This window comes from Miniopterus schreibersii (assembly GCF_964146895.1).
Source record: "Miniopterus schreibersii genome assembly, chromosome: 1".
Lineage (NCBI taxonomy): Eukaryota > Metazoa > Chordata > Mammalia > Chiroptera > Miniopteridae > Miniopterus > Miniopterus schreibersii.
The window spans coordinates 66,745,796-66,889,974 of record NC_138101.1 but is presented as its reverse complement, the minus strand read 5'-3'; the positions used below and the strand labels follow the sequence as shown (position 1 = coordinate 66,889,974).

The 144,179-nt window shown below is 42.5% G+C and overlaps 1 protein-coding gene across 5 annotated transcripts; it reads left to right on the top strand.

Annotated features, from left to right (window-relative positions):
• The first annotated feature begins 32,821 nt into the window (after positions 1-32,821).
• LEF1 (lymphoid enhancer binding factor 1) lies at positions 32,822-141,637 on the top strand. 5 transcript variants are annotated; one of them, XM_081120953.1, is made up of 12 exons: positions 32,822-34,181; positions 36,630-36,696; positions 38,150-38,283; positions 108,653-108,785; positions 114,642-114,732; positions 116,469-116,552; positions 118,566-118,688; positions 119,670-119,832; positions 124,802-124,909; positions 129,560-129,608; positions 130,267-130,307; positions 140,444-141,637. In XM_081120953.1, exons 1-11 carry the CDS (start codon positions 33,972-33,974, stop codon positions 130,299-130,301), a joined length of 1,197 nt encoding a protein of 398 aa, XP_080977079.1. In that variant the 5' UTR covers positions 32,822-33,971; the 3' UTR covers positions 130,302-130,307; positions 140,444-141,637. The 5 variants fall into 5 exon arrangements, with proteins under 5 accessions (XP_080977079.1, XP_080977080.1, XP_080977082.1 ...); XM_081120955.1 differs by lacking the exon at positions 32,822-34,181 and adding an exon at positions 35,396-35,466; XM_081120954.1 differs by lacking the exon at positions 116,469-116,552.
• The last annotated feature ends 2,542 nt before the right edge of the window (positions 141,638-144,179 follow it).

Below are 144,179 nucleotides of genomic sequence, written 5' to 3'. Positions count from 1 at the left end.
CCCTTCATCTTCTAAACAAGTTTTTCCACAACCTGGAATTAACTAGCCAAGTGCTTCTGATTATCAACTTCCCTGCCACGCTAGGCAGCAGATCACGTCTACTTGAGAAAAGCATTTGTTCACACATCATATTTTTCCAGCCTGGACAATTTTCTTCCATGAGTACAAACAAAACGTTCTTGAGATGAACACATGCCATGTTTGTTTCCACTTTGACACGAAGCTCAGATTTCAGGAGTGGGGAGCAGTTCCTGCCTGACTAAAACGTTCTCAGGACACCTTTCTGTCCACCCTCCCGGTCCCCACGGTGCTGAAACCTCTGCCTGCAGGGAGCTCCCTCTCCTCTGAGCGCCCTTCCCAACCTCCTACTGCGTCGTCCTCTGCAAGTGAGTAGCTGAAATACCCTCTTCAACTTGCTTACAAACATAAGCTAAAGAGGAATTGGAGAGTAGACTACAGAAAATGTTACTGAGTGTTATGGCTTTAAAAAGTCAATGTTATCACTTAAGAACTAGCTCCCTCTTTTCTATAGTCTGGTGCTGGCCCTTGGTGACAGTCCTCTAAGGAAGCCACATCTGCTTCTAACCATCCTCTTGGAGGCTCAAGACCAAGACTGGAGGCCTCAAGGGAGTCCTGAAAACTGGATTCTAATTTATTCACTGTAGACCTATTTACACAATTTTTTTTATAAACTCCTCCTTTGTGTTGTTTAATAATCCATAAAGTTAAGTTTTACCATATAAATAAAACCAGTCACCACTGCCAGCTGTGGCAAAGATAACTGCTCAGCTGTAGATCTGCAAAAAAGGGGAGTGCTCTGAGCCTGGATATGCAAACCAGCATCTAACACTTCGTGTAACTGAACACATCTGGGAAAAGAAACCCACTGCCACTTAAAATACCTGCTCTATTCTCCAGTACATCTGTGATGCAATTAAGAACCTAGTGCACAATTAAAATTCAGGTCAGCACACAGCAACAATGGGGCTCTTTGATGTGAGGTCAGCTTTGGTCATTCTCACAGACTCATTAAACAGGTTAATCAACTTAGTGCAGGATATAGGACAGGAGTAACCCCAAATTGAATTATCATTACTCTGAAAGCATCGGCAGAAAGATCTGTTTTATTTGTGCGGCATAGCAACTGCTGCTTCATTGTCAGTGCATGCTGGAGCTAAAGGCATCGTTTCTGGAACCGTGCGCTTCCCTCCCCCACCACCCCAGTTTATGAAATGTAGATATTACACAAATATTTTTGTATTAATTACTAATATGTTACAAAAATAGATGGTCTGCTGTGTGCCTTTCTTTTTCCCCCTGTACATTTCTCTTTCCTGGTTAAAGAGACAAACCATGGGTCGAATTTGTGGCATCTTTCTCATGCTCTTCACACTTCTGTATCTTTCATTTGAATCAAGAAAGTGCTAATGTGACTCATTCAGCTCAAATGAGTAAACCTGGTTCAAGTTCTCGTAATGTGCTTCACACAGTACCCACGGAAGAACAGTTAATATGGACAGTAGTGCCTATTTTGAATGCTTTAGTAGAAAGACCTAGACTTTAGGTCAGATCGACTTAGATTTGAATCCAGCTCCCTGATCTGCAGATGCTCGTTTGTGAATTGAAGGTGATAACCTACTTTGTGGGGTTGTTGTGAGGATACAATAAAATAACTTATATTAAGTGCTTGGTGCAGTGGTTGGCACATGATAGACCTTATGGTGACTATTTTTATCATTAAGAAAATGATTTCCTAAGTCGCTGAAGAATCTATAACATCATTAATCAGGCTACAATTTTCTTTTCCTCCCTTAAAGACGGTATTCAGGGCTTCTTCATACAAGCCACTGGCTTTTTAAGTGATGAAACAGAACATACAATATAATCTTAAAGTAAATAATGGAAATCATTCACTAGACCTTTAAATAACTAGGCTAAATGACTTCAAAAGGAAGGCACTGTGGGTATCGCAAGCATCCAAAGCTTCCTGTACCCAAATAAGATACAGGGAGTCTCATCTTTGGGGATAAGCGGGTGATATGGGAACACTCAAGGTTAAAAATCACAAGTAGCCCCAATAACTGTGGAATATCCCTTAGGAAAGAACACTTCACCTGGTTCTCACTATTTGTGGTAGTTAATGTTCTATGAATCACTGTGAACACGGAATACTAAACCACTGTTCCTAGAGGAAATAGAGGGTTAGGTTCCTGTGAGCCTCTGGTCACAACATTTTCATCAACTGATTGGCGCATAACCTTGTTTTCCGTGTGTTTCTGTTTAAAAACACCGTGTTTAATGTACATTGTTGATTCATTAACATTGAACTCGTGGCCAACAGCACTTCAACTCATGCCTGAATGAAGCTTATCTACCACACATAGAGGGTGCCCCCAAAAATGTATACACACAATGTCTGTAGATTCTATTACATTTTGAAAATGAAATGCATTTTAATAAACACTGCCTTTGTAATTACTCAACATGTGTGTTTACATTTTTTGGGACACCCTGTGTTTTCTCCGTAAAGCACGTCACCGCCCTCTTGCATACAGAAACACCAGACGGCACTGTGCCCGGGGCCATTTTAAACAGCAAAATCCCCAACAAAAAGCACAGTGATACAAAAAACAAGGCGCTAAATTGACCACACAAAGGACACCCTTTACAGTATGTGAACAGAAACAAGATCGCAGAGTGCTGCATAGCTTGACCTCCGCTGGGAAACTAGTGCATTTGGCAGCTCAAAGTTTGCGCCATTCTGTGCATGTCTGTGAATGAGCGTGAAAGCACCAATATTAATTTTGGGGGTATAAGTAAATGTGAACAAGTAGGTGAGTTCACAGGTGCAGAATCCAAGGATCAATTGCTCCCACTGGAAAATCGACATCCCGCCTCCTGGTAAGTCCAACAGAGCCAGCCCCTCCTTCGGTGTTTGAAGGAAAGCTGCTTCTTTGGCTGAGCACCAGCTGAAGTTGCTGACTTGCATTTAGGGGTCACATTGCAGGAAAAGCACTAGGACAACAGCTTAAATGTTAGAACGAAGCTCTAGAGAGTCTCGGAGTGAGAAGATTCTAACTCTGTGAGAAGCAAGAGTAAACTGAGACCCAATAAAGGATCAGTAAGTTCAGGTGGCCCATCACCCATTTTTTATGAACTAGTAAATAACAGAATAACAACACAAAATGATAGCTAATGATTATGCAAGTGTTTATTATATACCAGACACAGGTCTAAGTTTAATTTATCAATTAAATATGTATTAACAAAGTAATGTATAAATGCTTTTACTATTATTATTTTAGGATTGTTGTTTACTTCTCCTTTCTTCTTTAAAAAAGTTGGTTTGGTTGCCTGGGAAGGAAGCCCCGGTGGTTGAAAGCAGCAAGGTGTACTGGGAGGAAGACTGGAAGCTGTGGTTTTCTAGAAGCGTTCCCTCCCCTCACCCCTGACATAAGAGCATCTATCAATTCGTGCAGAAAGCAACCATAACTGGTTTCAAAGAGCCAGCCAAATGGGATCTTCTCCAGAGAGTTAGATAATTCTTAGGGTGATGATAAAATGCTAGACCTGTATGAGAGCCTAATAGTCACCTAATTGAACCCCTTCTTTTTTAGAGGAGAAAAAAAGAAACTCACAGATGTTAAGTGACAGAGTTAATTAATAATATACATATGACTTGATTAATTAGAAAAATTATATGATTATAGCAATAAATGTTGACAGTAATTGGGTGAAATCCACAACCTAATTTAAAAGAGAAATGAAATAAATAAGTAAAAGAAGGGAAATGAGGATGGCTGCTTGCCCTAATACAATTAAAATATGTTATCAAAGCTCATCATTTTAAAATATGTGGCACTGAAGAAGAATTAAACAGACAGACCAGTGGCATGTAATATATACCCCACAAACAAATCGTGCCGTACTCATATGGATGTACAGCTAATCATCTATAGCATCACTTGAAACTATTCACCAAGATAAGATATAGGTAGATAAAAGAGCTAAATATTTTTATAAACTAGAAAACACAGATAAAATATAGGTTGGTATTTACCAGGTCTCCATTTACTAAAGGCACTTGAATTTTACAATAGTGGAAGAAATTACAAAAAATATCTACTTTGTCAAACTTTTAATCTTCTGTTTAAGAAAAATGACCAATCATTAAAGTAAACAAAATGAGAAATATATTTTAGCAGACCAATGGCTGTCTACCATTGCAATATCCATTATCTTCATTTTACTAACAGAGCTCCAGTTTCGTCAAAGTAGCAACGTATCCAACTAAAAATCCTGCTTTAGACATCTCTGCGGCGAGGGGTGGCTATGTGATGAGTTTAGATTGAAGGAACATATTGGAGGCTGCTACACGGGGCATCCAGGAAAGCTCCCTAACAGAGACAAACTGCAGCGAGCGCTGGGTGTTGCCCAGACCCTCAGAAACCCTTTCTCCGCTTCGTGCGCCCTTATTTCTGTGGGTTCTGATCCTAACGGCTGGCACCTGTCACTTTCCTCAGACAACTACCTTGGCCTGTTAGAGCCTCTGTGCCGGGATGTCAGAGGTCTGGGTGCCCACATCCCCAACCCTCCTCCACTAACTGGGGCAGGAGTCTGAACATGGAGCTACTCTGCTTCCAAATGCCACAGACCTGTGTGATTTATGCTCATAGTTACCCTTGAGATTTGGCTGAAGCACTTCCTTGCTTGGCTTCATCTTTTCCTCGATGTGGCTTCCCTCTCTTCGCTTACTAATTTCTCCTAGAAATGCTTCTTTAGAAAATCCCTAGCACAGGAGCGGGCCGGGCCTGCTTCTGGGGAATTGGACCTAAGACGTACTCTTAGCTGGTGTGCCCTTCCATCCTTTGCTCCCTTGCCCTTCACACTGCTTCTCCCAAATTAACGCGGGTCAGGATTCGAGTCTCACGCAGTGCATCTGATCGGTAGAAGCTGATTCCCATCCCTGGCTCTGGTTATGAGCAACAGGCACTGCGCTGCAGGAGGAGGCACGAGAGTGAAGCTTCCATGAACAGGGAAGGGTCCGACTCATGTACCACCGCACCCTCCCGCCCAGTGTGCCTTTCCTCACTGCCCTGCACAGTCCTGCCCGGTACCTGCCTTCCCCTCAGGCTCCCCCACTCTACTCTCTGGTTCTCGGGGTCCTGGCCAGTACCCCGCCTTCCCCCTGGGCCCTTCCCTACCCACACTGGTTCGTGTTGGTGTCTGCCCCGCTCTGCACAGTGCCTTTTAGCAATCTCCTCCCAAACTCCACAACTGGCATTAGATGAAAGGGAATCTCCAGTCTCTGTCGCTGTGCACCTGCCCCCTTCCTTCCCCCTGCACCCTGGACTTCACTCAGCTGCCCATCCTAGCTTCCCCGTGTCCTGGACACTGACCACTTAGCATCATCTTTTTGGCTAACTTTGAATCCCTAAGAGCTTTGGTTCAGATCCAAACAGTCTCTTCCTCTTGTAACTTTTTTCCCACTGTGTCACTTATTTGGAAATAGGACTGACTTATCCATTAGGCACAGCATAATACCCAGAGGCCCGTGAAAAAATGTTTTTAGGTTAATTTATTTTAAAATAAAAATAATAATGAATCTAGCCTGGATTATATTTGTCTTTGTACCCTCCTCACCTAACACAGTGCCTGGCCCATAGGATCTCTCGACTCATATTTGTTGACTGGAAGAATGAATTAATAAATTAAAGAGTAAAGTCCTAAGGCTCAAAACCAAAAATAAACCTCAGTGTCAAGAATTAGTCTACATCCACTAAAAAACACAGGGCTGGGGCCAGAGAATAAGAGAGGTACCTAGGTAACCACTCTGTGCCTCAGTTTCCTCATCTGTAAATTGGAGGTACTAGAGAGCTTGTCTTACAGGGCTGTTGTGACATTTGAGTTAATAGAAATAAAGCACTTGGAGCAGGATGTGACCTATGCTGGCCACTGTATGTGATTATTCACATACAGTGTCTCTAATGCATGTTGGTCATTTTTCCTGGGTAGTGTACCTTGTTCCACACAGGGGACCCAGGGACAGTTTGCTGAGGCAAGCATGTGCAGGGAAGAACTTCTGTGGACTGGAGATGTCCAGCGCCCCTTGCTAGAGGGACAAAGGGCAGACATGGCTGAGGCTGCTACTCCTGGAGAATCCTGTTATCTACAACATGGTACAGATTAGAGAGTGACGAACCTGCTCTGTGGAAATACAAGCAACACACTGCGGCATTTTCAGCCCATCTGGAGAGCTGGGCCCAGTGAGTATTCCATCTTTATCCCCCAAGTCCCCAAGAACATCACATCAAAGAGCAAGTCTGCATCCCTGCAACAGATAACAGCGCTGCCGTAAGCGTCAGGGTCCACACGTGCTACAGATAGAATAAATTAATAATTTCACATATTTATAAAATATAAATTAACCCAAGAAATAGATCACTTCAAGTAAAATTCCTGCTTTTTAAGACTGAGCAGAGAAAGACACTTTGATAAATGAAAGGCTGGTCAATTTTCATTATATGGCATCACCCAGCTGGCATTTATCACATCAAATAGATCAGTTCCCTCTGATACAGAGATGTTGGCACAACAGAAGCATCAGGCTATTTGGGTGCCGGGAGAGGGGGTGGAATCCAGACAACTGACTTTTTAAAATTACATTTGATTATTTGGCTTTTTTTTTTTTTAACAATAGAAAAGCAAGTAATATGATCAGTAAGAATTCTAGAAGCTCTAGTGCATTTCTATAAGCACAGTAAATTACTCGTAAAAACCATGAAGCATTTACCTCTGCCTTTGTGTATAATATACCATGTCTGTGCGGAACCCAGTTCGCTTTGATGGTAAACAGCTATTCTTTCTGAAACCCTGCCTTCTCTTACTCTGCTCTGTGTTGAGAGGTCTCCTTAATAGCTGAACTGGTTTTCCTGGAAGAAGGAAAAGAAAGCAGTGTGAGTAATGTATTAGACTTTTTTCTTTTCTCATAATACTGTAAGGATAATTTACATTCGTATGTAAAGATGTAAAGATCCATATTCCAGCTTTGTTGAGCAGTAAAAATATAAAGCAGTATCCTATATTAAATATACTGCAGCAGAGAACGAATTTGTCAGTCTATACTGCAAGGACATAATATACTGAAAATCAGCCTTTCCTCTTCTCATGTCTCTGACCCCAAAACAGAACAGTATGTGGATCTGCAAGAATGCCATCGGCATGTAGATGATTTATCACTGGGTTTGGGGATTATTTTGTTGCTAAATAGGCTTGAGGAAGGCTATGTATTATCTATGAGATATTTCCAAACATTGTTAAGGACACATCATTAGAAAAGAGAGCAACTTTATAACTTAAGGTTCTATTTTCCTCATAAAGAATTACAGAACCTGAAATTATACATATATGTACATATGCATACCAGGATTTTATAACTGCGATAGAAAAACTAAGATTAAAAAAAAGAAGACGAAATCATTAGCATCACCTGCAGGTAAAGAAAGACGTGAGCTGTAATGGAAGACCTTTATATGTAAAGCCAAGAATACTTATTTCCATATTGAAAAATGTATCAAGTTTTGCAGAGATGATAGCATTGACTGAAAATGTTAATTACAATAAATATCCCAGAAACACCCTGGGCGAGAATCTCTCCCTGTGGTTCAGGATGCACTGCAGAGCAGGCCTAGGAGCTTGCCCCTGCCCCCTGCGCCTGTTCTCTGGCCTTGTCTGAATGCCTCAGGTGGACTAGAACATTTTTCTTTGGCAGCAGAGCCTGGAAGTGGCATCCAGAGGACCCAAAGTTACCCTTAACGGAAGTACTCGAAGGAGCCCCATAGCCACAGCCATGCAACAGCCAGCCCAAGGTTCACCCAGAATTAGGCCTGTGAACTCCACCCCAGACAGGGCCACCCGGCCTCTTGGCAGTGCCCATGTGGGCAGACGCTCCAGCACCGCAGCCACACACAGAACCACCTGAGAGGAGGAAAGAGATTCTTCCTGCTCCACACTCCCCCACTCTGCATGTGTGCCCGAGCCGGTCCCATCCTTCCACTAGCCAACCACGTTGAGTACAGGATAAAACAGCAATGCATAGAAAGAGAACAGGCGGAATCGGGACACTTCTTCCCATACTTGTCCCTTCACACGGTAACAGTTATGTTGCTAAACTCCAAGCTGTGGTCCCGAGGGATGCATTGCATATAAAGCTTATTTGAACAGGGAAGATGGGAGATGGCTAGTGTATGGAAATTACCTTTTATTAGAAATTTGTATTGTCCTAAGGGCCCTGCATGCATTATCTCTGGAAGTTTCTATGATCAAATCACTCCACTTTACTAAGGATGAAACCAAAGCTCAAAGACGTGAAGTAATTTACCCAAGATTACATAGACCGTAAGTGTCTGAGCGAGGTTTGGAACCAGATTTGTAAGATCCCGTGCTTTTAACCACTGAACCAAACCATACTGCTTATCTTTGCAGGTTAGGCAAATGCGGACAGTATGAAAGAGAACCCATTTATTGATTTAACAAACAATGGCTTCCTCAAAATACACATGACAAACCTTTACCAGTAGCATTTGAAAGACAGACTTTGCAAAGGCATAAAGAAATGTTGATTTGTCTTTATATTACACGCACACACATTTAGGTGAAATTAATGGAATGATTCAATTACAGAAAGGGACATGTATGGCAGGAAGGCTGTGTCATGTAATTGAATGATCAGATTCTGTGGTCATAGGGTTTCCCTCCAGCCGTAGGACAAGAGCCTACGTGGTTAACCCCAGAGGCTGCGAAGAGCAAGGCTGCTGCCTCCTCTGTGGGTTAATCAAAGAGCAATGCTACGAAGTGCCAGGTGGTTCCCTGACTGGATCGTAGAACAGAAAAATTACATGGGTGGAAAAACTAGTGAGACCTGAATAAAGCCTGGAGTTTAGTTAAAAATATGTACCAATGTTAATTTCTCAGTTTTGACAAATGCTCCATAGTTCTTTAAAATACTAACATTCGGGCAAATGGGGTGAAGGGAACACAGGAACATCTGCTGTAAATCTAAATGTTTGGAACCTTTCTGTAAATTTAAAACTGTTCCAAAATAAAACATTTGGTTTAAAAAGTTAAGTAAAATTTAAATATAAAAATGAGAGAGAAAGAGAGAGAGAATGCTACGGGCCAGAATATCATCTTGCTGGACTCTATCATATCCAAAGGGAAAAATCATGCAGAATAATTTTGCAAATGTTAAATGTATGTTACTAAAAGGGTCACACAGATGCAAAGTAATGACTGTGTATATTTAAATAAAGAGAAAGATGATTCTCAAAGATTAGAAATATACATTAGTTAAGCCAAAATCTCACTTTGTCTGGCTAGCTCCTCTTGCCCTCACTTTATTAGGAAGGAATCTCTCTACTGGGGTGAGTATTAAAAGAATCTACTACAAGACACAAAAGAAGACTGGAAAAGAATAGCAAAAAATACCATGCTCTTGGATAAAGACTTAACATCTTAAAATCTATAAATTTCATGTTTAAAAAAAAAAAAGCTAACTATTTTTGTGGGGAACTAGACAAGCTGAACTCAACATCCATTAGCAAGCAAGAATAGCTGTGAAAATTTGGGGGGGAAAGAGTAATAGGAGAGAACAAGCTTTACCAGATTTCAAAAGGCATAAATAAAGCTATAGCTTTAAAACAGCATGGAACTGGTGCATTGCTAGACAAACTGATATGTGGACTGAAACAATGTCCAGAAATAAACCTATATTCATGAGATAGTTTAATATATAGCAGTAATTTTTCAAAGCACTAATAAAAAGATGTATTATTCAACAAAAATGGTGTTGAGGCAAGCAGATGGCAATATGGAAAAGATCAGTAAGCCTGGCTTTTTACCTTTTACCTTCCACCAAAATAAATTCCAGATGTATCAAATATAAATTCATAGGTAAACAGATAAAAAAAAAAAAAACATGGAAGGATTTTTAAAAATAACCTATTTGGGAAAAGCCTCTTTAAGTTTAATATAAAGCCCTGAAGTCATAAAAGATAAAGATCTGCATATTTGATTACATAAAAATTAAAAATTTCTGCATGGTGATGGAGGTAGGCTAAATAAAATAAAATAAAATAAAATACAAAGAGCAAACTGGCAAATACATTTGTGATTTATATGTCAGGGAAAAAAGACTATTATCATTAGTATTAAATGTTAGTATAAAGAGTTATAACAAATCAATAAGAAAAAAATAACTCAATAGAAAAATGGGCAGAGGATATAAACGTACAGTTCACAGGAGAGGAAATACAAAGAGCTCTTTCAAGCTAGGCAAAGACGTTCATGCTTACTTAAAAAAGAAGTACCCATTACACTGAGGCACCATTTTCGCTTTCCAGATTGCAAAGATCCAGAAGTCTGATTTCTTCACACTATGTTTTCAAGGCTGTGAGGAAACAGGCACTTGCTCATATGGCTGGTGGGGGAATAAGTTGGTATAATCTTTTACGGAAAGCAAGGTAATATAATCTCAATGAAAACCACCCATGCTCATACCTCCCAACCTAGCAATTCCAATTCTAAGTTATCCTCCAGGCACATTCTCACAACTGCAAAATCCCACGACTACAGGAGTATCAATTGCCACACTGTTTGTAAAAGCAAGAAGTTAAAAACTACCTAAATATCTATCAATAGAGGACAGGTTAAATAGACTAGGGAATATCCATATAGTGGAATACTATGCTGCAGATGAAAAGGAACGAAACAATTCTATAGGGACTGAAAGTGAAATGTCTCCAGAATATACTAAGTTAAAAAAGCAAACAGTGTAACAATGAGCAACATGCTATCATTGGAGGGGGAGGGGGAATTATAAATGGATATAAAATCTATGTAGGGGAGTAGTTGGCTGGGGGACAAAGGTAGGAAGAGACTTGGTGACAGAACATTGTAAGTTTTCTCTTTGGTCTCTCTAATTATTTTATAATGAACATTAATTCCATTTTAAGCAGGGAAAATCAGCAGTTACTTTTATAAGGAACTCAATCAAATGGTCTGTAACTACTCCACCACATTTCTGAGAAGAAAGTGAAAACAAAGCCACCTGGTTCTTCGGGCCCCCCTCCCTGATCCTCAGCCCTCCCCATCTCTCCCTAGGAAAACAATGTCCCGTTAAGCTCTCAAAGCCTCCCAGCTCAGTTGTTAAGGTAATTGTGTTTACTCTTTCCCAAACAAAGTAATTTGAATCAGAAAAGTAAATGTGCTCGGTCTTCACGTTCTTTGAAGTCATCTTCCTCCTTGCTCCGCAGTTGGAGATGCGCCCAGGGCCCTGCCCAGAGCCTGACACACAGACTCTTCCAGCATCGCCATAGCTACAGCATTCTGCTCGCGCTAATGACATAAAGCAAATAAGAAAAATCAAATTCAAAATAAAACAATAGGGCCTGAAAAACACGAGCTGTGGGATTTTTCTGCCCTTTGGACACTTGGGGAGATTATGAAACCTGGAAGTATTTTAAAATTTCAGAACAATTTTCAGTGTGGCGAAGTCCCAGAGACAAGACTATTTTCTTTCCTGAAAATAACATCTGATCAAGGCAAATGGCATGTTCGAAACATTAAGAGCCGGCATCTGTACCTCCTGGGCCTATCAGATGCCTTCCCTCTGCATGACCCTTGTTAAACATCACATCAGCTCCAAATGTGATTTTAGGATTTCAGGTTCCTAAGACTCTGAAGCTGGTGGCTATGTAGTCATGCGGGCTGGATCTCCGCAGGCAGAGGACAGAGCAGCCCGTGCCCTGCAGTATTAGATGAACCATGGGAGTCATCCCAATAAAACCCTCTAGTCTGTGGGACATCTACCCACTCCTCTGCCCTAAACCACCCTGGTGGCCGCTAGTCCTTTCTCTTCACTTTGTGGGGTCCTGGGTCTACTCACCCAAAGCTTAGGTTCTTTTTACTGTTTCCCCTTTCTGACACTCCTTTTCCCCTCTTTCCCTTGTAACAACAAATTTGAAGTTGGAAGGTTTTTAAGAAGAAAAAAATAGAAAAAGATTTTTTAAATATGCTAGAATTTCCTTTGCTCTCTTAACACCCTGGGGTTAAGCTTCTTTAGTGGCATTTAAATCCTGGGTTTTTTTCATTACTTTATGTACTTGCAGTAAAAACATTCCTTTAGACTTTAGAAATTCTAAATAAAACAAGAACAAAAGAGTGTCCCTTTTTTTCAACTCTCCACCCAAATGTTACCATTGTAAATCAAGGTAAGAAAGTAAATTAACTACTGGCATTTAAATGTTTGCTGTCCCAAATATTTATTCCTTCCCTCTCCCCCAAATTTGTTTTATACAAAACAATGCTCATAAAAACAATAAATATTCATTTGTTATCTACTAAAAAGCTTAGATCAAAGTACTGTGTGGCCCAAATCCTGAATAACAAAAAGTGATGCTGTTTGTTCAGCAGGAAGCCCTCCACTTCCCAGTAGCAACCTGACCAAGTTTGGTTTCCATTTTGTCCCAGTGCTACCGGTGTTATTGTATAGACATAATGATATAATTATCGCTCCACGTTTGCATAGCACACTTTGCAAATAGTTTCACTAACCCCTCTGGTGCCCGGTATTCTAGCACGGAACACTTTCTGGCCTCCTACCTGGGTTTGAATCCAGGTGCTTTCACTTACCTAGCAGCACACTCCAGCAGCTGGAGTCAGTGTGCCATGCATAAGGCCAGAGGATGTGCCCACTTCGCTGGGATGTTGTGATGACTGAATGAAATAATGTGTCCACGGCTGGCAGCCCCAGCAGGCCTGCCCACTGTTGCTCACAACACTCTTGTTTTTCTGCGTATCATGTTTGCCCCCCACCCCACTGCTAAAATGTGAACTCCTCTAAGGAGGAATTAGGTCTCCTCTACCCCTGAAACTGACTTAAATGTACAACATACTGATTTGTTATTCTTCCCTTGGGCTCACAAAACTGCTCCTGTGGTCCCCACCCATACCCCCGCAACAAGAGGAAACTAGAGCCTCGGTTTTCCTTGCCACGTTCCTGCTTCTCCGGCCCCATTCAGGTTGAAAGTTTGCAGGAGCAGTGAGCGCCTCTGGAAGAGGTTCTCCCACACCCCAGCTTTGAACCAGGCAGAGTTGGCACCCCCATCCCTGCCAGCCTGACTTTCCCAGAGCCTCACCGCCCTCCACCAGTTGTGCTTCACCTCGAGCACATGCCCAGGCACACATGTGTGCACACACAGAGGCACGTGTGCATGTCCACACGACTCCCAGGCTCAGGGTGCCCAGCAGCCTGTGGCTTCCATCCAGTGCTGCCGGACTGCCAGGGCATTCAAACCTGTCTGTCTGTCCCCTTTCTTCAGCCCAGAGGGAGGGAACATCTGTGCCCTGAGGTGGAGTCCCCACCCCAGAGCCTTTGTCCGTGTTTGTGCCTTGTTCAGTGACAAAGTTGTTATAAATAAACATGGAAAATAACTTTAAAATGACTACCAGTACTCCACTCCAGGGCAGATTCCCCAGGGCTGATCCTCACTGCCCACCCCTGCAAACTGCTCTATGGCCCTCGGGTGCCCTTGGGTACCTCTTTTAGAGAGCACATGGAGAAAGGATGAGATTAATCCATAAACCTGGTACACACTCTTTGGTGAGACAGACTACTCTCCTACTAAGTTATTTAGTGACATATTTACTAATGGACCATTGAGACATCATTGTGCCAGTTGTTGTGAGTGAGACACTGTAAGACACGGTCCCTGTCCTCAGTGCCCTCCAGGAGAGGTGACATAGGGCACAGGTTCCACATCCCAGATCTGCCATAAACCACCTGGGTGTCCCTTAACCCAGCTCTGAGCCTCGGTTTTCATTCTGCGAAGTTGAGATACTCTGCTCTGCAGACTGTTTCCAGGAGGAGAATTAATGTGTGTGACACATGGAACATACATTGCACGGGGGAGAGGTTCAGTAAATGACAGGCCTTGTTTCGCTGGGTTTTTGAGGGTTTGCTGAGAGGCACAGTTCATAAGAGACTCTGGACATAGGAGGAGGGGCCAACATGTAAACAGACCCCATGGGCACCGGAGTGGACTTCTCCACAGGGTAGAGTTCCAGGGTAGTGAACAAAGGATGCAGGGTCACGCCTTCTGGGGTGGGGAAGTCCTTCATAGAAGAGGTGACGCAACTTGAGCCATGAAGGATGTTTAAGTAGAGGACAAGTGGTGAAGACTGGAATGGCATCGTCGATGAGGGGAACGGCATGAGCAAAGGCCTGAAAAACTGCATACAGTTCAGAATTCCTGGAGCCTGCAGCGTAAGCCTGGGCCACGGGGCATAGGACTGCAGCGGAGAAAGGAGGCCTGAGGCAGAGCCAGCGGTAGAGCACAATGGGTTTTTAGCCTCCTGCTTATAAGCACATGGGGTGTTCATTGAAAGTATTTCCTCCTGAAAAATCTTTATTTTTATTCATTTTAATTGGAAAAATAATCTATGCTCACTATTAAAGAAAAATTAAGTAATTAAAAATGTATAGAATAAAAAGCAAGTGATCTGCCCCATTCCCTAGGGGAAACAGTTATGTGCTTATCCTTCTGGGCTTTTTATTGAAGAGTGTTTTACGCAAGAAAGAGTCATGAACACATTTTGTATTTTAAAAAATCACTTTGGACATAAGGTAGTCAGTGCGTGGGGAGATTGAGGCAGGTAAAGGGGGCAATTCATTCAGAGACACCAAGAGCCTGCATGGAGGCAGTTCAGTGGAGGGGCAGTGTGGTGGGGGGCAGTTCAGTGGAGGGGCAGTGTGGTGGGGGGCAGTTCAGTGGAGGGGCAGTGTGGTGGGGGGCAGTTCAGTGGAGGGGCAGTGTGGTGGGGGGCAGTTCAGTAGAGGGGGCAGTGTGGCAGGGCGGCAGTTAAGTGGTGGGGGGCAGTGCAGTGGGGGGCAAGAGGGTGACAGAGAGGATGAATCAAGGATGACTCCTTGATTTTTGGCTAAAATTAATGAGATTGGAAATACAGAAGAAAACACAGGTTTGTGGGGAAATACTGTCAGTGTAATTTTGGACATGATGAGTTTTATGCGGCCACGGCACATGCAGCAAAGGATGTCCTAGGTCTGGGGCCAAGGGGTAAAATCCAGCTTAAAGAAGTAGACATGGCCCTGGCCGGGTGGCTCAGTTGGTTGGAGCGTTGTCCCTTACACCAAAAGGCTGCAGGTTCGATTCCCAGACAGGACACACACCTAGCTTTAGGGTCAACCGGTGGTTGGAGAGCTAATTCCTGGATGGAGTATGTTCGGGAGGCAACCGATTGGTTTCTCTCTCTCTGCCTTTCTCCCTTTCTCTTTCTCTCAAATCAATAAAAACATATCCTTTGGTGAGGATTAAAAAGCACAACAATGGAGCCCAGTGGGCGTGGCTCAGCAGTTGAGCATCGGCCTAGGATCCAGGAGTTTGTGGTTTGATTCCCCGTGAGGGCACATGCCCAGGTTGCAGGTTTGATCCCCAGTAGGGGGCGTGCAGGAGGCAGCCGATCAATGACTCTCATCATTGATGTTTCTATCGCTCTCTCTCCTTCTCCCTCCCTCTCTCTGAAATCAATAAAGATACATATATATTTTTTTAAAAAAACAAAAACAAAAAACAACACCAAAGACATGCAGTAGCTTTCATGTCATGCTGAGATCGCTCAGGGAGAACCAGAGGAAGGCCTAGAGGTAAGAAGAGAGCAGAGACAGGAGATCTTCGCAAGGAGACGGAGAAGGAGCTGGCCCGGAGGGGAGAGCCCCGTGTCGCAGTCAGTGGTGGGCACAGAACCTCAAGAAGGATCAGCAGCGTCAAATACGGCGGAGGGAGCAAGTAAGTTGACTCAAGTGGCAATGAGCGTTGCTCTCTGTGTTCATCAGGGGGCTTTACGGGAAAGGGTTCAGCGCATCATTTAGGTAGATTATTAGAAAAGAACAGGAAGGCAGTATAACATCATGTCAGCAGTAATTATTTCTGGGGGTTTATGGGTGACTATGGGTGACTGCTATTTCCTTCTCTTCTGAGAAAAGAGATGAGGGGTTAGGGAGAAAGAAGAAGGTACAATATTCCAAAAGAAAACATTTAAAAATTATACCGATGAAGCAAACTTATTCAATTAAATTCATAAGGGAAGATACCAACTTTACGGGGAACGTGGGCATAAAATGACATTGCTGCTACATATCCCCACTTGCTGTTTTGTGAAGGTGCCGCACGAAGTGTGGCAGGAAGCTCTTTGGTTCTCCCAGAGACCCGACAAAGCCAGCTCAGGAACCATAGCAGGATGTTCCCCAAACTTCAGTCATTTAAGTCCGTGATTTTTGTCAAATCCCAGTCCTATTTATTTAATAAACATTGCACTTATACCAACTCACTTTTAAACTTAAATGGATCCATTTATATCACCGTAATAAATAGAAAATCATCATCATAATAAGTGGAAGGTTACTGAAAGAAAGTATAATAGGGAAAAAAACCCAACTGTTGGTAATTCTAGCAAGGAGCTCTCAACAACTGAAGGTTTCCAGCCTGAGCCCTGAGCTCTCCAGTAACAGAGAAGCACAACCAGCACTACAAGTGGTAGAAAGCCTTCCTGGTACTGCCTTAGTTTGATTTCTTCGAAGCAAACCCTTCGACAAGAATTCAGTTGCAAGGACTTTACTTGAAAGGTGAAGGAAACGTAGAAACACAAATAAGAAAGTTGGGAGATGATATATAAAAGGAAAGGAAGTCAAGAAATGACACGTTACCAGGCCAGCTTAATCCCCCTGGGGAAGCTGTGGGAGCCAGTGCAGAACAAGCCTCAGACAGAATTCGCCCCTAACAAGGGTGAGAGAGCTGGGTATTTATACACCAACCACTGTCCAAGGCTGAGTATGGGGACATGAATTCCCCCGCATTCCTGGGCTGCCTTATAGGCAGCAAAGCGGACCCCAGAGGCAAGAGATGGCCTCAGGCAAAGAAAAGCCGTGCTGCAGTTGGAAGTCTGGCCCGAGTACACTGACTTGATAAAGGTGAGAGCCGTGGACTGGGGCCAACAGAGGCTGCTAGATGCTAAACTGAGATTGAAAGATAATAAAGAAGGAAATAGCTTTCCCATTATTTACGTCAAAGGAACTTATGCTGGACCTATTAATCACTCAAAGTCATCTCCCATACCACCACCAGGCTAAGGCCTGAAGCAGCTCCAGAGGGGCAGAGCCCAACCCAACCACTGTCCTGGGGGGACTGGCCCAATCTCATCCAGACCAGGCCACTGAGAAACAGACCTTCTACAATACTTCTAAATTTAAATTTACTTTCCTCCCTCTCAATTAGAAATAGCCTCATCATATCTACCTGCCCAAAAGAGTCGTCAAAAGAGATTCTTCTCAATGAAAGCAACTCATTAGAATGAAAATCTATATTGACAACATAGACAAATGAGAATGACTGATCATTTTTAAAAGGAATTTTACCCTTATAAAAAGACCATCAAATTCCTTCAAGTAATAACATCCCTGATCCATTTTAAATTATTTATTTACAAATATCAAACTATCCCATCTATAGCTCTCAACTATAACAAGGGATAAAGTATACAGGTACCAAGTACTACCAAACTGTGTGTGTGTGTTTAATATATTCTCTCATTTAGCAAACATGTATTGAACTCTTTCTGTATACTAGGAACTGTTCTAGGCACTTGTAGACATAGCAATGAAGGAAACACGAACATCTCTTCCCTCCAATGAACTACATTCTAGTGGGGAAGGTGGTCAGTAAAGGAATGAATAACATATAGAGAGGATGTCAGCTGGCAATAAGCGCTACAAATAGAGCAGGAAAAGAGGGTAAGAGTCCCAGTGGCTGGGTAGGGGTTATAATTTTAAATTGGGTGATCAGAGAAGATTTTACTGACAAGGGATATTTGGAAAGACCCAAAGGAGGCGAGGGAGAAAGCTAGGTGAAGGTCTGGAGAAAGATTACTGCAAAGGAAGGAAATAGCCTGTGCAAAGATCCCAGGGCAAGGACATGTCTGAGATCTGAGAAACAGCAATAATCCTGGTGAGGCTGCTGCAGAGTAAACAGGGGGAAGGAAAAGCAGGAGGAGCTGAGACCAGAAAAGTCAGGGGTGGGTGTAGATAACATAGGGTCTTGTAAACCACTGAAATGGTAAACATCTGGAAAGTTGTGAGCAGAGGAAAGGCCTGAGCTGACTTAGGTTTAAGAGGATGGCTCTGGCGGCTGTGTAGACAACAGGCAGGTGTGGCAAGGGCAGGAATAGATCAGTCAGGAAGCTGCTGTCAAAACCTAGATGAAAGATGATGGCTGATTGAACCAGGGTGGTGAGAAGTCATTGGTTCTGGTTATATTTTGCAGGTAAGAGACTTGTAGCTAGATTAGATATGGGGAGTACAAGAAAGAGAAGAGTGATGGCTACAAGGCTTTTGGCCTGAGCAGCAGCAGAACAGACCTGTCATTTCCTGAGAGAGAGAGAGAGGGAGAGAGAGAGAGAGAGAGAGAGAGAGAGAGGGAGAGAGAGAGAGAGAGAGGGAGAGAGAAGACTGTGGAGGAGCAGATTTGGGGAAAGATCAGTTAGATTTTGAACATATTAAGTTTCAGGTACCTATTACACATCCACATGGAGAGGTCTGTGGGCAGTTGTACAGGGAAGTCTGTAAGTCAGAGGCTAGATCTAGGCCGAAGATGTAACTCTGGGCGTTGCTCGCATCTACATGTATCTAAAGGCACGGGGCTGGATGAGGTCATCAAGGGAATGAATATAGAGGGGGGCTCAGAGGCTGGGCCACGGGGGCACTCTACCAACTACAGGTGAGGGAGAAGATGGAGAACAAGCCAAGGAGACTGGGGGGTGGCCCAGGAGACCAGGAGAGGACCAGAAGCTGATGGCACCCTGGAAGAAAGTGAGAAAGTGAAGGAAGAGTCATCAATTGTCAAATGGTGTTGATGCGTCAAATAGGAAGAACTGACCATCAGATTTACTGGAGAGCTGGGGCCAAAAGCATGCCTGGAGAATATTCGAGAGAGAATGGGCAGAGAGGCTGCACTCTTTGTGCCAGTGGTTTAGCACTGTTTGGAACCTAGAAAAAAAGTCTGACTTTTTTCCCCTGGCAAAATAAGGTATAATTGAACATTAGATTTAATTGATTAATTCAGGTTAACAAAACAGCTCTTTCTTCAACAGTAGGGTGTTTTGCCTAAGATATTTAATGATTGGTTTAATTTTCTGATTTACTTTTTACCTGGACCAAAATACTGGCCTCATGCTATAAAGCCTGAAGCATATACGATGGATATTCTGCAGAGGTAGTCACTGGGTAGGTGACTTGTAGTATCTAAGTTGGTGAGTAAGTTTCTCTCCTTCTCTCTGTTCCCTTCTGGTGAGGCACCAGTGATCTGGAAGATGGGAAAAAGGAGACAGTTGGGTGAAAAAGGGGAGCAAGTGATACTTCTAAATTATTTCCAACCTGAGGATGGAGTCAGTTCCGTTTAAGTCCAGTAGCAGCACAAATGGGTGAACACAAAGTCACTTTCATCAGTGTTCACAGGGAGGCTGGTAGCACAGGCACGATGTAAACTGGGTTACCAAAAGAAAAAGAAAAATTGCCCCCTCTTTCCTTTTAAATTAAGTCTGGTGTCATGTTGATCGGAATACAATCCTGAGTTTTTAACTGTGTAAATGAGTTTCAAACTGTATAAATTAGTTGTAATGTCTGTAGTATCATCTTGGATTGTAAATTCCTCTTTCATCTTAGACAAGAAACTAGAAGGAAAGAGGTATCACTCATCCCCTGATTAACGAGAAGTGAGGGCAGTTTTATTCAAGGGTCACAGTCTTAGGCTAGGATATAATTATTATTTTATTTATTGATTCATTTTTCTTTTCTTCTTTTCTTTCTTTTTCTTTTTTTTTTCCTTCAATAAAAAAGGAGCAGAAAGAGACAGTACAGCTGAAATAGAGTTACCTCCATGAAATGTTTCTTCCACGGTGCTGGGAGCCCTGAGATAACAGTCCTGTATTCAAATGTGAGAGGCAGAAAATGTAATTTACTTGAAGCATTACATGAAACAGAATAGGTTTGGTTTTTTTTAAATCAACCATAGTAAAGTGAAATACTCACAGTAACTAATGTACAATGTCCATTTCATTTGCAACCTTTTTTCACTTTTAGTTAATAAAAATTTTTTTAAAAAAAGACATAATGACAATGATTGTCATTTAAAGATCAGTTTTGCTGTTGCTTTTGTTCCACTAATGACTATAATTAATTATAGAGCATTAACTCTTGCATGGAAAACAGGCAAACAAATATCCACCTTGGTTTACAAGCAAAGGGGACAGACAAAAGAAAACATTTAGTTATTAAGTAAACTTCCTCCCTTGCTTGTTTTTCACAGATTGTAACTTAACTTTTATTATTGCTCTTTGTTTAACTGTCTTTCTCATCAAAATGGATCTTTTTTATTATCTTAATTTTCAGCTCATTTGTTACTTTTTACCTAAAGAGCTGCTGCACAAAGGTGTTTCTTACCTGGGTGCCTCAGGCGACCAATTCACCACCTTGGGCACCAAGTCATCCTTCCTATCAGTTCTTAATTCTCTTCATTTTCGGAGGTCAAACTATGAAATTCTCATAACACACCAGTGGAAACAGTTTATCAAGTGATTTCACACCCCGCATGCTGCAGGGTCCATGAAGAAAGGGAGACAGATGAAAGGCATCGAGGAGCAAGAGAGCGGCTCTGGAGCATTTTGCAGTCCGTCCTTGGAGTAAATCCTGAATGTTGTTCTCACACTATTGTTTTTATTTCCCTCACAACATGTCATGTCTTTTTGGACTACCAGGATGGTAGATCCAAGAGGTTCTGACGCTTAGCTAAGAAATCGTCGGACCTGAACCACACTGCAATCCATTCCACAGCCAGTTGGACAATTCTGATTGTTTACTGGTCGGATTGCTCTGGCACGAGCATTTGAACCCATAGTTAAATTCATTAAATTTCCCCCTTCCTGCAAGCCCAGGTTTATTTTCCTGTAGGAGAGAGAGAGAAACTAAGAGAGAAACACTGAGAGACACAGAGAGAGAAGACAAGAATGCCAACTATTTCACAATAAGGGGAAAAAGCATCAGACGACATCCTGTCTGTATTTTTTAACACTTCCCATAAGAGAAATCCAGGAAATTCACCACCACCACCCTTTTTTTACAATGAGTACAGTTTCGTGCCACAGCCAAGAGACCCTCCTGTGAGCTGTGCTCAACTGCATGTACGCAGTGGACTGGATCAGACAGAGGCGAGCTAAGGCCAGAGGAGTGCTAAGCTCCGGAGGCATGCGCTGGAGGCATGCATAAGCCCCCTGTTCGGTCTCCTGTGTTGCGATACACCCACCAAAGATCCTCACATTCCCAGGCCTCTGGGATGCAGCTGCCTCTGGAAATCACACCATTACTTCCTTCTCAACTTACCCCCTCGCCCCCAATCTCCTCCCCCAAGCATCCATGTCTGGAGCACCCAAGACCTTGTCTTACTGTTGGGACCACAGACATCAAACGATTTGTAATACAACTATTTCACTGAGTTTACTTGGTCGGTGTTTCACTTCAGCATTTCAACAGTCAGTTCTATACTGTGAGTTCCATTTCTGCTCTTTCTATAAAATACTTTATTAGCACAGTTTCTGGAAAGGCCTATTTTCATCTGACAAGTTTTTCAGATGGAGAAAATAAATCACAGAGAGTTTGAGGGATATTTCCAAAGCAGAGAGCAAGAAAAGAACAATCTAACAACACACGGCAGTTTACCAAATATGTAGCTTTAAAAAGTTGCTTCAAGATAAGTTCATCCCATGGGAGAATTTCTGGGGTGATTGAAATGTTCTGTATCTTGATTGGAGAGGTGGTTTCATGGGTGTATATATCTATGAAAACATTGAATTGTAAATGTAAAACCTGTACATTTCACTGTGTTTAAATTTTACCGTAAAAATAAAAAGCCCATCTTTCCCATGGCTACAAAAGGTCAGAGCCCCTTTGCATTAACTTCCGCATGCGCACCAGCTGGCCCTGAAATGGTGTCTGCTACGGTGCCGTGGCCCCAATACTGCCACTGCTGCCTCATTTATTTTTAAAATTTTTTTTATCATATTACATTTTAAAATCTTCTTCCTTTAATAACGTTGGTTCATTGCATAGACGTGTTTTTCAAAGCACAAAGAAGAGAATAAAAACCACCCATGACCCACTTTTCAGAGAAAATGACCATCAGTATTTGTTGCTCTTCTAGATACATCCGGTAGATATTGACTGAGTACCCACTTTGTGGCAGGAACTGTTCTAGACACCAGGTATACTGTGATCCACAGGCAGTGCCCTTGCTACTGCAGGCTTACGTGCTAAAAATAACACGCAGAAAGAGATTTTAGACACTTGTTCTTTTCTAATCTCCTACCACTTGACAATATATCACTAATATTTTTTCAAGTGAATAAAAATAATTGTATGACATCATTTTCACAGCTTCGTAATGCTCCACTGTGTGGCTAAATCAGAATTTATGTAATAAACCCCCTACTTCAAAAAACTAGACCTTTCAAAGTAATAAACCACACTTCTATGAACATCTCATTCTGAGTCTTTTGCATATATTTTTAGTGATCTTCTTGCTGGTAAAATAATCTCAGGAATCATTGTTAACGTAACTGTTTTCTTTTAAACACCTTTCACTTCAGTGGTTGCATAAGCTTACTCCTTCACTCCCTGTACTGTTGATAAAAGAATCTATAGGTCATTTTCGAAGTCATGGTAAAGGATGCAATGTTCATGCGCTTATGTCCGCATAACGCCCATATCAAGGCCCTGAAAGTAGATGCCTCACCAGGAGATTCTTCACCCATTTCTTCTAGGAAATTACCCGATTTTTTTTTATTGTAACAGGGTTTTAATCTCTGAAATGGGCAGCATAATTTTTGTGACTATATAGCATTTGCCTAAGTACCTTAATAAGGTACCTTGTTTGAAAACTCCAGGCACAGCACAGAAGAGATACACTATCTGGCCCATGTGTGGCCAAGAAGCAGTCGAGAGCGGATAGCTGAGAATGAAGTCCAGGGTGGGAGTGGGAGTTTTCCGTGCTCTGTATTTCCTGAGAAACCTCTGATCCTAGATGACTTGCAGAGAACTTAGCAGTTTTGCAGGGGAGGAGAGAGTCATTTTAGAAAATATGACACAGGAAATCTTCACCTTATATTTCCTAAAGTTCAGTCGTAAATCTATTATTAAGAATGCATCAAAATACTCAAAAAAACAACTCAGCAACACACTTGAACCACAGCTATCCAGTGAGCCCCTGTTATGAGCAAAGCACGATTATAATGCATTTAAGATGATTATTACAGTCTCAAGCAAGTTCACAAACTTATTTCACCCTCCAATAAAGTTGAAAGTTTATATTTGCCATAAAATATAGTCTATAACAACATAATATTCTTTGATTCATTTTTTAAAAATATATTTTTATTTATTTCAGAGAGAGGAAGAGAGAAAGAGAGAGAGAAACATCAGTGATGAGAGAGAGTCATTGACCGGCTGCCTCCTGCACGCCCCCTACTGGGGATCCAGCCTGCAACCCAGGCATGTGCCCTGACCAGGAATTGAGCCACAATCTCCTGGATCATAGGTCGATGCTCAACTGCTGAGCCACGCTGGCCGGGCTGTTTGATTCATTTTTGATTATCTACTGTTTTAAGAGAATTGTTCAAGGTACTATTGTCGCAAGGGGCCTGCAAAAATGAATCAGACAAAAACCTGTCATTGAAAAGTGGACCCACTACACCTGCACTAACAAGGTAGCTTCTAGCCACATGTGCTGCTGAGGGGTGGAAACTTGGCTAGTGTGAACTCAGAGCCCTATAAGTAAATGACACACTAAATCCAAAAACTTAATAAGAAAGAAAAATGTATAATCTTCTATTAATAAGTTTTTATAATGATTCCATGTTGAAATGGTAATATTTTGGATATTGGGGGTAATTGAAATATACTATTAAAATTAATTTAACCTGTTTCTTTCTAGTTTTTAAATTTAAAATTACATATGTGACTTGCATCCTATTTCTATGGCAATGTTGATCTAGACAATTATAGTTACTACCTATTCAGTGTTTATACTATGTACCAGGTAATTTTATATCAAATATATGTAATCTTCCACAAGAGATGAATTACAGATAAGGAAACTGAGGGGGCAAAGGCGATATTAATTTATTATTCAACACATATGTCATAAATTTTCTGTGCAGCAAGGGCTTTTGTAGGCAGTAGAGATAAAACAAAAATCCCTACTCTCATGGAACTTATGATCCAGTGGGACAGAAAGGTAATAACTAATAAACAAGTACAAAAATATGTCAGGCAGTGACAGTGAAGAAAGATAAAGCCTATAAACAAATGCAGAATGTCCAGAATTGGAGTGAGGTGGGGGTGAGCTATCTTTTAGATAACAAGGTCTGAGAAGGAATTGTCATCTGAGCAGAAACATGAAGGAGTCCTGAAAATATCTACCTGGCCAGGAGCTTCTGGGCAGTGGCAACAAATAAAGGACTAAGGGTGTGTGTGTGTGTGTGTGTGTGTGTGTACGTGCACACGCTTTACACACTGGAGGAAAAGCAGGAGAGCCAGTGGTGCTAGAGAGCAGTGAACAAGGAGTAGAAGGAGAGGAAGCCAGAAGCCTGTTCCCCATAGCAACTTGGAAGCGGCCATGACTAGGAAATGTTCAAGGATGACTTTGGCTGCTCTATGAAGCATGGACTGTTGTGGGCATGCATGGAACCCAGCAAGAGTGGAAGCTGGAGACCAGTTAGGAGGCTACTGCAGTAATGCAAGAGAGATTTTACAAGGTTTGTATGACTCAGCCGCTGGAGATTTGCTGTTCCTGCAATACAAAGTAAAATAGTCTAAAATTATCCAGACAATTGGAACAGCCAAGGTCAAATATCTGGATAATTTAAGCTTCAAAATATATTTGGAAGCCTGTAAAGTTATCTGAACTGGCAGTAAAAAAAAAAAAAAAAAAAAAAAAATCACTGTCTAACTTCATAGGATAGTAATTTGTCTCTGTCCCTTGCTTTCTGCCAATTTAACCTAAGGAAAGTGGACTTGAGATCTGTAATTGGCAGAGTGGGATTGCAGGACCTTTAAGTCAAATTCAGATCAGGCAAATTAGCTTCATTTTTGCCAAAAAAAAGTTATTTAGTTGAACCAGATGACAATTTTGTAGCCTAAACTATTTGCATTGGCTGTCTACCTTCTGAATGACCCATAATTGCTAATTCTGTGATTGAGCTTAGTTGTACACCCAAGACACAGTCAAAGAAAGAACTAGAAGCTGTATCTTGCATAAATGTATATGTTAGTAGATAACTCCACTCAATAAGTCTGTTTTTGGGACAGTAAAAAAGAGCATCCTCAAAGTCAAATGTTATGTAGGCCAAGTCCCTCCTCTGAGAGATAAATTAAGGTTTAAAGTAGGTTTCAAATGAAAACAAATACAAAGCAATCACAGTGGCCCCCAAAAGTCTTATCACGATAAAAAGCAGGCTCAATCTTGACCCTTCAGGTAGTTTATTTACTTTGATGGAATTCACTGTAAAACTATTCAACTCCACGTTTCACTGTGCCTGGGCCTTGGATGTAGTTCCTGTCATTCACGCAGTTTCCCCCAGCACTAAAATGTACAGATTACACACATCAAAGGCCGGCTGCAACTACTGCAGCTGAAATTTACACACAAATCTGTGTGGTGAGTAACTGGATAAACAATGAGACTAATGACCTTGTTCTGCATTAATCTCCATATGGCTCTGTTGGTACAGCTTTTGCCTTCAGGCCAGAAGGTTGTCTTCTTCTAGCCTCAAACCAGGGATTAGGAGCTGACATGGTGGATAGAGCCAAACCAAGGGCCCTGCTCTTATAGCCTAGGAAGCCTGAGAAGACTACAGAGGGCATCCACCTCAAGAGGTGCATTTGCCACCACTCAAGAAACACCTCCATGATCACAGCCACGACAAAACAGATTTATAAAAATAAGAAAATCCTTTAGCCATGCCTCCCCCTTCAGAGAGCTTATTTTCTTCAACAGAAGGCCCTTGAGTATTTTCAGGGCCTCCACACAGCTCTGCCCCTATCCCTCCAAATAAGACAGAACTCTCAATACCTCCATCCATGTTCCTCTTTCTCCACCAAAAATAAATTTCAAAATGACTGCACCTGTAAGGAGTGTAAGGGGGAATGGAGTGGACCAGGGCACTTGATCAGCATTTACTGCTAATCTGGGATATCTGGGAAAAGAGATGTTTAAAAAAGAAGGTGCCTCTTAAGTGCCCTCCCCCCAAATTGCTACAGAGTCCCCTCAACACTATTTGGAAAGTCTGAGTGGTGCTGCCAAAAGAGATGGAGTACCTCGGGAGGATTCTGCACCTGGGCGGCCTTGGGCCTCGGTAGAAGGAGAACTGAACACTGGAAACCAACCCCTACTCCTGCTTCATCACTTGATACACAGGTCACACAGAAAAGTTTATACAGGGAGGTGAAGCCAAGGCAATGACTCTGTCGGTGGGGTTACCTTGGGTTAGAAAGGATCACACACGAAACACACCGAGCTAAGTGCCCTAAGTGCTACACATGTGATACTCCCGTTACTTCACATCCAGCCCTGGCCATAATCTTTACTGCCTTGTAAACTTGAGATGCCTCAGCCTGAGATGTGTAATCACATTCTATTCTGAAACATAAATTCTGGTGGGATTTATAGTCCCAAGAAATACCTTTTCTACACCTTTCTGCTCACTCCCCTGGTATTCAAATGGCTTTTGTTGTTTCAAATGCTTTTTCCAGGTATACGTTACCCCTTTCATAGTCCATCACACTACTATGGCTGTTCTCAGAGTTAGTGTGAGCTTCGTCAAATGCCTCACGAAAAAGTATTCTATTTTCAGCATCATTTTTATTCATCCATTTATCAATTCATTCCTTTATGGATTCATCATAAACATGAGGCATAGGTAAGGCACATTCCCTCTCTTCCTGGAATATTCCTTCTCTATTATCACACTTGCTCTGCGTAACAAATGCTAAGGTGACTTTGTAATACCACTGTTACAGATGTGGAGATGGTCACAGCAGTTGATGTGTGAGCTTGACACCATCCCTACCTGATCCTGTGGCAAAGGTTCCTAGTGTCTCAGAAGTTTTCTGTATTGTAACTTAGAGGGCTCCTCGAGAATCATCTTTGCTTCATGGACTAATAATACCTAGCATTTGTACATACTTTCACATGCATTATTTCACTGAATTCTTAGAACAATCTTATCAAGTAGGCAAGTATTATACCCATTCTGCAGAAAGGAAACTGAGTCTAGGAGAGGTTTAAAGCCGTGCCTAAGGTCGCCACAGCATGAGATGGAGTGGCAGAGCCCGCCTCCAACCCAGGACTCCTGATGCTTTGCATTACACTATTTCAAAACTGTCTTTTCCTATTGGTTACTTCTAAAGCAAAAGAGTACTGCTCAGGAAGCATTTCAAGAGGAGCCTTACACTTGGACCATCAAGACAGAAACTTTCTAGTTAGTCACTGCCTGGCTGTAGGAAAAGATTTCTGAGCTCTGCCAATAAAAGGATTTCAAATCATAGAGACCGCTGAGATAGGGAGTGCTTTGCTGAAAATAATACTGACATTGGTTCTCCAGGATCTGATTTGTGTAGAAGAAAACTATGCGGTGCACTGTACTGTGTGCAGAAAGAGCAGCATTATGCACAATGAACACGCGCACGCGCGTTGTGTCAACGTTCTCTCCCCAAATGTGGCTGCAGAAGAAAGTGTGAAGCATACTGAAATGAGGCAATATTTATGGCTGAAGAAATTCGGCTTCACATAACGGTAATTATGAACAAGATATTTTCCTTAATAAAATTACTGCAAAACAAAATCTGGAGCGACTAAGTGTTTCCCTATGTCCTATTTCATTCCATGTGCTCAAGAAGGGTTGCGGGAAAGAAAGGGAGAGAGTAAAGGGAGCGGAGGGAGAAAGAGAGGCAGAGCCAGACGGCCTCTGCGGAGGGTTGGTTTTGCTTTAGAAACTGGAATGTGTCCAGGCTTGATTTTTATTTTCAATTCACATTTCAGATCCAGCTCCCCAAACTCTTTGATCTCTCTCCCTGTCTCCTTACCCGGAAGAGAACCCTTGGCCTTCTCAGCTGGGAGCTGGGAGCACACGTGGAAAGACTGGCTCGGATCCATATTCCTGCCAAATTTAGTCACACAAAGGGGCCTGCAAGGGAAAAAAGAAAGGATGAAAGCCGCAGCCGCCGCGACTTCAAAGGGCGCGCCGCCGCGCCGGGCCCTGCGCAGGCGCCGCCCTCCGCAGATATAAGGCGCGACTGGCGCGCGGGCGACCTCTCCGCGCCGCTGCCCACGCGCGTCCCCGGCCGAGGGTGGGTGCAGGGGTGGAGGGGCCCGGCGGCCGAGGGGCGGGATGCCGCGCCCGCGCTGCCCGCCGGCTGCCCGAGGCCGGTCCTCAGCCAAGTTAAGGCGCCTGAGAGAAGTTTTCAGGAAGGAGGGGAAAGAATGTCAAGTCCAGCGCGCTGGGCGAGCCGCGCCGCGGCCCGCCAATTTACTCCGGCTCCCTTAACACTCCATTCTGGGGGGTTCCAGGCGGGGCCCCCACTCCCCTGTGCGGGAGCCCGGGCCCAGCGGGGGCTTCCCGTCGAGGAGCCGCGCAGTGAGGGCGCGTGGCGGGACTCTGCCTGGCCCAGCCGGCTCCCCTGAGCCCGAGCCCGCGGCGCACCCCCGCATTCCTGTCCGCGACCTCCCAGCTTGACTCCTCTCCCCCTGGGCGGCCCGGGTCCCTGAGCCCTTGCCCCCCCGCCCCCCCGGTTAGCAGGGGGTCTGCTGGCCGAGCCCACAGCTGGTGGGGTGGGCCGTGGCCCTCCGGCATCGGCCGTGGGAGGACCCGGCCCCTAGACGGGCGCTCCCGGGGCCCCGACCCCGAGACGAGCACGCAGAGCTCGGTCCGCACCCGCAGCCGCGCGTGGGTAGATGCCACCCGAGGGCTGAAGCGGCGGGCGGGGGACGTGAGCTCCGTGGGCGGACCCCCCCTCCCCCAGGCAGCGCTGGCCCCGCGGAAGCCGGGAGTCCGCAGGCGGCCGGATTTGGGAAGGACATTTTTACGGTCCCACGAGTTCTCTGTTACCCCGGCGGGTGGGGCGTTGAGTTTGTTTGTCTTAGGAGGAGGCAAAGGGAGGCGGAAGAACCCCTGGGACACAAACTGCCATTTCCCCCGCCCTCCCCTCCCTTTCCCCTTAGTCCGTTAAACTGAAGATGCACACAGCTTTTCGTCGCCAGTGAGGCTGGGGTGGAAAATCGAAGGTGCCGCAGTTCCGTCTCTGTAATCACCTTCTTTTTTCTAGTCTTTCGCCCTCGCTTCTCTCTTTTCGAGCGTCCTGTTCCGTAGGCCCCCCGCCACCCTCTTCCTCTGGGATCCCACCAAAGTTGTAGCTGGGAGCGAGTCCAGGCCACACAAAGGGGAAGACCCGGAGCTTGGGGGGGGAGGTGAGGACCGAGGGGGCGGAGAGGGCTCAGAAGGGCACCGCGCTTTTTCTCTCCTCCCTGTAATTAAGGACTACTTGAGTGTCTGTAGCTGACTCCACTTGGCAGCAAAATTGCCGGGGGGGGGGGGGGGGGGGCTCCGGTGTGGGTAGGGGTCATTCTCCCAGTTCCCCCGCAGGCACCCGCGGGGGGGCTGTGCCCGGTTTGCTCTGTAGGCTGCGGGGCGCGTCTCCGCTTCCCACTCCTCTGTTCCGGCGCGGGGTGGGCGCCTCGCCCCCCACGAGCAGCCGCGCCGGCGGCGCCCGACTCAGAAGGAAGTGTTGATATAAAACAAGTCACTGTTCAATCCCAAACTGAACCCCAACCAACCGAAGCCACCAAGAGGGGAAAAACCAACAGCAATCCAGCCAGCCCCTAGCAATTGTTTCACGGTCGGAATTAAATCACATCAAAACGCCCCCTGAAACCCACATCCTGAAGGAGTGAACCTGCAACAGCCAACCTCCAGTCGCTCGCTCGAGTTCACACGAACCACCCGCCTCTACATCCGAGGGAAGGGGGCGGCGGGCGACGGAGTTTCTCCCGCACCGCACCCAACCACAACCCCGACCGTGCATCCCAAGAGGCGGCTGCTTATGTTAATAGAAGCCCCCACACGAATTAAGAGACCTCCTGGCGACAGAAATGCCTTTGCCTGGATCTTCACCGAACCTGTAGGGAGGAAGGATCATCTCAGAGTTACTTCGCCCCTCTTGCGTCGCCCACTTACCCGTAGAGACAGATTTCACGTGGAAATGTCAACCTCCTTCCCAGACAAAGCTTTAAAAAACCTGGGTGAATGTTTTCGTATAAAGCTCCTTTAAAGAACATTTGCAACAATGCTAAGGACAGTCAACCCAACACTCCGCACGCCACGGGGAGGGAAAACAGTCACGCAAACAGAACCTGGTGTTGGGTGATTTCGTTGGAAACAGTGTTTCCAAAGGAGAGGGTTATGGCCAAGCACTAAAGGCAGACGCCTACCCTTGGCCCTTCTAGTAAATAGTTGCCACTAGTTATTGTTCCAAAAATTCCCATCTTCTCTAGCGCCTAACGTCCAGGACACCTGGAGTTGAGCTCCAAATGACTCAGGGGGTCCAGATAATTAACATGAAGGAGAAAATGGAATTCGAATGAGTTGCAACACTTAAATGGGAGATGTAGGAGTCCTTATTTAATCTTTCTTTGGCTTCCAGAAACTACCTTCTGGCATGCTGTGTGCCCCCTCCCCCTCCTCGAGTTTGATGAAAGGAACTTTTACTCTAGCTGCTTTGGTGAAACTGCATTTTCCAGTTCTTTTTCTGCCGGCAATTTGGCTCATTTGTGGGAGGACTTTAGACTTTGTTTCCCTATATTTCTTTTAGAACAGAGAGTATAAATGCAAACATAGCTACATGTTCACATTTCTAGGACATTACACTCCCACTGGTGCATAACCCAAGGGAAGTTGCATATGACCAACAACCAAATAAAATTGGTTTCTTTCCAACCTTTTCAGTATTGCCATATAGCCTACTGCAGCAGAATATTCTTTATATTTTTCTTCCCTAAGGTATAGCATTGTCAGCTATGTAAATTGGATTTAATGTTTTACTCTTCCTAGCGGTCACCAGCCCCAATCCCCCCAGAAAGAATTTACCTGTGACTGACTACTGGCCATGCTCTGTGTGACCTACTGAACCCTTCAAATGATAGTTTTAAAAATTGCTTCCTAGAAAATTTCCATCTCTAGGAAGTAGTTATCAGTATGTGAGGTTTTAGGTGCTCATTTAGAGCATTATTAAGGTCTTTACTTATCAGTGTCCAGCAGCATGCAATTCCCCCTTAGGAAAAGAGGGATCTTTGCCTCATTGTTCCAGTATCATAGAGCTAAAGTCTGATTCTGTAGTGTTTTCCTTATTTTCAATTTAAGGGAGATGGAGACACATTTCTTCCTGCCCCTTGTTTACTGTTCTGAGGTTTTACAGATGGCTACTGTATTGGGTATAATAATTTTGCCTGGATTTTTTAACTGAAAGGGCTTGAGAGCCAAGGAACAACATGTAATCTGTTTTCAAACTTCAGCTTCGCTTATACTGTAACTTTCACAAAACACCTCCTTAAGTCCTGTCCTTGTATAAAATGCATCAAAGAGATGGTGGAGGCTGGGGAATTTTTGAGGTTGGATTTGGATTTGCATCTTCAAGGGTCCCTTTGAGCCCGCAGTCAGAGGTGCCAAAGACTGCCAGATCCTTTCTCCCTCTCCTGGCCCCGATCTCTTGGGTCCTTTCGCCTTCTCTTCCCCCTCCTTGGGTTTTTGTTTTGTGTTTTTTGTTTTTTGCTTTTGTTTTATTTTGTTTTTTTTGCATCCTCTATGAGGTTGCCACACATTGTGGCATGTATCTCCCCAAATCCAGGAAGACCTGGCATACCTGTCTATGTGCATTGCATGGTGAGGCTGTAATAGATCTTGTTTAAAAAGCGATAACTCAGGTCCTCTTCTTATTCTTGGTAAGCCTGGAAATTTTATTTTTGCTAGCATGTGCTCCCTTGTCCCTCGACATATTTAGGAAAGCCACAAGTCTCTTCCTTGCCCTTTCCATTCTCTCTGATTAGTTGAGCAACGCCTGTTATGTTTTCCTCCTCTCGGTCCCCGATTCCCGCCTCGTCCGCCGGGTCAGAGCATCTATCAATGTGGTGTCGATCGCAGCTGCCGCGGCTTCTCTTTCATCTTCCTCCCCTTACCGAAGCTGGGGGTGGGGGTGGAAAGGGAGGCGGAAAGGAGGAGGGGGTGAGGCTGGCAGAGGAAGGTGGGGAGTCGACAAGAGAAGAGATACTTAGATGATGAAGTTAAACCGTTTGGGCAGTTTCTTGTCAATTTCACGCAGGCAAAGCGTGCCTCTCAGTAGGTTACAAGAAGCGCCCGGTCCCTCCTTCCCTCGCCCAATTGCCTGATCCTTCCCTCCAGGAGCGCGCGCGCACACACACCCCAAAACTAGGACTCGTCCTACAGGCTCTGGGAAAAGAAAAAAAAAAAAAGTCTTCAATCACCACCTCCAACTCGCGGTCCCCCTCCTCCCCCCCAGCGGGCAGCCAAGGAGAGCTGGAGGCGGGGGAAGGGAGGGGGAGGAGAAGCGACGCAAATGGGTAGCTTTTCAGCGCCGGCTGGGCGCGGGAGGAGGAGAAGCGGTGGGGAAGCGCGGCGGCTCACCTGCGGGGCAGGGCTCGGAGGAGGGACCCAGGCTGTGGGCGCTCGGGCAGAAGAGCCGGGACGCGTCCGAAGCCCTGCAAACAGCCAAGCTCTGGGCGTCCCCCTCCCCTCGGCCGGGAGAACTCGAGGGCTGAAGCTCTTCGCTTTGACAGAGCGGCCCGGAGGAGGCGTGGAGAGCAGCGAGCGAGACAGCCAGCGAGCCAGGCTGAGAAATTCGAGCCGGGAACAAAGAGGGGTCGGGCTCTGCGACTGTGTGTCGGCTCTAGCTCCGGGCAGAAGCTTTTGGGTTCGAGGCCCCTGCTGTGATTCTCCAAGACCCCGCTGTGCCCTCCACTGCCGACTCCCAGTGCTCCTCGGCACAAACTTTATTCTTGGCAAACTTCTCTTTCTCTTCCCCTCATCCTCCGCCCCCACCTTCTCCTCCTCCTCCTCTGGCAGATTTAACACGCCTGGAGAAGGAAAACCGAAGCGAAAGGAAAGGAAAGAAGCAGCTCGAAAGCGGACATCTCCAACCCGGGTGGCTCTTTATTTTTATTTTTTTTAACCCTCCAGGAAGTGGACCTTTCGTTATCTTCTGAATCTACTTGCACCTTCTCCGCTGGGGCAAACGGAGACTTTTTGCCCAACTCTCCTCTTTTCTCGGAAAACCAACTCCCAACTCGGCATCCGGGGAAGCTAGGGTGGCGAGGCGTGCGTAGAGACGCGCCCGACGGACCGTGCTCTGCACTTTGGAGAGTCGCGCCTGCTGCAGAACCGGCGTCCTCAGCGCGCGACTGCTGGGGGCGTGGGGTGGCCGCCGGGGCAGCGGAGCCTCCAGCGCACCGCGCCGCCGCCCCCACAGGCGCCGGCTGCGGCGGCCCTCGCAGCCCGGTGCCCATCGGCCTCCGGCGGGCACCGGCGTCGGTCTTGGCGGGGCTTGGGCGCCGCCGAGGCTGCTCCTACTGCGGGCCACCGGCCCCGCGCTCGCTGGCCCCGCTTCCGCCCGCTGTCTTTACTTCAAGCATCCTTCCAGTTTTCCTTTCCTCCCCCCCTTTTGTTGACCCCCTCTCTTCCTGTTGTCGCTTCGGGTGCTCCCCCAGCCGAGCGGAGATTAAGGAGTGGTCGGGATGCCCCAACTCTCAGGGGCAGGCGGTGGCGGGGGGGACCCGGAACTCTGCGCCACGGACGAGATGATCCCCTTCAAGGACGAGGGCGATCCCCAGAAGGAGAAGATCTTCGCCGAGATCAGTCACCCCGAAGAGGAAGGCGACTTAGCCGACATCAAGTCCTCCTTGGTAAACGAGTCTGAAATAATCCCGGCCAGCAACGGGCACGAGGTGAGTGGGCCGCTGCCCGAGCGCCGAGAGGCGTGGCGGGTCCCGGGATAGAGTGGAGAGCGAGGGAGGCAGGGAAGGCGCCAGGCAGTCCCGGCGACGGTCCCTCAGAGGTCCCTCGTTTGCGGGGGGGGGGGTGCGCGAGCCCCTGGTCAGTGTTCTTCCTTTGTGTGTGTGTGCGCGCGCGTGTCGGGTGGAAGGTGGAGGGCTGTGCAGGGAAACTTACTCCAAGTGGATCCGTTTGGAGTTCGGTGGCGAAACCGTTGGTTTGCGGGAGGAGAAGCCGGCCTTTACCACGACGTTTGGCCTTCGGACTTTTCATTGGCACGGAGAGGGTGCGATGCTTTAAAGCGAGGATGTCTGAACTGAGAAGTTCTTCTGTGGGACGGAAAACAAAGTGCACCCGCTATCTCGGTAGATATCTCTGCAAGAGTGCGTTAAACCACCAAAGGCTTAGGTAGAGAGGAGCCGAGCCACAGGCGGAGAGGAAGGGGAGGCGGGCGTGGGCCGGGGACAGGAGGGGCCGGCCCAACCGCCGCGGAGCTGGGCTCGCGCGGAGCCGGCGGGCTGAGCGGGCGCAAGCCCGAGCGGCGGGGGCGGTGCGGGGCTGGCCCCTGCGGCAGCCGGGGTCCCGGCGCTGGGCGTGCTGCTCCCAGCCTTAGGCACGCGGAACCCAGCCGTCCCTTGCAGTACCTCCCGCAACACCAGTTCTCTCCAACCCCCATCACTGAAAAAGCGCTTATATTTGGGGTTAGTTTGGGCCCGGATCAGGCCTGAAATCTACACAGAAGACGAGCGAGTCAGAGTGGAGATGCGGCGGAAGCCAGGGCACCCACTGGGGAGGGTGGAAAGCGCTTTATCAGATCTCCTACCCCGTAGCGGGCGATAGCTGGTAACTCGAGTAGAGTAAATAGAGACACGTGGGTGCCGGCGGGAGAAAGCCGCGAGCAGAGACCCCGCGGAAGGGCTATTTCAGGCCGCGCGAGAGCTTCCGAAGGGGGGTGGGGGTGGCGGATGGACCCTGATACCCGACACTGCACTGGCCACCCTGGTTCAACAGCTGGGAACCGCTTTGGAGGAAATCCGGTAGAAAAGTTCTGACATTCAGATGATTTCACCAACGATTTTTTCCCTCCAAAGAAACTTGGAGGGTATACCCTTTTTCCTTAAATGGCATCCTTCTGCCCCCAAAAAGAAAGCGTGTGGTTTTGGGGGCGGGGGCATTTTGGGTTTTAAACAACGCGTTTAAGAACACTTCAGAGTTACCTTCTTTATCCCAATGGCAGGGGTGAGTACTCATTTTGGAAGGCTGGGGACCTGGGTTCTAAGGAGGACATTTAAGGTTGTTTTTTATCCTCTGAATCTTTCATGCCATTATGCCAATTTGAGGGGGACATGGTGGTGGGAGGTAGGGTGCACCCAACCCCATTTAAATGGTTTGTGACTGTGTGTGTATTGAGGGTGAGGAGGTGAGGAAGTCATTGCGGGGATGCATGTCCAAAGAACCACCAAAAAACACTCAGGCTAAACTCTCATATTGTAGAGGAGCCTCTGTTTTCTTCCTACCCATTTTTGGCTCTCCTTTATTCCATGAGTAAATTTGCCACCATTTCACATTTTCTGCATGTTTCTGCTCTGGGGAGAAGGGTGCTGCATTTGAAGCCCAGAATCCAGGTATTAGGGCCCTGTCAGTGTTTGTGTTGGTGGTAAATGGGCATGGGGCAGCCCCAAGGAAGATGGTGAAGGGGGTAATACCACTGATTTGCACGTGGTTGAGCCTGGGTGGATGGTGGTTACCAGAACTGATATTAGTTGGGCTACCTTTTAGATGTCTATAACCCGACTCTCAAATTTTCCTTTCTTTAACCACAGAGTAGTTCACTTTTCTCTTGTAAGCTTGCGCTCAGCCAGCCAACTTATGGTACGTTATAAGGAGTGGAACTCTCTTGCTGGGTCTGGCTTGGGACAATGGCTTTAAGCCCCCATCTGTGAGTGGTTGCCTTATTTTTTATTTAAAATGTCATTTTCAGTTGCAAAGTGATATTTCAGCACGGTTTTAATCAGCTCTGATTGAAGTGAACAGTGGTTGAAGAAGCTATGGAAACAACCCCATTAACTCAAACTCCAGTCATACTAGGCATCCGCGCAGCCTTAATGCATTTTAGCAAACAGCAGTCAGAACAGCAAATTTACTATATTGTTAATTGTTTTTCCTCTTATTATTTATACTTTTCTCCTCTTGGGCAGATAATAACGATTCAGAAATACATGTTGAAAAGAAAAAGATTTCCCAGTACTCAACCCCTAGCCTCCACCTCTTAGGTTAATAAAACAGGTGATTGAGATGCACCTAAACTACCTCTTTTGAGTTACCAGTGGACACACAATCAGTATTGTCACAAACTCTAAGGTGATTTTCTTTCTTTTGGGGGTGGGGATTCATGCTGGTAGGTGGCCAGACAAGCACAAACCTCGCAGGAGTCCTACCATGACAAGGCCAGAGAACACCCTGATGACGGTAAGACTTAATTCTACTTCTCCTAACTTTATCATTTAACAAGTGCAATTTGTGAATGTAGGTACATTTTGCTATTTTGAGTTCAAAAAAGCCTAGGATCAGATGTGACAAGATTGTGCCCATTATTTTAACAAAATGGTAAAGAAAACCCAGGAAACTTAGTGCTTACCTCTAATGTATATTTATGTAATTTTAAAACTTGTCTTTGAATGAGTTAGGGAGCTTTGGATTTCATTTGGCTTCCAGATTCTTTGTGGAAGAGGAAATAATGAGTTTCCCTCTTTTCCTCATTTTACCTAAAGTTCTAATCGGTTTAGATCTTTAGCATTTTTCCTGCATTGTTATAAAGAGTGACACAGTCTAAACCAATTTATTTTCCAACAGGAATAGTTTCAGATGGATTTTCGTTTGTTAAATTAATGTTTCCCTTTACAGTGAGAAGGCAGGCAGAGAATGCTCATACTAAATATGGCTCAATAAAGCAGAATCTAACTTGTAAAAATATAAAACTTTATTTGTAAAATTAGGAACTATGCATATGAAACATGATAGATTTCCTACCCACTTCTGATTCTTGCTCAAAACTGTAAAAATTGTATATATATTTTTAGATTTAAGGAGAATTCTGTGTGACTTTAAAAGAATCAAGGAATCTGTAGGGTTTCCTTGTTGGACAGTCAGCTTTTCTGTTCTCCTTTAATTATTTACAATTGGCTTGACCAGAACGAAGTGTTTGTACGTACAATATGTCAGCCTAGAGAAGAAGGGAAGAAAACTATAATATCAGGCTTCGTTCTGAGCTACAAGGTAGTTACACAGATTAAAGAGAAGAAATGTATATACTGAACGCAGGCAAATTACTTTGGCAAAACGATGTAAGTGTAGCACATAAAATTAAGTCTCCTGGAGTTAATCCTTCATAAATTTGGGTTGTTGCCCATATACTAGTTACAGCTCTCTCCCTCAGTAAAACCTTGACATTTTCTAAAAATCTGGAAGCACAGGTAGAATTTTTGAGTTTGCCTGTAAGGTGGAGTGTAACTTTTAGTGTATAAATTTATATGTGTGTGAATGGCTAGATGGCCTAATATATTTAAATTGCAGCTTTAGGTTTGTGTGTGTTCTTTCACGTGTCTCTATTTCTTAGTCCAGTTTGTTAGTGTTAGAACAAATTAAGTTAGATGGATAACACTTATTTTTGTGAAAACACCAGTCAATAGTGGAAGTAAATTGAACCACATGTTTTTAAAGCATCTGGTTCACTGCTAATTTAATTTAAGAGAATAAATACTGTCAATCTAAAATAGAGCATAATAATTCAGTTACGATATTTTGTAAACAACTCTTTTTATGTAAAGTCTGATTTGTCATAGAACTGGTTGATTTTCAGATAAAAACCGGTTATATAAAAAGGAAGCCAATGCATCATCAGTTGTTCTTTGGATTCTCTCAGGCAAGCATCCAGACGGAGGCCTCTACAACAAGGGACCCTCCTACTCGAGTTATTCCGGGTACATAATGATGCCAAATATGAATAATGACCCATACATGTCAAATGGATCTCTCTCTCCACCCATTCCGAGAACAGTGAGTAACATGCCGATGTTGCAAATTATTTTCAGAAGAGCAAATTAATTTGTATTTTGGCAAAATATTTTTTTTTACATTGGAAACACTTTAATTATATATGACCCGTCATTGCTACGTAAGTCCTGTTGTAAGGAATAGCTGCCTTAAAAGAGTGCTAACTTTGATGTCTTGCATTTGGAATTTTAGCTTTTGGCTTATTGGTTAAGATTAATAAATAACAGATCACCAATTGTCATGAAATCAAGTGAAGATAAGTCTACGAACTTACAATCTGATGAGTATTGTGTTTTTTGTGCTGATGAGAGGAAAAAATTGATTTACTCTTTCAGTTAGCTAAGTACTGTATAGCTTTCACTACCCTTAAAGCTATGTAGACTCAGTGCTACTTTGGCTCATTTGGAGCTGAACATTGGGAATGTTACTTCAGCTTCTAAAACAGTGTCCTCCTCTTATTGTATTAGCTAATGTTTCTTTAAAAGCAGTTGGGATGAGCTATTTTTACTTTATTATCAATTGCGGAGAAAATTTCACTTGAAAATAACCCTGTGAAAATTGCTCTTTTTATCTCGTGGTTCCGTTAACTTGCAGTGTTCTAAAAATGCAGTGGCATTATAACTGCATGATGTAAAGGTATGGCCCTATGAAGAATTGACAGTATTTCGGTTTTGCTGGGAAGTGGAAACCTCATTTATATTGAGAGAGCATCTGAAGGGTAACTGTGTGGTAACTTGTGTAGTGTGTGAGCATGCGGAGTGCTGGTGATGGGGTGCTCCCTGAGAACTGGCCCTGTGGCGGTGGGATTAATATTTACTGCTCCGTCAATATATTTACCTTCCTTCGGTCTCACTCTCCCTCTACCACCCAAAAGTCAATGAGAAGCATATATGTCTGGGTCTTGGGGATTTAGAGTTTCAGTCTACCTGGCCCTCCTCAGAGTCAGATTCCGATCATAAAAAGCAACCTATGATTTTTGCCTTACTAGCCCAGTCCTTCCACTAAGTGAAAAAAAATCAATCACAGAATCTGGGGAAAGTACTGTCATTAATCCCTCAGTGGAGAGAATCTGGGATTGAGAAGATTCACCAAAATAGCAGAGAGGAATGGCTCTTACTCGCAAGAGTATTTGCGTTTATCTTGATTATCCACAGTACTCAAGTGCTGAAATGATAGGTACGTGAAATAGAACTATTTTATGTGGGCACTGTGATTTAGAAGTTATTGTAATTTTTTCCCCACAGATTTCAAAAAGATACTTGACCTTTCAAGTAGGGAATAAGAGTTTTCTAATTTTTATCTTGCTGCTAAAATGGCGACCTGGGAGATCTTATGATGGTTGTTATAGGAAATAGCAATTTGGCATTTTAAAGGGCTTTTAAAATGTTTAATGATAGAGATGCCTGTGTAGTAAATATGAATCTCCTACCTAAAAAGTGAGTGAATGAATAAAAACAAATATAGTTTAATATTTAGCGACCATCCCCAAATAAATGCTTCTCTGAGTTTTAAAATTTGTAGGAGACTTCATATTTGTTGAGCTGAACATAAAAACATATCAGATATTTCTTTTATAGTTGGGATATTTTGTTTGTTGGGTTTTTATGAAGAGGGGTGGAGAATATGTTTAGATAAGGAATAATTGAAGATTTCTGTTGAAAGGCTCTTTAGAACAACAGATAATCTTTCTGATAAATCCAGAGTATAGTTTCTGGCTTGTTAAACAATAGAAAATAGCCACTAAAATAATCTTATACTTTTCAGCCATGCACACAGTTAATGCTTAATATGTATTTGTGGGATTTATTCCATAGTTCAGCTACTTCTCCTTTCAAAACAAATTTTGAAGTCACTATAGTAAAAATCTAGTGGTATTTATAAAGGATCCATACTAATATTGAAAATTAAGCTTCTCTTCCTCTTTCAACCAGTATTTTCTGCCTTCAGCATTTCTCTCCAGCTTTTGCCCCCCCCCCCATATTAATCATTTTGAAATTTTGATAGAGAATGGAAGGTATTTATTGTTAGTGTATGTATTAAAATTTTGAGGTCAGTGAATTGAACAGCCATTCATTGCTTAGGAAAGATTTGTGGCCAGATAAATGTTAGTGGGTGAAGAGTGGAGGAGAGGGGTGTGGTCAGGAAACAGTTACTTTACCCTGTTATCTGCTGCTTTGCTTTATGCTGTTACATTTTTGGACATATTTATTTTAGGTACATTTTCTTGCAGATATTCTGCAGTTTGCACAATTCCAGAAGCTTATCCGTTTTAACCACAAGGCTATATCCAATTTTTTTGTTTAAGGTTCCACTGAAGTGAGTTGCAGGCTTTGGTTTTTAATACCTAACAGCTGTTTTTAACGTGTGTGAGACCCAAAACACTTTAACCGGAAGGCAGCCTCTCTCTTTCACCCCTAACCACACTTCTGCCTTCTTGCTCTCTAACTTGGTCTGCTACCGAGGCTTTGTATAACTGACATCCAGATAGTTTTTTATCGAGGGTGTCAGGGAGTAGGGTGACTATTTGTGTTTGGGTTTAAGGTGAGAGAAGCCCTGAGGCATCCCAGTTCCTGGAATTTGCATTACAAACAACTACTTGTTTACTGCATCTGCTGCCTGCAGGTGTTAGAACTAGAAAAACATCTGGGGGTGGGGGAAGGCCCTGACTGCCCCTTCTCTACACAGAATCTTCCATTTGTAGTAACTGCAGGTAATCCTGAGAACACCAGCTAGGGCACAGATAAGTTTCTGCTAGTAGCTCATTCTAGCAATTCTATAAACTTTTCCTCTTTTTTAGACAAAATGACATACATGTGATCGCACAGCTTTTACTTATGACCTGAGTACAGCATTACCTACTCAGTAGAACCACCTTCTCCAATCCAGCTTTTTTCCCTTCAGAAGGGAAAGTTTAATGAGCTGATTACATTCTTCCAGAACTGGAATTCTTAGAGGTGTGTCTATACCACAAATTTTACAAATGGGCATCTCACAGAATTTTAAGTAGGGATTCTTACCTCAGGCAAAATGGGCCTAATGAGAAAGTACCTATAATAGTAGCACATTTGGTGTCAGTGTGAGTTCTTGAAACAGTAAACCTTGGCTTGTCTCCCATAGAGAGCGAGAAGATGCAGAAGCCTGTTAAATATGTCAGAGCAGAGACCCTGCCTTTCTTTCTCTGAGTCTTATTTATGAAAATCCCTGTAGGCCAATGGTAGAGGTTAACATTAAAAGCAAAAAATAGTTAGTTGCCTCCTCTGTGGGGTCCGGGCACTTGTGTGCCTGAATACCGTGTGAGCCATGAGCTTGGGGGGCTTTAACACAGTGGAAGTTCCCTTTGGCCTAGCGCACTGCGGTTATTTATCTTAGGTGTCAGGCTTCCATTTGTCCCTCACACAGCCCAAATGTTTAACACCTTTGAAGAGAAACATCTCATTTCTCTTCAGCCGCTCAGGGGAGGGAAAAGCAACCAGCTTCGTGCAGGAAACGACAAGCGTTGCAGCTGGGTCCTACCAACCACAGCAGCACCTGGCTAGCGTAGCAGCCGACTGCATGTTTGTTTCCTTGTGAACTTTCTGAGGATGGACTTTTAGGCGGGACAGGAAGATGTTTGTTTGCAATTTTTTTTCTTATTTTTATTAGACGTATGGTTTTTACCTGAAGGGAATCAACATTTGGATTTCTGATGAACAGAATTATACCTATACCTTGGTCTTAACATCCCCCCCATGTTTGTATTTGCTTACAAACAGCTAAAATTTGATTTTTCCATTGCTCACTTCTGGAATTAAGGAACTAAGGTAGATATGTCTAGTCAGTGAGCTTACACACTTAAGTCACTGTACATCACATTGCTGTGTAGCTCTGAGAATAATCACGGAAGTAATAATTAATTGAAGGGCAGAGGAGACTCTGGCTTGTATTTTGAGCAAGATGTTTTAGGCAGTGTGTCTTTTTACTGCAAGGAGCTACTTAATTTGACTTAATGGTAAATTATTTTTAATTTTCTAATCTAAATTGTACGCTTTTTGAAGCTAAGTGTATTAAGTTTTCTTCTTTACCTCAAGTGCAGAAGTTAAGTTTTAGAAAGTATGTTCTCTCTCAGATTTGAATGCGGATGTCAGAAGAAAGCATGGGGAGATTCCTTAGAGCCCTAGACTCTTCTGTTGGGTTCATTCTTAATTGTACTGCTACAAAGTTGGGAAAGGATCACAACAAGAATAATCGGGTGCTGTTGCCATCCCCCCTTCAGATAGCGTAGATAGCTTATGGCCAATAGTTTGCTTATTCCAGTGTCCCAGGGAGCCACACTGAAGGGCCCCACAGGAGATGGTGTCCCATCTGCATGACTGGCACCACGAGAGTATGATCCTCATTCAGATATGTCTTTTTGATATGACCCTAGAAATGTCTTGTTTATTCATAAAAACATGAGAAAACCCCAATTTCACTAAAGCAAGGCAATTGAGCCAACCTGCAGAAAATCTTGGTCTTTGAAGGAACCCTCTCCCTGCACCCCCTTAATACAGGTCCTGGACTTGTTCTCATCAAACCCATTATTTTGATCTAGTCTCTCTTGTGGTCAAAGACTCATGTGTGATTTAACAGGATTTAGGCCTCCCAAATGCATCTATCTGGACTTGAATTTGTAGCCTCACAAGTGTTCTTCCATAATATCAACTGAGAAAATTTTGCAGCTTTTTTTTTTTTTTAAACTAATCCTGTTAGTTCTTTAGACAGAACCATTTTTGGTTTATGTGACTTTTTTTTTTTTTTTTTTAAAGCAGTTGGATCATTTCATTCCTCTCTGATTCCTTTTGTTTCTCATTTAGATATTATAGACATGATTAGAATTTTATAAATCTCGTATCCCTTTGATTTCAAGATAAACTTGGAATTTAAAGACAAAATATGCCAGGATTGTCTGTGGGCCAGCAGAAAAGCACATCTGTTTTATTTCTGGGCCGAGTAGATATCAGTGTTATATAGGTGCTGCTGTCATGGGACTAAGGTTTTTGAAAAGAGGATACTCATTTAACCCTTGCGTCTTTAAAGTTACTACTTAAGTGGTTATGCCAAACTGAGCCAGTGTGTGGAAAGCTAACACTGTAGCAATGAAGAGACTTAGTGCCGCTTTGTATTGTCCTGATAGGTCCTTACTCATTTGGAAAAGGCAACCATTGGATCTTATTTAAATAATTTGAAAAATCTGTTTTAGATTCATGATCACTTTTTAAGTATTAATAGTGACCTTATGAAGTCACAGTCCAGGAACTGTAGACTCTGCTATAAGCTCTTAAGTCATTTTAGGCAAATAAATGATCCAGTCTCTAAGATTCAGAGGCATAAAGCCAGAAAATGACCTAAAGACCAACAACAAAGACTGGGGGGTGGGGTTTGAAATGCACCAAAGGGGAGAGTTGAGAGTTGAATATAGACAGTGAACAGTGAATGCTAACTCCAGAGATTTTGATAATGTAGTCAATCTAGCCAGAGCTATTTATAGGCTAATAACAGAGGCTGTTCAGAGGATTATAGTCTCTGTAAAGTAGTATATTTGTACACAATACCCAACATATCTAAATTTAAAAACCTTCTCAAGTTATCTGCTTGCTATATGTAGATCACTTGCTGAGCTCACTGAAGAATGGTTCCCACCTGCCTTCAGTTTGTAGTGGGAAATTTGCAAGGGCATTACAGAGCCAGCAAGAGTTTTGGTTCCCTGTCTCCTTTCTCCCACCTGACTGAGAAAGATAACTGGCAGAGATGTTGCATCACAGAAGGTCTAGAAACATATTTTATTTTTTGCAGCTAATGAGGGAAAAGTAAACTCTAAAAAACATCTGATTATCGACCATCGTTTCTAACTATGTCCACAAGTAATCTGTCATAGTAATGTATTGTTGATGTTATGTTCACTTTAAAAAAGAGACCTATTGCTACTTTACTCAACATAGAGAAAGGCTGAATGAGGGCTGGGTGGAAGGGAGGCTCTATAATAAAAAAAGAGGAGTGGCTCCAGTGTAGCTTTAATGTTCTTTAATTATTGTCAGCTTCTGAATGAAACAGTTACCAAAACAAAAATGTAAAAGCTGAGGTACTAAGGTATTTTTACAAGTCCTTGTATTTTTATTTTGCAATGAGACCTGTCAATCAACTACTGATGATAGTTGACTATCAGATCAATTGATCTGAGGCTACTGATGAATTATGAGAGTTACATTCAGCCTAGTACAGAATAGGCATTTCAGTAGATTTGCTGAATAAAGAATAATGTACTAGGAAATTTTCATGTAGGCTTTTTGGATATCTCCAAAAGATTTTTCTTTAACCAAATGCTATGTGAAAAGCAAAATCTGAATGTGTCTGCTACATAATTCTTAGCATTTTATTATTTTACTTTTTCTCTGATTTGTTGCGTCAATGAAAAAAGCATTAAACCAGTGTCTTCTGTGAGGAAGTCAAAGTCTCTCCTTACAGAATGTTAAGTTTCCAAGTAAGAGCTGAAAGCAGTCAGCCTATGAGTAAGAAGAATGGGGGTGGACCCTCCTACCAGAAGTGGTCGTAAGCAGTACTTATCTCTTACTTAGGTCCAGAAACCTCACTGAAGAAGGGGACATGAAAAATGCTTTTTTCAGAAGGGTGCTTGAGATGGAAATAGAATAAAAGCAAACCATCTTCAATTGTGTTTTAGTAGCACATGGTTAATGCTCTTCACTTCATTTTTATTCTTCTCCAGAGAGAAAGGACTTTTCTCTTTTTCAGTCACACTTGAATACTCTGATATTAAAAAATTCTTTGTGTTCTTTCTAAATGCATGTTGGCAGCATCAGTGCTCACTCCTAGGTCAGCGTGTGTGGTAAATTGATTCTATCCTTCTGCAGTGGGGAAAGCAACAGTTTTGAGTCTTTATTAGGTGAAGGCTGAACCTGGTCCAAAGCCTATTACTCTTCCCCGAGAGCCTTGAGAAGTTATTTAACCTTTACCAGCCTTTATTTCCTCATTTACAAATGACATATTAATATCTGACTTGCCCACCTAATATGGTTGGTGTGAAATTCAGATAAAGCCTGCGAAAGCAGTTCGTTTTGTACTAAGGGAACCAAGCTCCAGTCCCAGATGGTGTAAGCCAGTGACCCGCTGGGAATTCTGCAGCCAAAGAGGTCTCGGCTGTACCCAGGAAGCAACTGAGAAAGGGAAGAAACTTTTGGTCCTTACTATGCCACATGCTGACCTGGAATTTGAATACTGAGTGAAGGCCCTACATTAACCTTTAAAAATATTTGCATAAATAAAAGTTTTGGGACTTGTCATTATGTCCCTTTCAAAGGTGGCTCTCCTCTCTTGGGCTTCTTTTTCTCCCCTAATTGTTAAGAGAGCACCTGCTTTTCCTCTTCAGCCCCATAGTTTTTTAGTAAGGGAATGAGGTGCGTGAGGGATCAGATTTCTAAATTTTATATTTGTTATAACCGCATGTCCTTCTAATATTTGATATGGAATTGCCAGTTAACTCTTAACTCCTTGGATGGGAGTAAGAATATATTTTTGGTTAGGCTACTTTTTCTCCCTTTAATCCTTTAGGAGCTGGGTTTCTTCTCCCCCACAGCAAAAATTATAGAGAGAGGAGATCTCTGTAATTGTAAATGTAGAGGACAACGGACAAGTTATTTTTCCCCCCTTTGAATTTTCTTTTAACTGAAATCTTTCTAGCTTTCCTGGCACCTAAAGGATCAGGTCCAAGGGGATATGTTGGCTCAGCAGCAAAGAGAAATCAATACTTTTCTAGTCTCATAGAAAATTCCAGCCTCTATCCTTTCAAGGCTTTTCTTTTTCTCTCAGTAAAACCCAATGAATGTTAAATATATTTTGATGTGGAGCCAGCTTTCTTGGTACATAATTCTCCCATCTTAAACACTATATATTATGCCTTATAATAATTGTGGTCACACATATCATCTTGGTGTGCTAGTGTGGATGACAGGTAAAGGGAAAAGGTACTATTATCTTCTCTCCGGTGTGTTAGGCTTTGTCTTGACTCCTAACACTTACATATTTTTAAAGTCTGAAACAAACCCAAAAGTATGGAAGTAAAAATATGTTTACTGTTTACTATGGTTGAGTTAACCAGTTAGCTAGCCAGCAAGGTTAGGAAAATAATTAATTAAGTCTCCCAAATATTGCTTGAACTGTTTTTTGTTCATATTTTTTTGTACACATTAAAAGATTTAAGTTAAAACTGAAGTTTGTGGGGGTTTTTTTGAGAGAGAAATCAATTACCTTTTTTATCTTTTTAAACTTCTGCTTTGTGGCAAGATACTGTGCTAGGCAGTTTACATGGTTATCTTATTTAATTTCATCTGAAAACTGTGGGTGGATGTTATAATCTCCACATTAAGATAAGGGCCCATCCTCAGAGACAGCAGTAACGTGCCTCAATTTAAGTTGTAGAGTCAGTGCCCTTCCTTAAGGTCTAAAAACTTGTTTATTTTCATTAAAAATAACCATATTTGCCTTTCAGAACATAAAACACTTATTAACATACCATAATTAAAATGTAAAACAGGAAAGCAATGATTATTTTGATGATTTTGTTGGAAATTTCAGTAATGCTTAACTATTTTTTAATGAAAATAAAAAGAAATAATTCATTAAAAATCAATTCATGTTCACTAGAAAAATTAGAAAGCTCAAATGAGCAATAGAAATAGTGATTATTAAATTCCCAGGTTCCCGCTGTCAGAGCTGATCACTCTTAAAAACTTGCTGTGGCCTTTAGAGCTGTTCTTGTGCACATGTAGAAATATACATTAACATACATAATATATGTTAGACGTTCATGGCAGTGGGAGCATAATACACCATTTTGTAACTTGTTTTTCCCCCACCAGTATAATATAGTGGATATCTTTTTTACTCTTTTGTGATGTGATTTGTAATGATTGCCTAATCAGTCTTTGGGCTGATATTCAGATGGTATTACCTTTCTCCTCTATCTTAGGCAACACTGAAGTGAAATACGTATTTTCTAACTGAATCTTTGCACAAATTTTATTTCTTTGTGATCAATTGCTAGAAATAGAGGTGTAGAATCAAAGGCAATGCACCTTTTTAAGTCGTGTGAACCCAGCATTGCAAGTTAGCCTTAGACCTGTTTACTGGAGGTCAGTATTTAAAAGTGTGTAGCTGATGATGTTCAGGTTTGGTTAGGGCTGGGTTTTGAGGCTTTATGCCTTCCTCCAGTATCAACTTACAAATTAATAAGGCTGGATTGGAGAATATGGCTTGAACCATGACATGGATTTGGACTTCCTTTGACTTCCCTAAATTGAACACACCCTGCCTCAGCAGTTCACCTGCCACAGAATTGAAAATGAGAACAAACCTGTGCTTGGGCAAGTTAGCCCCAAAAGAAAAGACCGGGAGTCAGTCTGTCCACTGCCCAGAGAGCAGAAATTCCTACTTTATTGGCCAGGCTACAGAGATGGGGGAGGAGAGGGTGGTTATCTCCTTAGTCCTAATCATTGATCAGATTGAGCAGACTAGGCCAAGGGCAGTGATGGAAACACACCTACCCACATATATTAGGAACTGCAGCGAGCACTGCAGTTGGAGACAGATCTAGATCCCAGTGCTCTTTTTCTGACTAGCTGTGTGTTCTTCAGCCAGTTACTCTCTCTCTGAACCTTGGTTTCTTCACCTGTAACATAGATTGCCACCTTTTCTACTTGTAAAAGTACACAGTACTGTGTGGGACCAACTGCAACGAAATTACTGGTGCTCTCGTTTAAAAGGCAGAAACCTGGGCCCCTGTGAAAATGTCCTGAACCAGAAACTGCGGGCAGGTCACGTGTATACACTTTTAACAAGTTACTTTATTGATTCTTACCTAAAGTAACTGAAGAAACACTGGCCCAGTAGATGCTCAAAATTTCACGGAGGTTCAGAAAACCTAAGTAACTTACACGAGGTCTCACACTAAGAAAGCAGTGGAACTTGGACTCAAAGTCAGGTGCTTCAGCCTCACCCTGAGCTCACTTTCTTTCAACTCAGCTCTGTCAAGCCCTGTCCCTCATCGAGACTACTGGCCCTCTGTTCACTTCCAGTCAGACCTCAGGAGGCTTCCTCCCCGAGGGTTCTCCGCCACTGACCACAGAATAAAACTCATTCCCCCCCCCCCCCCCATTGTTTTTCAGAGAGAGTGGAAGGGAGAGAGAGAGAAACATCAGTGTAAGAGAGACACATCAATTGGTTGCCTCCTGCACATGCCCCAACCGAGGCCCAGGCCAAGCCCTCAACCAAGGTACAGGCCCTTGGTCAGAACCGAACCCAGGACCCTTCAGTCCAGGGGCCGGTGCTCTAACCACTGAACAAAACTGGCTAGGGCAAAAACCCACGTTCTTTAGCATTTTCAAAGCTTTCCGCAGTCTGGACCATGTATGTTTCAAAACCTACCGCCTCACTGCCCTACCCTGCGGCTTACGATTCAGCTGCACTGCCAGATCTGCACCTTAGCCCTTCCCCAAGCCCCTGGCCCCCTCAGACGCCTTGCCAGCACCTCATTCATCCTTGAAGGTCTGGGCTGAGTGGTACGTCCTCTTGGAAGCTCCTCACGGTTCCTCCGCCAGTTAAGCCTAAGTGTTCTCTCCTGGGGGTTCCCACAGGACCTTCGCAACTCTGTTCCCATGTTTTATATAATAGGTGGCTGTCTCTGTGTCTGTATTTCTCACCAGCTGTTAGTTCCTTTAGGACGGAGAACATGCCCAGAACCCATTCTATTACCCTGCATAGAGCAGGTTACTCTCCAGATGTTTATGGAATAAATATAGCAGAAATTTTAAAACTTCGCTAATGCAGGACAAGAACACCAGATACTAATCCATGTTTAAATAAAGACTTAATAGTTTGTAAACCCATACAAGATCACAAAGCTGACATTGAGCTTAGAAATTATCTGAGCAGTAAATATAGAGTCCATTAGACATTAGCTATGAGTTCTGAGTACTTGGTTCATGCCAAGACCTGCTCTAAACACTATATGTATTAGCTCATTTAATCCCCACAGTAACCTGATCATATCCCCAATACCCCTGTTGTACAAATGAGGGGACTGAGGCGTAAAGGGTTGAGAAACTGAGGCATAGGGGCATAAAATGGGAACAGACTAAGAAATGGAAGGCGAGTCTGGCTGGGTGGCTGGGCGTGGCTCAGCGGTTGAGTGTCGACCCAGGATCCAGGCGATTGGGGCTCAATTCCTGGCCAGGGCACATGCCCGGGTTGTGGGCTGCAGCCGATCAATGACTCTCTCATCATTGATGTTTCTATCTCTCTCTCTCCCTCTCCTTTCCTCTCTCTGAAATCAATAAAGATATATTTAAAAAAAGAAAAAAAAAGAAATGGAAGGTGAGATGAAATAGGTAATTTGCTCAGATCACACCCCTTGTAGGCCAGGCCTTGGCTCCTACTGCAGGGTGCCTTCTGCGGCCTCAGTTTCTATGGCCATCACTGCCGCTGGCACATGAAGGCGCTAGATGATTGTCGAATCAAGGAATTTCTCATCAGTAAGATGTAATTGATTCTTAACATACAGGTGTTATGCGAGTATAAAATGAGATAATACATGCAATTATAAATTACACTAACATAACTTTTGGTAGTAATATCTGTTGTGCTGGTGGAGAACAGGGGAGCCAAAGGCACCAATGAGATGCAGGGGAAGGGAAATTTATAAAAGACAGTGAAAGTCCTGGCCTGATGATGAGGGGGCAGCGTTATTGGAAATAATGACTCTAGAAAGGGGGGCGCATTTTAGGACAGCCATTTGTGAGTTTGGCTTAAGGATTATCCTGTGTTTTCTTTTTTGTGGTAAGAAAACAAAAAATTAACCAATATCTGGAACCAAACATTTTATATTATGAACATCTTTTTGGTCCATGATTTATTTAAGTGCCTCACAAAGTTACCTAACTTACCTCTGAAGTCTTGACCAGAGCCTCTGTATGATTGTGGGAACTAGAACTGCATATTGCCCAGAGGTGAGGAGACTAATAGTATTAATAATATAGTAGAATATAATATTTAATGAATGCACTTTAATGCATTTTTCTTATTAAATACTTATATAACAATATGAAGTCTTTCCAGTACTCACTGTAACACTACTCATGTTTCCGTGCTTCCAGTAAGGAAACTGAGGCACAAAAGATTATTTGATTGCTATAGACCTGGAGTTTAACAAGTGGTAGAATTTGGATTCAAAGCCAGGTATCCCTGTTTCATGAGCTAGCTTCTCCTTGAAAGGGTGTTGAGAAGAATCCGTTAATCAATGTCGATAACCTACTTTAAGGATTATAAAAGCATCTGTTATGTTTCTGTCTTATTAAATGATGTAAACATTCAACTTTAGTGGTGGCTTACTAACAGGTTCTAAGAATACTTGAAGATTGTCTTCTGGTTAATTCAACACACAGCCATGTAATTGTTCAATGCGTTCATGAAAATTCCTAGAAAATATTTATTCCTTAAGTGTATGTTGATAAATGTCTCATTTTTATGGGAATTTTATTGCTTATTTTTATAGGCCCAGTATCCCCACGTCTAACCAAATAGAGTATAGCCAAATAGCTGTGTGGTCAAAGGTTTTGTGATTCTTGAATTCTCTTTGGTAAATAATATAGCCTCCTTATTTCATGAGAACTGAGCATTAACAGGCAAAAATCTACTATCTGTGAGTGTTCTTTGCACAATAAGCAATTAAAATGTGGTATAGGCTTCATTTTTTAGAGCTGTTAGCAGTGATTTTTGTGGTATCATGATGTTACATTAAGCATAAAAGAAATTAGTTTAGAATTAACTGGAATTGTCATTTCTGAGAAGTGACAACAGTAGGTTTCTTTCAAAAAGTGAAGAAACTTCTTGTTAAGGAGATCTGATTAGGAACAATGTTTTCTTCTTTCTCAAAAGGAAATGTCTTTTTTTTTTGGTTGGTTCATTTTAAAAAAATAATAAAGGACAGAAAAAGAAAAGTACCTGTATTTTTATTATTCAGATATAATGGTTTCATTTATACATACACACACACACACTTTCAGATGTTCTTTCTATATCTATACTTACAATACAACCATTTTTATAAATGGGTTCATTAGATTAATGGCTTATTGTAATATTTTCATTAAAATATATTGTGTGTTCATCTTTTCTTTATGAGTAACTATAGGTCTGTATCATCAGTTGTAATGGCTGGCTATTATCCAGTTATAAGAATATTTCAATTTATTGATTTTATCCTCAATTATGGATATTAAAGTTCTTTGTTGTTTTTGTTTTAAGCAATGCTAACATGAAACCCTGTTAAAATACATATTTATGTATAGTCTTTTTTATAGGCTATATAGATTTTTATAGAAATCATCTAATTTCTAATAGATTTCAATAAATTATAAATATGTATTTTTACATATTTATGTTTGTGTTTTACATATTTATGTTTATGTGAAGTGCTTGTTCATCTCTTTCTTGATTTATGAGAACTCTGTATATGTAAAGCATATTAACCATTTTGATCAACTACTCTTGAAATAATAATGGTTTAAAACTATTCACTTACATTATGATCATTTTTCTCTTTTTTTTTACAACACAGTTGAGATCTACCTGCCGGTTATTGTGTAAACAGCTAGCTACTTGTTACAAGAACATGCTTTTCAGCATTATCTTGGCTCATTCCTTATATTTTATTTCAGGAGAGAAGATGCTAGTACAGCCTTTGGACCATTGTAGGATGGTGCAGGAACCAGAAAGGACATTTTATTCCATTTCAGTAATCAGAAGTTTTCCGTTATAACCATCTCTGAGCTAACCCTAAAGTTTAGGGTTAAACAGGTTTCTTGGTAGAATGAAGACTAACACCAGGGAATGTTTATTTCAGGAATGATTTCATCATTAAGCCCACAAATATTCATTGAACGTATTTTGTTTTGAAAGTCATTGTGCTGAGCGCCACTGTGGATGTATGACAATGAAGACAGGGTCACCACTCTCAGGGAGCTCACAGTTTAGGAAGGGAGAGACCCTGTGCAGACCCCCGCAGCTCAACACGAGTGAGCGGGAGCCACACCACTAGCACAGACCGGGTCCAGGTGGGCAGAGGCCAGCCAGGTCTTCCTGGAGGGGTGCAGCCTGTTACTGTACTTCCACGGGCTGTCTTTACAATGTGCCATTCTTTCTTTACCTGCTTTCCGTTCAATGTGGCCCATTGGAAGTACAGCAGAGAGTATTTGGTTTACTTGTTTCAAAATGGATGTGGAGATAGCTCTGTTTGGTTAGGCCAAGAAAATTGCTAAATAAACACTTTTTAAATTAAAAGGTCATGCATATTAAACAACCTAAAACTACTGAAGAAAAGAACTCAGAACTACTTATAGAGCATGTTATTTTACTTATTTATTTTAAAAATAAAGTTTGTTAACATCCATCATAAAACATTTTAAATGAATAAATATACAAATATCGGTGCCAAGTGAACTGGCAATTTGTTGGTAAGAATGAAGGCTGGGAGTTGGACCCTCCTGTTTTATGCTGTTGGTCCTGCGTCACTGTTTTGTTAACACAACCACCAGAAACCTTGACTTGTAAGAGACATTTGCTGTCTGTGTACTCTGCAGCCACACTTTAAATAGCTGTCAGACTTGACTACCGTTAGAATTAGGAAAACAGAATCTCATGAAGGTAAATAAGTTTCCATTTATGTATGTGGTACAGTGGCTGAGAACGCATGCCCTGGGTCTTGACTGCCTGAGCCCAAATCCAGGATCAGCCACTTGCTAGGTGTCTAATGGAAAAATTACTTTTACGTTTCTGTTTTTTTACTCACAAACAGTTTGAAAATTTTCATGATAGTTGGAAACACAGCAGGAAATGACTGCTTCGAAAATCACATGGCTTAGTTACCATGTATAGGAAATATTTGGTCAATATCCATGGCAGGGGATCACTGCCTTCGAGGAATAAGGTGCCAAGATACAGATCAGTGAGTTGCAGGAACAAGGTGCCAAGATACAGATCTGTGAGTTGCAGGAATAAGGTGCCAAGGTACAGATCTGTGAGTTGCAGGAACAAGGTGCCAAAATATAGATCTGTGAGTTGCAGGAACAAGGTGCCAAGGTACAGATCTGTGAGTTGCAGGAATAAGGAGCCAGGATATAGATCAGTGAGTTGCAGGAATAAGGAGCCAGGATGGATCAGTGAGTTGCAGGAATAAGGTGCCAAGATACAGATCAGTGAGTTGTAGGAATAAGGTGCCAACATAGATCTGTGAATTGCAGGCCCGAGGATGTTTGCTTTTGCGTCTTACATGCCATTTATCAAATAATTCTCAGCTAAAAGCAAAGTTAAATGGAGCAAGATCATATTAACTCAATTTTATGAGGATTTCTTATGTAGCTAATTGGGGACATTAGTCAGAGATTAAATTTTTCAAAAAGAAATGTTTCGTCCCAAGATGGCTGGTTATCAGGAAAGAACAGAAGTCTCTGTGTAGTTGCAAGAGAAATGTGACATTTAATCTACAAATGAGAATTATGAGCAAATAGTTCATAACCTACAAATGAGAAAACAGTTCATAATTCAGGGTCATCTCAGATGTTTATTTTTTTTTAATCATTTTAATAGTTTTTGTGTGAATTCAATAATGTGTGTATGCTATGTGAAGTTTGAAGATACTTGGCCATCTGAAGAAAAACACATATGAAAGGGTTTCTTATTTTTATATTTTAAGTTCTGTTGTTGCTAATTTAATGGTGGTGGGGGAAATACTGGCATGGAATTAGGCAAGTCATTCACTAGCCATGTGTCTTTGAACAAGTCCCTAACTTCTTCAGCCTCAGTTTTCTCATCTAGAATCTGGTAATAACAAATGGCTGTTGTGTGAATGAACTAACGGGGGAACTGTCACAGTAGCGTGCTTATTTAAAAGCCCCTGGGCTTCTTGGAGCCAGGACTCTGAGCTGGACCAGAGAGGGAAACATTCGCACTTCTCCCAGTGCTGCAAGCAACCCAGTTGACCTCAGTGCTTTGGCAAAGGAGGCTTTTCTACCCTAGGACTAAACAAGGTAGAAAACAGACCCTCTACTCCTCTTGCCTGTTCTGGGAGGGCATCTTGTGCACTAGTAACCTTCTGGAGGCACCAGAAGTACAGACTTACACCAAGAAAGGTTTGGCCAGCTGGCTGGAATAGCTCCCCTTGCCATGAAGGCCTGCCCATCCCTGTTTCCTCTTCTCTCTTCTCGCACCCCAGTCTAGTCCTAGAATTCCTTGTCCAGGATACTCATCCAGGTGCTGCCTTTTCATGAGTAAACTGAAGTTAGAAGGTAGCTCCCCGCACAAGGATTAGTACACATAGTAGTATACTCAGGGACATCACCTCTAGGACAGTTCCCTCTGGCTTTTTTTTTTTTTTTTTTTTTTTACTTGGTTGAGGAGGAATTCATTCATATATTCACTCAGCAGACATTCATTGATTACTTATTTTTTAAATAACTTAATTGAGATATAATTCACATACCATACAGTTCACCCATTTAAAATATACAGTTTAATGGTTTTTAGTATTTTCACAGATGTGCGCAACCATCATCAGTCAATTTTAGAACATTGTCATCCCCTTGGAAAGTAACTTCGCAAGTTCTAGATATCATCCCCTTTATGCCTCCCAGTTCCTTCATCCCCATCCCAGGTCTAAGAAACCACTAATCTAATTTTTGTCTCAATAGCTCTCTCTTTGGGACATTTTATACGAATGGAATTAAGATATGTGGTAATTTGTGACAGCCCCCCTCCCTTAGCATGTTTTCAAGTTTCACTCTTGTATCAGTACTTCATTCTTCCCCCCCGGTTTTCCATAGCTGTTTCTGGCCTCCCAAAGGTTACATAATTTTCCTGATGCAGATGTGAGCATTAGTACAGTGAGAAAAGGAGTTGGTTTAGTCTGTTTTGGGAGGAAGGAAAGTCAAAATCAGTTGATGACTTCAGATACATAAATCAGTAGTGAGGATTTTTTTTAATTTCAGGTCCCTATCAGTTAAAAATTTTGACCATTGTATAATTATTTATGAATTATATGCCTGAATTACATAATTATCTAGTAACTCAGATCACAGTATACGCTTGGCAATGTTTACGGTCATTGATGGAAGCTGCAAATTCTTATTTCAACTAAAATTGATAATTTCTAATTATTTTGGTCAGCTCCTTGTCAGATCTCATTATAGATTTTAGTTCTGATGCAAGAGTTGGTATTAGAAGGAGAATTTAGCTTTGCCATTTTCCTGATGTTTGCCAATGCTTGCATTATTAGCATTTTCTCCAACCCACGTGGTCTTCTTGCCCCTCTGACGTAAAGAGCAAGCTGGGGCGAAAGTGATGATGTATAGTAAATATTCTTGTGTTTTCTTGCTGCACCCCAGTGGATGACTCTGGATACTTTTTGTGTAGTACGTTATAACCCACTGCTGCAGATTGATGGGGAAAGGAAAGGGGCCTATATTCCTGTCTGTTCAGTGAAATGCTTCTGACAGTCTGGCTGCTACATGTTTCATGCGAAGGGTTTTTACGAGACCAGCAGATTGCGCAGCACTCGTGAAAATACTTCTCTTTGACTGGTTGTGCCTGCTCTTTGCTATGTGGGTTACTTGCAGATTGCTGGGAATCACCTGGGTTTGCTGCACACCAGGCTGTGGGCTGAATGTGTGTGTGACCCTGGAGTGGCCCAGCTAAATTACATCATTTGAGGTTGTGCTTCGCACTGACCTTGTGGTTTCTCTCGCTCACCCTTCTGTGGCCCTGCCCTGCAGCAGCTGTGCGGGAATCTTGCTGCCTCCCCTCCCCGAGATTAGAGTGTCTGTATGAGGGTGTTGGCTATTTTAAACCCAAAAGGTCGTCCTGGGTGTGCAAGTGATGAAATCGCCTGGAAAGAAAGCCCTGTGCTATCTGAGACAGTTCCCCGTCTCTCCTGAGCATGTTGAAAATTGGGCACTGTCCAAATCTTGACAGCTTCTTGTGGCTCTTGGTGGCAGAACTCTCTGCTAGCCTTCAGTGGGACCTGCCTGATGAGAAACTGGTCATTTGACTTGGAGGCCAGTTTGAAGTCATCTCTAAGTGTAAGACTGGTTCTTTCACGCGAGTTTGTGACCAGCTTTGGTCTTCACCGAAGACAGGTCCAAAGGAAATGGGCTTCAATTCTTGAAAGAATTTAGGTTGGAAGAATTATTTCCAAGGGTGGGATTAATAAGCACTGGAATGGTTTATCAGAGGAAAGCATGGAATCTGGTTATTTAAAGGTTTTGAGAATAAATGTATTTGTATGAAGCGATTTAAATGCCTCACCTGGAGGGATCCCAGACCTTGGGCTGCGCCTGTTTGTTAGTCCAGTGCCTCTCCCGCTCTCCACCTCTGAGGCAGTTTGATTTTCTTTCCAGTAAGCAGCACACAGACCCTCCAGGTCCTCCAAGAGATTTTATTCCTTCCTGAAGGGGAAAATAAATAGGCCAGCGTACAGATTATGCTACATAACGAGTCTCCTGTGTATTATCACAGTGTTGTCACCTCAGTTCTCAACGATGGTAGTTTTTGCTGAGGGGCATTCTTAGGAGTGTGTGGAGCGCAAGGCTGGGGAAGCTGCTGGGAATCCGTGAGCTTCAGCGTGTCCCTGCTCAGCCATGTCTCTGCTCAGCCGCTGGTGTCTCTCTCAGGATTGGTGGCTGAGCACACCTCATGTGCTGTTCAGGTGACTAAAATTCCAGATTCCAGTTTCTCTGAGGAGAGCCTTGAGGAACGCTGGACTTGCTGGAAAGAGTCTAGGAAAAGTCTGACGCGCGTTTGTGAGCAGGGGGCCTGGGTTCAGTTAGCCTGTGTCGACTTCTCAGGTATGAATGAGAAGCCTGGGATGCTTCCAGGAGCTATTTTGCTTGTTACCTTGCTGGAGAAGGCCAGTGATAGAATCATAAAAGAAATGGTTTTTGCCTGATAATCTGAATAAATTGGGGGCTTGGGATATAGAAAATGTGATAAGCTTACTAGGAATGGAACCTAGAGAAAAATAATTTGATAACTAACTTATTTCTGGCATTTTCTGAAAAATGGTAAAATTAGGGAAAGAGCATTTTTTCAAAAGGAAAAGGTCTTAACTTTGAAATCTTATAATTCATATTTTCTTGCAGACATTTGCTATTGCAATTCTGAATTCATGAAGTTTGCACGCTTTCCTCCAAAACAAACAAAAAACGAACTCCAAATATCACTAACATCAAAACTAAAACCCAGTAAACTGAGGTAGACAGACTGTAAAAAGAAAGAGTTTTCTGGTTCAGCAGTTTCAGACAAATTTTTCAAAGAAAATTTATAGTTGGGTCCCTTACAACCAGGCCTGTTGATTCAAAATCCTATCAAACAAAGGCAGCTTTTGTTCACCAATTACTTGGTGTTTCAGAACTAAGAGATTTTGTTCAGAATGAAAAGAGGCAAGTTATTTTATAGTCATTTCTTTAATGTCAATAAGTTTCAGAACTTCGTAGACTTGGAAAAGTAAAAAACTAATGGTTCATTGACTAATACCGACATAAAAATATTAAATCTTTGCAAAAAAAGGGCTGTACTAAATGAGATGCATTCAATTTTGTAAATTCTTTAAAAATTGTTCTGCTTTCCTACTCTCTCCTAAAGGCTTACCATTTATTACATTTGGAGATTATGTATAAAGCTATATATTAATTGGGGTAGACCTTTTCAAAAATAGCAATTTAAATATTGGAATATCAGAGGGTTTTCTGATAGCTAGGGAGTGGAGATTACTGGACATATATAGAACTATATGTAACCCTAAAGATGTAGTGTAATAATTTATGGTTGACCTGCTTGTTTTCTATGTTGATTTTAAATGCAGTAATGGATTATTTGCACAAGGTGCTTAATAACAGTGACCAAGATGCGTTAATTTTTTAAAAAATCTGAAATACCTTCACTCTTATTTGCTATTTTAAAAAATAGTGGAACATTAGCATTGATTTGATTATTGTATCCATTAAATTTTTCTGCCTTGTTTGGTGGCTTCAGGTTTTGAGTCAGGTGTCAAATTATAGTAAGCACAGCACATGGATTTGTGCCTGTGCATCTGGAGCCAGAATCGAAAACCTCCTTTGACTTTTCTGTTCTTTTTCTCTGGTTAATAAGGAATTGTGCATTTATAGTTTCCCAAATAACCTGTGATTTGTTACAAATGCAAATTTTAGCTTGGGTGAAAAGGGAGCAGGTGAGGGGGTAGGGCTGTTCTTGAGCAGCTGTGCTGGTTCACCTTGCGTCAGGTGTCGGCAGAGTCTTCAGATCGGATGAAGGCATGGTAGAGCCCCTTTCCCAATTGGAATCAGTTACCCCATCATTTTCATTTTACCCTGTAGGCTTGAAAAAGTGTGTATTTAGCCATCAGTTCATTTTGTGTGGTCTGAGTTATAAAAATGCCCCTGCCGGTTTTTCCATAAGAAAAACATGTTTTTCATTTGTGGAAACTTATATAATTTTTTTTTTTTTTTGCTGGTTTTCTTTTGTGCTGCTTTAAATTAAAAGCAAATGTACTTCCCTCCCCTTCATTCTTGCTTCCCCACCCCCATCTTTGCATGTTCCAATTACAGAGTTGTGAAAATAAGTCATCTTTCGGCTTTTGTTACTTTAAAACAGCTATCGGTGATGTCAGAGTCAATACTAAAAGCATTAAGAATGCTGGCAGAATGTAATGCAGCTGCAATCCAACATGATGCTGGAAATGGGGTTGAGAGCATAAAGGCTTTCCATATTCCCAGGGCGCACAACTGCTTGCGGCCTTGGCTTTGATCTCTTCAAAGGCTGCTGCCTCCTCCTAGATGGAGAGACTTGGCTGCCACTCGCTTGCATTGAAAAAAGGCAGAGGTCTCTATTCAGGCAGAAATCAATCACTGTGCAGAAACAATTATGTGTAATTCAACCATCATGAAAACAGGACAAGATTACGGGTTTGTTACCTGAGTGACTGTGTGGAGATGGGGAGCAGAGAACACTGGAGTCCTGCTGACATGCCACATCTCGATGACAATTATAGACATATGAATGATGTGGCGGGCGGGGGAGTCACGATGACAAATGCTGGTCATGCTGTCCAGCAGAGCAGAAAATGAGGTTACAATTGGGAGATAATGTTTGAATATGTAACCATATTTCAGCAAGCTGAATAACTTCAGGGAACAGACCCTCAAAAACTCTTATAGGTATTTGTGTGTATGTGCACTAGCATATGATTGTGATATTAGCTGGATTAAGGCACAAATAGACCTAATAATTTTATAATTATCCTGGAAGAGGGAAAGACTTTGAAGTTCGGGTTATTACATTTGCTAATTTGTCGTGTGTACTCCTGACATCAAACTCTGAAAACACAACTAAGTTTCTAACCAATATATGTGAGTCTGTCTTCAAACAACTTCTGCTTCAAGAGTAACATTTTTGTTTTGAATTTGTTAGTCACCCTCAAGAAAGCATTATGTTTTTTCATCTTTATTTGGGCCCTTTGGGGAAATGGTTTTGTTGTCACTGGTACCATCTTCCCTTGTTTTCAAATGTTATTTTTCTAAAGCAACCTGAAATGCGTTGAAGTTTCCTTTCATTGTGACTAAAAGCAGGACCTTTTTTCTAGGTAGGAAATAACTCTGCTTTAAGTAGAAATATATTTAATCTCAGATCCTTGGCATGCAAAGCTGTCGAGGCATTTATTTTTATTTTAACTTGCTCTTGTCACCTAACAAAGGCGTAGGAGTAACCTCACACTTTGCCAGCTAGCCCCGGTAAGGGCTGGGGGTGGGGGAAGGCAAAATAAGATGAAAACCTCGATGGCTGATTATAAAATGGTATTGCTGCCGCTCAGCTTGCTACCCAGGCCCGGGTTTACCTTTTATGCCGCTCCAGCTTAGACATCAGAGGCGTGAGAGCTGCTTTGAGTTACAGATCTTCAAACAATAAGTCAAAACAAAAAATCAATCCCCTCTGGTCCCTGGGTGCAGTTATCGAAAGATAAAAGAGAAAAATAAAGTTATGCTAAAGCAGATAGAGGAAAGGAGCCGATATGCCAAGGAAACTCGGAGGACAAGTGCAGAGTTGAAGTGGGCCTCGTGTGAGCCAACATCAATGAATTTTTATCTTATCAAAAAGTTTTAGGGTTGCCAGTTCTTTTCAAACTGGATCCAGTCTGCTCTAGGGCTGCCTGGAGCATTGGCTTCAATAAAGTCGTCCCCATCCCCCCTCCTTTAAACATAACCACATAGGAATTAGATTGCATTTCACTCAAGGTATAAAACTTGCCACAGACTTCAACACAAATTAGGGGTTTCAATAATCCCTTGATATTTTGAATATAAATTGAGGGGAGTTTTTTATGTTTATTGAAAGCTGTAGATTTACATGAAAAGTAAGGCAAATCTCTATAGTGTGTGTGCTTTCTTCAAGCCAAATTGCTAAGGAGAGCTGGAAAGCCCCGTGAATTCTTTTTGAGGTAAGAAATCTGTGTTTTTCCTCTGTTTCGTGTGGGTAATGTCAGATATTTTTGGAGATTAACTCTAAGTATCTATCTGAAGCATTTTGGCCAGCATTTTGATATATGAGCCAGTATGTATTTTTGTGAATCCAAGTTACAGTAAAAAAAAAAAAAAGCTTATATTTTTAGATGTTCTTACAGAATAGTGAACCTGTTGCTCACTAATTTTATAGCCGTAAACATTTCTGAGATTATCCTAGATAGAGCTCCTCCCCTAGCTTTCCTAACGGTCTTTCATCAAATGGCAACACACATTCCACTCCCTCCCTCCCTTTGGTCTCTCTTCAGTTTCCTCACTTGATATGATAGAGTTATTGTACCTCAACCTCGGTTTGGAGCCAGCTCTGCATCCGTCTCCCTGGCCACTGGGGAGCCCAGTCTGCCCCTTGCTGGTAATCAGCTTCCAGATTTTAAAGGAGAAAGGGATGGTTTGCTTAGACAGTTAGAACTGGATGCCCTTCTATTTAAAGAAACATGTTCTATATATAAACTATAGTTAGTCATTTGAGTAAAACCATCATAGCTTTCATTTGCATAGTTCAGATGACTCACTGTTTTGAAAATTAAATAAACTCAAATGGAAAACAACCACACACTGCGGGTTGCAACTTTTATTTCCTAGTCTAGAGTTAATGAGCAGAAAAATGGCCGAGCCCTTTCCAAACACCTAAGGCATAAATGCTTTTTCTGAGCTATTAATGAATATACTTTATTATAAACATTGAAGCTTAGAGTATGTGCTGTAGGCCCCGGAGAAGAAGTGGAATGCAGATTCTTTCTAGTTTCTTATCATTAAGCTTCGGTAGAGAATCACAGTCTGTATTTTTAGGCCTTTGTCCTCTGACTCTCCTTCAGGCTGGGTTCAGCTAACATTCTCACTCCAGCCTCTCTCTACCATTTCCTATCCTTAATCCCATCTTGTCATCCTTCCAGGCTACTTAGAGGATGTTGTTGTGAGTGGTTTCAAGTTCGCATGCAAGGAAGGAAAAGAGGCCGAGGAGGAAAACGGGGCAAGGTTGTGTATGCCACCCATAGGAACATGCCCCAGCCAGCTCTGCTCCAGCCCAGGTGGAAGAACCTGTGAATTCCTGACATCCCAGCCCTAAATCCTGAGCTCTTTCACTCTCAGTGCAGGCATTGGCAGCTCCAAGGGGTTAGTTGGGAAGGGGGTGGGGTGGGTGGGCACTAGCTTCCATAATCCCTGGCAATATCCTTCAGCCCCAAATAAACTTCTGTGCTAAGTAAAAACATTCTTCAACATAGAACCTCTAATCCCTTCTTCCAACCAGATTGCTGTTCCTAAGTGCCTGCTATATAGAAATGTCTATGCTGGGTAAATCACCCGTGTGTGTGTGCATGTGTGTACGTGTGTGTACATGTAATGCAGTGTTTAAAGCTCACGAATGAGATTGCTTGTACATGAATCTGAGCTCCACCACTTAATGGCTGTTCAACCTTAAGCAAGTTACTTAAGTATTTTAATCCTCTATTTCCTTATCTGTATAATGGGAGTGATTGTAGTAGCCATTCATGGGCTTTGTGTAAAGGCAGCCTAAATGCAAAGTATGCTTGACATTTAGGTGCTAATAAATATTAGCTATAAACGTTAGCTATAAACATTACTTGGATTTTCTTACTAACTTTTTGAGATGTATTATCTTCTCTATTTATGCATTTTTGTTATTTGAGTTTCTTCATGACCTGTTCACAGAGTAGAGCCCAGACTGTGGAGGGAAGTATTGAGTCCAGCCTGTCTTAGCTAAGCCTGAATTTCTGTCGAAGGTGCAAAAAATAGGAGGCTTTGTTGTGGTCCTAAAGATAGTATAATCATGGGAGAAAATATATGGTTAACAATTTCTTAAACTCTTAGGGTTCAGTAATTTGGAATTTAGGGAAAAACCACATTTCACCTTTTTTTCTAGCTTTTTTAATATTCTACAGGAAATAGCTTATCTCTTTCACAGGAAAAATAAACTTTGATTACATGAATGTTATATTTAGGCATTTTATATGCAATTGGATATATTCCATAGGGCAATATTAAGTGCTTATTACAGAGTACATGCATATGTAATTCACTAGTATTTGGAATGGTTAAAAGGAAAGCCATATTTCTAGTATTTTGAGTCAAAGAAAATACGAGTTATGAATCTAAAATTTATAATTAGGGATATGGTGGATAAGACAAGCAAGATTCAGGTTACAGGATTATTATAGTCCTTCAGGATAAAGGCAGATTCTGGGGCAGCACAGTCACTGGTGTCTGTCCCCCCTGCGCCCCTTCAGACCTCCCCCTGGGCCCTCAGCACTCCCTGCCTCCGATCCTTCTCTCCTTGGGGCCTCGAGGGCAGTGTTCTCTTATACAAATTCCAAATTGAAATCTAAGTTGCAGTGTGAAGAAACTTTGTGATGCTTAAAATATTACCTGGACTTTCTGTTTTAAAAGGAAATCTCTACCTTTGATGATTCTGTTTTTGTAAAAAAAAAATTTGAAAATAACTTATTTAACAGTTTTGTTCCTTTTAGCTTCAAAATTCTGTAATTTGAAGAATATTTATTCATGGAGGGGCTCTAAAATATATTTTAATTAATGTTAATTAACCTCAGTTTTAAAGTAGTTAAAATAAAAACACTGACTTTATGACAAGCCAAAAGAAACGTATTCTGAGTTAAATAGCTTTATCCTTAGCAGAAATGACCAGACAACCTCTTAAATTTCCCCCCAGCCATATTGAGGTATAATTGACAAATAAAAATTGTATGTATTTAAGGTGTACAATGTGATGTTTTGGTCAACACTTAAAGCCTTATTTGTAACTGTAATTTCCACTGACTACATACCTGTATGATATTTTCATAAAAAATTTTGGACAGTATCTCCCATTCAACTCTTGGCTATTTGGAATTAGAACATTATTTCAAAATCTTACAAGTGTAGCAGGATAAATAATCACAAACATTTATGCTTTTGAAAGAAATTACAAATCTTATTGGAGGGCACATGACCCTAACTGATTTAGTTTGACTCTTCAAGTACTCTAAGAATTTACTGTCATGCCGAATAGGACGTGTCAGTCATGCCTAGCTCTGCAGCTGTAAGAGTCCTAACAGGCAACTTTTGGGCATTTGGAACTAAGTATTGCTGAGCTTTCCGGATTTGAGTAGGGTTCCCAAACCTGGAATGTTAGTATGTGGCACAACTATCTAAAGTTAAAAAAAAAAAAGAAGGAAATTTAAGATGTGCATTATCTCATTAGAAGTACAATGGCACCTCGGTTTTTGAGTGTACTCCATTCTGGGAGCCTGTTCGATTCTGAAACATTTGAAAACCGAGGGATCATCAACCAACAGCTGGGCCTCAGGATCTTGCCCTCAGCAGAAGCTGTGTGGCGTGTTCGACTTCCGAGGCGTGTTCGAGAACCGAAGCATTGACTTCCCGGTTTACAGCGTTCGTAAACTGAAATGTTCGCCAGCAGAGACGTTAGAAAACCAAGATGCCACTGTATTTGAACTGGCAGTTTAGCATACACGTGTTTCTATAAATGTTAACCCTTTGATTTTTGAATGTTTGGTTGAATAGCCAGTACAAGTATTGAAGATTTGGGGGAATATTTATAGTAGAAAGACAAAGTAGAAATGGTAGAAAGATGTTAATTTTATAAAATTCTAAACCAACACCACATGGACATTTGAAAGGTGATAAGAGTTCTTTGTAGAACTTGTAGTGTACTTGTGCATCTTAGGAAAGATGAACTGTGTTTTATAATTTTCAAGGTTTTAACATGATAATCTTCTGGAAGTTATTTCGCATTTAAGTTCAGAGGGTTTTTTTCCTTGTCTCTCATGTTTTGTTTTGTTTTTCTACCTGAATTTTAACTCCACATCATCACCTTCCTATGAGAGGCTACACTGCTTCCAGGTAAAATGAGACCAGTTTTTGTTCAGTTGGCCTGTTTGTCCAATAATTTTGTGACTTTTTCTTTATGGATGGGCAAGGAAGAAGTCAGCCTAAGGAATTTTAAAAGGATGTATTTAATCACACAAACTCTTCGATGTACATTTGGTCACAGTGGGGGGAGGGGTAGATATGTGATGAAGCCAAAAAAAGATTCCTTGGAGCCTCGGCCAATGGAGTGAGTGGGAGGAGGGGAGAAGGAATTGCAGGCTCCAGTGGGTTAGCCTCTGAAGGATTCAGAGTGGATAATTACCTACCCTGTAGGGCTTGAGGAGGGCTGCATGTCTCCGCTTGCCTAAAACTCTCTCCCCTGCTGGCAGTCCATTGAAATATCACTCAGCCAGCCTACTTGCTCCCAATTCCCACTGTTAGAGGTTCTCTAGGGACAAAGCTATTGTTGCCTACAGGCCCCTGTTCAATGCCTGGGGAAAAAAAACTATGAAAGGGGAGGGACCTTAGAGGTGGGCTGGCCAAACATCTGGCTGGTAGAGCACTGGTCTCCCCAGGTGAGTCCCAACCCTGTGCAGGAGTAACTCCCTCACCTCTCACTCTCCCACCATCCCCGAGGAGGGACACCCGCATTTCAGGGCTGTCAGTCACAAGAAATGGAATCACTCGTCCATATGTATATGAGACTGCTGTCATTTGCTTTCCTCCCATCCCTTTTCACTCTTCCAGACCAGAGAGACATTCTTAGTTCTCCCAAGCCTCTGGTTTTGGAACTTTTGCTGTTCTGTACCCTTCCTCATTACCTGCTTTGTTTTAGTTCAGTGAAGGTTTGGATTACTTAGTACTTCAGATTGGGTGTGACCAATGCCGCTTTGGGCTGGTCTGAGGCATCCCTCATTCTGGGCATCAGAGGTTTATTAGTGTAGCCAGAGGATTTAGTTTTAACCACCTCTTGATACCTGGGCTCAAAGTTAATTTTATGCAACTGAAATTTCTGTCTTCCTCCAACATGTTGGTGTATGGACCCACCAACTTGTAAAATTTTACACAAATCCAGATTAAATTTCCCCTTCTCAGTGTCACTTGGTCATTTTTAGCCACTTTGGTTCATTTGGATCCAGTGATACAGTATTTTTTATTCTTCCCATTTTCTTGTCCTGTTGGATTTTGAAAGGCAGGCATATTCTTCCTCTTTAAAGTCATTGATTAAAATGTGTGTAGAAGTGGGGCTAAGAACAGACCCACTCAGCCACTCATCAGTAGCCTCTGGGGTATATTGGAAGGATCCTGCATAGACTGGGACCAGATAAGAATCCTGGTTTTGCCTTTGGTTCACTGCGTGACTTTAAGCAGTTAACTTCTCAAGGTGTTACTTTTCTCATATAAGAAATGATGACACCCTCCTGCTTCACAGAGCAGTTACAAGGATTGGAGATCACGTGGGTAAATCATCAAACACAGTGCCTGGCACATAGTAGTGGTCAACAAGGATTAGTTCTCTTTTTTCTGTGTTTTAGAGTCAAAGAGAAAGTTTCATTCTTCACCCAAGTCTTGGATTAATTAAATCATGAGTCTCTTCTAAGATTCCTAGTGCCACTTCTTTTGAATGGCTCCTCCTGTGCTCTTACATTACTAAACATTTGAACTTTAAATAATGAAATAAGGCTGCTTTGGATGAGTAGCTTACCTTTTTCCTAGTCTTCTTTCATTATACCGGGTTACTTTACCAGTTGGTAATTTAGAAGAATGGTGACTAGTAGGAAGAGGCATAGCAGGTGAGGGGAGGCGTGTGATAGCTGTCTTCAGGTAGTTGAAGGACTGCTGTGTGGGAGAGGAAGCAGCTGCCTTTGTGGAATCACAGAGGACATCATCATACAGGTCTATAGTCCTTTACTCATAAATTTGAAATTGAAAAATACCTGAAAATTGAGGTTTTTTTGGTAAATTTGGTGACAAAATCTGATCCTAATTAATGTGAAGTTGTTTTATGGTCTTTATTTCACTAAGTGTGAATATATGCCTCATTGCAAAACTAGAAATGTGTTTGATTTTAGACTACTGCCTGGATCTGACTGAGGGCAATGCATAATATACAGTATGTGTGCCAAAATATTCCTTTTTTCCCCCAAAAAAATATTTTCTAAAATCTGAAAAATCATTTGATAAAACATATGGTCCCAAGGCTTTAGCTAAGAGATTGTGGGCCTATACCAATGGGTAAGTAGAAGTCTTGGAAAGACAAATACCAGCCTAGTTTAAGGAAGACTTTCACATACTTCACAATAAAGTGGGATTATTTTCCAATGTAATGACATCTCAAACATGGAGATCACTCCTGGTGCAGGTGGGGAGGTGCTGTACAACCATCTCTTAAGGACATTGTTGGAAGAGTTCACTGAGTAGGAGATGGGACCTCTCGAGTCTCTTCTAACCCCACATTTGTTAACTTACAAGACACAGTTTGTTTAGTCTTAGATGGATGAGCTCCAGTGGAAGTTTCTGTGGGAGAATGAGCCTCAGCCCATTCTAAGAATTAATTAGGACATAAACTAAACATGGGGTGCCATGCCAGAGAGAGTGGGGCCTTGTGATAGAGGATCCTGTAATTGCTTTACATTGACTGCTTATGTCTCATGATCACATAGAATGCTAGCGTCATTGTAAAGTTTAAATTCTAGATAAAGGTTGTATGATAAACTTTTGTTTCATGAGGTTGATTGGGTTCTCAGAGTGTGGTCTCTGGATCAGTAACAGCATCACCTGGGAACTTCTTAGAAATTCAGATTTCTACTCCCATCCCAAGTCTACTGAGAACTCTGTAGGTGAGGTTCAGAAACTTGTTTTTTATTAAGCCTTGCAGGTGATTCTGATGCATGTGTATTCAGTAACCATTACTGAGTACTTTCCATCAAGAAAAAACCTGGAGGGAAGGGTCCACGATGCCTGCCCTTTAGGCCTCCAAGTGTAGTTGTAAGAGGGGCCCTGGTTGATCTCTTCCAAGGTGCAATTTTGAAAAGGCTATAAATTAAACTCAAAATGCAGAAGGAGAATTGGGAGGAGTAAAAAGATTCTAACTGGGACCATGAGAAAGGCTCATTGGGAAGTGTGTGCTTTAAGGCATGGTTAAGACTTTGGGATACAGAATGGGATAGCATGCCTCGCTCAGGGGAAAGGACAGTTAACCTCTCCATTGGGGACTCAATTGTCTCTAGAATGTCAATGCCCGATAGCACTAACAAGGGAGAATTAAGACGGCACTACCAGCCAGTACATATTCCACATACTTTGGATATGAGATCAATTCTTTTTAGACCCAAGTGCCTTACCTTATTTCATCTTGCTTGAGTAGGCATATCAGTCAAGTCTTGTACTGTTTTGGATTCCTGAATCTGTTACCCCATTGCCTAATTAGATCCTCACTCAAGTCATCAAAAGAACTTTGAACTTGCATTTGAAATTTCCCTAAATCCAAACCTCGGTTCAGTGTACTTGCTGAACAGTGTACTTGCTAGAAAGAAAGAATCCTGATTTTTGTGTGTGGTTTGTAAAAACAGTGTCATTGTTCTATTATTATACCCTATTCAACACACCCCTTATTTTTTTTTTTTTACTGGGAATTTTTCACCTTTTAGGCTTTTTATTCAAGATATGATTTATACTACATGGCAAGCTGCACAAGAGCAGGGTTTTGTCTGATTTCCAGCCTGCCAGATATTTAAAATTTTTGTTTATGTTTGCAAAGGGCCTATGCCTCACGGAAGCATAACTGTCACTAGTAGCATATAGTGGCTTGTGCCAGAACACCACCAAAAACAAAGGCTCATGGGTTGGCCCTTGGGACCGCTTTAGACCGCTTAGGTCAGTTATGGAGATTGATTTTGATGCTGTTGCTAGAGAGTTCACATTGTTTCCATATGTCTTTCTTTGGACTAAAATTATGTCTAATGATACATGGAAGTGTGTTGTTTTTTTGGTTAATCCTCACCCAAGGGTATTTTTTCCATTGATTTTAGAGAGAGTGGAAGGAAGGGAGGGAGGGACAGAGAGAGAGGGAAAAAGAAACATCGATGTGAGAGAGACACATCAATCGGTTGCCTCCTGCCCCTGCCCCGACTGGGGATCAAATCTGCTACCCAGGTATGTAGCCTTGACTGAGAATCAAACCCTCGACTGTTCAATGTGCTGGCCAATGCTCTAACCACTGAGGCACACACCGACCAGGAGGGAAGTGTGTTTTTGTAATGTCCTCTTGCATAATTGTGTAGGCATTGCCTTGGGTACTTTTGAGTGGTTTAAATGAGAGAAAACTATTTTTATATAGCACCACCAGTACCATGTAATAGTTTAATATTGTTTAAGACCAAAAAAAAGTATACCTTACCAATTTTCTTTTTTCGTTGGTTAGGGACAAGCCTAAGTTCCAGGAAGCAATTTGGAGGGTAAGGAAGGCAGCATGTTATTTTTACTTTATAGCAAATTAACTGGAGGGCCTTTTAATGAACAGTGAACAGTTAATAATCATAGGCTGATACACAGCATTATAGGATTGTGTGTTCTGGTGCCTTTAAGGATCTCATCAACATGCAGGTAGATATCTGCCAAGCTCTTAATTACTTCATTTAAAGAAAATCATATAAGCAGTCTTAGTAATTGGTTCTGGTCACCTGTGTGACAGGCTATTCTTTCTCTTTTTTTAAACCTAAATTCCAGCTGCTGCTCTAAAAGTCCTTGTATAAAGGGAGAAATTTGAAAGACTATTTTAACTCACCCTTAAACTCAAAGGGAAGTGTATGAAATACAATTCTTCCGTAAGTGATCATTGGGGCTGATGATGATAATGGAGGAAAAGAAATGAAAATGGATCACTATTGAACACCTTGGTAACTATTCACTCTGTAAGTAGCATTGCTGCCTGTACAGGCTTAAGAGGACCATGTTTCTTTCCTAAATAGATGCTGTTTATTATTGGCACTGCAGACAGGCTAAGAAAATTGTTCAAAGAATGCACCGGTGATTACTAGGCTTACACCCTAGTAAGGTACCCACCCAATACTCATACCACATTTTTGTGCCTAGGGATTTCATAACATAAAATATATTTCTAACTTTATTAAACAATTAGAATGCCAAGATGTGACCTGAATTAATTGGGGATACTTTGTTGTTGGATAGACTTACAAAGAATGACGAGAACAACCATCAGCAGAGAACAGAATCATTTGTTTTTTAAGTGGAACGCCCAGAGCAGGGTTTTCGTCCTGTGTCTGGAATTTTCTCAGGATCCAGAAAAGCGTTCTTTTACTTTGATTGTTATCTCTCCTTCTGCTTCTCCACTATTCATGAAGGGCCATGTTTTTGAGAGCAAAGGATTCAAAGTTCATAAAATCCATACATGGTTTGAGCTTCTAACTACCCCTTACAAAAAAAGTTATGACTCTGAAGCTTAGAGAAACTAAGACTCATAGATATTTTTCTCCTAAAGTTATAATTTTCTTTGGAATTCTAGTGCTCTTAGAATATTAGAGACAAAGAGAGCATTCCAATTGACCACTGGTTTGGGGGTAAAAGTTTGTATTTTTCTGTCTTTTTCTAGTGAGTTGGTTGACTAAACCATTTGGAGCTGAGCAGAATTCTGTATAATGAGAAAGACTTTGAAATGTCCAGAATCCTGCAAAGGTGTTAAGGAAACTTGGTTTTCTATATTCCTTTCTTCTTCCCTTGGGAGCAGTGGGCTTGGTGATGTCAGGAGTTGGAGAAAGAATGAACACAGAAGAAGGTGTAGCCTATGATTTAATAGCTTGGGAAGTGCTTATTGGTTTTATCTGTGATAGTATTTATTTGATTGCTACAAATAACCATTTCTGATAGGCATTTTTATGGGTTCTTTTCCTTTTTTTTACTTTAAATCTGTATTAAAGCCAACAACAAAGGAAATGAGCTAATTCATACACAGCCTCACCACTGTAATAAATAACTTCTCATTACTCATGATATTTTCTAGTCCTTGCCTGTGTGCGTGTGTTTTTTATATTTTTATAATCCTATCTGTTTAGATATTTATAGCCTTCCAATAAGTATGGTGCTATATCTTAACTATGTATTTATTTTCTATTAAAATGAACATATTTCACAATTTAGAAGAGGAGTCCTTTAGACTTAGCTTTGAAATAAGTAATGTCTTTCCAAATGGCAAAAGAAAAACCTCTTTAATTCTTTACTTTGAGTCAGCAATTTATCCTTCAAAAAAAGAAAACACCACCATTATTTTTTCCCTTGAGAATTTTAATCCCACCTTGGTTTTCATGACAACTAAATGATTTAGCTTATATTGTAGATGTTGACATTTAGGAGCTCTTGTTCCAGTCCTGTTTTTCTTGAACCTCTCATTTGTCTTTGGAGGGCAAGACTGAAGGTCCTGACTGCTGGGCTGTTCCTCCCTTCGTAAAAGTTCTTGTGGGAACTCCACTACCAGCAAATACTCTCACTTTTATAGTAGGGATTGCATGTGTGTTTAGTTTTGAGAGTTCTCCCTCCTGAGAACAATACACAGTTTATTTGCTGTTTCCCCCCCAGCAATTATATATTATGAGAACATATCCTGCATGTGTTGCATTAGCAAACCTCCAATAGCTGCACAGTTGAAAGAAACAGGGTCTGTGAGATTAAAATGAAGATTAAGGGCCATGATGGAAAGAAAGCTCCAGAAAAAGGGCCATAAGGCCAGACACACCCAGTCCTTGACTAGTTCTCTTTGCCTGGCCCCGAACACTTGAAACCTTAACTTCCTGTTTCCCACAGTCCGTCGCTGACTGTCGCACATGTTACACCCCGCATCCGTCAGCTCCGTGACTCCCATTTCCCCCGTTTAGATTCCTAGAGCCCCTGGCTCCTGCGGCGGCGGGGGTGCGCAGCCCGCCTTCTGCTTGGCTGAGCTGTGGCTGCAGGTGCTCGGCTCCGGGCAGTGAGATGCGCCGTCCGACCGGTGCCGGCCGGGCCTGGCGCTCATCGGGGTAGACGGATGGGTGGCTTTCAAATACGTGACGAGAAGGAGAAAGAACCTTACCTATGGCAGCGCAGTAGTAATTGCAGTAACCTTTCCTCGCCCCTGAGCCCCTGGGCTGGCTCCGTCGGCCGCCGGGCCGCCCGGCCCTCTCCGGCCCCTGGAGGCTCACGTGCGACTCGGCCTCGGGTGCACGCAGCAGCCCCAGGGGTCAGCGTTCTGCCCGGGGCCCACAGCTGCTTCCACGAAATCAGGCATTTTTAGATATCTTTCATTTCTTTCATAGTCCCCCTAACTTAGAGAGCTTTGAAATCCCATAAGGAGTCCTTTGGAAGGATAAACCAAGAACTGGCTGCTCAGACAAGAAGTCCCAAGCGCGGGCTCCAGCCTCCCCCTGGTGTCAGCCGCTGCCCCGGCCCCTGCGCCTTTGCCTCTGTTCTTTCTGCCAAAATGCCGGGCTGACTTCTACTCAGCCACTGACCCGGCTCAGGCCATCTTTCCTGGGAAGCTTTCCTTGAGCCCTTAGGGGGACTTATTACTCCTATAGTATTTTATTCATGCCTCACTTAGAGCATTTTTCACATTGTACTGAAAGTGAGTAATTTACATCTCATCCCCCTCATGAGACGGTGTGCAGATTCTTCAGGACAGGAGCCACCTTTATATTCTTAGCCCCTAGAACAGAGCCGCATATACACAAATTAACAAATAATGGAGTAAAATGAGCAACACTTTCACCTCATTTTTTTTTTTTAAAGGATAAAAAATCAGGAGGTGAGTATGCTGAGAAACTATTAAATTACAGTCACGATTAATTATTCTAATTGTGATTAATGCTAACTCTGATCCTTTTACCCACTTTTCCTTTGTCCCTTCACACCTCTGTGTACATACTGAAAGACACAGGAAGATCAAATTCAAACTAATAAGTTTAAGTCCTGGTAAGGGACTTAGATGAAAAATTTTGATTGGGGAAGTTGACATAATTGACTAAAATAACTACTGAACACTTACTAAAAATACCCATGATATCTCTTCTATTGTCAAAAATCTAAAATTGGCTTTCTGTATGCATGTTTATATAAAATTTATTTCAAATTAAGAAATTTATAATTGGAGCTTTAAGTCCTTGGTGGAAAATGAGGGTTTCAGAACATAATTAAAATCACTGGACTGTAATAGGACCATTTCCTGAAACAAATAACAAAAAACTACCCCAATCTATTAAAGTGGTCTCATGCCCATTGAAGAACTTAAATGTTTAAAATTGGCAGATTATTATTGGGTAGTTTCTTTGGGATTTGGTAGTAAATAATATGATCAGTGTTCATTGTTATGAGTTTTGCTAAAGTAATCTTCATGTATCTAATTAAGGGATGCTACCCTAGACCCTGGGGTATTACATATTATGTAGTATGTATCCTGTATTCCTTTTCATACATGTGAACATTCTGTAAACTGGAAAACATTTGGCCCCACTGGTTTCATTCATATAACATGTAAGTTGTAGACTAGAACCTCAGTTACTTCATGTAAATTAGAGTAACAATACTACATGTACTGTTTTGCTAAGAGAAAAGTTTTTGATGTCACACAAATCTGGGTTTGAATCTGCCTTTGCCTGTTACTATGAGACAGGGGACAGACAGATTTTTATTCAAAGGATAAATCTTAGTTTGTAGGGTTATTTGTTTTTAAAGTTTCTAAAACACAGCATTTGATAGGTGATAAGTCAAGATACTCCCTAAATTGTAGTTTTGATTATTAATTTTAGATTTAAAACTGATACTAGGCATCTTATAATTGATGTGATCTTCTAATTCTGGCATCATGTATGATGAAATATTCTAACCAGCCCTTCTGCTGAAATAAGCTAAAATTACAGAGATACATATTATGGATATGTACACATTCATAATACTGGGTGGGGCAAAAGTAGGTTTATAGTTTGTATGGAAAATAGTGCAATAATTAATAAAAAATAATATAAGAATAAACTCTGCGCTCCACATACTCAAAACTGTAAACCCAGTTTTGGCCCACCCTGTATATACACATAAACATGCACACACATATCTAATCTGTAAAAATCCCCCCCCCCAAAATATTTTGAATGCATCTATGAGCTGACTAGAAAGTATGAGATAGTCAGAGCCAGTCAGCAAGTAAAAGTGGGAACCCAGTGATGTAAATGGCCCATGGCAGCTGGCTTTTGTTGAATGCAGTGAATCAAGCTTCAGTTTACATCTTGCAGGGTGCACGGGACTAAGAGTAGAGTCTAATAGGAGAAAAACCCCAACCCCAGCAGGAAGCTAGATCTCAACGGCTGAAGAATCTTCAATGTAAAGGTGAACTAGAAGTATACTCACCTTTCCAGGAAAGTATTGGCACTGACTAGAAGAGGAAAAACACTCCCCTGAGAATTGAAACCACAGCTTACTTTCACTCAGGTTTGCATCCTCAGTCCACACCATCCAGGTGGCCCGAAGACCTCAAACCGAGGGTTTTCTTTAAGGGAGTCCTATCCTAGTTAGGCAGTGCTTCTCAGCATATGGCAGAAGCAAAGCAGATCCCCTCTGGAAGCACTTACTTTCAATAGAGACCTCAAAGAATTCCCATAGGTAAACTTACAAGAGATGGGTGCTCATAATAAAGCAAAAAAGGAAGAAAGAAATTACACGCACTCAAGGAAACATGGTCCCATGAGCCATAGTCAGCAGATTCAGTAGAGTCAGACACCTGAGTCTTGTCATTTGTATTATCCAACATACTACCTGCATGTGGCTCTTGAGCACTTCCCTAGTGCAACTGAGAAACTGAATTTTTAATTTAAATTTTAGTAGCCATATAGCCAGTGACTATTGTATTGGATGGTACAGTTTTAGAAAATAGAATTATTACACACTTAATTTAATGTTTAAGAAATAGAAAAGGGAACTGAAAAATATGAGTAAACATAAAGAGCCTATATAAAAATGATGACGCACATCAAGGAATTCTGTAGTATTAAATATTGTGTGGTATTTAAATAAGTGAGTCTGCTGTTGGGGGTGCAGAAATCTCATTAAAGCTTTTCATTGGAATGGTAAAAAAAATAATGATGAGACAGTTTTGAAAAAGAATCAAACATTTTCTAGAAAGAATAAATAGAATATTTCAATAGAAGAACTAAGGTGATGGGCTTAACAGCAGATTGGAGTTAACTGAAGGGGTATTAATGAAATGGAAGAAAGATCTGAAGAAACTTTCCTGAATATATATGGAGAGACCAAAATAAAGAAAAATTGTGAAAGTTAAGATAAGAAAAAGATACTATATGCAAAGATTAACTCAGAATAAGCTGATGGAACTATGATAATATCAGACAAAGGAAAATATAATTCTAAACTGTTATGCTTATAATAATGTTGCTGCAAAATCTATAAAGGAAAAATTGAAAGAACCACAGCAAATATAGACAAATCTACCTTCTAGTAACAGACTCCAACATATTCCAGTATTTGATAAAGCACTAGATACTCCTCTCACCTAAAAATAACTAAGCTATAAAGTATTTGAACAACACAAATTAACAAGCTTGATCAAATGGATTATGTGGGTGGTTGTTTCCAGCAACTCCAGGATAGAAAATACTGGGCCATAAATCAAGTATTACCAAACTTCAGTGCATTTAGTTATTATATGCCTGTTCTCTGTTAACAAAGCCATTAATTTAGAAGAAGACAGTTATCTCTCATCAGTAAGAAAAACTCTTCTAAATGCCTCAAAGGTCAAAGAAAATATTTGGGACTGATTGGTAATAAAAAGTTTACATGCCAAAACCAGTCATTTGCAGCCAAAAGGATACTTAGAGGGAGATTTATAGCCTTAAATGCTAACAATAGCAAACAAGACAGGTTAAAGGTGCAGTAAATATGTGGTGGATCAAGGGAAATGATTGAGGCATGAGAAATGATTATAGCGCTGTGTAGGCAAGGGGCTACCCTCCTTTGCTGTCAGTAGTCATCAGCTCCTGTATTTTTTATTTTATTTTTTGATGTTTACTTGAATGAGGAAAGACTTTCAGATTTATTTTAAATAGCTTACAAAGAATAGTAGTTACATTTAGAGAACATATGAACCTGTCAAAATTTACTTTCAGAACACCAGCAAAAGGTTCTTCATTAAACATGCTTAATAGCAGAGGAAAGTTTACCTGAGATACAAGAAACTATAATCATGGGGTTTAATAACTGTAATCAATACTTGTTGTTTTGCCTTTTTTTCCCTTTTATTTTGTGTGTGTGCAACCAACTTTTAAGTGTATTCAGACGAGTTCAATTTAACTTCTCTTAAAAAAACACACAACTTGAATTCTCTGGGCTCCTGTATTTTGAAGGAGCATTCATCACTTTATTAGAAGTCAGTCTTTCAGGATCTTGACCAGAAAATGTTATCTAGGTTATCGGGAACAACTGGTTCGGAGGAAAAGGGAAGCGGTTACTCTGTAATGCCCAAATACTAGAGCATGCTTGGATTGTGCTTCATATCTCTGTTCTGCACCCAGAACAAAACTAAGCCAGCTCTTTTTAGTTGAGTGGATCAGTATCAGCAGGTTTGGTTTAGTAGATAGGTTCTCAAAGTATAATTTTGGAACCCCTAGGTCCTTGAGATACTTTTCGGAGGGTCCATGAGATCAAAACTGTTTTCATGATAATAAGTAATTGGGGGGAGTGGGGTTGTGGGTGGTTGTTTTTTGCCATTTTCACCGTGTTGACATTTGCCTTGGTGATATGAAAGCAGTGGTGAGTAACAGCACAGAACAAGTCAGTGGCTCCAACAGTACTAGTAGTCATTATATTCTTTATTGCTGTGCGTTGGGTTAAAAAGATGCTAGTTACTTGATAAAATTTTTTATAACTTTATAACAATAAAATTATTAATTTTATTAAACCTAGGCCCTTGAGCACAAGTCTTTTTTCTGGTGGTGAAATTAGAAGAGGTACTTTGCTGTGCAGTGTAGTTCTGTGCCTGTCTCAAGGAAAACACTTGTATGATTGAATTTTTACTTTACAGAATGATTGACAGATCAAATGTGGCTATTCAGAGTTAGTTATTTGGTAGACCTTTTCTCAAAACTGCAAAGTGAGCCTGTCACTTTCAGTAAAACAATTATATTTGTCACCAGTGATAAAACTCAGACTTGCAAGCGAAAATTAGAATTTTGGAAATCTTGTATCCTTCACCATAAGCTTGAGCTTGAATCCTTAAAGACTCTAATGAGGAGATCTTTGGTGATACTGACAAATGTGATTTTGATTTTGCATAATGTGATGTGTGAATATTTGGAAGATCTGCATAACTCCGTAAACCAACATTCTCCAAATGACCACAACTTGTTACAAAATCATACATAGGTGAAAGGTTTATTCAGGGTGCAAGGTTGACTAACGGGTTTTAATGTAACAGCAGAGGAAAAGTTCACTGGTATGGTTTCAAATTCCATATTGCAGCTAACCTTTAAGAAGCCATCATTTGTCCAGTGCAATATTAAAGGAGAACATTCACAGTTATCTAAAAAGGCTATTAAAATAATTGTTTTCCAACTACATATCTGTGTGAGGCTAGATTTTCTACATCAACTTCAACCAAAACAACAGATCACCACGGATTTTATACAGAAGCAGATAGGAGAATGCAGCTGGTTTCTATTAAGCCAGAGGTTAAAGGGATTTTTCAAAAATGTAAAACAGTGCCACTTATTTTCAAAAAAAATATGTTAGTTATGTTCACATGTAATTAATTTACTATTGTTTTTATAAACAAAATAACATTACTAAATGTTCTCAGTTTTAATTTCTAATACAGTAAATACTTGCATAGTTTTGTATTTATAATGAAGGCTACTGGTGATGAACCACACAATTCAACATAATCCCAAATAGGCCACGTTGGCAAGGACATTAAGTCCTTTTATTGAGCATTTGAACCTTTTTAAAATTTTTTTGCATTACAGGGGAATTTTTTTTAAGTGTGAGTAATTCTCACTGTCATTTTGAACATGACTGTAACATTCTTAAATGACATATTGTGCACCATAAATCTGAACCCTATCATATATTTAAAGAAGACTCAAATTTCCAGAGTGAAAATAGATAAGAATCAGTCATGGTCCTTAGCTCTTAATTAAAACAAAACTTCAGTATGTGCATTCAAAGGAGACTGAGAATAGAAATAAAATCTATTCTAAATGAAAGGAAAGAAAATTTCCCCCTTTTAACAGAAACAAAGACAAATGATTTAGAAACCCAGAGACTTGCTTTTCTCCTCAGTATGTGATTTTCGGTAACATGGTGTTTGAGCTTTCATCTAAATGTGGGAGTTTGCCTTCACCTCCACAGACAGGTTGTGATCACAGCCTTTCCCCTTGGCCTTTAGACCTCAAAATTCCACAAGCACAATTATGAGAGATGGGAGCAGGAAAGAGAAAAATCATCATGCCATGTATCCATACAATATTCCAGAAAGCTGGGAAAAAAGAAACCGTAAGACTGGGAAATGCACCTTTCTACATAATTTCATCTACAATCTACATAGTTGACCTACTGAGAAGGCAGAGAAATTGAATAATAAAATCTCCTTTTTCAATTTTATTTTTTTTCCCCTTTGGTGTAACTTACTTGGATGCATTTGATTCAAACCACATGATGTGAAGTAGGGCTTTTTCACAGTGAGGCACAGCTGTCATATACACAAACAATACGTGTTTGGAAAAAACAACAGACAGTTTTTGCTTCAATCAAAAAGAAGCTCAAGAACAGATTAGACTGAAACAACAAATGTATGTAAAACAAAACCCAGAAAACAGGTCGGTGGATGTTGTTACACTGTCTCATTAAAGAAAATGAGTCAAGATTGATCTAATTATCTTGCACAGATTCAGCACATTTACCCACTAAACCCCCGGCAGTGGCCATCTCCTGCCACAGCTGTTTAAATTACTTACATGAGTCATTCTAAGAGACTCTGCCTTTAAGAAAATAAGTAAACAAACTATTTGAAAAAATTGTCTTCTACCTGATAATCATCTAAGAGAAGCATTGTAATTATGTACTTGGGAGAGTCCTTGGCCTGAGGCCTTTCCAAACCTGAAGTGGCCTCCCAGAGAAATATAGAAGAAACGTCTTCTCATCTGTCATTCATTGGAGGCCCAGTGTTTTATCAAGTCTGTCACCTTCCTGCTAGTTCACCTACAGTACGGCATTGTGGGCGACTGTACACACTTAGCCTAAACTTTACACTCAGGCTGTTATCAAAACCATGCTCATGCTAAATATGTGGAGGCTGGCTACCAGTAAATTTTAGTATTTTTATGTCACTGTTTAGCAAATGCAGAAATGCAGATTTGTAACAAGATGACTAGAGAGAAGAAAGTATGAATTCTTTGCCACCTTCTAAATTAGCAGTGAGCACTAAAAAGCTCATCTTTAAAAACCAATGTGATAGAAATAAAAATAATTATGCATTTTTATAATATTCTTGGAAGAAGCTTAGTTCCATGTCAGAGAGATCTGGATTTGACTCCTGCCTCTACCTTACTCGCTGTGGTAGCCTGGGCAACTCAGCCTTTCTCAGTCTCGTCCTAAAATGGGGATAATTACAGCAATCTCACAGGCTTGTTGCTGGGATCAAACATTGGTTAAGCACAGTAGATGGTGCACAGTAAATGTTCCAACTGGTAGCAGTAGTAATTGTGACTGTTATCATTGCTGATATTAAGTTGTATTTCACAAGTACTAATTAAGCTCTGTTATCTTCCTGAGCCTTAGCTCTCTTACTTCTAAAGTGGGGAGTCGGGAGGTGAGCTCTCACATGCTCCCGGCCGAACATTCTGAGCCGGTCAGGAGGTTGGCCCGCTGCCCAGCGGAGGGTCTTCGCTCGCCCGCTCCCCTCGCCTTCTTTCCCCCCTTGCAGCGGCCCTGGCAGTTAGTGCCCGGCGGAGGAGGGTGCCAGGTCCAGGCCCTGGGAAAGAGCAGGCGCTCCTGAGCTGTGGGGCTCAGCTGGCTGCGGCGGCTGCCCCTCCCTCATCCAGAACTGCAGAAGCTCCAGCCCCTAAGTGGATAGGCTTTTCTAGAAACCCCTCTCTGAGCACTGGGGCTCAGCTGAACAGGGGAGCAGTTAAGGGAGAATATAGTGTTTGGGGGTCACCGTATCAAAAGCTTTCATTGTAATGCTTTTGTTTTCTTTGGGGATATGTAAAAAGTGAGCATAGGAAGGTGGGGGTCAAGTCTTGTCATAAAGATGCTAACAAGTGGTAAATTATAGTATAGGCAAACAGTGCAACCATTAAAAATGGTGTCATAAAACAATCGACAAGGGAGAATATTCACAGTATATTGAGTGAAAAACTAGAAGACAAAACATCATGGGTTTTTTGTTTTCTTTTTAAATAAATGTATACACTATGTGTAAAACTATAATAGAGAAAAGAGATTGGAAAGAAAATTACCTGTGTTAAAGTTTTCTTCTGGGTGGTAGTATCAGGTAATTTTTGTTTAACTTTTATTTGTATTTTCTAAACATTTGACATGAGTTAAGGATTCTAATAAGGAAAAACAAATCTTTTTTTTTTTTTAAAGAAGGAAACCAAATTGTCTTTCGAACGAAAAGCTTAACCTTTTCAGAGAAAAGAGGATGTGTGAGTGTGAGTTGTGTGCAGTGGTGCCTCGGAGTGACTGCCCCCGGTGCTCACGTGTTGCCACCTCTCGGGCTGTGGGCTTGAAGCTCTGGGGTGTAACTGGTGCGTTTATTTGTGAAACACAGTGCTCACCTCGTGCCCCGCACTGTTCTCAGCTCTCTAGGTGTATTCACTTCATGAAGAAGACCCTGTTATCCTTACTTTGTGGGAAACTGAGGCACGGGAGGTTGACACAGTTAGTGAGAAGGAACGCTACGACTCAGACCCGAGCCCACGCTCCCCCCACCCAGCCCTGGGCTGCCCTGGGCAGACTCCGCAGCCTTCCTGCCGGCCGCGTTCCAGGCGGAGTTCATGGGGCGTCTCGGGAGGGGATGGGGTGCTGTGGGCACACTCAGGTATGAGCGGATGACAGGGCTCCTCGGACCCTTTTCTCCCACTGGATTATTCTCTGTCCTGCCAGCTGAGTGAAGCCCATGTCCCCCTGCCCTCTTTACTGGGTCTCAATCCTAATCCCTCCATAACCTTGGTTATCAGGTTCTACGACTGACTTACTTGAGAGTCAAAATCTTATCTGGGTGTCAATGTAGCAGTGAGTCTGTAGCGTCACTCGGAATTGAAACCACCATTTCTTTTCCTTCTGTCATAGTCAGTGGCTCCACTTCTCCCTTCAGAAACGACTTTTCCGTAGCTGCTTCTCAAAAGAGGGAGAAATGCGAGGTAAAGAGGCCAGGCCCCTGGGCGGGGTCCTCAAACTGCAGGTGTACCTGAGCCATCTGTGTGTGATATGCAGACCTCTTCACCTCCCGGGGCCTCGCTTCCCTCATTGGAAAACAGCAAGGACAGAATTAAATGAATGTCAAGGCCTCTCACTGCTCTGATTCTTTGAAAAGCTTCAGTGCCATCTTTCAACATTTCCTGTTACAGATTTTTTTTCTGTATATTTCTGTCTATTTCAGAAGCAGAGAGAAGTTAGAGTATTGCTATATGTTTGTAAAACAGCCACTAAACTCTTGTTTCGCTTTAACTTCTTCCACTCTGATAAATACCTCAGCTGTGCCCTGTTGTTTTGATAGCAGTTGTCTGAACTCTATGGCATCAGTTACTAATTTACTTTTGGAGAACTCAGGAGTCACCAGTTCCTGGATTAGCAGAATTGCTTCTAGAAAGACCATTATCTCTTCAAAGCAAACCACCTTAAAGTAACATTTAAATAGAAATTTTTCCCAATGTTATAAAGCAGAGGAATGATACGGGCTCACCATAGCCACTGAGAGAGGCGGTGACCTCCCAGTATTAAACCAAGTGACACCTGACTGACTTTTCTTCATCAGGTCTTCGGACTGTTTCCAGACTCCTTTCTTGCCCTCAGGTTGACATGTGTGTTAAGTTGTGCCTGTTGGTCTGATGGATTTGGACAGATAATTTTCAGTGTATAAAGTCGGGTATTTTCATGGCCAGCAGAGACTTTCTGTGTCCAACAGAGGAATATACCATTTACACCATGTGTGCGTATGTGTATCTATGTGTCTGTATAGAGGGGACTTGTAGTTGATGTTTATATTCTAAAACGGATAATAAAGTGCTTTAAATTTAGCCTCTTGGACTTAGGTTGCTCACAACGAGCCAGTGGAACAGAGTTCCAGTGCCATTCTCCCCACCCCTTTCTTCCTAAGCAGGTGACGCCCAGGACTGCTGCCTGCAGCGATGCTGTCCTGGGCAGCCAGCCGAGGGCCAGGGAGCTCCCGCGGTTCTGTTCACGAAGGCGACAGTTCTGTTCAGACTGTGGGTGGCAGTTCTCTCAGACACTGCAGATCTGCTTCAATCTGATGTAACTTGATAGTGACAAGTTATAGGTCACAGGTGAGATGTGCCTCTGACCGTGGTCCCCACTGCCACTCGTGGAAGGTGTTGTCCTTGTCCTTTGGCTGCTGCTCATTCATAGTCAGTGTTTTCTCCATAAACCTTAAATCCCGTATCCTGGAGCTTGTCTGCTCGTAGGAACCAGAATTATCTCTACATTTTCCTGGAGAACCCTTGTTTTCATATCACTTTGGGCTGTTTGCCCACACTGTGTAACTTTTTTCTTTTGTGCCTTTGCTGTTATCCTCAGCGAGTCCTTCCCCTTAATCACAGGGCCCTAGGGTGCTGGTGGTGATGAAAGCCTTCTTTGTGCCATCACCACTTTCTGGAAGGGTCCCGTTGGTATTTCTTCCCATCCTACTATATTGGCAGCAGTGGTGATGGTGGTGATGATACCACCTGTGTGGCTCTTTGCATATAAAGTGCTTTCTCCCCTGTCGTTTAGGCAAGCTTGGTAGTTCTCCCTGACTTATTCTTACGCATTCCTTTGTTTGACTCTGACAATATAGTTTAGGTTAGTTTTCTTACTAAATAGGTTAACTATAAAGGAGAGAGAAAAATCTCTGAAGGACAGTTTTTTGGTGCTGGTTTCTTGTTTTGCCTGTGTGCTGAATTCTCTGGGCTAGTACAGGGTCATGAAGTTTGAATGCTTGAATACTGCGCTGAATAGGCCTACAGTGAAAAACTGGATTTTCAGTAACTTAATAAAAACAGGTGAAAATGTTTGAGTAATTTTTAACTTCCTCAAGTTTCCCTAACATTCTTGCCTTTTACAACAAACAAACAAAAAGAAATCCAGGTTGCGTTAAATTTATTTGTTGCCTTTTATTTTTTTGTCTCTACCTGGTGGTTTTTAATGAGTTTAGTGTCCAAAGCTGAACCTTGTACAGCTGAAAGTAGAATGAACCGACTTTTACCTTGAACCTGTCTTGTCTTTTACCCAGAGTGCTTCCTCTAAGTGGTGGTGACAGTGGGTAGATAGCCACATGGCAGAAATGGCCACATACTGCTCCATCTCCCGGCCCTCACTTCTCTCTCCACATACGCACCTGCAGCTTGCTCGCGACCCCGCCGCCTGACGCAGGTGTATCAGTGTTTTGCAGCTGTCCTCCCTGCCATCTAGAGAGCCAGGGAAATCCTGTTGAACTCTTTGAAGAGCAGATTCGTAGGTGTCTTATGTTTTGGTATTTTGACGGTACTAGGTGCAGCCTTGGGTTCAAGGTGCTTGTGATCTGTGGCAAAAACAGGATGTTTTAGGTGAGCCTGACTCTACAGGCGGTAGGCTTGTGGCAGGGTGGGTGCTCCCTGCTCTGGCCCCCGTTTCTCCACCACACCCACAACAATTCGATGTCTTTGTGTGCAGGTTAGTTTTAGGACTGGTCCAGGGACAGTCGTTCAGTAGGTGCTCCCTTCTCCCTTTCACCCAGGTCTCCCACCCAAACCCAAACAGCTCCCTGCGCCCCTCTCCTCTGCACGCGGTCACAGCAGCACCTGGCCCTGCGGCCCTGCTCCACCTGTCTCCTTTCTGCCCTAATCGAAATGTCTTCCGTCCCATGTGTTTCTTTCTGATTTCCAAATTGAAGTCTGGGTTAGTGGACTTACTGGCTGATGTAGTTCTTTCTTGGTGAGTGACATCAGATAAAGAGAATGGTTTCCATTGGCATCATTCATTAAACACACGGTGTATTTTTCACTTCAGTAACATCTCACCCTTGGAGAGCATTCTCCAGTTGACAGCTTGGAGACTCGTGGCAACACCAGGCTCTCATTCCTGGGCTCCTGCCTATCCTAGTGTTCCCATCACAAATGGGTGATTTCTCACAGTTCTTTTTTGACTTGGCCTAACAGTGTTCTTTATGGGCCTGTGTGTGTGTCGGTGGGGGGGTGATGTCTTAGGGACAGAGCATTTTACTTTGTGGAGTTAGACCCTGGCTTGATTCTGCCTTTTCTGAGAAGGTTGCTTCTATAAAAGGGTTTAGGTTTAAAATGAGGAGCACAAACTAACCATGCTCATGCTAAGCCATTTGTACTGGGTACAAATGACATTTGGTCACTGTGCAGCAGATGTTGATTTATTTTCACATTTTATCTACTTAACAAACATTATTTCGAGCCAGGAACTGATTTGCACACTTGACTACAATAGCTCACTTACCCCTTAACAACCTGATGAACTAGGTACTATTATCTTCATCCTTATTTTCAGATGAGGCACAGAAAAAACAGGTAACTTGCCCAAGGTCATATAGTGAGCAGCAGGGTCGAGAGTCAGCCCTTGGCCGTCGGGCTGTAGACGCCACCTGCTTCACCACCACCGCATGGCTGTGTGCCTACATGTGGTGGGGCAGCCAAACCCAGTCCTGGGTACCATTTCAAGAGACACATTCTCTTGTGTTAGAAACCAGGATCAGAATTCTCTATACAGAGGACGGGGGCGCATAGTGAAAAACTGACCCTCTGGCCTAGGAACTCTTTGTTCTGGCCTCTTCTGACAGAGGCAGATATCTCAGGTTCTTATCTGACCACACCAAAACCATCCTAGGCTCACAGAACGGGGTTCCAGAGACGGGGGTTTGGAAAGCTCCAGCGGCCGTACGGTGTGCACCAGTTCCCGACATGTCAACGTGGCCCAGGGTGGCTGGTGCCGCCAATCCCACATTCCAGCACCTTTGAACCCCTCATAGGTTATTCATTTACCACTGTTTCCTGTTGTGTCTGAACAACCCAGCTCTTTGCCTACTCTTGACAACTAGCTGCTGACCTGAGGGGGCAGTTAGGGCAGGGCTAAGGTCCTGGGCCAGTAGTCCACCTAAGCACGGAGCCTAAATCCATCTGCCACTTTTTTGTTCACCAACACCTTTCTTCCTCATCTTGCCTTCCTCTACCTCACCCTTCCTCCACTTTTCCTCTTATTAAATAAGGTGATGGGGATAAAGGACAGAGTCAGGGCTGAGAGGGTATATGGTGGCTGCAGAGGGAAAGAATCTCTTCTTGTGCCCAGTCGGCATGGCTCAGCGGTTGAGCATCAACCTAGGATCCAGGAGATTGAGGTTTGATTCCTGGTCAGGGCACATGCCTGGGTTTCAGGCTTGATCCCTGGTTGGGGACGTGCAGGAGGCAGCCGATCAATGACAACTCTCTCATCATTGATGTTTCTGAAAGAAAAAAAAAGAATCTCTTCTTGTAGCCATCTCTTGTTTTTCTCTTTTTTCTCCCTTCAAGCAGGAGTGTGGGATTCTGCAGCACGGCCTGGTTGCTGAAAGGTGACTTAGCCGATAGTGCCGATTATTGGCTGCGTCCTCGAGGTACACTCAGATAGTGCTTTCAAAATTAGCTCTAGGCCAGTGTGCTGGGAATCAAGATAAAAATACAGCTTTTGTGAAGTCATCAAAGCTTTAGGTACATTCAGGGAAAAAGGAAATGGAAGGAAGGTAGAGAGTCAAGTCCGCATGGGTACACCTCACAGGTGGGTGTCCTTCATTGATCTTCACAGGGGTTCTATTCAGATCAGCATCATGAATAATCTTTTCTTCTTCCTTTTTGTCACATGTGTTCTTTGGTATGTTTTATGGAAATACTAGGGAAGGAGGAGGTAAGGTGTCCATTAGTCCTGTATCCTGCTTTGGAAGAACTTAGAGGAAATAATTTGCCCAACTGCTAGGAATTTCAGCATATAGAAAGATCTTTCTCCCAATTTAATAAATGCTCAGTCTGGGCAGATTTCAGAGACCTTAAAGTTGTAGGGCCATCCAGGGTTTGAAATAATGTGAATTATTGCCATGTACTTATTGAGCAACTACTAAGTGCTGTTAATTCTACATATTTTTTCCTTACTCCTTATCAGAACATTGTATGGTGGATATTAACATTCCCATTTTACAGTGGAGGAAACAAAGCAGTTAAGTAACTAGCCAAGATTATGAGGGATGTAGAGTCACAATTTAAACCCAGATCTGTCAGTCTTGCACCACTCCAGGAGCCTGCACAGAGTGCCTAAGCCTGGGCAAAGGCATGGATTAGCTGGGCCAATTTCCTGGGAGAATTGGAGAGAGGAGCATTCTTAGAAGGATGAAAAAATAAAGAACGTTGATATGTCTGTCACTTTATTGGAAAGCAACCTCCTTTGTTTTTTTGTGTGTGTGCTTTTTTTTTTATTATTAAATGCCAGTAGCAGAAGTTCAGTCTCAAAGACAATTATAATCATCCTATTAGCAACCTTCTAGGCAACAGACAAATGGTTGTATCACCAGGGACAGATTGAAGCTATTAAGTTGTAGAGATTGGAAATGCCCATACTGTGTGATGCTTGTGAGAAATTCTGACTTCAGAGAAATGAGAATAAAATAATGAAAAGTGTTAATTTTAGAACGTGAAAACATGCCCCATAAGGAAATGATTATAATACTTAGTGACCCCTGTTGCTGTACTCAGAATAGCAGACAGAAAAATTTGACAATTAAGCCTTGTTTGGAGGATGTTAATTTTCTGCCTGGAAACCTGTTTAGCCAACATTGCCACCTGCCTTTCTCCCCCATCTCCCCTCCCCACTGGAGGTGCCTCACCCTTGCTGCACATACACAATGGAAAGGAAAGGCTGTTCTGATACAAATCCTCATTACTTTCCCTTTCACACCCCTCCCCCAGTAGATTTTAAAAGTGATAATTGCTTGAAATACTGGGAGAAAGTAATTTGTATTGGTAAAGCTCTGATGAACTTCAAACAAATCTGTGTGTGGTAATGGTGACTTCTTTTAATCATGGGACTGGGCAGATAGATGGGTGTTTCTGTGACCTGCCATATATGACACCCCCCCACACACCTTTACTCTAAGAGCTTGGGACCTGATGTTGGAAAATCACTTGTCTGTATTTTTAAAAATTTGCGTACAGCAGGAGGTCATAGTTTAGAACCTCAGGGAATGTCTTAGTATTCAGATTCAGGACCCTGAATGTTTTGGCTTCTGTTTTCTAGATTAAATTTTACATTAGACAGAAGTAATATCTGATGCTTATTGGTCACCGGTCTAAGCCCTGCACATCCATTGATTTTTGTTTAACACTTATATAGTACTTACCATATGCCAGGCACTGTTCTGAGTGGTTTGCAAATATTGATACAGGTACTCCTCATATTAGCGTTTCAGGGGTACTTCTGTGCTTGTTCCCATTTTCCAAATGAGGAAACTGGGGCACATGGAGATGGAGGGACTTGCCAGAGTCACCCAGCTGGTAAGTGGCAGAAGTGATATTCAAACCCAGGCAACCCAGGCAGCCTGGCTCTGGAGTTAATGCCTAATTGCCTTACTACACTGGAAGACACTTTGTCTCCTCTTCATTTTCAGGGGCGGTTCACAGCCTTCGGCAAGTGAGCAGCATTTAGCTTTCGTCTGTTAATCATTGAAACAAATTGAGCACCGAGAAAGTGCTCAGGCTAAAACACTAAGGAGGATTGTTGCTGGCCTTACAAAGGAGTGGATTTCTCTTCTTTCCTCCAATTTAATTAGTTCTTCCACACAGGTGCTAACTCAAACGTGCCTGAAGATTGCATGCCTCCAGCAGATAAGTAGCTTCTAGCAAGCCGATTCAATAAATTATCCTTTGTCTGCCAAGCTCCTTTGTTATCAAAACTACATCCCTAGGTAGAAACGTAAGTTCTTACACATCAAAGTTTGCCTGCTAAACTGGGGACACTTGGTCTGGATCCAATCCCGTATTCCTGGCTGTAGACAGAAAATGAAAAACACACATAAGTCAACTCTAATTATTAGTAAGATCTTCACTTCAGATCCCTTTGGTGTAATTAAGAGGGTTAATAGGGGCAGGAGTGCTAGGGAGAAGAGAAACTTGCAGCTCAACAGGAAGGGCTTGTTTGCTTGTTTTCTGTTCATTTTTAAACCTAATATTTAACTGTTAATCCTAACCCCTTGTGAGTATGCGTTATAAATAAGGAAACTGAGAAGGTAGTGGTTTGTGTGGGTGTCCTGGGTGATCCTATCCGCCGCTCAGGAAAGATCTGGTCAGATGATGTGGAACACTGATATTCCTCTTGACCATGTGGCTGCTCTCGTTTTGATGGAAGTGTCTCCAGTTCCAAGGCCACGAGGCGTCTCCCATGTTTTAATATGATTTATTATACACATTCAGAAGGAAAATTCCAATTTTCCTGCATGTCATTGCTTTAATTTGGATGGGAAAAACCAAGGCCAGTAGAACATTAGCGCAGCCCCTCTGAGCCAGGTCGGGTTGCAAGGAGAAAGGGTGAGTGAGTCAAACCCAGAAAGAGCCGAAAGTAAGAGAGGTGCTATGACAAACTGATCGCAGATAAGATGATGATAAACTGGGACCTTTTTATTACCAGCACACTATATGGTTCGTTACAAAACTGTCGTCTCTTGCACAGCCCCTGAAGGTTGATGTGGAAAATCTGAGCCATTTGGAGAGGAAACCTCAAAGAGAAGCACACTGTGATGAAGCCACATGTCAGGGTCGTCGTCCCCTCAGCCACGTACTTTCCAGAATGAGTGAATACAGGTGGCCAGGCCTCCTTGACACTTCCATCTCTCTCTTGAATTCAAGTGAAGAGGAGTTTCAACTTCATGACTTTCTTTGTCTTACCTGTCCCTGTCCAGGCGACCTGCCACTTTGTGGCCAGCTCCGCTGTGTGAGTGTCTGGCTCTGACTCGTCAGAGTTGTGCTTTCTGAGGATATCCTAGCTCCCATTAGAAGACCTTCATGTGGTAATTGCCCCCATGAGTTCTGTGTTTCAGTAACAGGAGAACTGGCAGTTGAGAGGCTGCAGAGTAGGAGAGGGTGAGGAGCGAGAGTGGGAAAGTGGACTGCTGGACTCCACGATAGTCAGAGGACGTAACACACAATTTGTTTTCCTTTGATGAACAAAAAATGTTTCGTGTGTGTGTGTGTGTGTGTGTCTGTGTGTGAAGGTACTCAGTTACTTGACCCAAACATGGGGGAAATTTTGTGAAAAACCTAAAAATTTACACGTGAGGCTGACTGCAGTGTCTACCCAAAAGAAAATTCATAGTATATGGTTTCTTTTATACAAGAAAGCTCAAGTAGCACCAACATTTCCCTTTTTAAAAAAATAAAAACTTTCTTTAATCATAATGCTAATGCATAATATTCTTGGTAGAAATTTTGGAACGTACAGAAAAAAGCACGAGAGACAAAAATCGCCTCTAGTCTCACAGGGTAATATTGTGGTTAACATTTCAGCGCATATACCTCTAGCCTTTTGCTGTTTGTGTACATGATACGAAATTTCATTTTTCCTAGAACTAAAGCTGTTAAATCTGTGTGATCTTTTTTTCAAAAGAACTTTTCCCTCCCTGTGCCCATGAATTCCATCACGTGTGCCCTCAGAGCCCTTCTTCCCAGTGTCAGTGTGTGTCTTTGTGCAGAATAAAAATGATAGGGGACAGAGAGTGGCCTGTTTAAAGGCCCAATCAGCCTTTCCACTAAGACCAGTGCACCTTTTTATCAAGAGGCATGTGAGGTGTGGGTTTGGGTTTTGTTTTTTAATGTTTTTTAGTCAGGCTCAATGTTTTCTACCAGCCCACTGTCGGACTCTGGGTGACACACAGTTTGTGTGGCCTGCTGTCTGATTTCTACTCGTGACTCTGTCATTACCCGTTTTCAGCCTGTCTGCTCCCTCACTCGGATGGTTTCTTCTCTCCGGGCATTCACAAAAGACAAAAGGGAATATAAATATGTGTATACCGCCCTTCATTGTCAAGTGTTTTTTTTGATGATCATGTGATGTCACATTTCCTTACATATTTTGAACAGTTTCTATTTATGTAACTAATCTTTGAAACTCATCCACCATAGAGCTAATAATATAGAGCTTAGGATGGCCGGGGACCAGAAGTCAGGCCTTGGGGTCTGGTGTTGGTTTGTTGGTTCTACCAACTTTCTAGCCCAGTGACCTCACGCAAGTCACTTTGTTAATTTTGTTGCATGAGATGACAAGAGTACCCTCATTGGTACATGAATGTATGGCATTATTGCTGCTGGTTTTCTTCCGGTAAACACCAGAGACAGAGCCCTTTATCATTTCTCAGTCACCTCCCTTCCCCATCTCATCCGCAGCCTTACCATCTCCGAGGCTTCTAGTTTGGAAGCCTGGAAGCCTCTTTCTCCTGGCCCTTCTCCTCTGTCACCACAGCCACTCTGTCACCATATGGGGCTTCTTTGCCTCTTCCACAGCACTCAGGTTGTGGCCTTACCTCTGTCACTGCCATCCCTCCAGCTTGTTACCTCCTGCAGGACTTGCTCCTCTCCCAGCTGGCCTAGTTTTGCTTTGGACACTCCATGTTACAGTTACTTGCATACATGTCATACCTCCTTGAGAAGATAGTGAGTTTCTGATGCGATGAGATGAGATGTTATTTATCTTTGTCCCCTCTGTCCTGCTTCCTTGTCTGCCCTGCTCCTTAATGTGGTAGACCTCAGTTTAAAGATGATTGATTGGATTATTTGCTCTCTCTGTGCCAGGTCTGGGCTGACCTTTGAGCATTCTGGCTGATCTGGTAGTAGTGTGGTGTCCTAGGGGGAGCACTGGATTTGGAGTGGGAGGTATAGAGCCTGACTGCAGACAACCAGCCACTGACTTCCCTGGACATCACTTTCCTCATTGGCCGACTAAGGGTAGTAAGGCTCATGAGCCCTCAGGCCCATTTCAGCTCTCGAATTTCATTTTAATAAACTGCTTTGCACTTGATCACTTTGAAGTGGCAGTTTTCCTTCTCTCGGATGAGATAAAATGAATATTTCATCTGAAGCCCAGGAGCCATTTTGCACATACCTATGAGAGGAGGCTAATGAAAGCCCTGATAGAGACTTGACAGTGGAAGAGGGGGGATCATTCCCATCGCTCTATCGAAAGATTTGTCCAGATCCTCTATAGATAAATGAGATAGAAGACTTAAAATTTTCATTCATAACAGTAAAATCATGACTTGGAGCATTATTGAAGTTAATTTTAAAATCATTTATGGAAATGGAGATATTTGAGTGAAAACAATTTTTTAAATTCTAAGAGAGTGGCCATTAAGGTTTTTGGAGTGGATATTACATTGAAGTTTCTAAGTTTAAAAAAAAATGCTTCATTTTTAAATATAGGAGAAATAAAACCATAGTACTTAGAGCACCCCAGGTTAAAATGTTTAGTTTCTAGGTTATTGATGATTATAAGCCTGACTTGGCGGCTGGGTCAGCAGAATGCCCTTGGAGCCCTTCAGCGCCTGCCTTGATTTAGTCTGCAGGATATGCTCCCTCAGCTCCTGTGGCACATACCCAGCTGTCCGCCTGGCAGCTGAGCACAGGGCAAGAAGACAGTACAGTTCCCAGGAGGCCTGCACACACCCTAATTGTCCTCTGGCAGGCTGGAGAATACCTGAAAAGACACACCTCCTGTTCCCAACTGTCAGTTCCCCGGAAGTGCCACCAGGGAGTCAGACTGATGCCATTTATGGCCCAACTCCAGAGAGAGGTCCTGGAAGGGGAGGGGCTAAGGGCTAATAACAGCCTTAGTGCCATCCCTGTGAGACAGGCCCAGAATTGTGTCTGTGTGGGAAGGGGGGAGGCTGGCTCCTAGACATGTCCTTAATATGATAATGTAGTGTCATCCATGTCCGTAGCCATGTACAGTACGTCATATTTTTGCTGTGGACAGTGCTTTGATTATCTAGAACTCCAAGTTTAGCCTTCTGAAATTCCCTTATCACTGATGTAGAACTACAAGGTTCAGAGACACAATAGACACAAGTAAAATTTTACTTCAATTTGCCTTATATATAAAGTAAAATTAGCCTTTATTCAGTTCAAATCAGTTCTTGTGCCTTTTGTTTATTTTAAAAAATTGAAATGTAATTCACATAACATAAAATTTACTATTTAAATTGTACAATTTAGTGGTTTTTAATATTCACTATGTTGTGGAACTGTCACGACTGTCTAATTCCTGAGCATTTTCACCACTCCAAAGAGAAACCTTTTACCTACTAGCAGTCATTCCCAATGTTCCCCTCCCCTCAGCCCCTGGCAACCACTCATCTAAGTTTGCTCTATGAATTTGCCTATTCTGAACATGTCATAGAAATGGAATCACACAGTACGTGATCTTTTGTTTATTTCTGGTTTAGTTCACTTAGCATAGTTTTTAAGGTTAATCCACGCTCTAGCATATATCAGAACTTCATCTTCTTATGGCTGAATAATATTCCATTGTGTAGATGGATATACAGGCATACCTCGGAGATATTGTTAGTTCCAGAGCATGGCAATAAAGTGAGTATTGCAATAGAGTGAATCAATCTTTTTGCTTATGGAGGGTCTTGCCTTCAATTTGTAAAAAATGTAACATCTGTAGAGTGCAATAAAGCAAAGTGCAATAAAATGAGGTATGCCTTACCACAATTTGTTTATCCATTCATCAGTTGCTGAACATTTGATTTGTTTCCACTTTTTGGCTATTATGAATAATGCTGCCATGAACATTTGTGTGTAAGTATTTATGTGAACATACGCTTTCAGTTCTCTTGGGTATATACCTGAAAGTGGAATTTCTAGGTCATATGGTAATTCTATGTTTAACCTTTTGAGGAACTGAAAAACGATTTTTCTATCTATTTCTTTTAAATATTTTTAAATCCCTAAATATCACCTAATTAAAAAATTTTAAAGGACGGTAGGGGTTCACACAAGTCAACATACTTGGTTAGAGAAAACACAACTAAACAATAAGTTGAGGAGGAAAATTTCATGTTATGCTAAACAAAAGAAAATGTATTATTTACAACGATTTATGTTATCTCCTCTTTTATACGTTAAAACTGGCTAAATAGGGTCAGTGGAGAAGATGAATTCCCACAGATTTTTAATAGATATAATGAAACTCTGGTAAATAAAGTTTATATTCAAGAATTATCAGTAACAGTCAAGGTTGGGAAGATATCCTGAGCATTGCTAATTAGCTGGAAGAGTTGACAGCCTGAAAAAAATGACTGTTATTAACATAAACTGGAAAATTAAAGGAAAGGTGAAAAACAGAGACATACATTCCTTAAAAGAATTATTCTTTGTTCAATGGACAAGAATTTTCTTTATAGAATGATAGCTTATGTTCTTTTTTAATATTAAATTATTCAACTTAGCTTGGGAATCAGAGGCTTGTGAGTAATTTATTGAGCGATTATGCTGTCCTCTAGCATGCTATTAAGATGATATTGCATAACCATTTCTAAAATGTAAAGGTCATGATAATAGCAGTGATCCCTTGTTGAGAGGAAGGGAAGGCTCTGTGATTTCTTGTTTGGTTACACATTTATAGCTTGACATCAATCACACCTGCCTCCGAGGCATCTGCGGCCATCCCAGGCCAACTTTTGAGACCAACCTAGTGAGAGAAGGGGCTGCTGGCCCCTGGGTATGCAGAAAATGGGCTACATCATGGTTTGGTGAAATAAAACATGATTAAGTCCAGCTTCTTTGACTTACTGTGTGATGTTGGCCTTTTCTGAGCATTTTTTTCCTTATTTAAAACATGGGGATATTAATAATCCTTTCCTTACAAGGTGAGGGTGAGATCCAAGTGAGATAAGGGACATGAAAACACTTTGTAAACTAATGTCAATTTGGTCGTTTTTGTTATAGTTCAGGCCCTCCCCCTGGTCGTTTTTGTTATAGTTCAGCCCCCCCCCTCCCAAGACGTCAGCCTTTCCTTGGAGTGACTTATTCATAGCTAGACCCTAAGTTGCGCCTCATGCTCTTTGGAGAGAATTTAGGTTGTGTTTCTTGACTGAATGAGCTGCAAAGACAACAGCCTCTCGTCTCCCTCCTTTTAAATCTCCAGCTCAGGGCCAGGGCCTGTGCAGCTGGCTGGGAAATTGCACTGATGTACTGCCCTCATGTCAGAAGCCGCATTCTTTAATGCACAGGTGATGGTCTCAATTATTAGCTTTTTGTTATGGATAACTTTAAAAAATTACATTAAGCATTTTATACTTTTTTTTAATCCTCACCCGAGGATATGTTTATTGATTTTTTTTTTTTAAGAGAAAGGGGAAGAGAGACAGAGAGAGAGAAACACTGATTGGTTGCCTCCTGTTTGCTCCCCGACCTGGGATCAGAACCCCAACCTGGGTATGTGCCCTGACCGGGAATCAAACCCACGACCTTTGGATGTATGGGATGACACTCCAACCAACTGAGCCACACCAGGTAGGGCAAGCATTTTACACTTTTAAATAAACTACGTTAACTCTTTCCTTGAAATGAAAGAAGAAAATGCTCTCTCCTCATTGCTGTGCAGTGGCACGCCTCCTCTTCAGTGATTCAAATGCAAGGTGCTTAGATCCAGAGACAAGGAACCTGGCAGAGTAATTAATGACTGATGGCCATACATTCCTCCAGTGTTAGTGGGACCTGGGGCATAAATCAGGTCATGCTAGATCATGTGAAATGATGATCTTTGAAATTTCTTATTCTGGAATGGTTTCAGACAAAAATCAAGATGATGTTCCTGTTGCTTGTCAAAGAGAAGTAAGGAAAGAAAACTTGTCCCACCTAATAATTTAGGAAGGGATTTAGTGTTTGCCAAGTGGTGTGCTGGTATGTGTTTAACAACCAGCGTGGGGGAAAGTGGCACTGACTTTTCACATTTGCCCATTTCTATGGTGTAAATAGTCTGACCATGGCCAATTTCAAGCTACAGACATAATAACAGGCTCTCAAAATTCTTGAAAAATTTTTAATCAGCTTTGGAGAGCTAGTACAAGCCGGTTCCAGCACACTGCTGGAAATCAAAGGCAACCTAGGTTGTTTTGGAGAAAGATTTATAGGTCCGGAATTCAGTATCTACCTTGATTTCATTGGTATGTTCCCACCAAAAAGATGCAAAATAAAATTCAGGAAAATAATTTTCCATTCACAATAAATGTACAGAAGGGAATTGATCCTTGATTTTATGTTCACTGCAGTATCCTTTTTCACTAGCACAGTACAGCACAGCTGTTATCTTTGCTACCGTAATTTTCTGACTGGCTATATCACTTTTTTTTTTATAGTCTATACATAGAATTAAGTCTTTCAAAAGGTCTTTACATTTTGCCTCCTTTTTATACCATTGAAACAAATGTTTTTAAGGAAACTTTTCTATTCTAGTTTGACTTATTTGAGGGCTTTAAAAAGGTGAATCAAAATGTGTGAAATTACACTGTGGCCGGTGTGGTTCAGTGGTTAGAGCGTCGGCCTCCATACGGGAGGGTCTCGGGTTCAATTCCCGGTCAAGGGCACGTACCTGGGTTGCAGGTTAGATCCCCACCCCTGGTTGGGGCATGTGTGGGGGGCAACGAATCCATGTGTCCTTCTCACATCAATGTTTTTTTCTTTCTCTCCCCTTAGCCACTCCCTTCTACTCTCTCTAAAAATCAATGGAAAAAATATCCTCACTCCTTGGGTGAGGGTTAAAAAAAAAAGTGCAAAATTATATAAAACACCATTTTTATAATCTTTTTTTGTTTGTCATTTAAGTTTTCTGCTTTGATTTTCAGCTCATTTCAGGATTTTGCTTTTAAATCTGAAACAAAAGGTTCTTTTTCCTTGACTCATATAAGCATATCCTATGAACAGTGATGTCTACAGCATCATTTTCACTTAAGATAAGCTCTGGGGGTTTTTCAGGCAATATGTTCTGATGTGAGATGGAAAAGATGGTTACCCATCAAAGAATGAGTTAATCATTAGTTTTTAATGAATCTGAAAATGTGTATTAGGTGTTTTTGAAAGTAATCTGGGCTGACTAACTTGTTGAAGTTACATAAACCACTGTGGAACAAGCCATTTATTAAGAAAGCTCACTGAAACCTATAAAAGATAGATAGCATTTAGTAATTTTTTTCTTTTTTCTTTTTAAAAAAATACATTTTCATTGATTTCAGAGAGAGGAAGGGAGAGGAAGAGAGAGATAGAAACATCAATGATAAGAGAGTCGTCATTGATCGGCTGCCTCCTGCAGCCCCCCTCCTGGTGATCGATCCCGCAATCTGGGCATGCGGCCTGACCAGGAATCGAACAGGTGACCTTTCAGTGCATGGGACGACACTCAACCACACTGACCAGGGCACCAAGATGTTATTTCAACATGTAATCAATATTAAATATCACTGAGGTGTTTTGCATTCTCTTTTTCACATTAAGTGTTTGAAATCAGTGTATATTTTACACTTAAAGTGCGTCTCTACTTGGAGGAGCCATATTTCAAACCTGAAAGTGAGTGACTAACAGCTGCCATGTTGGGCAGTGCAGCTCTATAGAAGAGGTTTAATGCTTATCTGACATGTAAATATTATATTTATACATTCATAGAAAATGATTTGAATTTCCTTATAAACTTTAGCTCTCAACTAAAGTTTTAGTCTTAGTAGCTGAATCCAAAATCATTTATTTGTTGCATCTTTTTCTTTTGATTTCTGACTCTTCAGCAAATTTTATAGAAAAATAAGGATCCCCACAGATGTAAATGTTGCTCTTTTCACTTTTTAAAACACCCAGTTTTAAACAAATAATTTTGTACACATATGGCACTTACTAAAATCATGGCTGGCTTGGTGGGACAAAATTGGTACATAAGCCTTCTTATTCAACTGTTTTGTAAATACTTCACACCTGATCTTAAAACAAAAATCAGTTTTATTTAAAATGAGGCAGAATGCTTTTCATAGTTACTTTATGTGTGACAGGTCCCCTTTCAATATGAAATTGTTAGGTTTAAGTCTGTTGTCTTTGTCCCTGTGGAATTTTGCCCATGGATTTATAGCCTGAACATGTAAATGACTCCTCCACCTGGGTAGCTATTGTACTTCCCTCACCTTGACCCCCATGAAGGCGGCTCTGGCCACCCCCAATCCAACCCTCCCCCTGCCCCCTACCTGCTGCCCACCCAAGGAGACCTAGAGTCATCCAGCTTCTTCGGGCCCCTGTCTTCCAGCTGGACATTCTGAGTGCCCTGCGGAGAAGATCTTCCAGCTCTCTGGAACTGGGTAGCAGAGAGGTGCTGCTGTGGCGGTGGAGAAAGACCTCCCTTCCCTTCAAAGACGCCACCCCAGGGCAGTGCTGGAGAGGGCCTTTCCAACCAGCATGCGCCCAGACCATCAGAAAGCCCAGCTGCGCCTGTTCAGGCTTGATGGCTGACGAGGTTGAGGGAGAGCTGGAGTTCGCTCCCCCACAGCAGTACCTCTCTCAGGTTCTGGGGAGCATCTCCTCTGTCCATCCCGTTGCCTGTTGCTATTCGGCAGCCCTGCCGCGGGGCCCGGCTGCCCCTGCACCGAGCTCTCTGGCAGACAAGGCAGGCTCTCACTCTCACCTCCGCTGCCTCCTTTACCTCCTTTCCCAGTGACCTACACAAATAGTACTTTTGAGAAGCTGACTGAGATCCCGCTTATTAATAATGACAGATTATGCAGTGATTGCCAAGCACTTTTCTCTTGGAACAGGGCAGCAATTTTTAATCTGTTGTCCCCTATGAACACTGCAAGCCCCACCCCAATCCACTGATGTGTGACTGTATTTGTGTATAAAAACGTGTACACAGCGTTCATCAGATCACAGTGCCTGCAATCCTGAAAATGTTAGGAAACGCTGGAATCGTGTTCTGCCCATGTCCTTCCCACTGTACAGGTTTACAAACACAGCACCCCCTAGAACCCCGTGCTCTGCAGCCGGGGGGCCAGCGGGCTCCTCGTCCTCCCTGCCTCCTTAGAGCCTAGCCGCCCTGCTTTCTCCAGTGCTCTGTCCCTTCACCCGACTTCTGGACTGGGACTATTTTACCACTAGCATTTGTTTTGTGCTTTGGTTTGTTTATCTGGAATGACTCCAGTTCTTTCTTTTAACTTTTGAAGGACAATCTTAACACAGACATAAGACAGTATTTAACATGAAAAATAAACCAGCACCCAGAGGATTAGGGGTGTGTGATAAAAGTGCTGTGAAATCAATTAAATAATAGGGCGTTGTATTGTTACATAATTAGAAGTCATTCTCCTTTTACTCAGATCTCTCAGCTTCAGCCTTAACCACAGTCCCTCTATTTATAGACTCCAGTTACTGGAAAGTGGGAGGAGGGTCCCTTTTGGCTCCCAGAATGAGCTATTCCCCTTTGTAGCCATTCTTTTCAGCGCTTGATAGTGAAAAGTTACCTGGGATAAAACATCTGTATTTAATCCAAGGTCAGCCATTTATAGGCTCACCTGTGTGACCTGGGACAAAACATAACCTTTCTAAGTCTTCGTTTCCTCATTTGAAAAATGGAGGAATAAATTTGATTACAAGTATAAAAGCATTATTCATACTTCCTAGAATATAATAAATATTCAGGGGATTGTCCCTTCTCTCGTCTTTCTCACTCAAGCATCTGGGTCTTAGCTATTGCAGCCTGCACTTCCTCACTTTTCGATTAATTGCCTCTCTTTGATTTAATCTCCTTCTACCATGTTTTCTTCCTATAGCATTAGTGCATTATTAATGATTAATGAATATTGGGACAGTTATGAGACTCTTTAGTCACCTTAAAGGATCAGATAGTTAAAGTAAAACTTGAGGTTAGACATAACCTCATCATATGTGTTGCACTTAAATATAAAATAATGATTTTTCTCAAAATTGTCTTAAAAGGCAAATATGATTGGCCAAAATCTGACACGTTGGTTGGTAATGTTGGAGAGAAAGCCAAAGCTTTTTAAAGGTTTTTCCTCAAAATAAGTTTATTTGGACCCTGAACTGTGTTTAGAGACCTCCCTTTCCATTTCTTCAGCCATGACCCTCAGTTAACTCCCTGAGCTGTCCCTGCTCATGAGCTCTCCCTGAGGTCCCTGCGGTCCCTGAGGTCGGGAGGGAGGGGGAAGCGTGCTAATCCTAACTCTTCCCTTCCCCTCTGAACCCCAGCTAACTCCTGTCAACTCCCATATGTGAGACACACTCTTGACTTTGTAGCCCCTGGATAAAGGGAAGAAAAAAAAGAAGAGAAACAGAAACCTGACTTCAGAACTTTATAGTTTTATCAGAATAACTCTAACACCAAATACTAATGTTTGTAAACGGCACTTCATTTTTATCTGTTGAAGATAAATGGGTGATAATATTTTGTAAATGATTAAAAAAAAAAAAGTACAAGAAAGTTAAGTGGGTTATCTTTGTTCTAACAGACGGTATCAGGCCTTGCAGCATCCAGAGCTTATCACAGCTGCCCCCTCCCTCCTCTGCTCTTACACTCTCGCTGCTGACTTTGGGAAAGGGAGATTATGGGGTAGGCCTGACATAGTCACATGAGCCCTTAAAAAGCAGAGAAGTTTCTCCACTGGTCATAGAAGAGGAAGTCAGAGATTCAAAACAAGCATTCAAAACAAGCACCACTGCTGGCTTTAAGATGGAGGGGGCTGCTTGTCGGGAAATGTGAGTGGCTCCCACCTGCGAGGAAATGGGGACAAATCACCAGGGACTGAATTCTCCTAACAGCCAGAGTGAGCCCCAGAACCCCCAGACAGGAACTCGGCTGGCCAGTGCCTGTGGCAGCCTGAGCAGAGGCCCCGTCACACTGTGCTGGAATCCTGCTCACAAATCTGAGACAATAAACTGTGATGTATTAAGCTGCTAATAAATTTGTGGTCATTTTTTATGCAGCAGTAGAAAATACAAGGATGAATCCCTGTTTTTCTTATAAGGGTATGAATTCTTTCTTAAAAGGAATTGACTTCTTAGTGTTGAAAGCCTCATTCAGACAGTCAGTCATAAGAAATAGATATTGAGTATCTCCGTTTTGCCCAGACCTGTCCTAGATGCTGGGGATAGTTACCAAGGCACGACTTCTGTCTAGTGCGAGAAAACAGAGGCACAAACAGGTAGGAACGGTACCGTGTGGTCAGGGCATAAGGAGTCATGTCCCAGGGGCTGTAAATACAGAGCAGATAGTGAGTGGACAGGAGGGGGTGACACAGGCTTCTTAGCACTGAGGGTGCAGATCCATCTTCCTGGCTGTTGTATGTCAAGAATCCTTTTCAAGAAAATAACTCAAAATGTAATAAAAGAACACAGGTGCAGGGTGCTATACTGAGTTAAATTAAAGGAGTTTCAAAATTTTTAAATATCATTTAAAGAATGAGCTCTGTATTTTTGTTTGCTTTTCACATTTCTCCTGATTTGCGCATTTAGAATACTGGGAAATAAGAAGGGGGAAATGATAGCTAGTACATCATGGGACCATTTCATCTTTGTAACCAGTAAATCAATTTCTCTCTAAATTCAACATAACCCAAATACTTCTTTTCACTTTATTAGCTTGGATCATCCACAATCAACAACTATTTCTGTTCTATTACTTTACTATAGGCATCGGTTCTTGACAGTATGGTCTGTGGGCCCCTGGGACCCCCTGAAGTAGGTTCTCACCGTAACACTAATACTTATTTGCTGTGTTGACATTTGCATTGATGGTGCAAAGTAGTGATGGGTAAAAGTGCTGGTGCCTTGGCACCAAATGGTGCTAGTAGTCATTGAATTGTGCACCACAGCACCCGCCGAGGAAAAAGAACATGCCAGTGTCACTTCAGAATATCCTTGATGAAGCATTAAAGATCATTAATATTATTGAATCTTGACCTTTGAATGCATAACTGACAGACAAACTACGGTGTCTTCCGACTTTGGTATTTGGCAAATATTTTCTCACAAATGTGCAGAGGCTCTCTCTTCAATGAAAACAATTGACAGCATTTGTTGCCAGTGATAAAATTTGAACTTTCAAGCAAAAATTGGAATTTTAGAAATTTGTGTCCACTGATGTGGGCTTGATAGCTTCTGAAATTCTTAAAGCTTTTCTGACGAGGTCAGCGATGATATGAATAAATGTGATTTCTATAATGTATAATGAAATATGTCAACTCATTGAGCCAGTATTTCCAGATGACTAATGCATAATGTTACAAATGATACCTGGGTAAATTCATAGTGCAAAATAGATCAGTGGACGTTAATGTAAGAGTAGGAAAAGTATATTGATATGGTTTTTGATTCTGCATTGCAACTTTAAAAACCTACCACTTGTCTTGTTTCAGTATAGTATCAAAAAAGAGGATCCATAATTCTCTGAAAAAAAACTATTAAAATAATTCTTTCCTTACCAACAACATATCAGTGCGAGGTCAAATTTTCTTCATATACTTCAACCAAAATAACATCAAGACAGAGATTTGTCAACAACAAATAAAAATTTAAAAAATATATCTGAGTTCTAAAAAAACAGACTTGAATTCATGTGAAAGCAGATAAGAGAACTCAGTTTTCATTAAACCAGGTGCTAGAAGGATTCACAAAAACTGTAAAACTAAATGCCTCTATTCTCATTTAATGCTTTTGTTTCAAAATGGTCACTTTTCATAGAAATATTTTTATGTTAACATGTAAGGGGTTTGTAATTTTTAAATGAATTAATAAATATTTTTAAATTTCTTATTTAAATTTCTAGTATGAATATTTATAAATAAACCAACACAAAAGATCATTGGGATCCTCAATAATTTTTAAGTATTAAGGTGCTATGAGAACAAAAAAGTTTCAGAACTGCTGCCAGAGATTTTTTTTAATGAATAAACATAGATTATCTATTAAATTATAATCTACTAGACGAAATAAAGCAAGCACATAGAAAACCTATGTGTATATGAATCCATAGCAAGTTCTAAGCCAGAATGTTATGTATGGTTTAAGGTTTCAAGCGTAGGGTGCCAATTATAATGAATCTTGAAGGGTGGGAGGGATTTCACAAGCAGTGATGAGAGGGAAGGTGTTGAGATCACAGATGCTTTAGACTAAAAGTTTGTTGGCAGAATAGGGAAGGGAGAGTTTGGTGGGGAATTCACCTGAAAGAAAGCATAGTTCTAAATTCTAAAACTTAGTCTTAGAGATGAGTAATTTGAATGTTGGTGAGCAGAGTAATTTATTTATTGGCTCTTTTTTTCCCCCTCTTTCCTTTATCCATTCCACAAATATTTTATTGGGCATATATTATGAGCTGGGACCTGAGTTAAAGGTTTTATTTGCTTTGCTCATTAATCCTCACCTTAATCCTGTGAGGTAATATTTCGCCCATTTTATGTATAAGGAAACTGAGATTCTGAAAATTACGTGAATTACCTAAGCATAGAAATGAAATGGCATTTAAATGTTTGGGATTTGAACTCTGCCTCCAGTGCTCATGTACTTGAATATTAAACTATATTATTACTCATCTCTCCCACTTGGCAATCAGAGGATGTCAGGACTGTCTGTTTTTAATTCTGTAGGGGTACAAGCTATAGACTTCAGCGTCACTGACTTGAGTCAAATCCTGTGTCTGCTACTTAACATCTGTGTGATCTTGTATAAATTACTTACGCCTCAGAACCTTGGTTTTCTTCCCTATAAAACAGAAATCTTAACACCTAACTTAGGGGTGGTTTCAGGATTGAATGAGATAATGTATGGAAATCATCACTTTATAGAGAACTGGGTAAATTGTGGTGGTACACACCTTTTCTTTTTAGCAGCTCTTCTAGCATCTGTTTGTAGTCCTGCTAGTGACATCAGTCTTCCCTGAGCGGTCAGTTGTTCTGTCCAGATGCTTCATGGCAGGCCACACTCCACCTGGCTTGCAACAGAGGTGGTTTGGAACAGAAGCGGAGGGAGGAGCTGAGTGGTGAGCTGTGTGGGGTGGGAAGAGCAGGGACTTGGTATCAGACAATGCCAGCACAAGTCCTCTCACTCGTTATTACCGAGCTCTGTGTCCAAAAGGACTCAGCCCTCTCATCTATAAACACAGTGCCACTGCCCACTTCTGTGGATGACTGCCAGAGACCACAAAGGCACAGAAATAAGGACAGGCACTTAGATGTACATCCACATTCCTTCCTTTCCCTGTGACATGTTCCTTCCCTTCTTAAGAGAACATCCCAGGAGTCCAATGCTGGGACACCTTGCCTCCAGAGTTGGACTCATGGGATATTTGTCCTTTGCAAACCTTGCGACATGACCAGTTCCTGCTCAGGAAGGCCTCAGAGCCCGGGGCCTCGTCGTTATCTGAAAAGAGCTCCTGCATCACAAGCAGTGGTGGTCTCCCATTTGAAAGCCACATGAGACCTGAATCAGGTGTTGAACTTTGGTGAGTCTTAGGAAACGTTTCCAGGACTAAATGTTACTTTGGAGGTCTCATTAGCACAAGGGCCATTATGTCCTTTCGGAGTGAATCAGACCTGCTCCTCTGTGTGGGAAGCTCAGATTCTCACAGGAGGAGGGCAGGCACGACGTGAAATCACACGGCTTCTACCTCACGAGTACCAGACTTCCTGAGAGTGTAATAAAAAGTTAAATGCCCCTGTAACGGCTGAGGCCAGGTGAGAGTCCTCGTCTCATTAAGTTGGTGGAGTGTTAAAATTCCCCTGGCTTCAGTGATTGCCAGGACTGCTGATAAAATCCACAGCCAGCTGAAAAGGAACTCAGGACCTTCATGCACAGACGGAGCCTGTGCTGTGGGGTTAGTTGCAATCTGGAGATGTGCAAAATGGGGACCAGCTACCAGGCCAGCAGGTTTCTCCCCCAATTACTCCACTTACCAGCAGACCCACACCTTAGCCAGAAGGGAGCTGAACCACTCTTTAGTCCTTCCCAGAAAGAACCACATCCTCAGAGGCTGACAGATTTCATGACAGCTTGAGTTACGGCTGGAGGAGTGGGTCTTTTCTGGGAACACTGCTTTGAGGGCAACTCTCAGGATCCCCAAGGGGCACCCACTTCATGTCCGCAGAAGGTGTGGCCTTTTTTGACTGTGATGCCAAAGAGGTCCATACTTGCAGGGAGCAGCCTAGGTGGCAGCCATGCTAGCTTCCAGGAATGCTCTCCAGCCGCGGAGAGAAGGGCCGCAGTGGAATCTGCAGGTCTCACCGCTCTACTGAGGTGCCTCTTTGTCTGAAGGGATTGCTGCGCCTGGGACAGAGGCCACACAGTCATTTCATGGATGCACAGCCCGTTATGTATAGCCCAGGTGGGCAACTCAGTGTCCAAGATTTTATGAACTTGGCTCTCCAGGGAGGCTGCGTGGTGTACTGGTAATGAATGTGGCCTCTGGAACCAGACTTTATGTCTTTGAGTCCTGGTTTTTGCCACTTACTTGCTCTGTGTCCTTGGGAAAGTTGCTTAACTTCTCCATGCCTCAGTTTACCTGTCTCAAAGGTACTCTAAAGTACGTGGTGTTAGTTGCTATAATACGATGTGCTTTGTGGGTAGGATGGCCTGATGGAGGTTCTTCAAGTTTAGGAAAGGATTTTCGGCTTCCTACTGAATGTGTGGGTGCCGAGTGCAGGTGGGAGAGCTGTCTTCTAGAGTCTGTCCTTGGTGTTTCATACTCCTTTCCCAGTACCCACCCTTTCCATCTTTGTTATTTTCCCTTTGCACACCTGACTGATCACCTGCCTGAGATGAAAGACTAGTATAACTGGAATGAAAAGTTCAGGGTCTGTAGCCTGATTGAGCCACTTACTGCCATGGGAGCTTAGACCTGAGTTCCTGCACCTTTTTGAGCAGCAGTGGAATTTGGGGGATGACCAAGGCTCCTGGCGATCTCATAAAGGTGGAGTGGTTGTGCCTGCTGTCACCCTGGCAAAATGAAACAAAGGGCAAACATTGGGAATTCCTGGTGCTTCTCCACTGGAAGCTAAAATGTACCTGACTGTCCCTGTGAATGAAAAAGAATCAGAGACTTTTCCCTTTCCCTCTCCCTTATTGGGAAGCTGGGAGCTGTGTAATGGGAAAAGCATTACACAGGATGGGAGTCAGGCGACTGGGATTCTGGCAGGTGAGGTCCTAGGTGCGTAGAGCAGGAGCTGAAAGGATGGAGTTTCTATACTACCTGACCCCCCTGTATTGAGTGACTCAGGGGCTTCCACTCGCATTGTATTCACAGCGACCCTGTGTTCCTGGAGCTGTGTACTGAGCAGCCCCGTGTTGTTGAAGTGCTGAAAGCAGTCATGGCTTGATTACCCATTCCCTGTGACCTCTGTTTCCTGTTTTAGAAATTAAGGGTCTATTTTGTTTTAAACTGTTGGTTTCTTATAGCATTAACATGATTGAAAGGCATGTAATTAGCTATACGCTCCCATCTCCAGGCTTCTTTTATTCATAGTATTCGATGTCATCTTCTCAGATTTTGCTTGTAGTCTTGTTTACATATCTGTTCGTTGCCTCCAGTGCCCGCACCCCCATTGGCAGGCCCCTGAAATGAAGCAGCATGAGAGTCCTTGTCTGTGCTGGCCATCAGTGCTAACAGAGTGCTTGGCACAGTTTAGCTGCTTAAATATACACACAGGCCCACGTACACATGTGTAACCACACATTATAATGTAGTTACACACATTCGTAAAGACTAGGTAGTCACTCGGTTACTCCTTCCCCCTCCCTCCGCCCCACCCAAGATGCGCCACATTGTTATTTGGAGATCTGAGGACTAGAATTAAGAATGGTTGTGTTGTCTGTGTTAAAACTCACTCAGAGTGGCAGTGCCTGGATTCCTGCCTTGTGCGCGCACATAGTGTCAAAGGACAGTCCCTGTGCTCCCAGGGGGAGCCCATGTTTAGGACGGAGGACACTTGTCCATGACAGCGACGTGTAGCATAGGCTGGTTCTGTTTATATGCATAGTGCAGGTGGCTGGCAGGAGCCAAATATAAACTTCAGAATTGTGTTCACACACATTATTGAGATTTCATATTGCTTTTATTATTTGGCCACAAAAATGGACATAATCCTTGTTGGCTCTAGCACACTACGAGTACGCTCTCCGTCTTGCAAAATATAAGACAAGGCCAGAGCTTAAATTAAAATCCTTGGCTTCTTATCTCCTTCCCACAGGAAAGCAAATCTGTGTTGAAAACCGTAAAATTAAGAGGAGAGCAAGGATAGCATAATTTAGTAAAAATTCATGGCACCAGATTCGGAGCTGTATGGCTGGAGGGATAGGTCAGACGTTATGGAGATGCCGCCTGCTAATGCCAGTTCCTTAAGATGGTGTCTCTGGAAATAGGAGAGGCATGCAAAATATATGTATGTCCTCAGAAGACTTCTGCGATGCTTATTCTTTCTAACCACCCTCAGAAAATACCTTTGTAGATTGTTTGGCAACTATTCTTCTTATGAGACGTTTGAAATGAAAATCAAAACTGTTATTCTAAAGTATGGTTGAAATATATTCATTTTAGCATTTGGGTGTTGGGATTTTTGTTTCCATTTGAAAAGGGGTTTATAACAATACCCTCCCATCCCCGCACCCACCCTCCTACCACCCCCTGCCTCCTCTCAGTTCCTTGTATTTAAGAAGCTCGTCGGTGTATTTGGCAGACTGCATCATTAACACTTGAAAAGCATTGGAACATTTTTTTTAACCTTTTACACATTTATATGCATAGATGTCTGTGTTGAGGTATATAGAGAAGAGGCATGTGGCTTTGATAATGGTGCTCTATTTCATAAGTGCCAGGGGCTATATGTGCAACGCAAGTTCTGCCATTAGAGAGGAGTGATAATTATAAAACAGGGAAAATCTAGTATGGAAATTATATCATTGCTAAAAACGGGTGATTTTTTTCCCCCTTGCTTTTTTTTCTTCTTAAGTTTCTGTTGGGAGGAGGTTGTAATGATAGGGTACAGAGAATTACTATTACTGGCTGTGTAAAGAGAATTAAGTGTTACTAGGATAATTATTCCTAATTTTCCTGAGGGTAGACCTTCTTGTTGGAGGCACTTACTTTTTATACCTAATTTGTAAAAAGCATGAAATACAAAATGATATATGTCATAGTGCCGCCACCATACACAGGTGTGTTACAGTGCCCGCAACCAGTCAGGTACCTACATTATAGGCAGTTTTTACTGTTCAGGGCAGTTTTCAGGCATTTTCTCAGATTTTTAAATAGAGATATTTGCTTTGGAGAAACAGATTTCACATGCATTTTAGTCTGTAGTACAGTAAAAATCTCATTAAATCAAACTAAGTGTGGTGAAGGCATGCCTACAGTAGTGAATTAGTGAATATTCAGAATTCATCATATCCTATTGCTCCTAAACTCACAAGGTACTCATTACTATAATGTTTGCAAATAGAGATAGGTCTTCATGGCACTGATTAACTAGAATATGTGTTTAAAATCAGAAACACTTTGTATGTATATAAATGTGTTGAGTTTACTTTCTTTTTTTGGGGAGGAGGTGTGGAGTTTCTATAAAATCTTTCTCTTAATTAAGTTAAACTGTCTGAGTCTTGTTTATATTACTGATTTGCTTAGTAAGCACTTTTGGGGAGAGAGACAGAATTCAATTTTAACCAAACAAAAAGATCCCAGATTTGAAATCAGTGAAGTCCAAATGAATAACCTGTACCTTTAAAAAGTGTTGTTATGTAGCTTTGGACTTCTGATTTAAATAAATTTATTTTTAAACAAATATAAGATAAAATATGTTAAAAGTATATAAGATGTTAACAATTTAAAGTGTTTTTACAAGCTATATTTCATATTATGCAGTTAAACTCAAGATTGGAAATTCCTTTTGTCAATTAAGATTTCTAGAAACTAGAGAACATGAAGATGAACTGAGTAGGGCTAAAGTATAATGGATGGTCAGGTTTGATTGACAAAGCTATAAAATATTAAAAGTGGTATAACATGAATCTTAGAGATGTACAATTATAGAGTTATGAATTCTATAAACTAAGGGAATATCAGTACAGCACATTATATTTATTGGGTTGTTTCAAAATTTGCCCTTCAAATTGGCAATATTTATTTATTTGTTCATTGAATGATACTTTATTTAGTGCCTTTTTATTGCCAGACATATGTAATGAATAAAGAGCTTATAAAGCATTCATAAGTTTTGTTCCAATAACTCTTTGTTGGACTCAACCTGAAGAAATAATTTAAAAGGGAATGTAAATATATATGTACAGAGATTCATATCATATGGAATATTAGTAATCAACCCAAATCTCCAAAGGGGAGCTGGTTAAATAACTGACAGTCTCCTGAAGGGCTAGTCATACATTTGAGGGATATTTAACATGGACAGATTCTGAAGAGCTACAGGAGCACAGCAGATGATTTCAGCTGTCCAGTCTGCAGAGGGCTCTTGGGTTATGCTGATGCCCAGTTCCTGCTATTGTGTGGCTTTTTCTTTGGGAGAAGAGACAGGAGCTGGCCATCCATGATTAACTGTTGACCTTGTGGTTACTTTGCAGTCGAATAAAGTGCCCGTGGTGCAGCCATCCCATGCGGTTCATCCTCTTACCCCCCTCATCACTTACAGCGACGAGCACTTTTCTCCAGGATCCCACCCGTCACACATCCCATCAGATGTCAACTCTAAACAAGGTGAGAGCCCTGCCTTCCCAGGTCTTTTTCAGTGAGGAAGGAGCTGTGTCTCATCTGGGTGACCTTACAGGTGCCTTTGCTCCATGCTACTTGGTGGATCAAAATACATTTATAGGAGACGAATAATTTATTTGATAGCAATTTTTTATAAACCTGTAAGAATTTGTTTTAGCTTCTTTAATTTTTCAGGCTAAAAAAAAAAAAAAGACGAAAAATCTACAAGGATTATTTTCAAAGTGACAGCGCTGAAAATCAAGGACCCATAATATAAACCAATATGTTATATACTAAAAATTCAATCCTTGGTGCCCCCTACAGTTACTCATTTGTTTCAGCATGTACTAGATGTTGATGGTAGTGTTAAAAGAAAAGTTAGAAAAGGGAAAAAGTAGGAGATAATTTATTTACAAATGTTATCTTTGTGAGCCTTTAGTGATGTCTTTTGGTCTCATCTATATCCCTGTTAAGCTTTACCCTCTTTTTGTTATTTACCAGCACCAACTTAGATATAAGTAATAAAGAGCAGAATCATAACATGAATCTTACTTGCCTCTCTACATGACTACCAGTTCCCCTTCTGTGTCACTTACAGAAAAGCACACTGCACAGAGGTCTGAGAAATCGAAACGCCAAACGCCCGATGGGGGTGGGGTGGTTAGCTGCAGGACACAGAGTTCACGCTCTCCCAGCCTGCTGGTGCCATTGGCTGAGAGCAAACTTTGAGTATAAATTTGTTCCCGGGTGGCCTGTGCTCTTCCCATGTACGTACGCACTTGGACCTCAATGGAATCTTTAGGAGTTCAAATAAGAGATCCCATATACCTGAAACTAATATAGTGTTGAATGTTAACTGTAATTGAAAAGAGAGAGAGAGATTCTGGCCTGTGTGGCTCAGTTGGTTAAGTGTAGTCCCATGCACCGTGTGCCATGCCCCATGCACCAGGAGGTCACCAGTTCGATTCCCAGTCAGGACACATGCCAGGTTGTGGGCTCCAGCCCCTGTAGGGGGCGTGCAGGAGGCAGCTAATCTATGTTTCTCTCTCACATCGATGTTTCTATCTATCTCTCCCTCTTCCTTCCTCTCTCTGAAATCAATAAAAACATATTTTAAAAATAAAAAAGAGAGCAAGAGAAGTAAAGATCCTGTAAGACCAAGTGAACACAGAGAACAGACAGGTATAAAATTTGCCATCTTCAGCACCTCACCCTTTGTCCAGCCCTATCTTTGACCTGTGGTGGAAACAAAATTTATTAAGTTTGTGAAAAAGAGTGGAGTTCAGAGACTGGGTGTTTTTTTCCACCACCACTGTGAGCATGTCTAGGTTAAATACTAGCACCTTCATTTCCCTCCCTGGTTAAAATAGGCAACTTATTTAGGGACTTAGTTATTATTGGACTTTGACTTGAGGGGAGCCCAAGTACCTTTACTTAGAGGTGAGAATCATCTTTGCAGAGGTTTCCAGACTTTAGTCCTCATGTCCAGTCCTTTCTCTACTTCCTTTTACCAAGGACCTCCAAAGAATACGAAACACCAAGGACAGGTCTGGGGATTTATGGTGAGAACAGGAACTAAGGCATTTTAGGAAGATGGCCAAGTTTGAGAGGGAAGATCACGAATATGACCTTGGTTATGGCAAGTTTGAGTTATCTGAAGGGAGACACACTCGAGGTAGGCAGTTTAAACATCCCAGTTTCAGAGCAAGGCCTGAGCTAGAGACACACCTGGGAACCACAAACCTGTAGGTGACAGTTAAACATAGTTGTAAAAACTCAAACAAGCTATTAACAAAAAGAACCCAACAGTGTGTTTTATTAAGTTTTTAACTATTTCTTCATTTAACAGTTACATGGTGCTTCCTGTGTCCTAGGCCCTGTTCTCAGCGCTTCGAATTAACTTATTTAAAAGAATAAGATGTATTGGTTTAGTAGTTTTTCTCTTAATTCTAGGGCAGTTCACTTTTTTAAAAAGGCAAGTTTATTATCAGCTACCAATTACATTTCTGCTGTATCTTCTGTTTCTATCACTTACCGCTACCCTGCCTTGTTTTGCCTTACTAATTGTGATTATATCATTGCTTCTCACACTTTTTTCTTTTTAACAAACTCTCCAGAACTAGAGAAGGCCTAGTGGGCATGACCAAAAATTGTCTGCTTGCAGTATCTTTGAAGTCTTTATTTCATCCTAAAAATTTGTGTTATTTTTGCATTCTACTCCATACACTCTTTGTGTTGCTTTTAATGTAAAGATTCTCTTTTTAATCTCTTTTTGTCCTGGACTTCATAGATCTCATCACCATGTATCTCAGGGGATATGTAAACTTTGGTTTGAAAAGAACAAATTTACATGATTTTGAATTTATATTATTCCATCTGAGTACACTCATCACCAAAAAAGTAAGTAAAAAAGCTCACTAGGTTTTCCGCCTTTTCTGTCCTACTGTCTGACAATCTTTTGGCTTTATGATGTAGCGCAGCTAGTTAGAACATGATGCTGAGGCCAGAGTTGTTGATTTCAAAGTTCCCAGGAGGCTAGTTAGCTTTATTAAAAACAAACAAACAAAAAATGTCATGTGGATACTCTAACACTAGATATAACCATCCAATAAGCATAAACTGTTTGTCATCAGAACCTGTTCTCATTTATAAGGAAATAACTTTAAGTTAATTTCCCACTAGGAATCATATTAGTTTTTACCTTCCTGTCAGTGTGTTGGGGTGTGTGTGGAGGGTGTATGTGTAGAAATGGGAAAGGAAGATAATGCCAATCATTTTGTTCTACTGATTATGTCTGGGAAAAATGTTAAAAGGAAAGAGCTTTTAGGAAATGCTGGGTTTATATACCTACTTATATCTTTGTATTCTTCATTGTATCCTGATAAATAACAACAAAGACATATCACTTATACTGTGTACCAAGCACTTTTCTGTATTACATATATTAATGCAGTTATTTTTCACAACAACCCTTATTCCATTTTTATTCTGATTTTACAGAATAATAACTTCCTCAAAGATATGCAGTTGAGTAGCAAAATTAATATATCCATACAGTCTGACTTCAAAATCATTTTTATCTAATTTATAAAAGTTACTTGTAAAAGCTTAAAAACCTTTAAGGCCATGCTATGTAGAGCTTGCAGCACATACTAAGTGTTCAGTAAATACCAATTAAATGAATGATGTGAAAGGTATCTTCGGTAGACAGCAGTTGGTAGAGGATCACACACTTCTAGAAATCTTTGGAAACAGGATCTTAAAACAGTAAGCTAGTTAGAAAACACAAATCCACTTTCTGCTCACGTAATGACTTCAGTCCTATCATGTACTGTGTATGTACCTGCAAAAAGGTTGATAATGTTGACCCAGCATGGGGAATGGGTTTGTTTAAACACTTTTTTTTCCACTTGTTCATTTGTTCAGTCACTCAAAAGTATTTATTGAGAGCCTCCTGTGGAGACAACCATGGTTTGATACATTGATTGGTAAAACATGGTTTCTTTTTTCCAAGCTCTATTTAAACTCATGCAGGAAATCATTTGCACAAACTAACTATAAAACAAAATGAAGAACATCTTTAGTACCACGTAAAAAGTACAAATAAAATCTTGTAGATTCAAAGAAGAAAGATTTCTCAGAGCTGTAAAAGTTGGAGAGTATTCCATGGGAAAGGGGTATTTGAAGTATGAGTGGAATTTTAATAGAAACAGTCAAATTGAATGACTAGCATGGGAAGTAGCATGTAGCGGGTGCTGTGTAAATGTTAGCTTTTTCCTTCCTCCTTCAGAGCAGTAAAACCAAATCCAGCTAGTTTGTATATTGTTCTGCTGAATCACCCTACACAGGGTCCGCGATGTGTTCTAAGCACATTCGGAATGTGGACTAGCATGGGCAGCAAAGTTTTAAGCTTGTTTGCTGAGGGCCGTGATTGTAAGCAAGTTACTTCTCTGTGTCCCAGTGAGAAGAGCCCAGGACAAACCATTATTTTGAGGGGACTCGGTCACTTCACCTCTCTGACAAAGGGATTAAAGTAGACAATTCAGGTAGTCTCTCACCTCTGACCATGACTTTCAAGTTCGTATTTTTACAAAGTTTCCAAAGTCCTTCTCAGTTGGTCTGGGGGGTCTGTGTGTTTTTTTCCAAAACTGAGCAGTCCCTCTGCAGACTCTGAGGTTTGGGGAGGGTTTATGAATCTCAGGTGAGAGCGGTGGCCAGCAGAGAAACTGCCCAGTGATTCTGATGTCACATATCACCACTGTAGGCTCCCGTAGGATCACCCCTGCTGTTCAAACCTCCCCAGACCCAAGAATAATATCCAAGGTATGAAATTTAGGGTCTCCTGTAACCAAAAGAAGCAGTACATGTAGGCACAAAAAGGAGATTTTTAAAACATTCTTTCAAAAATGGCAAAACATGAGATGATTATGTAAAAACAGGCAAGGTGTCTGTTGAGGGAGAGATTAAAGCCCCTTCTCTGTCCCACCTACTTCCTGCAAAAATTGAGAAATAGTTTGTCCTAACTTCAAAGTCAAATTAATATCAACTTCGGCCTGGCCGGGCGTGGCTCAGTGGCTGAGCATCGACCTAGGAGCCAGGAGATCGAGGTTCGATTCCCCGTCAGGGCACATGCCCGGGTTGCGGGCTTGATCTCCAGTCGGGGGCGTGCAGGACGCAGCCAATCAATGACTCATCACTGAAGTTTCTGTCTCTCTCTTCCCTTCCTCTCTCTGAAATCAATAATGATATATTTTTAAAAATTAATATAAACTTTGAAGGCAGCCTTCTTAAATTATTCCCATATGCTTAAGGCCTTCAGTATCTTAAGATTCAAATGGAACTCAATCAATTTAAACAGTAAAAAAAGCAGAATACATAAAGAGCATCTTCCAGGTGCTCACTCAATTCCACATACTGCATCTTCTAAGTCTTCAACTTGGGAATATGTGTTTATATATGGAAATGACCTTATAAAGTCAGATTAGCTGTATAAAGAAATCATTGTGGCTTTTTTCTATTCAGAAATCACTCACTTTCCCCCAAATACATTGAATCTAAGTTTTAATATTTTGCATTTTTATGCATGTCTCACTCCTTATCTGTACCCAAGGTATGATATAAACAGAGATGTCATTTGGGACTAGGATTAGGTATAATCTTTAGGTGGTTTTTACAGTTATAGGACAGTGTACTCTAGGGAGTGTGGGCTCAGGAAACAATTTGGTGGCACTCTCATTTTCTGTGGAATACAACTAATCCAGAACAGCTTGACCTTGGAGCCCAGAGGACTCAACTTGAAGAGCTTAGTTGGAGCTGAAGTGGCAGAGACCAAATGAATCATATCAAGTGTGACCATTATGGGGCTAAAGATGATTCCTAATTAATCTTTGATTCTCTGAGGTATCACATTTCCCAAATCTGTGTGTCCATAAGGGAGCCAATAAAAATATGAAAGTGGCAATTTACCTAATCCTTGAGCACCACGGCAGGCCATCTACTTACGAAGGGCTCTCATTTTCCATTCTACACAAAAACAATTGTCTACCATTTTCTTAACCCAAGTGAAACAATGTGGGCAAACTAAATCATTTAAAAGTCTTATTTTGATGACTTTTATTAGCAGTATATTTACTCTTTCAGGAATTCCTCAAGATGGACTATTTTAAAACCTGTTTTCTCAGATGTTGAAATCTTGAGAAGAGATACCAAACTGACTTCTGTTAAATGGATCTGACAAATAAATGCTGTTTCAGTCTAGACCTTAAGAAGTAATGGCATAAAGCATTTTATTTCCTTTCTATTGCCATAAGATTCAAATGTACTACGAATCTGAACATTCTGCCTCTCCGCTCTTTTTAACAGGCATGTCCAGACATCCTCCCGCTCCTGAGATCCCTACCTTTTACCCACTGTCTCCGGGTGGAGTTGGACAGATTACCCCACCTCTTGGCTGGTAAGATCCTTCCTGCAAACGTCAGCCAGGCATTCAAACAATGTTCTCCTACTTGCCATCCTTGGCAGTTAGCTTTATGAATGATAACCCTTGTGGAGCTGAGGGAATTGTACAACAACAAACAAGGTGCTAACTTTATTTCCTTTTAATTTAAAAGATTAAAAAACATACAGACTTTGAAATGGATTGAATCCATTTGCTTATATGTGTAGAAAATGACTGTAGCGTTTGCTTTGAAGCTTCTAGTTTTATGGATTCAATTTGTGGCTTTGGGCATGAGCTGTGCCTGTACAAAGTGCTCAGTGTGGTTTTCTTTTCTGGGTTTTTATGAAAACATATATTTGAAGGAAACTTAGACACACTGAATATCTATATACTATCTTTGCTTATAAATGGCAAGTGAGGTAAATGACAGATAGAAATTTAAAAACACAAAAAGGCATCTTTTGAATTTTAATAAAGTAAGTTCCAGCTTGAGTACAGAGAAGTAAAAAACTAACATTTGGGCTTTTTTCTTTTCCAGAATCTAATTGCTCTTTGTTATTTCTAAAAAAATTCTTAACTGTTGCCTTCAAAGTTTTCTAAACTGTAAAGGTAAAGGAAAGGAAATACCTCTTAGGAAGAAAGAATCATTTCATAGAGTGTAACCTGTTTTCATCATTTTATTGTGAGCACGCCCCTTTCCCTGCTCTGGCTCCTGTGCCTTCGCCGCCCCTCCCCTCCCCTCCCCTCCCCTCCCCTCCCCTCCCCTCCCCTCCCCTCCCCTCCCCTCCCCTCCCCTCCCCTCCCCTCCCCTCCCCTCCCCTCCCCTCCCCTCCCCTCCCCACAGCACCCCAGGGAAACAGTGCTCCAACTTTGGCAAAAGCTTTCTTTCCTTTCTTCAGCTGTCTCTCTGTCCCTCAGGCCCCAGGTCATTGCCCCCATCTCCCTACCTTGACATCCTCACATTATCTTTTCTTCAGCAAGAAAGGGTCATCCTGCCATGGAAATGTCAACTCACCCGCTGTAGTATTAGATCTCTTAGGCAATAACTGTTTGAATGTACCTGATTGTGCATCCATGCTGAATCCACATCAGTCATTCTGTCTGAACTTAGCTACTGAGGGGCAAGGATGCTGCGCTGTGCTGTGCCAGCTGTTGCTGGAAATCAGGACTAGGTGAAGATGTGAGATGTGGGAAAACAGGGAGAGGTGGACTTTTCAGTGAGAGAATAACTCGAACGAATTGATCCCTTATTTTTTGTCTCTAACATGGGCACATGGGGAGGGAGTGCAGTGTTTTTTTAAAAAGTATTTGTTCATTTCTATATAAAAATGAAGTTTTATTTCCTTCCTTCTATTTCCTGAAATTGTCAAAGATTCTGATAAAGAATCCACTCACCTTCTTTGAAAGGCATATTTCACCATTCTCAGGGTTCAGTTACAGTTAATAAACACTTGTTACGTGCCTACTTTGTTCAAAGCATTAATGGGGCTGGAAGAGGGGAAGGGATATAACGGGTGATTCATGGACGGGTTTGTTTTTAAAGTTGCGGGCGGGCGATTTTCTTCGGTGCAAACGACACTTTGATTGGGCAGAGGGTAAGGAAGGGGTGCGACTGGGTAACTGAAGAAACGCTGTGGTCTGTAATGAAAATGCTATTTGAATACCTCCCTCTTCTGCCCTTGTCAAACTCTTACTGCTGGTCGGTTGCTCGTGTTTTGTCATTGATGGGTTCCTTTCTTCTGTGACCTCAGGCAAGGTCAGCCTGTATATCCCATCACGGGAGGATTCAGGCAACCCTACCCATCCTCACTGTCAGTCGACACTTCCATGTCCAGGTAGGTAGAGGTGGAAACTGGGCACCCAGGACGAGTTGCTCCTCCTGCGCTTGCATCTTGTGCGCCTCTGCTTGCCTCTTGGTCGGCTAGGAGGGTGCACAGCTCAGCCACGCGCCTGTCTGTGCAGCGTGCCTGGCTCCCACGCTAGGTGTCCTAGAGATTCCTGGGTGGGAGCCGCACTCTGCCCCCCACCTGCGAGCACCCGCCACACCCGCCAGGGGGATGGACTCAGCCACGCGGGAAACTGTGCCTCCAGAGGACCAGGCTGCAGGATGGGAAAGTCCCAAAGGTGGACATCATAAGAGCTTGTTTTACTCAAAATATACGGGGGGTGTGGTAAGGGGGAAGATAAAGACTGGCTTGGTCCGAGTTCCATCATTTTCTTTCTCTAAGGAGAGTTGTATCAGTTCAGTGTGACAGTATTTGAAAATGCCCAGGTAGTCTAGAGCCTTCCTGGACCAAGGCTGTCAGAAGAGAAAGAACAGTGCTGACAGGCCCTCAGGCCTTGTTTGGGGGGGGGGGTTCCCTAGTGTGTGAATCAGGCCCTGTTGGGGACACAGTGCCCGCGAAGCTCTGGGAGGTCTGCGGCCACCCTGCTCTGTGTGACGCTTGCTTCTGGAGAGGATGGCTTCTGTGCCTGTGCTTGATGTACACACATTGTGGTGTAGCATCTGTGTTCCATGTCGCTTTTCCCAGGGGCAGCATTGTTCCGGAAGCCAAGCTTTTGGGTTAGTAACTGGTTGTGAATCTTTACTTTTTATGTAGGTATGAAATTCGCAGTTCCTGTGGTGAATTTCAGCTTTTTAAAAAAACATTATTTGTTCGGCAAATTGTAAATCAAGCAAATTGGGAGGGTATGAAATTAATATCCTTCCCCCCAAATATGTTTTTACACTTTTTAACAGTGTAAGAGCCATGTGATGACAGGAGTTTCTTGCAGGCATCATGTATTTTTGCAAATGGTGCATTTAGCAAAACATTATTACTTGATCAAATATTTGTGTTTTTACCATGCCACCTTAATTTTTAAAAATTTGTTCCTGAAATATTACATATCCAAGCAGAGTTCCTTCTTTCCTTCCCAGATGAAGGAATAAATTGTACAGGCTGTGATGAAAGACCTGAGAATGTTGTTCTTGTTGAATTGTTTACTTTAAAATAGTTTGAAAAGCAAAGATTTCTAAAGCAGACCCAAATTTATCCAAAGCGCTTGTTGAAAGTGGCCTTTATTTATTTTATTTGTCTTGCATGGCAGTTTCCCTCCTTTGTGTTGGATGGTGGTGGATATTTTAAGATGTTTTTTATGCCCTGCAAGCGTTCTCGGGGAAAAAGCCTTTGTTTAGCCTGTGTACTTCTTACCTTGATGTGGAACTGAATGTATTCTTCCCTTTGATTAAACCCTTTCCTTAATTTTGTTATCAGTTTTCCATAAGGCTAGATCTCTCAAACATTCTCTCTGTGTAGAAAATTACTCTGGATGAAGCTGAGAGCAACCTTATTAAATTGGGGACTGAAAAATACCTTCCTGTCCCTTATTTTCTCAATTATTCTAGTATCAGGAAAGAAGCCAACAACATGAGAAGACTCTCATTGTGATGGTTTGATTGGGAATAAAGGCAGAGGTTTTTAAATGTGATTTCTTTAGCTTTTATTTAAAAATCTTTGAAAAGCTAAATCTTAAGTGTTATATTTCCAATGTTATTGTTCTTACTGAAATTGTTTGAAAACTGCTTTGCAAAAAAAATGACTCAATATTTTTTTTAATCCTATGGCCTAGAGCCATCCCAGGACAAATGCTAGGTTCTACTATCAGTTTGGGAGGAAAAAGTTGTTATACAGGGAATAATTATAAATATTTTCCACCTGAATACAGAAAGGAAAGAAATTATCAGCCTACTCTAATTTATGGTTCATACTCCTATGTATAACTGTTAGTGGGTTTTTCAAAATTCCATCTAGCTTTTGCTACAGTAGCCACTAGTACATATTGTTTTTTCTCTTTCCTTTTTTTAGGTTTTCCCATCACATGATTCCTGGTCCACCTGGTCCCCACACAACTGGCATCCCTCATCCAGCTATTGTGACACCTCAGGTCAAGCAGGAGCACCCCCACACTGACGGTGACCTGATGCACGTGTAAGTATGCACGAGGTCTCACCTGTGAGTGCCAGGAGACACTGAGGTTGTAAACACAGTTTCTTCCTCACTGCTGCTGGACCTTCCCCTCTCGTTTACTATGGACATCAGGTGTAGGTCTGCTTCCTGGGGGCTTTTAATGGCCTGATTCTCATTGCCAGCTGATTTTGATTCTAAGATTGCAAAAGAGCACAGACCTCTAAAGATCAAGAGAACCTCACCCAAATGGAGCAATCTTCAGAGCACAGGCACTGAGTAATCTTGAGCTATGTAGCCGCTTACTGCCCGATTTCAGTTGGATCTGATTGTCGGGCACCAGTCCCTGGTGGTACCTGAAATGGTCTGAGAGTTTGGTGCCCACCCAGGACGCAGTTTCTCTGTTTTGAGGCTTTGAAAGCACAGAAGTCCAGGGAAAGGGGTGAACAATGCCCAGGATTGTCTCAGGCTGTTACTGTGGGCTAAATACCTTGAAGAGATTAGGAACTGAGTTTCTTAACATAGGTTTGCAGACTGGGACAAGAGGATGGGGTGGCCAGAAGCATGAGACAGTCCATAAAACCCCTGCAAATGTGGGCAAAGCCAGCATGCATTTGTTTGGGGGAGAAAGTCTGAAGTTTTATTAGCTTCTCAAAGTGGCTCTTGACACCCCAAAAGTTAAGAACCTCACTTCTGAAAGAAGAATGACCACTTACACTGTAGGCTCTGCTTTTCCTGAGGAGCTCAGCCGCAGGGCCCTAAGTGAAGCAGCTGTGCACCCCCATTTGCACTTCGTGTTGACACTTCTTTAGCTCCCCGTGAACATTCTCAAACCAGGTGATACTCACAAAGAGCTGCTCTTCTAAGTTGATGGTGTCTGAGGGCTGAGCCTAGGGCTGTCCCAGCCCAAGTTTGACTAGTGATGTAAACAGATGCTCTGCTGCTCTCCTCCCGTCTCTTCCTCCTCCTCCCCCCCTCCCCCACACCGCCCCGTCCACCTTTCAGGAAGCCTCAGCATGAACAGAGAAAGGAGCAGGAGCCCAAAAGACCTCACATTAAGAAGCCTCTGAATGCTTTTATGTTATACATGAAAGAAATGAGAGCAAATGTCGTGGCCGAGTGTACGCTGAAAGAAAGTGCAGCCATCAACCAGATCCTAGGCAGAAGGGTAAGTAGTGAGATGGGCACTACGTTTGTGGGAACTGCAACTGCTTCATTGAAACTGCCCAGTGTGCTTGCGTATCAGGCGGCCATGGGATGCGTTTGGGTCATCAGCAGCCACTTTGGGGAGTAACGGGGACCGGGATACGGGGGTAACCCTTTTGGAGGATTAAGTGCTGTGACGCCCTGTAAGCAACCTAGAGCGTACCTGGCGCGTAGGACACTTGCTGTAAGTGAGAACCGCTTTCCCCGTTAGCGCTCTTCGAACAAGTATTTATTGTCTTTTATGTGCTGGGCACCGGCAGTGAGATGATAATTGCCAAACAAAATAGATAACGCTTCTTGTCTCCATGGAGTTTAAAGTTTTTGTGACAGGATACAGATATTAGGCAAATAATTACCTGATAAATATATAATTAAAACTGTGACAGTTACTGTGACTATAAAGAATAATAGCCCACGAGGAAGAATAACAGGGCTAGGGAAGGGCCCCTCTGAGAAAACAGTATTTAAACTGAGACCTGAGGGATGAGTAGGGGTTAACCAAGTGTTAGGGGGAGAGATGGAGGGCTCCGCAAGAGAGCCGCGTGCATGTGTGTGTGTGTGTGTGTGTGCGTACGTGTGTGCGTGCGTGTGGACTCATGTCTGAAGCAGGGAAGCTCTGAGCCCACATGGGGAGTGACAGAAAGGCCTTGAACAGATAGCCGTGCTTCTGCGTGAACCTGGTGAATGGGGGCCCCTCTTTCCAAGACAGAAGCGGATCTGTGCCAGTCAGAAGCTTTGAGTGGAAGAATTTATACGGGCCAGAGAAATCTTTATTCTAGAAAAATCACTCTGACTCTTGAAGAATACAGGAGCCAGGTTTCTGGGTTGCCCCTTTCCTTATATCCCTCTGCCACCCATGCGAAGATACTTTTCTGAGCGCACATTATGCACCAGGCATTAGGCTGCAACTAGGACACACACTAAGATTTTTTTAATCCAGCCACCAGCCAAAAGGCTAGTCGGTCTTTCCAGGTATTTTTCTCAGGATTGAAATGGTTGTAGTTAGGTATCAGAAGAGTGGTGGGAAAAAATTGAATTTTTTAATTCAAATCACATTTCTCCATAATTACATTATAATTTGAGAAGTGCTTCATCATCCTTGTTGACACTCTTTATAAATGTGTGGTAGCTGCTTAACTATGCCTGCGTGTATTTGTTTTCACAGCCTCCCAAATTCCTATTTTGCAAATGAACATTCGATGATGGGGGTCTGACAACCTTTGTGAAACCTAGAGGACCATGCTTTAGCTGTTATTGATGATCATTTTTACCGTGTTTGCTACAAACCTAATACCTTTCAGCACTCAGGAGATTTCGGGCAGAGGAGGGCAGGCTTTCTTGCATTAGCGATTCCTGTTGGGTGGCAAAAAATGCAGCTATTTCCAATGTGCAGGACGCCAGGGTTCCAGGGTCAGGGTGCCGTGACAGATTATAGCTTTTTGGTGCCCTGCGGACAATACTGTGTGTCCCTGTGGATTCTTAAACACTTAATAACAGTAATTACAATGATTTTCCAAGCCGATGAGTGATTCCCGTCATCTTTGAAGAACTACGCCTTAAAAGCTTAGACTGATGACCATTTCCCCTGACCCTTTAAAAGAAGAAATCAGAGGAAAGGAAGAGTTGTTTTTATTTCAGCTTCCATAAAACTCTTAGCTTTTTTTTTTTTCTCTTTCCTTTTTTGAGTTAAAGGTCCCCTGTCCCTCCAGCAGGAATTCTTTACCTGCTTGAGAGAGTAGTAGGGATACGACGTGGAGGTATGCTTCCTATTCTTAATGCACGTTTCCCACAGTTGCTACTTTCTCAGCTCCCTTAACAATCCCCAGATCAGAGCATGTGTCCTTAGGGATGGTTCTCATTTGGGGTCTTTCTCTGTCTTTGATTTGGACACCTGTTTCTATTTATAGGTCTCTGAGATCTTTGATTAAGATCAGGTTTTCTCTCCTTTCATAACCCCTCTGGCAGAGTAGTCCTTGCTAATTCTTTAAAGTTCCTTGCTTTAAAATCATGACGTTTTACACTGGGGTAATTATAATTCTTAGAAGTAGAACTTAAATCCATCCCCTGAGCATTTCATCTTTGGGTTTTTATGCATCTTTACTGTATCTTTAAAACAAAAATGTTTATTCATAGGAATTAATAAGTTTTCTTTTTCGTATTATAAATAATAACACAAAATTTAGCTTCAAGATAAGTTTTTCTTTTTTTTTTAGGCCTTCCAGGCTATTAAAGGAAGTCTATTTATTGCAAATGTATTGTCAAGTTTTTTAAATCTTCGAACTGTATAAATTTCTTCAAGTTAAGTGGATATTTTCTCAACAACTTGGTAAATCTTGACAATGAAATTTAATTTTTAAAAAAAATTAACTCAATTTTTCAGTATAGAAAAGCATTTTTTAGTCAGGTGTATTTCAGAAATTCCTGTAAAGAAAGACCATCTTTCTAGTTTGTACTAGACTTTATTTTTGTTTCACTGCAAAACTTGAATACCATTGTTTGACCTACTGTTTTACTTTGGTAAATGATCTCTTTTACTGTGACCAGATTCTGAACATTAGAAATACCGGGAAACTAAAAGCAATTGAAAACGCAAGTAAATAGTGTAGTTTGTGCCCTGCTTTTTCTCCGTGCAGGTTGCTCAGTTATGTTAGCTCAGGTCTTTTTGCCAACCCAAGTTAGTTCTACTTTCACTGAAAAATACCTGATTGTTTGGGTAGAAGAGCCAGCTTCCCAAATTTGGGCAGATATGTTTTATAAAACTCATTTCAGGTTTTCTCAGCAAGTTATAAAGCTTCCAGAAATTATATAAGATTATATTGATATACTGAGATAGCATAAGAGAGAGATTACTTGTCAAATGAATAAACAAATTTATAAAGTATGACTTCTTTTGTAACTTTACTTCCTTTCTGTCTCCTGTTTTGTTCCTTTTTGGCAACACTCTGCCTCCTTCCAGTCACATTTACTTAATACCAGAACTGTGTGAATATTAATGATTAGTCTTTTCCCAAAACAAAACAACAGCAACAAAACAGTCAAGGCAGCTCTCTTCCTGTGCTGTTTGTGAGGGTCTCTAGCCCCAGGCCAGTGTCTCAGACTTAGGAAAGCTGTCCTGACTTTTCTTGCCTAGTTTAAACTGCCACAGCTGACCCAGACATGCCTCTTCCTAGTACAAAGAACTGGGTCTCCGGTAACTTTTTCAGGTGTTTGTTTTTTTCTTCTGCTCCCTCCCTGCCCCCTCCCCCAATTCTCTTTTAAGAAAAGCGTATTACCTGATTTAGGTTCAGGCCAGGTCCTGCTGTGTGTCCTGCTTCTTAACTTTAGACTCTGCACTTCTACAGCAGGTAAAAAATAAATCATCTACCCTGTCTGACATAGACGCTCCGGCTTTAAGGGGCTTTCAAAGGAAATGGACTTAGTTGACCTGCTGGAGGCTGGAGCGGTGGGTGGGCTGTGGCAGAAGGGGCTCTAGAGATCGGCTTCTCTGGAGAGACCAGAGCAGTGGGTGTTTGTTCTCCTAGGAAAGCTTCCTGGCCATCCTTCAGGGCCCAGGCCATGTGCCGAGGACTGAGACATCGCCTCCTCCCGCAGAGCTTTCTCATCAGTCTCTCCCCTGCTTCTCCTTCCTTGCCCCAATCCAGCCACGCCTTTCTCTTCTTTTCTCTTGTTCTATCATTTTTAAAAACAAGAACTGGGAAATTAAAATCAGTATTCAGGGTGGACATGAATGAGAAAGACTCGCCTAGCCTTGAATGGGAGGAGTGGAATGGGAAGCTCCCCAGCCCAGAGCTGGGGAGAGCAGGAGGTGGGGGCCGGGCTGATGGAGAGCGAGGCCCGCGTGAGTGTGCGCGTGGATGTACGCGTGCATGGTGCGGGCTCGGGCCTGCTCCTGCAGCTGCCGCCTCTAGAGGTGCCATCGCCTCTGGTTAGTGGGTCCCCCAGAGCTCAGCCAGGTCTCCTGGAAGGTTCTGCGACAGATCCGGGCACTGAGGAAGTAGGAAAAAATATCTGAAACAGCCTACTGGGGGCCTGGGGTAAGTTGTGTGCAAACATATGCAAAGCAGTGTGTAAATATAAGCTGCTTAAAATCCCAAATGGGTGCCTTGCCTACATAAGCAGTTGGGTTATATATGCATATATCAGTGATGTAAAGGGTAAATGGAAAGTTAGCAGGGTGCCCATCAGGCACTGTATTCTCCAAAGCAGGTGCTACCGCCTGAGATGCCAGATGGCAAAATAAACTTAGATAATGCTCCTTGCTTTCCATCAGAAGGAGGCGGAAAACCGGCCCCATAAGGTGTGCATGTGTGGTTGTACAATGTTATCAGTGTTCTCCCTGTAGACAATTAGTGTTTATGTAAGTGTGAGGAGAGGGTGAGGAGGCCCAGACAGACAGACTGACTTTTGATGTCTTGCTTTATGGACAGGATCAATACGAGGAAGGTTTCAGACTTTTCATATGACAGAGTGGGAGAGTGTCCATGCGAAGCAAGGATGTATCTGTGGAAAAGACATCTGGAAATTATCACATTTTGCATAAATAAGTGGTACTTAGGCTCAGATATCTCAATATGCTACAAACTATGAAAGGGGCTAAATTGGGCGTTGAGGTTCAACAGTGAAAATTCTTTTTAATTTGTGTTGGAGAAGAGAAAGGGTGGGTGACAGATCATTTTACTTTGGATACACTGATGGACTTTGATGTGTTTCATGTGGTATCAGAGAACAGAACAGAGAAACCGAGGTTTGAGTTTCTCTCCAGCCATCAGACTCCAGCTGATTGTCTGCAGCACTTGGTCTTCTGCCATTTAAAAATAAATTAGTGTTTAAATGCTTAATATTTTCATTCTTCAGTATTGAAAACACGAAATGTATATTACTGTTTCTACTTTGCTTACTTGTATTTGTTTTTCCCCCCCGTTTTGTTTTAGTGGCATGCCCTCTCCCGGGAAGAACAGGCTAAGTATTATGAATTAGCGCGGAAGGAAAGACAGCTACATATGCAGCTTTATCCTGGCTGGTCCGCAAGAGACAATTATGTAAGGCCCTCTGCACACCAGCGGCTCTCTGCTCTCGTTCTTTCTTTCTGTGACTTGCATGAATCTAATGCTGGTACTATGTCCTATTTTTGGAAGTTAATGGACTTTATAATAAAGATTTCATGGATATATCACATTTTGAAAGCTTTGAGCTGTCACAATTATTTTTTGCTATAAGTATTAGTAAATTTTTTAAGTGAAACTTTTTAAATAAGAAGAACACCTTATGTTTTCTTTCATAAACAAAACAAAGCAAATACCTTATCATTCAAATGTTGGTGAGCCCGGCCAGGTGTGGCTCAGTAGCTGAGCGTCTACCCTAGGATTCAGGAGATCGGGGTTCGATTCCCGGTCAGGGCACATGCCCGGGTTGCGGGCTCCATCCCAAGTCGGGGGCGTGCAGGAGGCAGCTGATCAATGACTCTCTCATCATTGATGTTTCTCTCTCTCCCTCTCCTTTCCCCTCTCTGAAATCAATAAAGATATATTTAAAATAAATAAAAATAAAATGTTGGTGAAAAATACATTTTTAAGCCCTTAAACTCATCATGTAAGGGCAACATTAGTAGTAACTGGTTACATTACCTTCAGAATCTCTTCTGTGCATACATTTTCATTTTTTACTTGGCTATAAGTGTGTGTGTGTGCGTGTGTGTACATATACTCGTGTCATGCTTCTTGCTCTTATATAGAAGTATTTTTTCGTTATGCCATAGTGTTTCTATATATCAGTCTTAATGGCTATACAGTATTTCATTGAGTGTCACAGGTAACCATTTTCACTGCTTTCAGATATTTAAATTGCTTTCTATTTTTTTACAATTGGGAATAATCCTACAAGGCGCATACCTGGACATAACAGTTTTCTGTATTTAGGATTATTATTTCTGTAGGATAAAGTTATAGTAGTTGAATTGTTGAGTTAAAGTATATAAATATTTTAAAGGTTCTTGATACATATTGTCAAATTGCTTTCTAAAAGAATTATATTACTTTATAATTCTTACAAACAGTGTATTTAAGTGACTGTTTTTCCACATACTAATCAGTACTGGGGGTAACATTTTTTTTCATATTAAAGTACTCTGATGTTTATTATGTATTTTATTCAGAGTAGATATTATCCTATTTTTAAAGTTGTATTAATTTTATTGGCAAAAATGCCTTATTTATATTGCCAATTATGTTACTACTTTAGAGTTTGAACATCTTACTTATGTAGTCTTAATACAGCAAAGTATTTCTACAAAAGTATTTTATAAATGATATGTGATACAGGGGAACAACTATGGCTACTTAAGCTCTTAATTTAAAAATTTAAAGAACATTTTCATTTCCCATGTGAAACTAGCATTCAAAATGAAATGCCAGCTAAGACAGTCTTACATGAAATTGCCCCTTTTAAAAAAGACGAGGTGACACCATTAATCAATGTGTAGTATAACATGGGGGTCATTGTTGTAGGTGTCCCCATGGGCTGCATGTCTGAGGTCATGTGTCCCATATAATGAGACACCAAGACTTTTGGAACACATTGTTTCCAGTGACATGCTCCGAAGAATAATTCACTACTGGTCAGGATTTGGAGCTTAAACACTGGATACAACCATGATACAGGAAGTAAGAGTCCTACTGTGTGTTTCTTACGAGCAGCAGCTCAGCAGCTCTCCTGAGTTGTTGTTTTAATAACTACCATATTGTCAATAGTCAAGAGAACTGTTTAAATGCTTTCTGTGTTATTTTCTAATCCTTATAATAATCCTGTGGCATAAATAGCATTACTGCATTTTACAGATGAGGGAAACTGTATGGCTTAGCTGCAAGTTACACCTGGGTCTCCCTGACTTCAGCATCTCCTGAGCAGACTAGTTAGTCTTCCAGGGCCTTCTTAAGAAGTCTACTTTAGTTGAAGAGTTTTCTGCCCTGAACTGGGCTTCTGTTCTTGGGGCAGTAATTAGTATCTTCTGGGTAGATGCTTTGTCATGCCCTTTAAGTGGGAATCAGTTTCAGAAGTGTCCTCTTGTAACCCTGTCCTGGATGTCTTCGGTATATGGTTTGCCTGAAAGGGGAGAGCTGACCTTTTCTCTCTGACCCAGGGAAGAGCTTTGCTGTGCTATGAGTCTGTACAGATGTTATGAGCATTGCTTGTTGAATGTCTTTGAGTGAAGTTTCTGGTTCTGATCCTTAAGTAAAGAAGTGAGTTTTTACTCTTAAAAAGAGATAAAAGAAACATTCCCTCCCTCCCTCTCTCTCTTCTTCTCTTCCATGTGGAGAGTTCAGAAGTTTTAAAGTCATGTGAATTTACCTTGAAAGATTTTCTTCTGCACAGTTTTTTTTTTTAATTTTTAATATGTTTTTATTGATTTCAGGGAGGGAGGAGAGAGAGATAGGAACATCAGTGATGAGAGTTATTGATCTGCATAATTTCTAAAGAAAAATTATTTTGCATAATTTGATTTTAGCTTTGTGACATACAATTTTTATAATAAATCAAAATAAGCCTACTAATTACTTAGGCAAACAGAAGTCAGTCAAGTGATAGCACTTTAGCTAAAGGTATTTTTAAAATAATAGAATAAGAAAAGTCTATACAAAGACCCTCCTTATTGTATCTTAGCATTTAGTGTTAGAATGCTCTCCTGATCCTCCCTGAGAGCATCGTAAATGTAGCTCAGTGATTTACTATTAAAATGCCCTATTCTATGGCATCATAGATTTTATAACTTCGGTTTTTTTATAATTTTTATAACTGAAGTTTCCATAAATCAACAGCAGTGCACCTGTTTTCTTAGGTGAGATCAGCCAAATACTTATTAGAGCTTTTAAATTTAGTGCTTAATAACTTTAGTATTAGATATAATTTTATGAAAAATATTTTTATGTTTACCACCCATGAATTTTGTTTTCTCGTATAGGTTGCTATTAATACATCCAAACTACTTGGCTCTTTTTGCTTACTGTAAATGTAGGTTCTCTTGACACACCTGATTGCCCCTGGGGTGCAGTCTAGGTTATTTCACCGAGGCCCCAGCCTCGCGTTCTCAGCGCGTGCCGGGTGGCAGCGGCCTGCTGACTCTGGCTGCGTGTGCGGGACTCGGGGACACGGCCCAGCACAGCACCCGTGAGGAGTTAGGTTATGGCAGCGAGCTCTGTGTGAGGGTGGGTGGGGGAGACAGGTGTTCCTGGGAAAGAGGACACTTGGGGTGTGTTAAAGGCCACATGGGAGGTATGAGGAGAAGGTGAGGAGGCGGGTCCAGACATGAAGCAGCCTCGCAGCGCCTTGTGAAAGCCGCAGCGATCGCCTTTGGAAGGGGATGGCAGGTGCCCTCCCTGCCTGCTCCCCTCCCAGAGCACCCTCAGTAACCTCGGATTTTCCCAGGGTCACTGGTGCCTGCTGGCTGCCTCGGTGTTTGTGAGGATAGTTTCAGGCAACTTCCCAAAGATCCACGGCTTCAGCGGTCAGGTCATGTGACATGAAGAAACGCTGTCCTGAGTGTATATAAACATGCCTTCATGTAGTCACACAGTGTATTCAATATGACCTTATCGTTTTATTTTTTGTTGTTAATGTGATTTTATTTCTTTTATATTTTTGTTAATCCTCAACTGACAATATGTTTCTTTTTAGAGGGGAGGGGGAGAGAAAAACATCGATTGGTTGCCTCCCGCACACGCCCCGACTGGAGATTGACCCTGAGGCCTTTTGGTGTAGGGGACCACGCTCCAGCTACCTGAGCCACCCGGCCAGGGGGTGTCAATGTGATTATTGCAGCAGACATAAGATAGAGATGTGGGATGTGATATGGGTTCTGTTACAGTTATTTGAAAATGCCACCCTCATCCAGGTTGGTCATTTAGTATTCATATAAATTAAATATGTACTGGCTGTGCCCTATGACAATTATTTTTTGAGGGGAACATAAGTATAGAAAATTAGACCACTATAAATGGGACCTAAAATTTTTAATTTGTGATTAAGTTGATTTTGAAATGTATTTAAAATTGCATGCATATCCATGTTATTGTGTCTGTTTTAGGAAGCAAGGTCCTTAATTGCCAGAAATACACCTTTGAAATTACCTTTAGTTTTCTCAAGTTCGATCTTACCCTTTTACCACTAGCCTCAGTCATGTCATTGCCTGCTCCACGGGGCTGAGGGTCCTCAGTTAGCATCCTGAACTTGTCAGTGTGTGGTGGAATTCACAGTGAGGAAATTTATCATGAATACTAGCAGAAGTGGGTCCTAAGTGTGGTGGTTAGAAACGAAAATTCTGCCTCCTTAAGCAGGTTTTCCTTAATCGGTTCTGTGGCCACAGCCCTAGGACATGGTATTTCCTGAGTATGTGTGAGACACCCCTCCAGTGTCAGTACTGATGATATTCATATGAAGTGATAGAGACAAAGGTCACAAAGAAACAAGAATTTATTTTCTTTTTCTCTTGCTTTCTGACAGTTTCCAGGTACAGATCGGGGGTGGGAGGAAGGCAAAGGGAGAAGCGGGGAGATGGGGAGAGAGGGAAGGGGAGGGGGGGAGAGACTGTGAGGCATCTTTGTCTCTTTGTTGACCGCCCGCCTGTATTTTTGTACCCCCTTCACCCATGTGTTCACAGTATACAGTTAGTAACATGAAACATGCCTGTCCTTTTCCAGGGTAAGAAAAAGAAGAGGAAGAGAGAGAAGCTGCAGGAATCCACGTCAGGTAGGCACCGTGTGACTTTTCAGTCCATTCTCAGGCCTCTGACAAACACCTTTGAAGTAGTTTGCATCTTTCTACACACACTGCTTTATTCTGCAGCTGTATCTTGTGATACTTCAACTCTGCTTTTCCTCCTGAAATTCTTTAAAGATGTTTCGGAGACCTTCTTTTCAGTGTGACTTTGTGGAGGCACATCTGAGGACTCCTTTCCCCACCCGTCACCCAGAGCTCTGGCCAGCTGTGGTGGTTTGTTCTGTTTGGGTTTTGCTTCCATTGTCTATGTTCTCTTTGCTTTATTAACACGTCTGCTCTTCTATTTGCATAACTCCTTACAGTAAAATTGTTATGATGATTCTATAATATGCTCCCTTATATCCCCTTGAGAATCTTTTCTGTGGTTCAGGTTATTTAAAAATATAAAACATGATGATAGGGTTTATCTTTCCTGTACATTAATTCAAGGTGTCACTCAGTGAGGTCCGATTTATTTCCCCTTTTTCTTTCATTAAAAGTAAGGCCACTTGTACTTCACAAATAAAACGGCTGGTATAAGAACCATAAAAAGTAAAGCAAACAGTCCACATGATGTTGTAGCTACTACGTATTTGGAATGTTCAAAACCTCTTCAGTAAAAATTTGTTAAAGACACAATTTTCTGCAGGTACAGGTCCAAGAATGACAGCTGCCTACATCTGAAACATGGTAAGAACGACTCTCTGGTCCTACTGCTGACACTAGTTATGAACAGAGGCACTTGCTTATGAATCTCCTTGCTCACTCAGCATTGCTCCTTTAAAGAGGAAACTCCACCAAAATCAAATTAGCGCTTTAAAAACTGATGGTTTTTATACCGGCTATGAATTTGCAATATGGTATGCGTTTATCTCTCCCCTTCTTCCCACTTTGCCCTTTAATCTTTCTCTGTTCCCATATCCTTCACTGTCTTCTCAGCCATTCCTTACTCCAATGAGTGGCAAATCTGCCTGTTTAACAAACAAACAACACCACAGACCAGCAAGCAAAACCAGGTCTTCCTCAGCAAACCCAGGGCCGGGTGCGAGGAGCCAGGCCATTCTATCTCAGGACTTGGCACTTTTTGCTCGTTAGAGACTTCTTTTCAATTGAGACAACATATAGGTACTTAAAAGTAATTTATTTGTTTCTAGTGAGAAAGAAAGATGTGCTTTATTTATTTTTAATATTTTAAAAATATGGCATGGGGACTACTTAACTGTATTCTGCTATCAAGTTTTTTCTTTATTGGTAACCATTGCTAGAGCTCTTTCTACTATTTACAAGTAATATTTATTTCATCCCCTTTTGCTCTAATTTTACTTTTAACCACATAACCACCAGTCCAGGGAACCTGGCTTTGTAATTGATTTGGTCTCTGCTAAGCTTTAAATCCACAGTGTGTCTGCATTTTCTTCCGGTGACAATTGTTTTCAAAGGAGCCACCTTGGATTCTATTCTCTCTCACACAACCACATCCAGGTGCTGTCCGTTCTGTCTCTTGGGTCTGTCTGGCTTTCCTCTCGAACTCCTCACTGCCATGGCCCAGCTCAGGAGCACAGACTTGCCATTGGGTTGTTGCAATAGCTTTTGGGTCATTTTCCTGCCTCCAGGCTTGCTTTCTGCCAGCTCCCAGAGGAATTTGCTCAAACCCAAACTGATTGTGTCACTTCCTGACTAAAAACAGTCAGTGCTTTTCACCATCTGAAGGGTGAAGTGCAAACCACTTAGTGCCGCCCTGCCGCTGCTCTCCCCTCGGCATCCTGCCTCCAGTCCCTCTGCTCTCCGCCTCTCCTGACCCCCTGCCTGTCCTTCCGAGTCCTGTGCTCAGTCCAGGCAGAATTATTAGCAGTTCCCAGGTAGGTGGAGGCCGCTGCGCACTCTGCCCTGTGCTTGGAGAGCCTGTGTCCTCTGCCTGAGGAAGGAAGGGATCCGTCTACAGTGACTGAGGGGAGCACCGGCCTGCAGGTCACTTGGTTCTTGGCTGGAACCAGGTGGCTCCTACTTAATCTTTAGACCTGAATTTTGGTGCTGAAATGTCAGTGGTCTTTCCCAAAGGAGCCAGCAGAGATTTGAGTACCAAATAGATCTGTTTGCCTGGGCAGTCTACTTCAGCTTTTTTTTTCAATCCTCACCCTAAGATGTTTTTATTGATTTTAGAGAGGATGAGAGAGAGAAAGAGAGAGAGAGAGAGAGAGAAACATTGATCGGTTGCCTCCCATACCCACCCTGACTGGGGCTTGAACCTGTGACCTAGGCATTTGCCCTGACCGGGAATCAAACCCAAAACCTGTTGCTGTACGGAACAGTGCTCCAGCCAGCTGAGCCACCGGGCCAGGGCTGTACTTCAGCTTGTAATCTTCATTTTCCTCATCTATGAAGCGGGAATCATAACGCCTACACCTGCCGTCGTGTTTGTGCCACGCGCCTGCATCCCTCCGCCACCCGCACTGAGACCTGGCCCACGCGCCCTTGCCTCTGTGCAGCTTCCCGATCTTACTCCCACTCCCGGTTCTTCAGAACCCACCCCTGCGGTTCTGTGACATCAGATTTCTTCTGGCCCTGGCTGGGTAGCTCAGCTGGGTAGAGCGCGGTCCCCATACACCAAGGTTGTGGGCTTGGTCCCGGGTCAGGGCACATAAAAGAATCAACCAGCGAGTGTGTGAATACGTGGCACAACTAATCGATCAATCTCAAGATCAATTTTTTAAACACAACTCTTCTAAACTAATGCGGAGTGGCAGGCTTTTCTCTGAGTGAGAAGAGGATCCATCATTCCTTCATCTAGGTGGCCAAACAAGGTATCCAGGAAATACCACCGATGCCCGCCTTTTCATTCACCCTAACAGCTATTATTTAAGGACCTACTCTGAGCAGGCCTCCCTGCTTGGTTGGTAGGAGCAGAAAGATGACTCAGTCACAGGTCCTGCCCCCAGAAGCTCATGGCATCATAATGGAAGTAATTCTAGTGACAATCACACACACACAGGACTTTGTGGGGGGTTTTGCTTTTTTTCTGAAAGGACGTTGTATTAATTCCTGACCCAGGTATGGACAGCAGCCCTCCTTCCGTCCTCTTCCTCCAAATGCAGGACCCTCCCACGCGCAGTGTGCTGAGGACCCACATTCACTCACCCGCATCAGCATCTTTAATGCTAGTTCCGTTACAAATCATGAAACACTGTGTTTCCATATTCCAGAGTTAGTTACTTGATTTTGTGTCCTTACTGATTAACATTACGTAGTATTTTACATTAGAGGATTAAGCAGAGTATATTTTTGTCCTAGAATGTATCCCAAACATCTTTTTAAAAAAATAAGTCGCAGTTGCCCAGCTGGCATGGCTCCGTGGTTGAGGGTTGATCCATGAACCTGGAGGTCACTGTTCGATTCCCGGTCAGGGCACATGCCCGGGTTGCGGGCTCCATCCCCAGTGGGGGGCGTGCAGGAGGCAGCCGATCGATGACTCTCATCATTGATGTTTCTCTCTCTCCCCCTCCCTTCCTCTCTCTGAAATCAATGAAAATATATTTTTTACAGAAGGTAAAATAAGTCACAGCTGTCACTGTGCTTTCTTGTCACTTACTTCTTTCTAAAGTTAAGGTGTCCTCTCTAATCTGTCCCAGAAAAACAAAATCAAGTGCCCCCTACCCTCCTCCAGCAAAAATTCCCACCAGCTGCCAGGTGAGGGTCCAGATGGTGGGGCTTTATGTCTTCAGACCCTCTAGTGAAACTCTCCCCTGGCTGCTGGGTTGGCCTTTAGCATCTGAAGTCACTGTCCCCGCACCGCCCTGCTTTGGAGAGCAGTACTGGCAGTCACTTGATGAGAATTACTGAGCAGAGAGGAGCTAAGATTTGTATTCATAGAGATTTCGGTAAATTACGAATGATAATATTCCTCCCCTTCCCTCCTTTCTCTTCTTTTTAGGAATCAGAAACTTCGATATGTATAGTAGTTGACTTGCTTTGTCATTATTCAGCATTTAGTGAGCACCTAATAAATGCCGGGTTGTGCGGTAAGACCTGGAAATAGTGTTGAATGAGGCACAGGGGCTCCCTGCTCTCAGGGTGCTTACACTGCTGTGTGGGTGGTGGTGAAAAATGAACAGGAAAGTGTATGTACTGTAATCAAAATAAAACGGGGATTGGGCTTGGCGGTCTGCTCTAGGTGGCCGGTCGGGAAGGACCCTTCTGAGGTGACACTTGGTGATACCCAGTTGTTACCCCTGAAAAATGGAGGGTGTTGTGTGTGTGGTTCTGGAACAGAGCAGCGGCAGAGAAATGGAGAAAGAAAGGAGAGGCTCGTGTTGTAGAAAGAGCTCAGACTAGGAGTGAGGCCCTGGCCCCTCACATTAGCCCCTGTGTTAGCCAGGTGGCCTGGGGCAGGTCATTAAAAGCCAGTGGACCCCTGGTTCCTCGGGTGGCGGGACTGAAAGGGCTGGTCCCGTGGCTCCTATAAAAATACAAAGTCTGAAGCAGCTAGAAAAATCTGAAGTCTTGCCAAAAGTCTCAAAGCCAAAAAATATATATCAAGGTTTTGATCATTAGAAGGTGAAAAAATGACCTTCTGTTTTCCATTCTTCTTTTTGTCACACACTCAGGCACTGAGTGTCAAGCACCGAGGAAGCCCAGGCCCATAGTTGTCATTCAGCAGGCAGGAGACACACAGGCGTTCCGGGCTCTTGGAAAGGGGGACCCAGGGGTGACACAGCAGCCCTGGCAGGGGTGCTGTGTGTTCTCCATGGGCCCCAGTCAGCATGTTCTGGGAAACCATGTGCACCTGCTCTGCCTGCCTGTTCCTTCCAGTGGAGGCCTTGCCCAGGGGCACCTCTGCCTGCCATTTCCCCAGCGGTTGGGTCCTGATAGCACGTCGCTCATCTTGTCAGGATCGATGGTTTACTCTGCCCAGGAAATGGAGGTCTCGGTGGCCAGGAGAGGCTCACACTCAGCCCCTTCCCTTGGCTTGTTCTTGTCTGAGATGGTGGCCAAATGTGTCTTCCCTCCTCCTATGTTTGTCCACAAATTCCTACTAAACTTGTTGCAGATGACACTTGACTACAGTGTTCCCTCGTAGAGACTTCATAGTGAGAACATTCAATGAGGAAAAGTGACATCTGCAGGTAAGGGCAGGCTTGGTCACACTGTCGTCCTAAGTTGAGATGTCTGTTTAAGGATACTGTGTGGCTAGACTATAGTGTATGTGGCTGCAGGGGTTCGAATTCTGCCCTCCTGCAGGCTGCCCAGGCGCAGCTGTGGCAGGAGCCTTTCGGTCACAAGGAGCAGGAACAACGCGTGCTGGCACAGCAGAGTAGGAAGCCTGTTCTAAGGGCACAGGGGCATCTAGTGGAAGCCGGACAGCTGGGCCAAGGAGAGCACTAGAGGGTGGCCTGGGAAAGCTGTCCAAATGCTGTTCCTGCCTCTTACGTCGGCCCCTCGCTGAAAATGGCTTCATTCTCGCCCCCGCAGATTGACTCCCTGAGTTCTTTGATCCACAGGCCCGAACTCCCAGGCTTATGTGCTGTTACACCCTCAGTCTCCCAGAGAGATGGTGATGCTTTCAGATTCCAGAGAAGGGACTCTGTTTGGCCCAGGTGGTCAGACTTCTACCCCGTCCATCATCAGCTGTGGCCAGAGGAGATGGTCACACTACAGGTGGCGGTCGGGGCTCACTGCCCTAACCTTGGGTGTGAGGAGTGGGGACGGGAGGGCCGCTAGGCAGCAGGTGTAGGTGTGCACTACAGCGCCGCAGCCGGCGATGGCCGGCCTGCCACATGAGCAGACCGGGCGGCTCCGTCTAGACAGCGTGTGTTAGCGGAGAAGTCGGAGGGGGATCGCACACGTAAAGAAAGCTTTTGAAACCTCTGCTGCGCAGCAGTATTCTTGCCGCCAATTCCTCTTCCTTCTTTCATGCTGAGAAGAGCTAGAACTGTGTGTGAGTTGCCTTGGGTAACAGAGACAGGGAACCGGACCCTTGGCTATCAGAGTTGAGCATGTGCCATTAAAATACAGGAGAGGGAGGGAAGTCTGAGGCTCGTTAAAACTCTCTTGAGACACGTAATATTCAGTATTGTTCATGAAAGCACATGAAATTGAATTAAGATCAATGCACAGGACTAATTGATAGGAAAAGGTATTTTGGACAAATTTTGTTTAATAGAATGTTTTTGTCACTGAGCCATCTGGAACTACCCTTCAGAGGAAATCAGCCCTTCTGAATAAGGGGGTTTCCCAGAGAACTCTAGATTTGCCTCTTAAGTTAACAAAACATATAATGTTTAACTCTTTTGGGTATAACTCTGTCTTTAGCAGAATACATGGAAATGAAACGTTTCCTAATACCTCCTGTCATTATTCCACAGTGTGCCTAATGTGACATCGTACGTGCTGATGAGGAATTGGTGTTGGTGGCCACTATTCTTAATGACCCCAGTCATGTTGGATTTTTTTAAAATCTGTTCTTGCCTTGGCCAGGTGGCTCAGTTGGTTGGGGTGTCATCCTGAGCACTGGAAGGTGGTGGGTTCGAGTCTCGGTTAAGGCTCATAGCCAGGTTTCGAGTTTGATCCCCGGCCAGGGCACATATGGGAGGCAACTAGCCAGTGTTTCTCACTCACATCTCTCTCTCTCTCTCTCTCCCCCAACCCCGCCTCTCCCTCTCTCCCTCCCTCCCTCCCTCCTTCTCTCTAAAAATCAATTTAAAAACAAACATATCCTTGGGTGAGGAGTAAAAATAACTTTTTTAAATCTACTCTTTATATTTTTGCCTTCCGTCTCTGAGACTGCGCCTCCCATGCAGCAGTATGTTCCTTTGACAGTACGTGGCTTTGGGAGTGAGAAAACAAAGCTTACGTGGATAATACATAAACCTGAAGGATGCGGGCCCAGCTGGCACGTGGGGGCTGCTGCCCTGAGGAGGGGCAGGGCGTGCCGCCTCCGCTCCAGGCTCTGCCCCGTCTCCTCTAGAGCCCACGCTGCCAGGCTGCCAGGCCGACTGCCAGCCAGGCGAGCGCTGGTTCTGCCAGAGCCGCCCGTGCGCCTCATGCAGCCGCCGTGGTCTTTCCGACAGAATGAGCAGGAAGGTGCGGTGGAGAGAACATGGGCTTCGGGCGCGAAAGCTAATCCTGCCGCCCGGGCGTGGGGTGGCCTCGGGCTCACTGTCTGACCTCTCACAGCCCTGATGGCCTTCCCTGTAAACGGGAGGCAGTTCGCCGCGCTGTGCACGTAAAGTATTTGCCCGTGCCCGGCACACCCCTCCTCGGCCGGCACTGCTTCCCCTCCCCCTCGCAGCTTCCTGCAGACGGCCACCTCGGAATCAGCAAGGCTGGGAACCACAGGGTACCCTTGGGGGTCACCTGGGACCAGTCCCTCTCAAACGACAGCGTCTTACATACCTGGCGTTGCGCAAGGCAGGAGTTCGTGCCCTGCAATAACAGGCTTTTGTCGGTTTGCCCTGCGGCAAGGCTGAAACTAGACAGTTGGCGTGAGGTGTGCAGGGTGCTGCTGCAAGGCAATCTTTGCAATTAAAATCTGCCTCTCCTCAAATGTCATGTCATAACTTTAGAACATTTAAAGTTCCTGCTCCTTGCTAGTAACATTTGGCGGGGGGATGAAGGAAAGATCTTTTATTCCAATCTACCTTTTTGGGTTGCTCGTCATTTCTGAACAAGGATGTGATATTACATGACACCAAGGGGGGCAGGGGCTTCACATAGTTCTACAGACCAATTCTGAGTGACTCCGGGCTTCACCAGTCGGAGGACACCCCTGGGAAGGGGCCTGGGCTGCGGAACCCCCTGGGTGCAGGCTGGCAGAGTATCAGCTCCTGGTAGAATCTCATGTTGGAGGTGATGGAGCAGGAATTCCACTTCCTTTTCTTTCCTTCCTTTGAGTCAAACCTAGAAAACTCTAACCCCCAGCATCAGTGCTGTTTCTCTCCCCAAACAGGTCCGTCCATGTTGAAACCTTTGGGTTTTCCTCTGGGCTCCTAATAAATGATTCTGCCCATTTGGGTGTCTGGTTCCATTTGGTTACTGAGATATTTTTTTAAGACTGGAGTTTGGTCCAGGAGAGAGAGCATCGTGGGTTTCAGCTGGGGAAGGGGCTCATCTTGTGCCTCCTGCGAATCCACTCTACAAATGGCCCACTGGCGGCAGTGACTCCTGGTAGAGGGAGCCTGAGCTTTAACGTACTTGAGATGGGCTCATGCCTCCCTTTGAAGCGGAGCAATAATTGCGGCTTTGATTGCACCGACCTCACTGGTGGGCTGGGCTGTGATGGGGCTCGCCTGGCCTGTCCCAGCCTCGCCACAGCCCCCCAGTGTAGTCTTAGATGTGGGAAGTCTCCAGTCTCCTAGCGTCATGCCTGTGGTTTCTTGAAAAGACTCTTGATTTGGCCAGTTTTCTATCTGTGAAGCAACAGTCAGGCCCCCATTTGTCCCACTTGGCAGTAAGACCTGGTCTGCCCTGACAACCCTGTATTTAGAGGAGCAGCCAGGTCCAACCGCCATACCAGATAGCAAGACAGTTTCTTTGCCAATGCATTTAAATATTCGTCTCACTATTGGGGAAGCACCCCGGTGGGGGCGAGTTGCCTTTGGTTGACAGTTGTACAGAGGAGTTCTGAAGCCAGCTTTTCCGGAGAATTTGTGAGAGGACACAAATAATGAAACAACCGTGGGGAAGTGTGACTACCTGGGAGAGAAGTGGCTTTATTAGATGTGGAGGTTCTGTCTGGACGTGCCTGTTATCTCTGTGGTGAATGGCCTCTTGACAGCCAAGCTTGCTCTCACACTTAGGTTAGTGTGAGGCGGGGAGGAGGCTCTTTGGGGTAAGGCTGGAGGGGAAGGGAAGCCTCATGAGTACAGACAGGTGCTACAGACAGGCGGGTGTCAAGCCCTGCTCAAGAAGCAGGGCCGCAGCAGGGCCTGGAGGTCTTGACCTCATGACCTCAGAGTCAGGCTACAGCTGGATTAGGGAGGAATCCCAACAGAGGGACAGTTTGCCTCCTTCAGCCTGCAGACATCCTGAGTCCCAGCACTTGACTCCCGCTGTGTGAGTCCCGGCCCAGGGCTGCAGGCTGTCCCGCGTCAGGAAGAGCGACTTGGAGCAAACCTGCGAAAACCTATGCTTCAGGACTGCAGTGCAGAGAGGAACTGTGGTGCCCTCATCTCTGTCTGCTCTGCTCCTTTCTCCTGCACAGGGGAGAGTCCTTGGGGACTGATCTGTGTGAAGGATCAGTACCCTGCTTACAATCAGAAAACCACAGCGCTGCAGTGTATGTTTTCCTGTTAAACAGGGAAAGGGTAATATCGCAGGAGAGTTGGAATTGAAGTTGTCATTGAAGACCTTCTCAGTTGACAACGCTCTGTGGTTGATTTCCTTCTGTTTTTCTTGTTTTATTTTTTCAGTAACTACCCAGATATACAGATAGTTTCTTCAGTTTCGATGAGTCATTTTGAGGGCCAGCATTGCAGTCATTATAGTAACAGCTAACACATTCACGGGCTCACTGTGCACCTTTACGCACCTTGTGGGTGTCAGCCTCCCTTCCTCTCACGGTTCCCACCCCATGGAGCGCTCTCCTTCTGTGAACAGCACTTTGCAGACTGGAACTCTCCCCGATCCAAAGTTTAGTTTTCGTTATTAAACTATTTCAAAGCTTCCTTCTATTTCCCCTCTCTTTCCACTCATTTAAAAAGCATAAAGAAATTCACTATTAGGCCGGTGTGGCTCTGGTTGAGCATTGACCCATGAACCAAGACGTCACTGGATTGATTCCTGGTCAGGACACATCCCCAGCAGGGGGCATGGAGTGTGCAGGAGGCAGCCAATCGAGGTTTCTCTCATAGATGTTTCTCTCTCTCTCTCTCAAATCAATAAAAAATATTTTTAAAAAGAAATTCACTATTAGAATTAACTTCTTAAAGAAAACTTATGCTAGTAACAAGGACAGCACAAACACGAATATTGGAACTCATCTGAGGTTGTCAGGGATTCAGGTAGAGTCTGACCGAGGAGGCCACCCCAGGTTCAAAGCAGGGAAGGCAGGTGCTCTCCCAGTGAAGGAACCAGACTTTGGGATGCTTTCACTTTCTTTTGTCTCTGTTTCATGCGGTTATAATGTTATATTTCATTTTTAATTGCTTTTTAAAATCTCAGCTCATTTTGGGATTTGAGGACTTTCCTTTGTGAAAGTCATTTATCATCAGCAGTATCAAACAAGAGCTACTTGAATACTTGTCAGGTGTACACTCCAAGGCTAACATTAGAGATCTTCATTATTAGGGAGGAAAAAAATCTTGAGGACTGTAAAATCTTAAGCAAAATTGGAGAGGCCTGTGCACCATGGACTATGGTGGATGGAGCACACCCTGGTCGCAGGAGCTGGCCGTGGGTGTGCACCTGCGCGGCTGCCTGGAGTACGGGTTAGTCCTGTGTAGTAGAATCACACAGCAGCTCCCCACAGTGGACCAAAAACCCAAACACTTTTAGAGGACAGCTCCTTCCCTGATGTGGCCATGCCCACCATTACAGTTCATGCTTGGCCATGATCCAGAGTAGTAAATGTATTTCCAAAAATAAATGTATTTCACATCATAACCTATACATGTACATGGAACCAAAATACACATTTCAATAAAATACACTTCTCATGTAGTCTGGGGTTTGGGCTACCGTGGGGCAGTTTGTTTTAGCCGTCACCAAATCAACAAAGTGGATTCGTTCCATGCAGAGGTCTTAAGTCCTGCACTGTATTCAGTAGAGGTTGAAATCTTGTAAAGGCCTGTGGCAAATTCACATTAACAGCATTTCGTGTGTTCCTTCCTGAGGTGGAAAACGAAGCTCATTCCCAACGTGCAAAGCCAAGGCGGCGGCCCCGGGACCTCTCCTGGAGATGGAAGCTTGTTGAACCCCAGACTGTCTCCACGGCCTGCCCAGTTGACCCCAAAGGAGATTGACACCAACTTCACCCTGAGGTCACTGCTAGAGACACTGATCCATAAAGACAATCACTGCCAAACCCCCTTTCATCTACTGCAAGAGCCAAGTTCCAAAATAAAGCATAAAGGGTTTTTTAAAAGAAAATTAAGAAGCACATGAGAATGCCGGCAGGCCCTGGGTCAGCCGAGCGGCTTCCTTCCCTCCCGTCCGCCGCGCACTTCCCAGCGCATCTCGCATCCGTACCCGTAACCTCTTGGCAAGGACGGTAACTTGGCTGCCCTTGCGGCCACGGGCACCAGAGCTGGCAGCCAGCACGTCCATCCACGTCCTGGCGGGAATTTGTGGCCGAGTTCCCTCTGTTCCTGTCTTCACTTTCCTTTCTCTTCCTTTGTCCCGAAGCTTTTATTTAATAGTGCAAAAGGATCAATCTCACGTTTGCTTCTTTTTTTTTTTAAACTTGAATCTTTTTTTAAATTTACACTTTTTAGTTTTAATTTTCTTGTATATTTTGCTAGCTATGAGCTTTTAAGTAAAATTCAAAGATCTGGAAAAATTTGAAATAAAAATGTACTCAGAAGCAGCCACCTTTTTTTTGAGGAACATCTTGTCCAGCAAGTGGCTTCTCTGTGAATGACCCGTAACAGAGCGGCCTCTCCGTCCCCTAAGGCGTTGGACAGAGCTAAACACGTGTAACAGCCAAGTCCACGCTGTTGACAGCAGTTGGCAGTACTGTTTCATTTTGTTTTTCTATCTTTTTTTTTTAAAAAATGGTAAACCTTAACAGATATTTCAGTAGACCAGTTTGCAGTGAATTTTCATTTCTTTCCTTCTCACCCCTTCTTGTAAAAAGCCCAGCACTTGAATTGTTATTACTTTAAGTGTTCTGTATTTGTACCTGTTTTTGTTAGACAATTAGTGGGATTTTATGCCAGTTGTTAAAATCATTGTACCCTTTTTTTTTAAATAGTAAGGCACAGCCTTTGCCCAAAACTGTCATCTAACGTTTGTCATTCCAGTTTGCGTTAACGTGCTGAGCATTTTTTAAAAGAAGCTTTGTAATAAAACATTTTTTTAAAGTGTAATTTTTTTAAAGAGTGAAGTTCCTGATTGGCTGGAGTTGGTGATGGGGACCTAACTCCATGGGCCGGGCCAGAGCTGGTCTGTCCACATCTGAGGGGCGCTGCTGGTGCAGCTTTCTCTGGGGACAGGCCCACACCTGCCTTAAAGGTGCTTCCTCCAAGGAACTTGTGTGGCGTGGGTCCCGCCACCTCCTCCCCAGGTGTAGCCGGAAATCGGGGCCAAAGGGAAGAAGAGCATCCCCAGGATCCAGGTGGGACTGACCCCCTTCCCGGGCCCTCGGACACCCCCGCGGGCTCCAGCCGCCAGCTTGCTGCCCTGTCTGCAGGTGCGCCGTGCTGTCCACAGCTCACTGGTTCTCAAACTGGGTCCCCAAGTCAAGGTGTCCCTGTGCTGAAGGAAGGTTTTAACTCCTATTTGTCTCCTCAGAGTTAACATTCCCTTGATATTTTGTTTTCTAGAATTCTCTCTTTTTAAATGTTTTTATTGATTTCAGGGAGAGGGAGAGAGAGAGAGAGAAACATCAGTGATGAGAGAGTCATTGATCGGCAGCCTCCTGCACGCCCCCCACTGGGGATCGAGCCCAACACTCAGGCATGTGCCCTGACCAGGAATCGAACCATGACCTCCTGATTCATAGGTCAGTGCTCAACCACTGCGCCATGCCAGCTGGGCCCGTAAGTCTTTTTTTATACTACTAGTATACAGGTTGGTATATCAGTTAAAAACATCAATATTTCATGATTTTCCACAGTGGTTTCCCATCTACTGAGCTAGCATGAGGACCATTCATACCACTGGTCTAACTTAAATCTCTCGCTGAAATTCTATCTCCTTTTTTCAGCCTCCACTACAGCTGGGGAACAGCTGGCTACCATACTTGTAATAACCCTCCACATACTGTACTTGAAGATTGCCATTAAATCACCCCTCAAATTTCTCTTCTCCAGGCTAAGTAATCCCAACTCCTTGAACCTTTCATCATCAGTCCTTTAATCATTTTTATTACTATCCTCTGGAACCTCTCCAATTCCTCTTCATTTAGTCCTAACTTGAACCAGGAAAAGTCTATTTTATGTTCAGGGGACCTACTTGTTATAAAGGTTTCACATTCATTTGAAAATTATCTCTGAGGTTTTTTAATGTACATGAACCAAGTAGTTAGAACTGTCTGAAGTCCCCACCATGCTCTTTTCAGGAGTTGACTAGGAAATCCAACAAAATGATGTAAAGAGGGGACATTTAAGTGTTACTTTTTTTGAGGGCGGTGGCATTGTAGCAACATACTGATTGGCTCCTCTGGACCTTAGAAATAAACCCATGAATAATAAAAGTCTGTTCACCAAGTAGACAGCAAGGATATAGAGCCTTGCCCAAAGCCCACCACAGTCCTCTCCCTTGGTTCCCCCTCCTCCACACTTTTGACACAAAAAATAAACGATGCTGAAAGAAATGGGTTGTTTGCATCCTCTCTGAGCCAGAGGCTCCTTTCCCAAACTCGGTCCCCTCCTCGTTTTTTATACTGCTTTCAGAGTAACTTCCCGGAGAAATTCGATGTCACGGTACAGGGCCCAAGCCTGGCCCATCATGCTCAAACCCTGCTTTCTGCCAACAGCGGTGCTGGGGAAGGAGAGTCAGGAGCCCTGTGGAGGAACAGACCCAGGGGAGCTATCCTGGGCACCTGTGGGCAGAGGGGCTCCTCCAGCCACTGCTTCTCTGGTCTTGGGAGTGACGTGGCTTTCTTTCCTGCAGCAGGCTCCGAGCTGGATCGTGTGCCAGCCACGAGGTGGACGACGGGCCTGCCTTTTTCTGGGAGCCAGCCTTTCTCTGAGGTCACAGTTGGCACGCTGGGCCTTAGAAGGGGTGTTTTCTCCTGGTTTTAGTTTGTTTGGTTGCTAGGATTGCTGGCAACTACCTGTTTAGATGGAAGGAGCCTTTAAACAGTTTCGTGACTACAGATGTCCCAAGTGCGATAATTTTTTCCTCTACAGTTTGGTCTAAGGCTGCAACAATATGGAAACGTCTAATTGGCCCATGAGCAATAACGAGATGTCTGTGTGGCTTTCCTTTGAAAGGGGAAAAGTCACGAGGGAGTAGCACATGGTTCTGACAGAAAAGGGAAACAAATTCCACGTGATGGGGTCGTTGCACAAATTACATTTACTACGTTTGCCACAGGATGTTCTCTTTCATACACAGAACTTCAGGAGCTGCCCTCGCTCCTGGGGACACATACAGACATACGCACAAAATTTTGAACTGCTTTTTAATAGAAACGGAATAGTTTGCAATTAAGCATCTTAAGACTGATAGAAGGATGTGATTCTAAATGCTGCTTGTATAACTGTATTATGGGGAAAAATAAGATCATTGATTTTGTTGGCTCTCACTTAGTGGGCACCGTTCTGGAAGTTGCTAGCCTTCTGCATGTCTCTAATGGGAAAACCTACGCTCCCCTCTGCAGCTAGGAGCGCTCGTTGAGGGAGGCCAGAAGGGCATACAAAAGCAGCTATTTAAAATAAACATTACTCACACGCGTCAACCTAC

Coding starts and splice junctions, on each gene's coding strand:
- LEF1 (XM_081120956.1), top strand. CDS start 33,972: ATGCCCCAACTCTCAGGGGCAGGCGGTGGCGGGGGGGACCCGGAACTC. Junction 114,733..116,468: donor ATTACCCCACCTCTTGGCTG/GTAAGATCCTTC, acceptor CTGTGACCTCAG/GCAAGGTCAGCCTGTATATC. Junction 119,833..124,801: donor ACCAGATCCTAGGCAGAAGG/GTAAGTAGTGAG, acceptor GTTTTGTTTTAG/TGGCATGCCCTCTCCCGGGA.